General features: G+C 29.6%; 3 protein-coding genes across 4 annotated transcripts; 2 read left to right on the top strand and 1 right to left on the bottom strand.

The window, feature by feature from the left end:
* The first annotated feature begins 294 nt into the window (after positions 1-294).
* PCNA (Proliferating cell nuclear antigen) lies at positions 295-5,003 on the top strand. The gene is made up of 5 exons (XM_075377257.1): positions 295-680; positions 1,278-1,443; positions 2,139-2,283; positions 3,464-3,603; positions 4,383-5,003. Exons 1-5 carry the CDS (start codon positions 460-462, stop codon positions 4,491-4,493), a joined length of 783 nt encoding a protein of 260 aa, XP_075233372.1. The 5' UTR covers positions 295-459; the 3' UTR covers positions 4,494-5,003.
* Positions 5,004-10,371: 5,368 nt separating this feature from the next.
* On the bottom strand, positions 10,372-35,506 carry LOC142331598 (uncharacterized). Of its 2 annotated transcripts, XM_075377609.1 has the most exons (5): positions 35,367-35,506; positions 29,842-30,735; positions 27,438-27,599; positions 17,818-18,202; positions 10,372-10,937 (listed from the first exon to the last, which is right to left on the bottom strand). In XM_075377609.1, exons 2-5 carry the CDS (start codon positions 30,724-30,726, stop codon positions 10,930-10,932), a joined length of 1,440 nt encoding a protein of 479 aa, XP_075233724.1. In that variant the 5' UTR covers positions 30,727-30,735; positions 35,367-35,506; the 3' UTR covers positions 10,372-10,929. The 2 variants fall into 2 exon arrangements, with proteins under 2 accessions (XP_075233724.1, XP_075233723.1); XM_075377608.1 differs by lacking the exon at positions 10,372-10,937 and having other exon boundaries at positions 17,355-18,202.
* A 447-nt stretch (positions 35,507-35,953) lies between these two features.
* On the top strand, positions 35,954-100,389 carry vimar (visceral mesodermal armadillo-repeats). The gene is made up of 13 exons (XM_075376860.1): positions 35,954-36,039; positions 38,138-38,260; positions 45,564-45,812; positions 60,758-60,924; positions 66,191-66,311; positions 66,898-67,020; positions 67,807-67,953; positions 69,982-70,113; positions 75,460-75,580; positions 81,207-81,349; positions 82,123-82,255; positions 90,034-90,293; positions 92,243-100,389. The coding sequence occupies exons 2-13, from the start codon at positions 38,140-38,142 to the stop codon at positions 92,371-92,373; spliced, it is 1,848 nt and encodes a 615-aa protein (XP_075232975.1). The 5' UTR covers positions 35,954-36,039; positions 38,138-38,139; the 3' UTR covers positions 92,374-100,389.
* Positions 100,390-129,290: the final 28,901 nt, after the last annotated feature.

A 129,290-nucleotide genomic window follows, 5' to 3' on the forward strand; every position in this document is an offset into this window, starting at 1 on the left:
TAAATTACTGACGAATTATTATAATGATTTTACATTTGACAGTTTAAAAAGTGTAATGCAAACTAATCATTAATCAATGGTGGATTTTTGTAAAACGTAAACTCCGAATTCACTTTCCGCTCCGTTTTACACAAATTCATTTTTAACTCATTTAAAATTACTTGAGCTTATAATTTTTATGTGAAGTTAATAAGTAAAGTATTACAAATATGGTAATAGGTTTGATTTACTATTAATTACAGTTGTCAGTAAATAGTGTTTGTCATATGATTAGTAAAAATTAATCCGGAAGCTACACAATAACTTCAACTATGGTTCCCGCGGTTTACTACTAGTCTCCCGCGAATTTGTAGAGGCCATTTCATTCTCTTGTGAGGCCCTCGCTACTTTGGATCATCTTGTCACTCTTCTGCTGTATATATTTTCGTTAACTATTTCAGTTAGACATCTACATTAAAAATGTTTGAAGCAAGACTTGTTCAGAGTTCAATTTTAAAGAAAGTATTAGAGGCTATCAAAGATTTGCTTAATGAAGCAACATTTGATTGTTCAGATTCAGGGATACAGTTGCAGGCAATGGACAATTCTCATGTTAGTTTAGTATCATTGAATCTAAGAAGCGATGGTTTTGATAAATACAGATGCGACAGGAATTTGTCGATGGGTATAAATCTTGCTAGGTAAGTGTTTTATTAGGTTAGATTTTATTTTTCTAGATGGTTTATGTAGGTTATCCCAACAGTAGGCGCTTTTGTTGCTTTCGAGTAATTTCTTTGATCACCCTTTTCCTGTAGAAGAACCTGCATATAAGTTTTCGTGCAAGGATTTTTGTTCATTGTTTGTAGTAGCAGTTCTGTCAACTGGATTGGTAGTAACTGCTGGAATACTTACCTTCAGCCCTGTGAAGATTACTCAATATATTCAAATGAATACCAGGTACTAATCACGGAATTGGTGGAAATATGTGTTTTGCCCCAGTTTTTGCATGTAATTTGTAACTTAAGATTCCTCTATGGCCTTGTTTGTCCTATTTTGAACCTTAATTTCAGTTTCATGGTACTTGTAATTTGTATTTAATGAAATAATATACTTATTTGAATTGTAAGATATGGAAATGTCTGGTTGTAAAAGAAAAAAATTTTGTTTGATACATCAAATATGAACCTAAACAATTTTTTTGATTGCTTTTTTGTGTTGTTGGTGAACATTTCTGAGTTTGTCCCTTAAGTATTAAGCATGTCATTGTACCAACATTAACACTTACGTTTATTTTTCAGTATGACAAAAATTATGAAGTGTGCTGGTAATGATGATGTTTTAACAATGAAAGCCCAAGACAATGCTGATTTGGTTACATTTGTGTTTGAATCGCAGAATCAAGAAAAAGTTTCAGATTATGAAATGAAACTTATCAACCTGGATCAGGAACACTTAGGAATTCCAGTAAGTGAGTTAGGCTGTGGTACTTGCAGTAATTTGTCAGTTTTATTTTTAAACTTAATAATGTAAGCTTAGATATTTCACGGCTTTTGATATATGCTTACTATACAGAATATTAAGTTACCCACCCAAAGAAATCCTGCACCCAGTACTAGTAAACATCAGTGATGAATAAGAATCTGTTAATTAAAGATGAGATTAGCTATTGATATTAATTTTTTTCCCTTCCAAGATTTGCTATTGACATTAATTTTTCCCCTACCAAGATTTGTCTGTGGTATAAGATGAATCATAAAGTTGTAAGGATAGGTTGACAAGAAAATGTTATATTTGTTTTGTGTAAGGTAACTACGCTACTATGTTTAATACAATTTATAGATAGGCTATAACTTTTAAATGTAATAATGACAATTTTTTATTGGTGTATTTAGGTTTATCGTATGGAGGAAACTAACTCTGCCAATCTTTGTGATAAAGTGGTAGCATCTCGGCTTTTCATGCAGAGGCCCCAGGCTCAAATCGTAGTCAGGCATGGCAATTTTATTAATTATGAAATTCCATACTGAAAACTGCTATGCCTGATATGGTTTTGAATTAAACTATTTGGAAAAAACATGACATGCTTTTAAAGCTATTTTTATGATTTGCATTATCTGTGTATATTCATTTTTATTATATACTTGTTTTTTTTTTTGTAGGAGACTGATTATTCTTGTGTAATAAAAATGCCATCTGCAGAGTTTGCACGGATTTGTAGAGACTTAAGTCAGTTTGGAGAATCCGTAGTTATTTCCTGTTCCAAAGAAGGAATAAAATTTTCTTCAGGCGGTGACATTGGAAATGGTAATTTTTTTCTTTGTGTGTTTCAAATGGAAAAAAGTGTTTTACACTGTTTTCTGTTTAAATTGAAGTTTACTAAGTTATATCCTTGCCATCTTACTTAATTAGACAGTGATTAATGTGTTAAAAGGGATAGTTCTGATGATGTAGAAGTCGTAAGTTACACAAAATTAAGGTAAATATATCTAATTTTTTTGATAACTAGTTTGAACATAAAAATTCAGTAACATTTATTAGTCAGGTTCTTTCCCTAAAGTTAAATTCTTGAATTATAATTAAATCATTGACAGTTTATCTGGTTTAGCATTGACATGTGTTAGTAATTTTTTTATTTTTCAAGTTATAATATAAAATACACATACGGTTGTAATATGAAATACAGTAGAATGATTTTTGACAGGCTTCAGAAAAGGAGATTCTTAATACAATCTAATATTTATATTTTTGTACAATTTTGCAATTGCTCAACAAATTTAAACAGGTTGTATTTTTTTGTTTGAAAGGGAATTTTTTTTGGTGGTACCATGTAAATTTCAGGAATGTTATTAGAAATTAGTAAAAACCAAAAAAAAAAATATTTATAAAGTTCTGGTGTGGAGTTAAGCAACATATGCTTAACCTTTTTGCCAAGATCGAGCTTTACTGAATGTAGTCCCGTATAATTTATGTGCCAAGCTTAGAATAAATGGAACCATTTGCTCATCGCCTCCATAAACTGTAGTCACTTGAAAAGTTGCATTAACAGGCACAGGCAAAACACAGCCATCTGCATTTTTCACACAGTTGTGAATGGTGTCGAGATAATAACAAACTCGCCATACTATTTGACATTTCTGGATTACTTTGACATCTTGTTTAGTTGATTAGAGCATGAAGCATATTAAATCTGAGAAGTTTTTCAAAAAATAAAAAAAAACTTATTTCCTAATGAATTGTATTTAATTATATACAAAGTGTGTGTGTGTGTGTAAATTAAAATGGTTTCATATCTGCATATTCTCCTTAAGGCACTGCATGATGATAAAATTATTGGTAAAACAATATTGCAATTATAGAGGTAACATGTTATCTGTAAAAAAAAAAATTATCTAATTTTTCAATAACTATTTTTGTTTCACATACATGATGATGTATAAAATTTCTTATGAATAAATTTATATTTTATTTATGTTTTTCCATTCAGCTAACATCAAGTTGGCTCAGACTGCTAATGTTGATAAAGAGGAAGATGCTGTTTCAATTGAAATGCAAGAACCAGTTTCTCTTACGTTTGCTTGCCGTTACCTTAATAGTTTTACTAAAGCAACACCTTTATCAGCTCAGGTATAAATATAATTTTTATTGTTACATATTTGTTTTTTTTTCTATGCTTTTTGTATCAAGTCAGTTTATTCCTAAGTAACAACTGTAAAGTACTTTCTTAATTGTGTTATAGTAAGATAAAGATAAACTCAATTTTTTTTTTTATACTTCAGATGCTCAACATGTATCGCTTAAAAAGTGGACATACCACAAAGCAGGTACTATCTTTTTATGTGTGATTATTGTTACGCTGTAGAAATATGTTCATAAGAAGAAATAACATGGTTTTAAATGCGACCATTGGGGCAGGCTTCACATTACCACTTTGTTATGATTTCCATGTTGTATCCAAAATTTTAACATTTCATTGTACTATTACTTTTAGAAACTTTCATTGTAATAGTTATGATTATTGTTCTTTTAATAAATCAAGCAGTAATGATTAATTGGTTATAGAGTAATATTGTGTGCAAAAGATTATTTTTTTTTAATTACTGGGCTTTTATATTCTGTAGTGGAATTATGTATGTATTATCCAAAGATTATTTTAATGCAAACGTCAATCGTCTAATACTTTGTCATCAATGCAACAGATCTTAGATTACTACAATATTTTTCAGAAATTTTAGTTACTTCCATACTTTTATATGTAGATTAACCTGCATAGTGATCTTCAGATATTCTGTCCATATCCTGTGAGATCTCAGCATAATCTGATGTTTTTGGTTCATGATCAGTAACTTTATTATTATTATTTTTTTTAACTAGATTAATGTTAAAAATAATTTACTTATTTCCAGGTCCAATTATCAATGTCTGCTGATGTCCCCCTTGTTGTTGAGTATAAGATTGGGGAGATTGGACACATAAGATATTACCTCGCACCAAAGATTGAAGATGATGATAACTAAAATACAATTTTTAATAGAATTATGGGTACTTGTCAGTTTAGTGTCGCACCTAATTTTTTACAAATACAAACACGTGATTATGCACTTCAAATTTTAATAAAAAGAAGTGGTGAAAAAAAAGTTCAATTTGTACAATTAATTGGTAATTAAATTGTAAATTTTTTTTTTAATTGATAGTTTTTATAAATTGTGATAATAAGTGTGTATATTATTGTAAAAAAAACTAGCTGGGACACTAATCGACAAGTACCAAATTATGATTGGTTATGTTTACTTGTTTTAAGTGACATTTTTTATCATAAGCAATTTTTTAATCATTTTCAGTAGCGGATCAACTGCAAAATTTTAAGGAAGCATTTTGTAATTTTAATTTTTTTTGTGAAAGTTAAATCAAAAATATTACAGTATTGTTGACAATTTTTTTTAGAAATAATTTTACTCCAGCTTTAAAATATTATAATTACGTTATTTGTTTTTGTAATAAAGTTTTTTTATTTAACAGCTACAGAACTTGTCAAAGTTATTTCACTTTCTTTATGTTTGTTTATTTTGATTTTATCTGTTTAATGATTTTATTATTTGTTATTAATGTTTTTTGCCGTTGCAGTGCAATTTTTTTTGTACTGTCATTGTATTACTCTGTAATGAGTTATGATTTCGTTGTATCTTTCATGATGCTGCTTTGTCATGTGCTGTGATTCACTGCTGACAAAGTTGCACTTACAGCAATTCTTATAATTTTATCAAAAAGATGCTTAATTTATACTAATTTCTTAGTCACAATCTGCTGTATTGTGTTTGTTTATATTTTAACAAACAAGAGTAAAGTTATTTTAATTTCAACCATAAAATTTATATAGAAAATGTTGCTTTCAACACCATTCAAGAAAAGAAAATTGATGATGAGATTATTATTGCTATAAAAAAATCAAAATTCCTCTTTGGGAATTACGAATCTGACAAAAATAAGCGTGTGAAAAAATACAAGAAAATGACAAAACATTCACAGTGATCGATACCTTCTTATGAAAGGTTATGGTTTTTCCGGTGATGCTGCTTTGTTGTGCAGTTTTCTTTAAATAAAAATTATTCACTATTAAAAATTGTCGCAGAATGGCTTCAACGGCATGTGGCACTTACTAACCTCATGGTGGCCCTGAAAAGGGCTGTTTTTTGTGTTAGCCCTGAGAAGAGCTGTTGGGTTCGGAAGCTGGTCTCTAGTGAGGTCGAGGAGTTGTGACTCGTCCATTGAAGTCCGACCGGGCTTTCCGTCAGCGGCAGTTGGTTCCCTACTACAGTGTGGCAGTGGTGGCTCCCAGAGCTCTGCAGTGTTGAGTTTGCATTGGTTGTCTTTCGTGGCTGAGGTGGTTCTCCCCAAGCGATCCCATGCTGGGCTGGCTCCTGTGACTGAGTCCACCGGCCAGAGTGTTTGAAGCCTGGCAAGCTGGAGCTGGAGTGGGAAGGTAGCATCTGCATCCAGCGACTCCCTTGGCGGGTCAGCCAGGCCTGCTGCTCCAGCGGGGATGTTGGCATCTGCTGGGAGGTCTCACGTTGAGGTGGCCAGGAAACTTCTGTCTTCTACCTTCTTCTTGGTCTTCCCCAAGTGGTGGTCGACAATGAATTGTGTTCACTCTCGTGGTGAATGCTCTTATTGGTGTTTGAGAGTGGTGGGGCTGCAGCGCCGCTATGGTGGGAGTGATGCTCATATCAACGTGTTCGTATACTGTGCGCCCCACTCACATCGTTGCTACCATTATCGCCTGCCGATATTAAATTAAGCATATATGTGGTAACAATATTCTATGACACATTTTTTATGTTTTTAATATTTCACATCACACTAAATGAATCTGCCATTTTTATTTTTCTCCGACAGCAAACAAATTTTTATTGGCTTTATAAAAATTAAATTGTGTTTTGTTTACATTTAGTTGCATGATTTACTCTTTTCTCATTAAGAAAAAATTTAAACGTATTATCTGTGTATATTCTATAAGATGGTGTTTTTCTATGAGTTCAGAAAATAATAATATATGTCAAAAGGTTATAAAAAAACTTAATAAATTTCACTTATAGTAGAATGTGAATTAAAAATTATTAAATAAGATAAATTTTTAAAAAGAATATATATAAAATCAAATATAATTAAATAAAAATGAGTAATTATTGATAAAAATAATAAAGGTCATTTTATTTTTTTTGTGATGCAGGATAAACATTAAATAAATGCAGCTGAATTGTGATTAGCTGGTTTATGATATGTAATTACCAAGTTTGGCAGAAAAGTAATGAGGCTGTCTCAAAAATTTTATTTTATTTTTATACACCGATGAACAGTACATCGGTGGAGGTGTTGTTTCCATTCTTTATAAGAATGCTGGAAGGCTTCACCTGAATTTGCTGTCAGCTTGTTAGAATGATTTGACAGTACCAGAATTATGTCCTTTCAAGTTGGTTTTGATTTGATTCTGGAGAGAAAAAAAAAGGAACCAATCTTTTTTTTTAAACTGGTTGATTGAAATGGCTCAGTGATAGAGGGAGTTTTCATGGTGTAGCATCTAAGTGTTCAAAATTCCGGTCTGACAAAGCACCCTTTTTCTGAGCCTTTCGAGTACATTTTATAAAAGCTTTGTCGACGGTTTGTTCTTGGGGCACAAATTCTTTGTTAACAATACTTTTACTGTCAAAAAACAAATCATCATGGATCATTGATTTGCTCATTCGAGCTTTCTTTGGTCAAGAAGTGTCAGTGTGACTAATTTTTTGTTAAAATCCATGATTTATCACCAGTGAACATACGACTGAAGACAGCTCGGGTCATTTTCAATTCTGTTGAAGATCAAGGCACACGTACTTCCTATTGTCTTTCAGTTCAGTGGAAAGGTCTTTTGGCACACACCTTTCTCATGCTCAAATCATGATTAAAAATCTGATGGGGTAAAACGATTCAAATTTAACACACTATTCATCAGTCTCAATGTTCCTCACTCTTCTCACATTTTCCTTAGTTTTTCCATATTGAGGCCTCCCTGAGCAAGATTCATCTTCCACTGCTTCCCAGCCTCCAAAAATGCTTTGTGCCACTGAAAAACTTGTGCTCTTGATGAGGAATGTTCCCAAAGGCTTGTTACAACTTTTCATTAGTCAAACTTCCGGATTTACCAAGTTCAATATAAAATTTGATGGCACACTATTGCTCTAAATTTTGCTGTTCCATTTTCAGGGGGTGGTATAGCGATCAAGACACGCTACAAGGCAGGATCTTCTCCCCCTCGGGGGGGAATCGAGATGTTCCATTTTTGGAAGCTGAGTTTCACTAAGGGAACTAAGTTTAAATTTTGTTGTTGTGATCAACATGTTTGGGTGGTATGTTGTGTTTTGCCTTGAATTATGAGACATTCACAAAATTGGCTCATAATAAGTAGAGCTAGGCGCGGGGTTCACGTTTCCACGAGCTCGGTTAGCTAGTTCAGAGGGTGATGATGTAGGACATTCAAGATGTCCAGATGAGGCCTACAGTGAAGGCAATAAGCTAAGTTATTAAATCACCGATGCAAATGTCTGCTGAGGCATTTGCATTGGTGGCATCCCAATAAGGCCAGCCTTATTACTATGAGATATAAAAAGTCAGAGGGCAATAGACTCCCGTTAAAGCCCAGCAGGGAAAGGAACAGGAGGGGGGTATGGCAACTGGAACATCACTAGGCGGGTGTCTTCCCCTACAGAGTTGGGATGTTCCATTTTCAGAACGCATCTTCCCCTGTACCAGTTAAATGGAAATAATACATATATATGAAATAAGTGTTTTTGTCGGGAAATTTCACAACTACAATTTAACTATAAAACTGTACATTTTTTTAAGTGCTACTGATGACCATTTTTCACATGTTAACCTTTTTGTTTAAAATGTTTCCCATGAAGCTGTGATTGTACAACATTCGCTAAATGCTTGTATCTATTTAAATGCTATAATTATTTTTCTATATTCAACACTTCATTTCTCACTCTGTCTTTTTCTTCATAACTACTCCAATATTAACATATCAACCAACATAAAAACTATGATATTTTAAAGGATACTGGGTTGTTTTAAAATCGACAAACACTGCATTACCAGAGTATATAAATTAAATTGAAGATAGACCACATTCATCTGCATACTAGATAACATAACTTTATAACAAACCAATTTTTACTAGATATTTCATAAAAACAGAACAAAGATGCAAATGTTATACATGAAAACCAAGATCTCCAAAAACTTGGATTACATACCAAAGGGGTTTCTTAACTGTGACTTACTTCCAGTAACAATGCAAGATAGTTGCTAATTGGCTAGAAAAGGTTTTTTGGAAGAATGATTTCTATTAATTTGATGTAAATTGTTTATAATTCTCAACTTTAAATATAAATCATATTGAACTAAATTAGGAAACAATTAAATTATATAATTATTAGGTGTAACTGGATAATCAAAAGTGATGTAAATAAAACTAAGATGTTTATTTGGAAGTTATTTGAAGTAATATTAGCAAAATTTTGATCAACTACATAAAATAAAATGAAAATATTGATATTCTCAAATATTTTGGGCTATTTTGTATATAAATATTTATGTTGAAATAGTTTTGATTAGATATAATCAGGATATTTACTAGAATATAATTCTAGTAATTAATTGTGTTTATGTAATTAAACATTATTATGTTTGAGAACATAAAAATGATACTATATTTTTGGTTCTCAATTGGATTTATTTTAAACTAGTTACCGAGGAAAAAATTTACATTACTAAATAATACTCTTTTTCTAATCTGAGTATACTTAGTTTTTCTATTCATAAATGTCTTACTTAATTTTCTAACACTTATTCTTTAATTAGCAAATACTAAATTTATTAAGAATCATTTGTACAAATATGAAGAAAATAAAATGGAAATTAAACTTTGAAAAATGAGTTGTTTTTTTACATTTTGAGGTGCCAGACAACAGCTTTTCCTCATAAAAAGATAATGATCAAAATTTGTAAGTCATGATTATTCTACTAGTTTATTAAACAAAAGAACGTGGGGAACATGTGAATCATTTATATTGTAACAAAAATTAATTATGTTAAATTCTGCAAACTAAAACTACTGAACCATTATTTTAAAAAATGTCTTGTGTGGAAGGTTATAATTCGCTGTTAAGAATAGAGCTTGTGAATTGTAAAATTATTTTATACTAATACTGTTGACATATGCTGTATTACATTTCAAAAAACTGTCTTAATACAACTATTAATCAGAAAATTCAGTATTATCTAGATTGAATTTAAAATTTTTTGAAACTCAATTGCAGCAAAATTTACTTGGCATCAATTGTTGTGGGTTTTTTGTGCTACCAAATATTAACAGCATACTCGTATAGTGAAACTGCAACCAGCAGCTTTCAAGGATTTCTAGAAATGTTTATTAAATTTAGCTTTGAAATTGATCTTAAAACTTTCCATGGTGTTACTTCCTAGATATTCCTAATGTGGAACACTCTTATAGTAATTATTGCTGAATGTCTGATGCAGCACTCAAGATGACGAAGCAAAGCAAACAATAAGCTTGTATCATGTTTTCTTATTGAAATATGAACATTATATTTTTACTTGTATTAAAAAAGTAAGGTGAACACCTTTCTTTACTACCAGGTGTCTTTGTGACTGACCAAAGACTAAGCTGTTTTCTTGTACATTACAAATACATACTGCATAGAATCCATACCTTTTTTAAATTCATTTTCAAATAGTATAAACAGGAATATTAAAACGAAACTTTTTCATTATTTTTATTTAATCTTTTAAAACAATTACAAAAATTCTTAAAAATACAATTTTTTCGGTAGAAATCTTAATGTAATAATTATAAATACAATATTAGACACTGTTTTAATAGTGCCGTTTTGATATTCAATACACACTTTACAGATAGATGAAAAAGGTAAAATTATAAATATGCAAATATATATGTTATTAATTTTTATTAAAATATGTTATTATAAGAACAGCTTCAGTTTATTTATTTTTATCATCATGGGGTTTTATTTATTAAACATAGTTATCCATTTTTTTTTATTAAATTTTATACCTGCAAGTACAACTGCAAATAGTGAATAAAACTCTGAAGATATTTTGACGTCAAGGAAATTTTAATTAACTTTTTCAAATAGATGACTGCCCTCGTTCTGCTGTATGCTTATGGTTGTAATACATGCTTTACTAATGAAATTATTTTATTTAATAGTATGCCAGGTTTGCTTATTTATTGCTTAAATAAAAGTAGTTTTTTTATATTGATTAATTTGAGTTTGTAATATTCTTCTTATCATGAATTAATGTTAAAAATATTTAAAAAATAATTTTTGTAAGCTTGAAATGTCTTGCTATAAATAACTTTTTCTTTCATGATTAATAACCTAAACAAAAAGAGATAAAAATGAAATATTTTTCATGAGTCTTCATATTAAAACAATTTTGTAATTAATAATAAAATTAGAGTTTGAATACTTAACCAATTTAGTTCAATGAATTGTTTCCTTATGATGTAAACACTTATCCCATGATATTTTCTCTGTTGGAAGCGTTTTTCAGTCATTTTTAGTGAACAACATAAATTCTCTTGTTACATTTCTTTTGATCTCTTATCTGTCTTAAAATTTCTTGCCTTTAAGCTTAGGAAAGAGACAAAATTCGCAGTGAGACAAGTCTGGTAAGTAAGGAGCCTTGTTGTAGTTGTTTGAACCCATGTTTTTCCAAATTTCTGGATAAGTTGTGATGCAAGGGCTGAAGCATTGTCATGATCAATTTTCACAACAGCATGAAGGGTCATACTGAAAGTCTTTTTTATTAACAAAGCACAGTACATTACGAGTATGCTTTTCAAGGACACTGTCATTAAAAACTGTTAGGACACTGTACTAATATAACTGTTCTTCATCAGCTAGGAGATTGGGTTCGATGCAAGAACTACAGCTTTGGGAAATTGCAATTGAAAATTCTCCAGTACTTTCATTACAACTTATCCAGAGATTCTTGGTAAAACAAAATTGAGCAGCTTTACACGCTTCTTGCTAACCAGATATAGCACCTTGTGAATTTTTGCTCTTTCCTAATATTAAAACTGTTTTAAGAAAAGATATTTGAAGACAGAGAAGAGATCAAAAAGAAATACAAGAGGACTTATGGTGCTCACTAAAAATGACTTTGAAAGATGCTTCTAACAATGGAAACATCGCTGAGGTAAGTGTGTTATCAGAAGGTACGTACTTTGAAGGGGACAAACTCACAACTAAACAGTAAACTATTTTTGTTTTTATGAGCCAAGATTGGATTTTTTTTTATCATACCTATATTAAATATGTATACATTCTAATTAAATGTACATTCAGACTAAGCAAAAATTCAACCATCAATTAAAAAAAATTGTTTTGGTGAAACTTCATCACCAGAAAAATGAATTTTCTGCTGCTACAATTTCTGTAAGTACTGTTATCTTTCTTTTTTCTGTTTAGCCTCTGGTAATTACATTCAGATGATACTTCAGAGGATGATTTGTATGAGTGTAAATAAAGTGTAGTCTTGTACAGTCCCAGTTCGACCATTACTGAGATGTGTGGTTAATTGAAACCCAACCACCAAAGAACACCGGTATCCATGATCTAGTATTCAAATCCATGGAAAAATAACTGACTTTACTGGAATTCTAGACTTCCAAATCAGCAGATTTCGGAAGATGTGTTCACCACTAGACCAACCCGCTGGGTGAAGTACTGTTATCAGATCTTTATAAACATTACTTTTTTTTTGTTGATTTCTTATATTAAAACTAGGAGAATTCCACATTTACCTAAAGGCAAATAACTGCTGCTAATGTTCCATGTATACAAGATGGCACTTTCTGTTAACATAAGCCAGAGTGTTAGGTTTAAGTTAAAATCTTATTATTTAATGGTGCATAAGAAGTTTTATATTTATTTATAGGGTAAATGAGGATTTTAATTCAAAAGGAGAACTATATGTGTTAGCTTTCATTAGTATCATTCTTATGCGTATCTAAATTTTTTTTTAACAACTATTTACTATTAATAGTTTTCTGTATTAACACAAAATGAATACTGAAAACTATTATTTCTACTTATAAAATGAAAGCTGAAGCTGTTCTTACTATCAAAATAAATAAAGAAGATCTTAGAAACTAGCTGGTAACCAATATAATCTAAATAATGATAAATTTATTATACCAATGATGTAGTTAATAATGTTTAAATGTCAACTAACATTTTTATCATAAAACATGAAGATTATTGTAAAAATGTAGTAGAAAAATTTCATTATATAATTTACAATAATACAATCAGTAAATATACCCATTTTATACAATAGATTAAAAATTTTTTTATTAAAATATTTGGATTGAAAAGAATTTAAAATGAAAAAATAAATTATTATTAAAAGCTGGCTTGTATTTATCCACTTCATTTTAAAATAACTTACACTTAAAAGTTCTGACTTCCAAAAAAAGTTTCAATATTGTGACAATGTGTTATGCTACAACTTTAATTATAAAAATTATTATCGAATTTATTCTTATTACTTACAATTTACCATGAGCATAATATTTTATGGAGCTTACTACAGCAATGTAATGATGACTTAATTTTTTAAATATTCATTGCAATAATATTATATTTTAATTTTTAACATAACATTACATTAATTTAAAATAAATAGGGAAAACATCAGTTGTTTTTTAAATTAGCAATTTATACATCTAACTCATATAAAACCAAAGAATTTGCCAAGGTTTATTATTATAGTAATCCTATATAGCTTAAGTTTATTGGGACGATCTTGAATTTTTAGCTTTTCCTCAGCTTTATTACAGTAATTTTTATTATGAGATTTTGATTTTTCTTTTTAAAGTAATAAAACTTCATTATTTTTTTATAACATGTATGGTCTGTCACTTTGAATTTACCAATGATTATATCAACCTGACATTTGTGTCAGGTTCCTGCCTAACATACATTTATCTCTATGGTCATTAGTCACTAATAGATTTTAACAATATGAGGTGAAACTGCACTCCACTCTGTTTAACTTATAGAAAACAGCTTATTATATGTGGTCCCAATTGCTAGCTAGCATTTTATCTTCACTCCTTCAACTTTCAGGATATTCTAAATGAGATGTTTAAGAAACTAATTTTTAAGCGTTGAATTTTAGTGTCATTTTATCCAGGACTCAAATTTTTTAATCAGTCATAAGTTAGAGTTGAAAGTTGATGTTTATATTCAAAATAATATTTTCAATGTATAATATTCAATTATAAATTATTTTATAAACAGTTTTCATTTTTAATGATAAATATTAAATTTAAATACACGTGCAATAAGTCTATTTTTAAGAACAGTGTTTTTTTTTATATGTATATTTTGTTTTTCAACTATTTCAGTTTTTTCACTTCTAAAATATGGGACTCCTATTTAACAGCATATTATTATGAAGTTTTAGTTAGACCAATTTAAAAATCCAATTATCTTGTAAAACACTAGTATTGCTAGAAGTAATAGTATTACTATTAGTAAAAATATTTATAAAACAAACTTAAGAATTTGTTAATGGTGATTAATAAAATTACTTTTTTTCTGATCACTGGACTTACAAAATATATTAGTTAAAAAAAAATCCTCACCTTATCATCATTGAACACTATACTGAAGCAGTTATACAGATGCTGGTTTTTCAGCAATTCTAGTTTCTAATAAACAGAGCATAACTGCTGGATGAAATATTTATCAAGTTGACAGGACCACTTTATTAAATATCTGCTAAATTTACATCAGTTTGGTAGATCACATATAAAAATCAGAATGAGAATAAAGATATCAAAATGTAACTGTTACAATTGGTCATTTTATTATCTTTTTTAATCACAAATAATCTACGTAATTTGTTTTATTAATACAACTTAATTTTTTTAACAAATTAAAGGTTCATTAACTGAGAATCAGTTAGATTAACTTAAGACAGAAAGCGTGTATTGAAAATTTAATTCAAAGTATATTACTTTTTACTGATTAATAATTTTTGCTTTTTTTACTTTCCAATCTAGATAGTTGTGTTTGTGATAGTTGGTGTTGTTTAGCTCTAGAAAGGAAAGTACTGTAATCACTCAAATTTGGGAATATGTGGTTTTTGCCAGATCTTGACATTTTAAAACCCAAAAACTGGATGTTAATGTTTGTATGTATGTACGTGTGTGTTTTGTTGTTGGCCTCTAAATCATCTTTCATCTCCAAAACTACTGAATTGATTTTAACCAAACTTGGTCAGATTACTTCTATATATGGAATATTGTACCATTAAATTTTCAACTTAAAAGGTCAATGGAGCAAGGCTGTAGATCAAGGTCACCCTCAGTATTTCGAGATTTTGCTTAATTAAGGTTTTATTTTTCTTAGATACATTTGTTAGCAACTAAAAAATAACATTATCTGCAAAAAATATTTTTTGCATATGCACCCCATCCCAAAAAATGCTGTTATAGGTATCTGCTATGTTGTAACACCCCAGGTGAGTAGTAGAATTAAATAAATGAATAATATTTAAACTGTAAAAAAGTAACTCGTTCTGGCTGGGTCTTGAACGCAATCACCCGGTTGACTCAGTACCTGATGCGTTCAGCCTCGCAGTTATAGCATTCTGCCGAATGTACAAGTGAAATTTGTTCTATTTAAGTTGTGAAATTACATTAGTTTAGTTAGTGCTGACTATTGCCATTAGTACCACCACACCCATGTGAATTAAATAAAATATGCGTGTGCGCTTTGGTTAGAATAATTGAATTAAATAAACAAAAAATATATTTAAATAAAATGATAAATATTTTAAATTAAGTTGTGTATGTAAGCCAAGCATCAGAAACAACTGCATTGTCAGCTATTGCAAGCTTTATCAGAAAAATAAAAAATATATTTATTACACCAAGAGTCTACAGAAGTCAAGTCAAGGTAACAGCACCAATTAGAATAACTTAAAATGTAAGGATTGAGATCTAACTTTCACAGAAATCTACAATAAGTCTAAGTTTTGTACGTATCATATATATTATTTGTTGATAGACAGTAGCTCATTTTGCTATGGATATGTGTTGGAGTTGTTTAAACAGTGTACTGGGAGTATATAGGAAGGGAGGGGCATGCACTGTTACGTGGTATAAGACAATGTCTCAGTTTCAGTCACTTTGGACAGTGTCGTGTGTACTGTATTTGAGTAAACTTATTAATTTTCAATTTTACAACAAACAGTATTTTTTAATACTGTTTGTTGTACCAACAGGATTCTGTTGCCTATAGAAAGACATAAGCATGCATATACTTAGGTGAGTGCATATGTGTTTCAGGCCTATCTGCCACTGTAAAAATATAGGTCTCTTGCTTGCATATAAAATACACCTTCCAACCCTCGCAAAACTATGCTTACAGACTTAGTATACTAAATTTTTATTAAAGATAGTTGCAGACCTTAAATTTGATTAGAAAAATAAAAAATAAAATTGTTTTGATGAATAATGTTGGATAACAAAGTAACATGCGATTCATTTATAATTAATTATTGCAAAAGTTAGATTTTGATTATCAGATACATATAAATATATATATATATTGTAATTCTAATTATTTTAAGTGGTCCTTTCAATTTGACATCATATAAATTCAATAATTTACAATTGATTATTTAATTAACAGTTAATTTTGAACCATGTTTATAAATTTTCAAAGTGATCTGATCTGGTCAACTTATATGTCATGATGAATATACTTTACAGTAAGATTTAACAAGAGAAACTTCTATTTTGAACACACAATTTAAAAATGTAATAAACAACTTTATATACTAAAGGCAGCAGCAGTACAAACTGTGACTACTTAATTCAATACATATGCTTTGCATATGTATTAATAATGCAACAAAAAAATAACCACACACATAGGAAAAACAATTAAAAAAATTGCAAATATAAAGAACTGCAAGGGTGAAGATCAGATTTATAAGATTATTAAGACCTGTTGAATGACATCTCATTCAATTCAATTAATTAATTTCTAATGTTTCTGGTTAAAAATTTGAATAATTAGGTAAATAAAAATGCATATAAGATATATTTGATTAACAAGTCTTAATATATATATATATATATATTTACTCTTTCTATAGTTCTTTGGAGTGTATAGAATTTATTTATTTCAGTAAAAAGCAACCTTTTTTTTAACAATACAATATTTCCATTAATTTATGAGAGCAGATACTGGATCCAAAATAAAATAACAAAGTCAATAATGTTATTAATTTTATAATATTACAGTTTGGACACTTAATCTTCCAAATAACTAAAATATCTTCTTTTTTTTTAATTTTTCAAGTTTTCAACTCTTTTATAAAGTATCTACTTTCCATTCCATGACTAATGGAATAACAAGTGGTTTCTCTTACCATAAGAATTGTTAAAAATGTATTATAAAAATTAAATAAATTTATTTATATTTGTCCTTGAGTAGTAGGGTACTACTCAAGGACAAATATAAATAACATTAAAAATTCTTAGTGTTATATAAACCCCTACATTGTAGTGATTTATGTTTAAATTTTGGTTATCTTATTGAATAAAAACCAGTAGATTAAAAATATTTAGTAAAATTACCAACTGCCATTATATTGAGCTATAGAATTAGATATATATCAACAGTTTTGATTTATTTATAATAATCGTGAGACTACAGAGAACAAAAAACCTTTTAAGTTATTAAAGACAAAAATATCAATTTGTTTTCATTTCTGCTTATATATGCTTGTTATTTGTAAATAATTAAAGACAGCAATTTAGAAAATGATTTAAGTAACAACTAACTCAAAATATGCCAACTTATAGAAGAAATGTTCGGATTACAGTGGAAGAGATATTGTAATAAGTTACGGAGTACATGCTACTTTGTTTTACAAAATTAAATTTTTTAATTATAAAACTTCTTGGGGAGAAGTATCACATACATTCCCAGTATTCACATAATGATATAAATATGAGTTAAATAAAAAAATATCTCTCGTAGCTTTAAAATAATTAGAATAACATGAAAAATATTGAAGATAGACTTTATATTTTAAATAATTATTTAAGTTTTATTGTAGTAAAAATATTAAAGGCAGCAACTGCTCATGGATTTTGGAAGCTATTGTTGATACAATTAATGATTTAAAAAATTAAATAAAATTAAAGGAGTTCTTATCACACATTACCTGTGTAGCTTTGAATCATCCCTGGGTTAATAATTTCATCATGAAGTGTCCGCATGTGTCTAAGTAAGTTACTTTTTACATTGAAACCTTTTGCACAGATTGTACACTCATAGGGTCGTTCTCCTGTGTGTGTTCTGCTATGAATAAGCATCGATGCATGTGATGGAAACGTCTTTTCACAAAGAGGACAATGTTTACGACCATTCATGATGCGATGACGACGAGTTACTGGACGAGGTGTATACTTGGAGTTATTACTCATAGCCAGTTGTTCTTCTGTATGAGCACTCTGGATATGACGTACCCAATCACCTGGGTTGGAGTAGACCTCTTGACACAGCTCGCATCTCAAAGGTGGAAACTCACCATTATCATCGTCCGCTCCCTAAATTATAAAATTCTTTCAATTCAAATTTTTGTTCTACTATGACTTTTACTTCACGATAAAAAAAAATTATAACTAAAATGGCAAAATAAATAAATAAAATTATTTTAATTACAGAATTAAAATGTAATATTTATCTAATTTTCATTTAATATGCATTTGTTGAAAAATTACGTAAATATAAAAATCTATGGGAAGAAGAAAATACATTTAAATATTATTCAACTAGAATAAAATAAAACAAAATTTACATTAAAATTTTTTAATGGCTCAAACCTACAATCTTAAAACCTTATAAGATTTATATACATATGGCAATGACATAATTTAACTGAAAACAAGGTTTAAAAGTTGTTATATATGCTGAGATTTTATAAAGGAAGACATCAAAATTAATTTCTGCAACATTGTATTAGTGAAATCTCAAATGTGGAATCAAATCATTGCCATACCAACCCCTACAAGCAATCCTATACAATTTTTTTTAATGAAAAATTACAGTGAGAAAAAATTCAAAATAATAAATAAATATTTTATATATAAACAAGTGATAATTAAGGTTAAACTTTAACCCTTCAGTCAAGCATTGGAAAATTGTCAGATTGAATACACTAAAGATGGAGTTTTATTTCTAACTCTTGAATCCAAAGCAAGCATGTTTAGTAGTTAAAAAAATAAAATTTACTGGAAGTAATAGAATCTACATTTATTTTTAAACAGAGAATAGTTGTAATAGTATTCCCTCTGCTAGAATGCTTATAATTTTTTTTTTCTATTTCAAATGAACAGCAGAAGAATATAGGACTATATTTGACACTCCATGAATAAGTTCACATAATGTTAAATGAGTGTTAGTGTTAAGGAAGCTCACACAATGTAAGTGAGGTTATCTCTCAAGATCCAGATAGGAGGAAAATGTGCAAGTAGTACATGATATATTTAGCAGAAGTCAATCATGAACCAATTTGGCTGGCTGCTTTTGAATAAGTTCTATCACATAATCCAACAATTTTGATGAACAACTGAACTTTCATTCTTGGTCCATTACTGCCAGAGACTGTCCACAGGAGACTAATCACTAAACAGAAAATATGTTTATTTTCAAGCTTAGTTAATACACCTGATTGGTTTCAGATGTTAAACATCACTTGCAGCAATGTTTCAGGTTGACATGTCAAATTATTGAAGTTGTACCTGCTGAAGAGGTGATTCACCATACGCATGGGGATCGGTGTCCTTCACCTGAGTGATAACTGTCAGAGTCTCTCAGACCACCTTTCACCCCTACTGAATACAGTATATACAAATGATATGCCATGCTCAGAAGGGATCAACTCACCCCTCTATACCGATGAAACGCCATTCTATTACCAGTCCCAAAATGTGGAATATGCAGTAGAGAGACTTCAGCGGTGGCTGGACACAGTGAAGCCGTGGCTTGATATTTGGAGAATCAGGGTCAACAGAGAGAAATCGGTGCCATGTTGTTAACATACAAGCGATGTGCTCCTGCCAAACTGGAAATATCAGGGGAGAAAATTCCCTTTGCTACAAAAGTTAAGCACCTGGGAGCGATCCTGGATAAACAACTTATCTTACGTAGGCCTATAAATTACATGACCTAGAGGGTAAAGGGCCTATCTTTATCTAGTGCTTAACCATGCCATTAGTGACAAAAATACTCATCTACCGAAAGTACATGCCTCCCTGGCATGGGGGATGTTGTTGTGCTCCACACTAGAAAATGCTGGAAGTCATCCACAAGGCGCATTGTGAATGATATTTAGAGCAGCATGGTTCGTCAGACTTCAAGGTCTAAGTTTACAGTCTGTAATTATTTACAACCAAAAATATAGAAAGGCAGGCAAAAGAAGACTAAACTACATTCCATGACATTGATCCTGGCCCAGCCCTGACCCCAGTGAAGAAGAGTCTACAAAACCTAAATTCACCAACCATACTTCTTTCATTCAGCTTACAATTTTGGCCTATTGTTAACACATGTGGCTTCCTTCGGCAAATGGAGTACACTGCATCCTATAATAACTATGGTTCCATCAGGCATATTCCTGTTAAACCAAAAGGACTTAAGTGACTGAACTGAAGAGGAAGTGTGCTGGGAGAAAGATGCAAATACATTACTAGTCTCCCAAGGATAACCCAAGTAATGATATTTCAATTGATCTGTAAGAATTGGAACACAATCCACAATTCGAAACAAATATATAACAGCCAGTAAGTAAGCTAACATCTGCCCAATAATAAGAAAGAACTGGCAGCAAGGGACTGATGTTCAGATTCTGCAATGAATAGGGGGATAATCTCCCATAATCTTTGCGAACAGTTCCAATGTTTCATGCAGCAGGAGGAGGGTAGTAAAAGAGTAATTTTCATTCCTAGGATCAAGAGCATAATTAGCCTATTGAAGAACATAAGAAAGGGAGTCCGACAAGGATGTTCCCTATCTCCGTTACTTTTTAATCTTTACATGGAACTAGCAGTTAATGATGTTAAAGAACAATTTAGATTCAGAGTAACAGTACAAGGTGAAAAGATAAAGATGCTGCGATTTGCTGATGATATAGTAATTCTAGCCGAGAGTAAAAAGGATTTAGAAGAAACAATGAACGGCATAGATGAAGTCCTACGCAAGAACTATCGCATGAAAATAAACAAGAGCAAAACAAAAGTAATGAAATGTAGTAGAAATAACAAAGATGGACCACTGAATGTGAAAATAGGAGGAGAAAAGATTATGGAGGTAGAAGAATTTTGTTATTTGGGAAGTAGAATTACTAAAGATGGTCAAAGCAGGAGCGATATAAAATGCCGAATAGCACAAGCTAAACGAGCCTTCGAGTAAGAAATATAATTTGTTTACATCAAAAATGAATTTAAATGTCAGGAAAAGATTTTTGAAAGTGTATGTTTGGAATGTCGCTTTATATGGAAGTGAAACTTGGACAATCGGAGTATCTGAGAAGAAAAGATTAGAAGCTTTTGAAATGTGGTGCTATAGGAGAATGTTAAAAATCAGATGGGTGGATAAAGTGACAAATGAAGAGGTATTGCGGCAAATAGATGAAGAAAGAAGCATTTGGAAAAATATAGTTAAAAGAAGAGACAGACTTATAGGCCACATACTAAGGCATCCTGGAATAGTCGCTTTAATATTGGAAGGACAAGTAGAAGGGAAAAATTGTGTAGGCAGACCACGTTTGGAATATGTAAAACAAATTGTTAGGGATGTAGGATGTAGAGGGTATACTGAAATGAAACGACTAGCACTAGATAGGGAATCTTGGAGAGCTCCATCAAACCAGTCAAATGACTGAAGACAAAAAAAAAAGAAAAGGATCAAGAGGATCCTGTATCATTGCTAGCTAGATACAAAATTGCCCTGTGATCATTACATTCACACATGTTGTGGGCAGAGTTTTTATTCAGGAATCATTGTAAAATGATTTTGATCTTTTTATAAACTTGGGACAATCTCAATGACCACATCTTGAAGACTGTGTGCAGCAGACACTGTACATTTATGTTCAGCTTGAAAACCAATTTCCTTGATGAAAATTAGGTTGATGTGGTCCAAAATTGTCTGATCTTTTCCCTTTTGATATTTTTATGTAGGTAGTAGGCAAAGGAAAAGGTTTTTACATCAAACTTCAAATCTTTATCAACTTGAGAAGTGCATTCAGCAGGTATACCAGGTAGACCAGTATACATCTACAGTTAATGTTGAAATCAGTCACAAATATTTATAAAAATTTGTAGAAAATATAGTGGTCAGGTTGACTTTTATTTCAGCAGGAAATTTCCAAAAATGTATGTTTTAATGTATTTTACTAAGATTTATCAATAATTTAAAAAAATCATACTTAACCAATTTAATTTTTTCATATAAACATGAAAATTATTTTGTAAATAGTAAATTTTTGTTTTTAGTGCTTTTTAAACTAGGAAATGTTTAGATTTTATTTAATAATTTTATTGATTTTAACTAAATTAAGCCAATATGAACATGAAAACCCTGAATACGACAGTCCTCAGTAATTATTAATATAAATAGTTACATTTTGTCTTTCATATTACTGGTTGAATGCTTTTCAATTTCATAAATTAAATGAACTAAAAAATATACTGAAATTACATTGATTACACAAAACTGAAATCTAATTTATATTAAACAAAATACAAACAAATTTAAAAACTAAAAATACTTCAGTTATGATGAATAGAACCACTTGTTACATGAGTGAATAACAATGTAAATGAAAATATCAAAACGAAAAATAGTTTATTTAGCGTACTTCATACAGTAATAAGATTGTTTTTATATTTTTATATACTTGATTCTATAAATATAACTAATTTTATTTTTATTCAGCATGTTAATACATTTGAAAATTATCCTTTTTTACTTAAATGTTGTATTAAAAAGTAGTAAATTTCATTTTGAAAAAATCACATCAAACTAATTTATGATAATTGCAATAAAATTTATTTTAACGTTTAAAAAATTTGAATAATTTTTGAAAAACCTGAATGTAATTCCCGAGTAGATTCACAAGACTGATAATTTAAATTTGTACAATTACTCTTTGTTGTTTTTAAATATAAAACTAAATTTTTAATTCTTCTTGAGACGAATTATAATAAACAATAAAAACAGAAAATTATTTAACAATCTTGTGTTTCACAGGAAGTTTTGCAGTTTTATTGGACTGTGCAAGTTGTTCCTCCGTGTGAGCGTTCTGCACGTGTCGCACCCAATCTGCCGGGTGTCTGTAAACTTCATGGCACAGGTCACAACGCAGTAGTTTGTATTCACCTTCATGGCTGCCATCCTATATTTATAACATCGTTTCAGTGTGCCATTCTTCTTGTCATCGTTTACTTAATTTTAAATCATTATTATGCCATTTATATGAAAGTTACATTTAATTATTTCATTTAAAGTTTCTTGATAATTTTAATGTCAATTTTTAATAGTTATATTAATTTTTAAAAAAACTAAATATACAGGCAAACTTTAAAAATTCAAAAATTTAGATAATGTAAACACAAAAAATAATTTCTATAGAGTAATACATAGCAGAAAAGAGTATACAGAAGTGCACAGTTCATGAAATACAATAATGTATATGAATGACACTGAAGTGGTTGATTCTGACAAATTAATTCATTTAAACAATGTAATCAGATACTAGAATACACACGTAACACGAAAGCAAAAATATTTTGTTATTTTCAGTCTGTTACCATAAGACTAGCCTCATTTTTTGAATGGTTCACAACTTAAAGTTAGCAATATTTTAGGATGGTTTAACAAAGATCACTGTCAATCACAGGTATCATACGGTAAAGTAATAAATCATATCTGAAATTTCAGATGTTCAAAAACTTTTTCTTTCATAATATAACAGTATAACAGCCAATACGAAAATTTCTACACGATTTATACTGATAGGACAATACAGTTCATACATACTTCAAGCAACAAAGTGGTTTTAAGGAATGGTTTCAGGCCAAAAAGACTTAATTTTTTTAAAATAACATATAGAATTTGTTACTACCAAATGCAATTTTAAAAAGATGGTTTTGAATTCATTCAATATTGGGTGTTTATCTAACAGGAGATCTCTGCTCTCTCTTTTTAATCCAAACAAAATGTTGACTGATAACAAACACTACACTAGAGAAAATAAAATAGAAAAATATATTGTTTAATATTTAGTTTTAGGTCAAAAAAACTTCTGAAATATTACTTTCTGTAATTATTCAACAATGAATATTAATTCAAAGAAGAATTATCTTTAGATGAAATAATTTCAGAAAGGTTTATAAGTTTCATAGACCTATCTTGCTTATGATCCAATGAATTGAGATACTTTTGAATTAAATAAATTATTATTTTTAATTTTCCAATTAAGTTTTCAGACTTTATGTGGCTTATGATACATTCGAGAAACAAAAGTCACTATACTTGAAAAACACGCAAAGAAACAGTAAAGTGTATACTAAACTGAGTTCATGGTTCATTTTTTTGTGTATTAAGAATGGACTAGAAACTATTTCATATACTATACAGTAATATTTATTGCAATTATGTTTAAAGCAGAGGTAAGAGATTTCCTATCCTGTATGAACATGACTGCACTAGTGAATGGATTAATAAATCATAAATCCTGATATATTCTGTAGAGTAAATCAGAAATTATGAAATAAACTACACTTTCCAATAAAAATTAATGTATAAAGAAAGACCTTGAAGAAATCAATGTAATATAATGTGATGCAAGCAGATCTCTGCTTGACATGTTTCATTAATCATAACTATTGTATCACTTATTTGTCATTCCTTCAGTTAAAATACTGTTCAAAAATATTTTCTACTAAAAAAAAACCAAAACCTTAAAATTTCATTCTGAATGTAGTAATACAGGCCCTGGTGTGATAGTAATCCTTGTAAAATCATCCTTCATAATAAACTGCTGTTCACGAGATCTTTTACACTAAACATTAAAAATCTAAGATTAATCACTGAGAATAAAACTTTACAATCACTAAAATGTAACATCAATGTAGAACATACACAGAATTTTTAATAAGGAAACATAAATTTAATTTCATAGAAAACTTACAAAAAAAATATTAAGTTCGTTAAAAATACATGTATGTGTATAATTTCTTGTAAGTGTGAAATCTGTCTTTGAGTATAGATGGTTTAGGTAATAATAGCTTGTGCAAATGCATTAATAAATAAGAAAAAATAATCTTAGTTTTAAATAGAAATAAAATGTACCTACTAGCAGTTTAAGAGACTACATCAAAGAATCATATGCAGCAGAAGATTTAAAAAATGAGAAAATTAACAATGATGATAAGTTGAAATAATTCAGAAAATGAAAATGCTAAAGAGTTCTAAAAGTCAAAAGAAAGTTATATCCCTGGAATGAACAATTTACAGTAAAGATAAACTTTTATTAATTTATGAAAAATGTTGAATAAATAATAATAATAAGTAATAATATATTAAAACTAATTTTAAGTATCTATTTTTTACAATTAGAATTATTTATTATTTTATTATAGAAAATAAACTTTTCCCCAATTCTGGGAAGCAAGAAAGCTAAAAATAGCATTACTGCTGATAACAACAATGAATTATTTATTTTATGGCATTTATAAACATACAATAATAACTGGTAAATGAAATAATAGTTAGTAAAAAACTTAAAAATTTAAAGCACAGTATTATCACACTGAACTAAAGTAAAAGATTTGCCAGTACCAAAACTAATCTAGTTTACATACTTGTTTAATTTCAATAAATGTACTGTACATTTTTGTAACATTATTTTTTTTTGTATTGACAACCAGGAAAGTAATTACTGCTTGAGCATTAAAAAAAATAAACAAAAAAAAATACATAAAATATTTTGTAACAATAAATAGAGGATGAAACAAAGCAGTTGTAAATAGATCTATTAAATGAAAATAACAAACAAACAGGCGCGAAAAAGATCCATCGTTTGAAAAATTTGACAGAATAAAAGTAGCACTTACGTACGTAGTAGATAACTACAAAATAAGAACAAAAACTAAAAATGAATGTTAAAAGTGTATCCATATCTGGAATATATATATAAATATATAAATGAGAAAGGCCTTCAGTTTCTCTCATTGCTATTCTCTAATTTTCCAAGTAGATAGAAATTTGATAGTTACTCTCCTAGGGGTTATGATTTATAGTAATTATGCTATAAAAACAGTTTAAAATGCCTGAAGGCATTATTTTAATTTTTAGGGATAAAAATGGATGTTAAGTATAGAACTAGAAAATTGAATCCTAGTAGATATATTCGCCTATAGATATTACATACGGATATAAGAATATTATTTTCGATAGTGCTATCACAGTTTTAAATAACTATAAGTTTTGCTAGTGATTTTTTTTTTAATTTACAACTGATAATACTGATAACTGTCACTCCCAGCTGTATTAGTTATGATTTTCTGTTTATAATACAGAACATGTACAAAGAGTGTTATGTAAAATGCTTTTGGAAGGTACCTGCCCTTCATTAAATTAGTTAACAAAGTTGAAATTATATTTGCTTATATTAAAAATAATTATTATTGGAAACTGTGTTCATCAACATTAGTACAAGTTTATTTGTATTTATTTCTATCCTCAAAAAGGTTCAGTAATTGGTAAAATTGGTAACAGCATTTTGGTGTTTCTAAATGCAGTTTATTTTCTTGCAAATCCCCAAAAGCAAAAATCTATTGATAAAGGTACTCAAATGTCAACAAAAATGATACAGTCACCAAAAACTTATATTAGGAGTTTCATCTGGCTATATATCTATGTGCCATCTTCCTACAGCCATGCACTTTAGTTTCATCTACAATAAGTTTAGCTTTATTGGCATAAGTTAGAGTATAACATTAACTATTGTTTCTCTGAAGGATAATACCCTCTATAATTATTCTTCTACAAATTGAAGCCTAATCTTTACATCATTTAGGAAAATTTCATACATGCTGATTTTATAATCCACAAATATACGTTTCTGCATTCATGTCACTTTATGAGTGAGATTATGTCATGTCTGTGGAGAATTCATACTTCAAAATATCATCACTATTATCTTCCTGAAAAATTTAGAATCCAGTAAAAATGTAGCATTTTTATTATTGATAGGTAAATTTAATAGTTGGAGCTGCTGTTATTCGTAATGAAAACTGATTTTTCTGGACTGCTTTGAGTGCAGTTTTAAATACAATATTTTTCTGCTGTAATTCTGAGTCCAAGATAAAAAATGTTACATAGAGATTAATCAGCTCTCAAGAAGGATGTAATATAACAATAAGATGGGACCTGAAATAACTGCATGATTTTTTAGGTATACAGTTAATTTCGCATTTATTGTAAAATAAACATATTAATATGGTTGTAATTAAACCATACTTAAAGATTTCATAACAACAGTATACATTTTCAAATATTAAACTTATGGTACAGGTATATTCTATTAATTTTATTGTTTGCTAAATATATAGCTTTATCAACAAACTGTTAGAAAATTACACTCTGTAATTCCTGATTATGGTAATATTTGTAAATAATCATGCTTGTCACAATAATTATAACAAATATACACATTTAATTATTACAGTATCAATATCAAGATATTAACTTAAAACCAATATTAAAAATACTTACAGAGTTTCTTTTCCCTTTGCGTCTTGGAACATCTGTAGGTGGATGTGTTTCGATATGACGTACCCATAAAGATGGAGTTGTAAATGTTTCATGGCACATATCACAGGTCAAAGGTGCATAAAATTCATTTAAATCTTCTTCTTCTTCTCCAGAATATGTTTCCTACAGGTAAAACCACTACAATTTCAATTTAATATTACAAAAATTTATGAGTTGAGTTTTGTCAAGAAAAGGAAAATGTATAATTTTTTATTAAAAGCAATCCACAGGCACTTACAGTAAATTTCAAATAACACAACAGCATTCCCACTTTGTTTACTGGCATAATAGAATAATTCCAAGAATATATACAGTCTTCAGTAAAAATCACAAAAATTCCATATCAACACCGATTTTATTGATTTGTTGCAGTCACATTTTTGGATAGTCCCAAAATGAAATAAGAATGTTGTTTTGATATTACTCTACAAATTTATATTTCTGAAAGTGTTAAGGTAGATCTCCTACATTTTAGGTATTAACATTGATTGCTTAGTACATATTTTATTTATTAAATGGTATAATGAATTCCAGTAAGCACCTCATACTAGAGAAAATGGGAGGTGTTTGAAAACATTATTGAAGTGTAAGAAAAGTGACAGTGAAGAGAATTTTTATACAAAAGCTGAACACGGCTTTAAATTCAAGATCAATATTATTTTGACTACTACATTTGCAAACTTCAGGTGTATTTTTCTCAAAACCACGTTTTCTAATCTAATGGAAGTCCTCAGCATCCACCAAGTTATCTAACATGATTGGACCTTAAAATGTTCAGAAACATTTTCTGCATATTACAGACTAGAACAGTGAAGAAATATTAGAAACTTTTTTATACAATAAAGAAAGAGCAAAAGGTTTGAAAAAACAGTATTTTTGTTTAAGTAATTGTAACCTCAGCCAAAAATTATATTTTAATTTCATTCGAGTTTACTTAATGCATTGATGTTTACTGATTATAAAACGCCTTGATTTTTTAATTTCAAATAATTCCTTCAATAATTATCACTTCCACTATCAACCACCACGTTCAACGATACACCAGTTCTCCTTACATTGATTAAAAACCTTTGTCAATTTTTTTTCCTAATAAATAAAAATTTTTAATCAATATAATTATATACACATAATCTCATAATTTTATTTATCTATCTTTGTTCATTTTTTTATAATTTTAAGAAACTGTCTGTTTTAGTAGGCCCACAAAGGTTAACACAACCCTTATTTCATACTATAACTGACAGAACTAATAGCTTGTAACAGCTGTTAACCAAATGTCTGCTAATTTTATAGATTTCTGAAATAAAAACCAAATAAAACATTTCAGTTACAATTATAAATCAGTTTGTCCTACTGAAGACAGTCTCATTTAAATTTTAATAAATTTTCAACATCTCAAATCAAATAATGCTGCAACTAAGAAATCAATTTCAATTTTTACCCACAAGTAAATACTGATCAACAAACATCACCAATAAATAATGAACAAATGTTATCTCCATGTTTATAAAACATGACTCAATTTTTTTGCTTTTTTAATGTGAAAAAATTAGAACATAAAAACTATTTATCAGACTGACCAATTACATAATGTATGTTCATAATTTTCTCCAATGTTTTAATGCGTACAAAATGTACTTAATAATATGATAAATTCAAGATATTTTCCCATTTTAATTACCAACTTATTAGCAATGTTTATTGTAAGTTTTTTAAAATTATATAATCTAGAAATTTGATATTTTCCCCATTATCTCAATCTAAAATTATTTTATTATCTTTTCTTTGTCATTGAGATAAATAGATTATAATTTGTAACAGAATAATATTTCTCTTCTTAATGAACCATTTTTGGCTTTTATTCAATAGACTTTGTTTTAGTTAATTGCTGAAGTATGTAGCAGCTATCCAAAGAACAGTATCATTTTAACCAAAAATGTAGCACTACATAAAGGTTGAAGGAAATTCATACAAGCACTGTTTATCAACAAAATTTAACATGATTTAATTACAAGTGGTCTGATATTTTAACCAAACATCCTTTAGTCTTTTAGGATATATTGCTTTACAAGATATTACAGTATAGTGAAATACTATAGAGTTTGCTCTCTTTGTACTCTTAATTCTTATTATTTATAGTTTTCCCATACTTTTTGTTACTTTTTCAAAAATATATATTAGATTTGGCTGAACTTTACTTTTGTAGTAATCTGAATCATTGGGAAATATCAATTCCCAGCAAATATTTCTCCACGCTTAGAAAAATTACTAAACTTAACATTGAAAAAAAATTGGATGAGGTTGAGATAATGAGGAAGTATTAATTTTTTTAATCTGTAAATTAAAAATAGAGCTTTTTACTTACAGGTTTTATAGTCATTTCAGAATGTAACATTTGCTCATCCTCGTTTCCTTGTGTTTCTTCAATATCTTCCCATTCAATTGGCTCTTCTTTTACCAAAAGTTCTATTTGCATATTTTGCTCAATGTCTGTTGTATCATCAATAATACGTTTCTTTTCTGAATTCTGTCCATTCGATTTATCATTTGAATTTTCTTTTTGATTTTCACCTTGATCGGAATCATCATTATTTTTTGACTGATCACTATCATTAATTTTTGAGGTATCAGATTTATTTAAACTTTTTAAAATACTGTATGATTTCTTTTGTGGACCATTACATTCATTATTACTACTGTCCATTAATATTTTATCTACGTTTTGTATTTTTTCATTTTGTAAATTACCATCAACATTTTGTCTTTTTCGCAAACTTTCTTCATTTTGATTCTGTTGTGTTAAAACACCACCTGTTATTCGATTACTGTTATGAGAAGGTGGTCTTTCTTTTTCTCTTTCTTTAGTACCATGATTATGACATAAACCTTTAATTCGTAATATTTCACCAGCTTTTAAAACACCATTTAATTGTTCATTACTCACTGTTGCTTCACCACTATACATATACTGTAAAAGAATACTCAATGTCCGATAACTTATATCTGATGGCAAAACAACAACAAGATTTGAGCTACTTCCACGTGATCCCATAACACGAAATAATTGATGTAAGTATGAACTGCATGCCGATAAAATAAATCTATGAGCTGATACATATCTACCATCAGCTGTTGCTAAAGTTACATCAGAAAATGATTCAGAACGATGCAGTGTAGCAATGGAAGTATGTAAATGAGTACCGTGGCTATGCCATTTCAGCTGGTAATTTTCTGCCAGAACAGTACTCATTGTTTTACACTAAAAAAAAAAAATTAATTAAATACATGAAATTTGACATATATTAGTTATATAAAATAGTATAATAACAGATTTTATTTTAAATAAATATTTACTAATATAATTAGCTTTTTCTACAAAATATATGCTTCTATATATCTACTGTTACTTGTAAAAATACATTGTAACTGAATTATTGTCAATAAATAATGGCCAACAAAAACAATGTTACAAAAAGAAAAGGGTACATAAATGTAAATTATATAATAAACGACAACCTTCTGGTGACAATTTTTAGTATTGATTGTATACATTTTTAGTAAAATAAACAATAACCATTTATATCACTATATTTTTGCTTGCCACTTTTCATATGCAATAAAATTTATCTTTCATTATAAAACAAAAGTGGGCCACTACATTATAAAGTCAGCCTTAAGTAACCTCATTTATTAAATATACTACAATTTTATTTTAACTTGATAAACACATCACATGTTACAAACACATATTTGGATGAAAGTATGAGAATTTACATCTATAAATAAATGTTAAGCTTATGTGGCGATATCATCATGCAAAAAAAAAAAAATTATTTATAAAATATCAAAATGTAGTAATATTTTACTCATTTATAATATTGTAACAATAAACTTAAGGAAAATTATAGTTATTTTTACTTTTCATAGATGTAAAAAAAGTTCTGTATTGTTAGAAAAATGTCAAGCCTCAGCAACAACTGAACACAGAATCTTCTACATGAAAAATGGAGAATACCCTTTACAGAGGTCAGAAAGGTTTAAAACATATAAATAATATAAAAAAAAGTATAAAAATAAGTTAAAATTAAATTGAATAAAATGTATAATTAATGAACTGCCTAGTAGACAAAAAAACATAACTCACCTCCCAAATGAAAGACAATCTGTCTTTAAACCATCTTCAATCTTAATCCTCAATTATAACTCACATTAAAAAATGGTTAAGATGTGATAATAAGTAGAAGTAATCAGATGAAAATCTTTTCATTAAATGTAACTGCAATAATAATTTAATGTAATTAATTTATTTAGTTTAATGTAAGTTATAATTAAAATCAAGACTGAAATGCTTTTAAAATGAAAATGTAAAAAAAACTTTTACATTTTCTGATGATAAAGCTAACAAAAAAGATTCTGCAACTTAAAAAACTGATAAAACCCAATTTTTAGAGAGTGAGAGATAAAAAATTGAAAAACGTTTCTTCCAGATGTTGCAAAAGGTAAAAAAGAGAAGAAATAAAGATATGTATATCTTTTTTATATGTAAGTATTGATGTTATTTATGATGCCGTTTTTGGCTTTGTTACACATAAGAAACTTATTTAATGGGATCCTTCAAACAACACACTTTGTAATGGAAAGTTTCTTAGGTGATGATGATCTTAAAGTCAGGTTCACCCTCTTTCTTCTTACAGGCCAATTAACCTCCTGCTGATTTTATTTAAGGTATTTGAGACGCTTTTTCTTCAAAGGCTATGGCCTAATTTGGAGTCTGAAGATGTAATACCCAACCATCAATTTGGTTTCAGAAGTGGCTACTCAACTATACAGCAAACCCACAGAATATGTAATGTTATCAGGTGTCTTGAGAGGAAGAGGACAAAAATGGAGAACAAAAATTTGTATCTGCAGCACTTTTAGATGTACACAGGCTTTCAACAAGGTTTGATTACCAAGCCACTTTTCAAATTGAAATCTTGCCTTCCTCGACCTTATTATTTGATTCTGCAAAGTTATTTAGATGGTCGCTTCTTGCAGGTTAGGAACAATCAAGATCTAACTTCTTTGAAAATGCCTCTGGACTGCCGCAGGGCTCGGAATTGGGACCGTTTTTATTCCTAGTGTATACTGCTAACCTTTCTTGTACAGTATCTTTGCAATTGCATCGTACGTGGATGATACAGCAATCATACCAGTTGATGATTGACTGGATTGTAGCTTCAAAAAGCTTCAGTCAGTATTGTAGGCAATTACTACATGGCTGCACGAGAGAAAGATTAAAGTCAATTTGGCAATATCTACCCATGTTACCTTTATGACTAAGAGATGAGACTGCCCTTCAGTTTACTTGGATCATATTGAAATTCCTCTTACAACCAGTGTCCTTCAGAGGATGAGATGAAATGGTAATTCTGTAGCATGTGAAAAATTCCATGCCTGACCGGGGTTTGAACCTGGGACCTTCAGATGAAAGGCTGAATGCTAGAGATACTACCACTTGTGCCTCAGAGATTGGCACCTTGGCTTACACCTATATCAACATATGATGTGGAGAAGTCATGTACTGGAGAAAAAGAAACAAACTGACCAGAAATTCACATGTGCTTGAATTGGCAAACGGATAGGAGTTCTCAGTTGTCTCTCTCTAACAAGGTCCTTAAATATATAATACTTTCTTGAAATCAATATGGAGATATGGAATTCAGTTCTGGGGGACAACTAGTACAGCAATATTTAAGTGATTCAAAGGTCACAGAACAAGATAAAAAAAAATGTCACAACTGCCTTGATTTGTCAGAAATTTTGAAATACATGAATACCTGGGGATCCTGTATGTTTGAGATGGGATTGTCCATTTCAATTCTAAATATGTGGTTAGACTAAATAGACATGTAAATCTCCTTTCTTTGAATTTGCTAGACAATAGGATGACATTAGATGAGTGAAAAGGATTGATGAGCTGAACCTTAGCGATGGTCATTGGAAGATACTCTATTTTCATGATTTTTTTTCTGTTTTGCAGGTATTTTAACAATTTTTGTTTACTATTGTTTTATGGTTATTTTTATTGTTTTAACGCTGTTACTGTTTAACACTCTTTTCATTCATTCATTTATCTACCTGTGTTTATCTTGTATTTGATAAAAGTCATTGCGTGTGAACTGAATATGTTGGGCACATGTGGTCCATAGAGTGGATAAGTTATAGAACCCAGTGATGATAATGCTTTTGACATAATGAGTGTTTATTGGATCTTACTTCTAACTAAAAATATGTTTGTTAACATGGATGTATATGTTACTATTATCATTTACTGTTTGTAAACAGGAATCGCACAATGAATTTGGGAATGACAATTCCTACAAATTTTGTTATTTATTCCCACATTTTGTTATTTTTAACATATTATTTACTTATGGTTTTGATAGGAGAGACCGATTGTAAATTATTGTTCTACAGCAAAAAATAAATAAATAAAATGATGAAGTCCATTTATTAAACAGCCAAGACAACAAATATTTTTAACATTTTGCTTTTAGTGCTATATACTTCTTAGTTTTAATTAAAAAAAAAAAAAAAAAAAAAAAAAACAGACATAAAAACAAAAATTAAAATATTAACTTTAGTAATGTAATTTAAATATCAAGCAAATGATTGAATCTTACTTTTTAAAAAAAACAAACAAAAAAAATGATAAAATGCAATGTTAACACATTTATATACACCAACAATAAAAACAAGAACAAAAATGATTAAATAGTTTTACTAAAATATGTTTTAATGTATAAATACAAAACGTAACATTGAGACCAGAAATAAATGCTGAATAATTTGCACTATAGTCATTTTTTGTAATCAAGATAATCTTATTTATATAACAGAAGAGATATTTTATAACTGATATAATTAAATGATTTTATATTTATGTATTATCACTCAAAATAATTCTTAAAAATAACAATTTATTTTTACTCTTATTATGGATAAAATTCTTACTGTTTAACTACAATGAAAAAAAATTCAGGAAGCCATGAAATAGTTATTCATAGAAAGACAAAATATATTATTTGTTCAGTAATGCTAGAAAACATAAATCTTACCTAAATGCTTTGCCTGTATTGCTACAGGTGAAACATTTAAAAAAACATATAAAGTTATACAAATATTGAACATAAGAAATATTCATTAAAACATATTTTCAGCAAAATCTCTTAGTTTTAAATGTTGGAAAAACTATAAATAATGCAGAATTATTTAAAATGAAATTATCTCAATTTTTAAGAGTTCACTAATAACATGAGTTATTTAAATTGATCATCACTGTGAAAATTAGTTACAAGTATTTGCTATAACTACCTTAACACTACTAAATCAATTAAAAAACCAAATATAATTTGTATAGATCGAACAAATTACTATGAGCTCATCTGTTTAATCCAGTTGTTAACTTTACTACATGTAATAAACTGACAAAACCTAAAATTATTATTTCATTTATGAAAGAAGTATTACTCATTTAAATTCCATATAATTACTCCTTCTATTAAAACCAACAAGCATTAAATTATAACTGTCTGGTGTTGTCCAAATTCTGCACTTTACAAATGTACATATTTAGCAAGTATGATGAAACTGTAAGACTACAAAAATTATATGTATAAATAGACATTATACAAAATTTTTAGGGAAAGGGTTGTCAGTTCTTATCAGGTTATGAGGTAAAAGAGAATGTATCTTAATTCAAAAATGTAAAGCTCAGAATAAAACTCGTGTTAAGTACTTAATATAAATTTGAATGAAACCGTGCGTAAAGCCGCCTGTTTTGAATTGTGGTTATTGAGTGCATAACCTTAAAATGAATAATGACTTCATACAGTATTTAAAAATTACCTGTTAATGAACTCAATTTCCCAGTTTAAAGCAATTAAATTTGCTTTCTTGAAAAGGCGTTCCTTGAGTTGCAGCTGCCGCTTTTAACTGGTCTAAAAATCGATAATGATGCGCATTGGCATCGATTTCCGACAGGTAGAGAGCGGATCGGGTCCTTTCGTTTGTTATCGATTACCATCGACATTCAAAAAAGGAAGAACTTTTTTCTTCATTATGCAAAAAAATTGAATGAGTTATTAGTCTTAATTGATCAATCATAAAACTCATTTATTGGGATGTTCAAAGTTTTATAATGACATTTTAAAATTTAATGTTTTATTTTTTCTTTTAAGTAAAAAATAGGAAAAAAACATTTAATGTATTTTGTAATAGATAAATCAAATCTTTTTAAATATTTCTTTAGAAGATATTCTATTTGTGAATGAAATTGTTTTTTGTTATGGTTCTCAAATAGAAGTTTTTTATTTTTATTTTTAATGATCTATAAGTACTACAATGGTTTTTTATATTCTGAGGGAATATTACTTTTTTAACGTGGTATTTATGGGATAATTTTTGGATCCTACCACTGGAGTCGCTAGTAGAAAAAAATTCGTACGGTACAATTTTGTCGTCTGTAATGGGTGTTATTGTAAACTTCATGTTTTACTTATAAGTGAATAAATAAAGACAGGTATGTTTTTATATCAATTGGAGATGTCTGTTTTTATTTCTGATAATTAAGTATGTGAAAGTTAATTTTCAAATTAATCCATTTAAATCGGGAATATTTCCCGGTTGTTTTTTGTTGTATTGACGTTATTTTTGGTTTGTAATGATAACATTAATCGCAGTATAAAGATTAGAAAATGTAATAAATTGATTAATCTAACCGATATATTTAAAAATGTAGTAGAGGTGATTAAGACATTTTTTCTGATTTACTTATCTATGTATTGAAATGTTTCTCGTAATTATTTTTGTGTATTCTAGTTTTTTGGTATTAATATGTTATAGTAGGTATCGGTTATTAAAGATTGCCAGTGATAGTTCTGTAATTTTGAACGTTGGTTGTATTTAAAGAATATCTTTGAATAATTAATGTTACCCAAGGCATTGTTTATATCCTGGATGGATTTTTATAATATCTAGAAATAATAAAAAATTCATTTTTCTCTTTACGATTTCCGTAACAAAACGCTGAAATGTATAAAATTTTATATGGGTTTTTCTTGTTTAGTGTGGTGCTTCACTTTAATATCTTCAGTTTTAAAGAAATTAATAATTTTTTAAATGTTTGTAGATTTCTTATGGTGTTTACTAAAATTGAAAATATAACTTATTACATTTACAGTTTTTTTTTGCTGAGGATTACTAGACTATGGTTTTAGTTCTGTTCAGTTAATATAAAATTATATGTTTTAATTCGTTATGCTATGGAAGTATTATTGCTGCATAAATAATTTTGATGAATTATAACTTTTAAATCCTATGAAGGAAACTCTAATTGAAAATTTAAGAGAAAAAGAATTGTGGGTTTATGTCATGGGGATGTTATAAATAGCTTGTAGCACAATTAATAATTGTGAAATAGATTGTTACCTAACCTAACCTTACTTTTTTAGTTAACCATTTACTCCTTTTTTAGTAATTTAGATGAAGCATATGGTATTTTTGTCATTATTAAATATTTATTGTATTTTAATTTAATTCCCATTTGAAATGTAACATATATTTTGTTCCCTAGTTTTCAGGATACAAAAATGGGGTGTTTGAAGCCTGTGAATATAAAAAAATGTTATTGATGTTTAGTAAATAAAACATTAGAATATTTTCATGAATTTTGGTTTACATATGTATATAATATTTGCAAAATTAGTATTATTCATTTACTCCAAAAAAAATAACCAATTTTTCTTAAACGAGACAGTAAAGCCTGTGTATGGAACAAATTATGCATCCATTGCCTTCAATTAATAAAATGTTTAAAACATTTTCTAATTAATATTTTTGAAGGTTAAATTGAATGTTTTTTAAACATAATATTTCTTTGTTGTTTTTGTATTTCTCTGTTGACTGTAAGTATTAATAATTAAATAGGCTAATTTGCATTTTCTGCTTCCCTATTAAGCATGTACAAAAATAATATGTTCAAAAAAACTGTATTTTCATTTATGTGCTACTATGATAATTTTATTCAATACAATTTATTTACTATATTAACATATGGATCAATATTTCATCTGATATGTATTTTTAGTTCTTTTTTTTCTAGTTATTTATTTTATATATTATAATATTCATTGATTTAAGTTTTCTACGGTTTTTCTTGATTTCTCCAAGAAAAGGTAGAACATCTCCTTTTGTTATCTGTGGAGTAACACATCTACTCATTCCTCATGTTATAAAATACCTATCATGTCATGTTATTACCTATCTGAATAAAAACTTTATCTACAGTTATATTATTTTCATAGTTAGACTGTGTTCCTGATTTTCCTTTTCTAATGAGTTAATTTACATTATGTGCACTTTTTAAAATATAATTTGATTCTTATTGTGTTGGAAAGGACAGCTCGAAAATATAAATTCAGTAGCAAGAGGATAATTGTACTTAATTATGCTGATGATCAGATGGTGATTGCTGTAATATAAGAAAGAAGTAATTAATGATCAGAGTTAAAAAAAGTGCTTCAAAAAAAAATTTAATAGTAATTAATAAAATAATATTCATGGTGATAATGTCAATTTCTGCTTTTGAAAATTAATAAACTGATTTTATGTTTTTTCAGATATGGAGAATATATCACAAAGAATTGAAAATTTAAAAATTGCTGTTGATGAAAAATCAGATAATACTAATATTCTTGATTTATTAACATCAATACATAGTGAAATTGATGGGCCAGACAAAGGTAGAATATTTATTATATTACTCAACATTAAACTATCATTTTAAAATAACTGGTGGAATTCTGGTCTGAATGACAAGTTATATTTCAAAAATTACAAGTTTGGAAACTTGTTTGAAATATATTATTGTAGTAAAATTAGTAAAAAAAGCTTTTCTGATTTGGTAGGTATGGTGCAAGAACCTGTTTTAAATTTAGACCAATCATGTTTAACTTTCTTTTTTTTTAATTACGTATTTCTTTGCTGCAATGTTGCTTTACTATATTCTACCATAAAATAATTTAATAACATTAATAATGCAGTGTAGATCACCTACATTATTTAAATTTTACATGGTAGTATAGAAAATTGGCAAAAAGTTTTAAAATCCCATTTTATGGTCAATGGCTTTCCTCTGGACACAATGCTGTTTGCAGTTGACCACGTGATTCTAGCAAATTTGCAGTTGATAGTTTTTAGGTTGCATTTCATACTTCTTGAGTGCGTCCAGAGTACTGTAAGTCTTGAATCTACTTTTGGTGATTTTTGAGCTGTTAGTTGAGTGTGTACCTTACAACAGTTTTGAGCTTTCTTGGTTTTAGACTGTGACTACACTTAGCACTAAGTGTGTTTAGACTTTTCCTATCTGAATTTTACGGCAGTAATAAGGTGCTTTTTGTTAGATGCATACCCGCCTCATCATGGCTGAAAGGTGGCAATGATTCCTGGTCGTCAGCCCCGTAACAAGCAAGGGAATACTCCCTAGTCCAGCTTGCATTCTTCTTCAAATTAGGGCTGTAATCCGTGGTTATTTTATAACTGGTCCAGAAGCAGCCAAGATGTACAAAGAAAGACAGGGGAATACAGAAAGTCCCAAGCTGTCTGTAGCTTGCTGCAGACCCAAATTTATTGGTAGGAGGAAGACAGCGAGCGATGTCGTGTGTTCAGGGTAGTGAGGCCTAGAGTAAATCTGGCTATGATAGAGGACGACATGATGGTTCAGGCAGAACTTTTCCTATCCTCCTCAGGTTCAGATGGCGAGTTCTCCAAGATGGATGAAGGTACATCCACCCGGGTGAAAAGAGGCGACCCACTGATCAAAGAGTTTCATGCGGCTAAGGGTAGACCTGGCAGTTCTACCCAGACTTCTCGCAGCCCAGCAGAGCATCAAGAATTTATTGAACTTTGTAGAAGTCCCTGTAGTGTCAGTGCAGGGGCAAGGAGCAGGATTTTGCCTAGGGAGTTTTTTTTGCTTTGACAGAAGGTTTTGAAAAGTTGGCCTCCTGGCCCAAGGAGGTCAGAGTTGTGTAGGCATCACCAGTTCCAGCTCCTGTACAACCAAGGCGTTACACCAAAGTCATGTGGGGCAAACATGAGGCTAGCCAAGCCTTGTTGTGCAGCCTTTGTGAATAAGGTTGAGGGGTCTACTAAGTCTAGTAGACAACTCAAAGAAGACTTCCAGGTTGCCCTTCATGTCAAGAGGAAGAATCTTAAAATTAGGAAAACCAAACAGACTAGCAAGGGTCTGGTAGTGATTATTAGGAGATTGTCCGAGTCATTGCAGAGTCTTCTGAGGTGAAGAAGCTTGAGGTCAAAGTGGACCCAAAACGCAAGCATAGGCCCTCGGTAATTGTCTACAACATTGACTGGCAGCTATCTGATGAGGATGTTCTATTCCTTGTTAGGGAGCAAAACGTTGCGTTGGATGAAGCTGCATTTAACCAAGAGTGTAGGAGTGTAGACTACTCTTCAAGACTGGGAAGCATGATGCCCAACTGTATCACAGTGTTTTTGAACTTGATGGTGGTCTGTTTAAGAAGTTGTGTCTCGATCTCACATCAAGTCAAATCAGGGAGTACATTGATATGCAGAGGTGCTTTAAGTGCTGTTGTTTTGGCTGCAGAGCCAAATTCTGTAAGTATGCATCAGTCTGTGTGCATTGTGGCAAGGATGGTCACAAGTGTTATGACTGTCCGCAGAAAGCCAAGCTCCATCCCACGTCAACTGCAAAAGGATGCACAAAGATTGCAAGACATTCAGTCAACAGTAAGGACTGTGGCTGTTATTTACGTGCAGTAGAATTGTACTTCAGTTCCCCGGAAAGTTAGGACTTCTCATTGGTGCTTGATGTCTGTGTGTAGTATTAGGTGAACTGTTGTGAGTCTCAGGGTTGCTTTTTTGAAGCGCCCTTTACTAGCAGGTGACCTACCAGATCGTGCAGTTTTTATAATCTTTTCACATGGAATTTGCCCATTCCTTGATGAAAAAGGCTGTTGGTTTAGGTCTATTGCGATTGCCAAATCGCTTCTTTGGCACAGGTTAGGTGGGCATTTTCTGCGGGCTTTTGTTCCTGCTTGCAGGGACACTTTTTCATCAGGGATGGGTTGATCTAATCTTAGTTTGAGTTATTTCGGTCTTGACTGAAGTGCTGTTTGACTAGTTATAGTGGATCTGGTAGAGAATTATTTCTTGGCAGTTTCTACTGCTGTATTTTTGATAATATTACTTGGCTAGCTTACTTCTCCTCACATCCTGCACTAGTGATTACGGATTCATTTAGTGTTAGTTACCTGGGTGCCACCCAGACAGTTAATTGGCCGGAGGTAGGCGTCTTTGGCATCAAGCCCCGGTTAGAGGAGTTAAAGTATAAATGGACGTTGTGCTCGGGCGTGTGATTTTCACTCTCCTGGGTACTATTTCACTAATGTTAGCATGGCGATTTGTTGAATTGGAGTGCACTATTAAGGGGCAAATAAGTAAATGTTATTTGCGATCAACTTAGCATTAAATCCAAGCAGTCCTCTAAATTGGAGCTGAAGTGGTTGACTAGAGGTTACTCAGTTCCTGAATGGACAAGACCTGAGGTCTTCTGGAACATTTCATTTACATTGGTTAGCACTCACTAAATTTAATTATGCTGTCTAGTGGCATGAAATTACTGAATTAATCGTATTGTAAAGTGGGTATATATAGTTTTAGGTGGTGATAGAATGGTAATAGAGTTAGGCATGTGGAGTCTTTGATCTTCTGTGGGTAGGCAATTAGTTTTAGCAGTTCCTGAGGGTTATATGGTAGAGTTAGGTGTCTGATATCTTCTAAGAAGGGAAATCTCGACTAGGATGGAAGTTACCGATGTGAATGTCTTTTGAGGCATTTGCATCAGTGGCATCTCATCGAGGCTAACTGATGACTTTGGAATGTGATCAGTTTGAGGGCAAGAAGATGTCCTCCGATTAAGCCACTAATGGCTAGGAATAGAGGGGATGGTGTGGTAACCAGATATGTCACAAGGGAGGTGTTCTTCTCCCTGGGGGGGAATTGAGATGTGTATCATACTAAGTCAACACAACTTGGAAATATCTAGTAATAAAACAAAAGTTTGGGGCTTCATAGGTGAGGAACCCTTGCAAACAAAGATAGTCACATTAATAATGAGATATTAGAACAGGTAATTACATTTAATTATCTGGGCTGTTATTTTCTTTCTTTAAATTAGATGATGTAGATAATAAGCTGCATAAATTTCAGAGGCTGCTGGGTACCATCCAAAGGATGTTGAATAGTGTTGAATAGATAAAGTAAGAAAGGAAACAATAATTAAATTCTATAAAACCCAGGCTGTACTGACATTGCTGTATGGATCTGAGACATGGACTCTTACATCACATTAGAATTGTAGTTGAAGCTACGGAAATGAGATTTGTACATAGAGTACTAGGAGTTTCATTGAAAGATTATATCAGAAGTAATACAGTATGTCAACTGTTGAAAGTTGACAGTATTGAAAATATGATTGCAAATTATAGGCAGGGATGGATCACAGGGGTAGATGTGGATTTGGGCATATATACATGGGAGCATCATTGTCCTCTAAAGGGTATAAAAGTTTCATCCACACAAGCATGAGTGCCGATGGAGTAAACACCTTGATAATTTGAAATAAATTTGTCAAAAATTTGTGAGATTGCTGCCACGGATCTTCCTTTTCTTGTTTTGTACGAGTGTACGATTCATCAAATCTCAGAGCCTGCAGTAAAATGTCACATCTTTTGACAGATAATACAGCCTGAAATATAGGGCGGCCAGTGCTGTCTGTCGAAAAAAGTGAATACAATGATTTTCTTCTCGATTTGAATATAGCAGTGTAAATAAGAAGACCTATAAGTGCTTCTATTTCTATAATGTAAGTTTCTTTATAATTTGTATTTTAGGAATTTAGTAATTTTTTCACAGTTATCTTCTAACTTTTTATTACTGTTAATGACTACTTGTAAAATAATATCTGTAAAAAATAAGTGCCGTACCTCTTCAGGTGTAGGTAGGATTATTTCCGAAATGAATTGCTTGACCTTCTGTCCTGGAAATCTTTATATTTATTTTATCATTTTCAGCAGTTTTTCCTTTTTGTTTAGTTCCAACAGAATTTTACTTAGCATTTCTTTTTTACAAAATATTTTTTATTTTCTAAATTTTTTATTTTTGGATTTGAAAAATTTTCTTTAGCTCCTTCATTGTCAACAACATTTATCGGAGCATAATCGTTCATCTTATTATCACCTTCCGTTTTGTCACGTGAGTAATGTTCATTTTCAGATGAACGCTCAGATTCAGATAATCTACAATCCTCTTCTGGAATGAAAGATTTGTCTGAAGTTATTTCTTTAATCTGACTCGTTATCAATGATATAACTCTTAATACGTTTTGTTCTTTCAGACACAGGATATTTATTATAGCAAGCCATAGTTACACAAAAAAAATTACAATATATAAGATAAAATAAAAAACACCAACATATAAATTTTAAGTTACCACATGCTTACTGAAATACCCATCAGTGAATCAGATAATACATCCTCACACAATACAAAACATTTTCAGACTGAGAGTCTGGCAAAAAAAACACTCCTCAACAGAAACAACTGGCTGGTACATGGCTAAGATTATGACTAATAGTTTACATCTTAATACAGCTAAAACAAAAAATTAAAACATAACATTGAATATGAGTAAGCATTAATCATATTTCAATGAAGGAATACTGAAATGCAGGATGGAATAAGATAAACAATATTTGTAATAAATAAATATCAGTGTTTATTAAATAAATATAACACATAACCGACTGACAGGTGGGTGTTTCTGGTTGAAGGTTAAAATACCTATTAAATTAAATATCAAATTTGTTTTTTAATTTTAAAAGTTCAGCTGATGAAGTGTACATGCTAGTTTTATTTAAGTGAGCACAGATTATTTTAATAAAAGTAGAAAACGAAGACAAAAAAAACTGATAGTAAAGGCACTTCAAAAATATGTATTCTTCATTGATTATCATAAATTAAGATTTATCTTGCTGTTTCTGCTTTGGAGGTATTGTATTCTCATCTTGAATATACTAATGCAGTGGTGGTTATATAGAAAAAATAAAAAATATGGAAGATTTAATTGAACTCTTTAGCTAATAATAATTAACAGCTATCATCTGTGTTGATTATTAAAAATAATTAGGAAGATGTAATTGGGCATCTATATCAGATGTAATTGGGCAATTTATGTAAAAAGATTTTCAAATCCATAGATTCATCATCAGTTATAAAATGGTATATAATTGTAATAATTTCATGTAAAAACTGATAGTTTCATGACAACTATATGCATATATACACTGTTGCCAAAAGCAGGAAAAGTCAGGAAAAATTACAAAACATTTCAGAGATTTGCATTTTTGTTACCGAATTAAGATTTTGTTAGTTATTAAGTATTTTTTAAGTAATGCTAAAATATATTTGATATACTTTCCTGGTGTCGAGAAGTGGTGTCCCCATTGCCCAGCACATTGCAACTATGTGCTTCAAGCAGCCATTAACATGTCATGTTCTTATTTACATTCTCCAATTATTCAAAATTGCAGTTAATTTTTTCACAAGTGAAATTTTAACAAAAAGTGATACCTTTGAAAAATTTAAAGGTTGTTAACTTTTCTTGAAATTTCTCTCAAACTACCATGAATCTTTTTTATATTTTAGGTAATTAATTGCTTTTAAATGACATCTAAAAATATATTTTTTAATTACCAAGGGTTGGATATAAACTTAACCCAGAAATTAGTTGGTTGAGAAGAGGTAGAAATGTGTATAATGTGTTTTGTGATGTGTGTTAAAACATTTTTGATGGGCAATATGGGCCTAAAGGCAGTAAATTAGCACAATAAAGGAAAGCAGCATAATGAAATAATTAAGATAAGGAATTCCATCAGTCATCACTGAAAACATTTTTATCTCCCAGTGGTACTGTAACTCAGCAGACTAAACCTGTGATTGATGGTTGTGAGAGTGGTTTGATAAATTGTTATTGTTGTTGTGTGTTCTTTGCCTGGATCTTCTGATCAGAGTAGTAGCATTTCAGCAGTAAATGATACATTTGAATCCTCGACTTCATTTACGCAAATTGACTACACAATTACTTCTTTTTGTTATAAAGACGATGTTTCTAAGATGGAGATTATGTAGGTTCTCAATGTTGTAAAAAATAAGTTATCCTTAAGTTCATGTGAAGGTATTGGTACAACTTTAAAAATTGTAGCTTGGCGCTACTAAATGCTCTTATGTCATTAATCATGGCCTTATACCATACTTTGATGGCATTCTGCAAATATGCAAAAATAATAATGACAAAATATTTTTCAAGTAAATGTTAATAATGTTTGTTTTCTGTTCAAAATAAGTTGTAGTTTTCTTATCTGTATTACGTTTTAGTTACAGTGATTTTTAGTTTTCCTTGTAAGTTTTGATTATACATATATTCTTTGTTAAATTGAAATCTGTGTTTCTCAGCATTTTTATGCAAGCCAAGTTATTAAATATTGTATTTTATTTACTTTGCCAAATAATGTAGGGTAGTTTTGTGAAAAGTTTTTTTGCAATTTTAGATGCGATCCAATTATTTTTAAAAATTGTTTTGGCAGTTTATTTTTATTGCTTAACTTTGTTATTTTTGGTTACTATGATGTTAATTTTTATGCAAATATTAAATTTATGCATTTTTATTAAATATTGTTATTTTTTTTTGTACTTTGCAATGTAATTTACTGAAACAATTTATCACAAAAAATATCGTAATATTTAAACAAATTGTTAAAAAATAAACTTTAAAACTGAATGTAATAAATAAATAATGTGTGAGTTGGACAGCTATGGGGATGATGGAGGCTGCAAAAAAAACTATATATTTTGCAGAGTAAATGGCAACAGCGTAACATTATATGAGTCAGGAAAAACGAATTTTAAAATTGATCCTGATATGTGTCATTGGCTTATTTTTTTTTACAGATGTGGGCAACAGTGGATCTGAAATGGTTATACAGTTAGTTACATTATTAACACAGTGGGATAATGAAGAAGTTTTGGCTAAAGCTGCAATGACAGTTTCAGCACTAGCAAAGTCAGAAAATGGTCGCAATGCATGCTCTAATACTACATTGGTTAATCCTTTACTTCAATTGTTGTCAAATCGCAGCAGTGATTTACAAGTTCTTATTCAAGGATGTCGTGCACTTGGAAATATTTGTTATGAAAATAGTCAGTATTTAATTTTTTTTAATAAATTTTGTGTTATGCAACCAATATATAATAATATTTTTCAGTTGAATCTACATATATATATATATAAATGTTCGTTTGTGTACGGCTTCAAAAACTCAAAATGTTCTGCACAGATTGAGCTCAAATTTTAGCACGATATATAACCCGCATCAAAGATTGTTTTCATCTATTTTTAATAAATCTATCTATCTATTTTTAATTTGGAAATGCAAACAAAGGAAAACCAATCAGATCAATGCAAGATGGCCGCTGTCAAATACAACGACCAAATTTCTTTGAATTATATTAAACAGCTAAAACATCTGTATTTTATTAAAAAAAAAAAACACCAAAGCAAAAAGCAAGAAGGATGACTTACAGTAAATAAATTAAAACACCCAACTTTCTTATAGCCCAGATAGACTTAAGACTATGCAAACAAAAAAAAGTTGAAATAACCAAATACCCAGAAAATAATATCCCTACATAATGACCAAAAAATCCTTTGTTAGGTTATTTTTTTACATATATATGACCAAACAATCGGTTTTTGGTCATTTAGCGTTCTTTGCTATGTAAAAGCAAAGAAAAAAATTCACAAATAGTAACACTGAAACCACACAACTAAATATTTGTTTTTTTTTTGTTTTTTCTAACCTCTGAAACCACCGTTATGCATTGATCAGATGATGATATGAATGATTTATAGCGTATGAAAATGCCATGCCTGACCGGGATTCCAACTCGGAACCACCAGATTAAAGTCCGAGACGTTACTACTCGCACCACGGAGGCCGACAAACATATTCGTTAAGAGCCGAATAAAAACACGCCTTACCAATATGGCATTGTGTGTCAAACCAATTTTATACGGGCTATAATTACTTTTAATACGTGAAACCCTTTGCAATGATTGAACATTAACTTAAACCTCTTCAAAAATTATTCCTTTTGAACTAAGCCACATCTTGATATCATTGTTTTTCTATAACACGGCTGGAATTCTTTTCGTTTAATGATAAGAAGCATTGTCGAAGAATAACCGAATTCTCTTCCAAAGGACATAATACACCGCTAAACTATTTCTAAATAATTCAAATTCATGTAGTTTTTTTACGAATCGCGTTTTTATCAAAATCTCACCTTTTTCTCAATTGACCTGCGGGGTTTTGTTTTCTTTGGAGACCATAATTCATTAGTAGATTCATACTCGAGAATTATGTTGTACACTGAAGCAGCACAATTTTTACTTACGTTAGCAGTTTATTAACATCTGAAATCAACGCCATTTGATTATTCTGTAATTTGTAAACATTACACTGCTTTTGTAAGCATTTAAAATGATGTGTTTTTTCGCAAGACTTAAGGGCTTTTTTTGCAGCCCACAAATCTTTATATATAAAAATGTTAAGTTCGTTTGTGTACGCTTCAAAAACTCAAAATGTTCTGCACCGATTGAGCTCAAATTTTAGCATGATATATAACCCACATCAAAGATTGTTTTTATCTATTTTTCGCATCAGTCACATACCCGTGACCGCAAGAAAACAGTTTTTTTAACAGTCAGTTGTGTACCAGTGACCGCGCCATCTGCTGGAAGCGCGGGGAACACTCAGCATACTAGCTAACGACAACCACAGCACATGTGAAACAATACCTGTTCCCAATTACATTGTTTATTAACAAAAAAAAAATACGTATCCACTTGCATCTGATTCAGATTATTATTATACAATCTGAATTAAATATTCACTTTAATCGAGGTACTTTTGTGTGATCGTGTCGTGATTGAGCTGCGAATTTCACCAAGCTCTGAATTTATTAGAAAACGACCAACAGTGAGATATATGTATTAATGGCGCGTGCAACACTGCACATCCAAACCAAATTCGCGCATTATTCGCAACTATATTGACCGCTTTCTTCCCTTCATCTCCCACAGAGTTATGGGAAAGATATCGATCGCGTATGGCTGAGGATATTTTGCATAGAGTACGCCTAGAAAATACCAATATGACCATGGAATTTACAGAAGGCATTTACAACAAAGCATTGATAAATATTGAAGACAAGTGCTTAGCTATTGCAAATAAAGTTCTTAGTCAATTGGAAATGCCAGCACCCACCCGAGCTGCGATTGGTTAATTTGATGTGGATTTACGCCGTGAACAGAGTTACAACATTGGTGATCTTCAGTCATATGTCCAATCAAACATTCCCAAATTAACGTGTGAACAGAAAGGCATTTATGATCGCATAATGCAAATGATAAATGACGGAGTTGGTGGGACCTTCTTCTTGAATGCGCCAGGAGGAACTGGGAAAACATTCCTCATTAGATTGATTCTAGCAACGGTTCGATCAAAAAATGACAATTACCCTGTTGCGGAATATTAATCAGCCAAAACTCTGCAACGGCACGCGACTTGCAGTTAAGAAATTGATGTATAACGTAGTGGAAGCAACGATTTTAACGGGGCCTTTCAAAGGTGAAGATGTCCTCATTCCTCGAATACCCATAATCCCGACCGATACAACATTTTAATTTAAAAGATTGCAATTCCCAATTCGATTGACATTTATAATCACAATCAATAAAGCTCAAGGTCAATCTTTAGAATTGTGTGGTTTAGATTTAGATGCGGATTGCTTCTCACATGGGCAACTGTATGTTGCGTGTTCCCGAGTCGGCAAACCAGATAGCCTTTATATCTACGCATACAGTGGAAAAACAAAAAATATTGTATATCCTCAAGTATTGCAAAATTAAACTTCTATGAAACGTATGCTTTGTTTTGTTTCTCATTTCTCATCCATGCAACCACAATGTGCCATAGCGAAGGGTAGCGGGCAGAGCTAGTATTATATAATGAAAACTTTCTAAATAGTTCAAATAGCACTGTTCTTTTGTTAAAAATCTTGGCTAATACCCATTTTAGTTAACCTATAAAAAGTATTAAGTATTATATATATTTATGTAGGGGTTAATTGAAATAAAATCACCAATCCAGAATTCATTTTTTATTTGACTATTACAAAAAAATATTGGTTTTTGTCAGTATCATCCTCCATTTCTATAGTAAATAAAGATAGTATTTATTTTATTGTTATCTTCATTTCAAACAGCAGTTGCTTTTCAAATGCACTGAAATTAATTTTTGAGACTAAAACTTATAACACTGTTATTTATCTTCAATATAAAACAAGAAACAAATTTTTTTACATTAATTTTTTCTAAATTCTTTTTATTATCTTTTTTCTCCATTCAAAAGAATTGACAAGAAAAATATATCTGATAACTTTAAATAATATTTTCTTATTTATGATATCATCCAATATGATGAGACTTTGAAGAAGAAAAATTATGATTGTGAAGCAGTTTCTTTTTCACTGAACACCAGAAGTAACAGATTTGGTACATAAATATGTAAAATAGGAACTTAGTCTTACTGAATAGATTGTGATTATGTGTTAACAGTTTGTTGAATTTATATTAATGAATTATTTCCTACAGAAATAAATCTGTTGATTTGTGTTGCTTTACATTATCTGTCAGATATTTCTTATGGCTGTGGTGCATGTAAAGTACAAGGGTAGACTGATATGCTTCCAGACTGTCAAAGAAAACAACAGTTTTTAAAAAATTTTTTTGCTTTTATTTTTCAACATAATCTCCACAAAGACTAATATAATTTTCATACTGGTGCTGTAATGCAGTTATACCAACTTTATAGTGCAATTTGTCAAGCTCCTCAAAATACCCATTAACAGTATCAATAACTTCGTCGTTGCTCTCAAATCATTGTCCACCAAGCCATTTTTTGATGTTAGGAAATACATGATAGCCACTGGGTGCTAAATCTGGCAAATAAGGCAGTTGAGAAAGCAGTTGAAACTTTAGTTCGTTGATTTTAGCCATTGTGACTATTGACAAATGTGCTGGGTGTATTGTCATTGTGAAACAAAATGTTTTTCACTAAATGTGGTAGTTTTTATATTTTAATAGTCTCAGCTGCCTCACACACTCTTAATCTGTGGTCTGCCAGCACGTTTATATAGATTTTCTCTATAATTTTGGAAGTTGTATTCTTAACACAGCGTCTGGAGCATGGTTCATCATCAGTGCTTTTACAACCTTTTTTGAATTCAGAAACCCATTGTTTTATTATTGAATATAGTGAAAATATTTAATATAAGTATAGTGAAAAAAAAAAGAAGATATATATATAGTGAGAGTCTGTTGAGAAGTGAGCGTGAAAAGTTGTGTTAAATAGTACTCCTTCGTTTAAGTGTGTTACTAGTGCTTGTGTGTTGGTGTTCTGCTTCGTTTCTGGCAACCTGTGTTCATGACCATGTGGCGTCGGCCTACCCAGGCCCTCAGCCACATTCCAAAGCTATTGTCAACGACCGGATATGTTTTAAACCTTTGTTTAAAAACTTTCTATATTTTATTTATTTCTATAAGTTAATATATTAATGAATACTATTGAACTTTTACAAGTAATTTTATTCCTTATTCTTAAATTAATTTAATTTATAAATATTAATATTATATTTATAAAATATAAACCCTGTTAAAAGGTTAAAGTCGATAGATGGGTGGAATATATTGAAGAGTTATATGGAGGAAATGAATTAGAAAATAGTGTTATAGAGGAAGAAGAGGAAGTTGAGGAGGATGAAATGGGAGAAACAATACTGAGATCTGAATTTAAGAGAGCATTAAAAGATTTAAATGGCAGAAAGGCTCCTGGAATAGACGGAATACCTGTAGAATTACTGCGCAGTGCAGGGGAGGAAGCGATTGATAGATTATACAAACTGGTGTGTAATATTTATGAAAATGGGGAATTTCCATCAGACTTCAAAAAAAGTGTTATAGTTATGATACCAAAGAAAGCAGGGGCAGATAAATGTGAAGAATACAGAACAATTAGTTTAACTAGTCATGCATCAAAAATCTTAACTAGAATTTTATACAGAAGAATTGAGAGGAGAGTGGAAGAAGTGTTAGGAGAAGACCAATTTGGTTTCAGGAAAAGTATAGGGACAAGGGAAGCAATCTTAGGCCTCAGATTAATAGTAGAAGGAAGATTAAAGAAAAACAAACCAACATACGTTTATAGACCTAGAAAAGGCATTCGATAACGTAGACTGGAATAAAATGTTCAGCATTTTAAAAAAATTAGGGTTCAAATACAGAGATAGAAGAACAATTGCTAACATGTACAGGAACCAAACAGCAACAATAACAATTGAAGAACATAAGAAAGGGAGTCCGACAAGGATGTTCCCTATCTCCGTTACTTTTTAATCTTTACATGGAACTAGCAGTTAATGATGTTAAAGAACAATTTAGATTCGGAGTAACAGTACAAGGTGAAAAGATAAAGATGCTACGATTTGCTGATGATATAGTAATTCTAGCCGAGAGTAAAAACGATTTAGAAGAAACAATGAACGGCATAGATGAAGTCCTACGCAAAAACTATCGCATGAAAATAAACAAGAACAAAACAAAAGTAATGAAATGTAGTAGAAATAACAAAGATGGACCACTGAATGTGAAAATAGGAGGAGAAAAGATTATGGAGGTAGAAGAATTTTGTTATTTGGGAAGTAAAATTACTAAAGATGGACGAAGCAGGAGCGATATAAAATGCCGAATAGCACAAGCTAAACGAGCCTTCAGTAAGAAATATAACTTGTTTACATCAAAAATGAATTTAAATGTCAGGAAAAGATTTTTGAAAGTGAATGTTTGGAGTGTCGCTTTATATGGAAGTGAAACTTGGACAATCGGAGTATCTGAGAAGAAAAGATTAGAAGCTTTTGAAATGTGGTGCTATAGGAGAATGTTAAAAATCAGATGGGTGGATAAAGTGACAAATGAAGAGGTATTGCGGCAAATAGATGAAGAAAGTAGCATTTGGAAAAATATAGTTAAAAGAAGAGACAGACTTATAGGTCACATACTAAGGCATCCTGGAATAGTCGCTTTAATATTGGAAGGACAGGTAAAAGGGAAAAATTGTGTAGACAGGCCACGCTTGGAGTATGTAAAACAAATTGTTGGGGATGTAGGATGTAGAGGGTATACTGAAATGAAACGACTAGCATTAGATAGGGAATCTTGGAGAGCTGCATCAAACCAGTCAAATGACTGAAGACAAAAAAAAAAACCCTGTTATTATATTTATAAAGTATAAACCCTGTTATTATATTTTGTTAAATTGATATTACTTAATTTAATTTAACTTCATATAAGTTAATTTTAATTTAATTTAATTAATTAAACCATTAAATTGGACTTTATGTAAATTAAATATAATATAATGAATAATTTTATTATATTATATTAAATTACTTCTAGTTTTAACCTTTTTACTTTTTATTTTAAATTTTCTACGACAGACTTTTCATCGAAGTAAAAAATAGTAAATAACTTAATATTAACCTAAACTTTAACAGTACTCTTCAGACGATTCTTTCTTTATGGAAAGCTATCTAATCCAAACCCATCCTCCTCCCCATCGATCTCCCTCCCTGGAGTTTTCTGATGGAGGAGGTTGCAAGGATAATTCCTTGCAACCTCCGGTCACTAGGCGGGAGAAAATCCCACCGATCATGTTGGACTGCTCCAAGGAGTGGCCAACGCTGGCGAGAGCAATCTCCGCCATTAAAAGAGGGCGCCAAAAGCACCGGGCTCTCTGTAAGGCTGCAGCTAAGCAGCGAAGGCGACTTCAGGGAAGTACAGAGTTTTCTGCATTCCAAGGGAGCCTTTCACTCCTTTCAGCTCCCAAAAGATAGCGAGCTCAAAATGGTTATCCGGGGCATCCCTTATGGGGCCACCCCGGAAGAGGTAAAAGAGGACCTGACCTTGCTCGGTTACGAGGCAGTTTCAGTTAAAAAGCTGACGACGAGGGACGGAAGGGAGACACCCACGTGCCTCGTCGCCTTAAAACAAACGTCAGCTGCCAGGGGAATTTATGACCTGGAAAACTTATTCTATTGTAGAATTAAGGTGACCGCATTTGTGTCTCGGGGGGTCCGCGCCAATGTCACAGATGCCAAAAGTTCGGCCACTCGTCAAACTATTGCCGCAGAACACAGCTCTGCGTGAAATGTGGTGGAGACTACGACACGGCGACGTATCTGAAGCCGCGCGAAGAGCCTGCCCCGTTTGCAAACTGTAAGGGGCCACACCCGGCCAATTTCAGGGGCTGTCCTAATTATAAGGAGTAGCTGAACAAGCAAAAGGGCACCCAGAAAACGTCCGCTGTTACTGACGGACGTAGCTGTGCACAAGTTGCCGGAGGGGGAAAACCGAGCCCCCAGCCGCAGGTAGTTTTACCGGCGATAATGATGACGATGGAAAATGGGGAATCACCTACCCCCACACCAACAAAGCCTAAACCGGCAATAGTTATAAGAAAGGTGGAGGCAAAAAAGCAGAACAAGCCTGGAACGAAGCCTGCTCCGCAGGAAAAAAAGGCAGCCGAACAATCGGCAAAATCAAAGAGGGCGGGTGCCAAACCCTCGAAGTCTGGCAAACACTTCAAGGTTCCAGAAGCCCCACGCCACATCAAAAAGGCGTTAACGACTCCCGGCCCCTCCTGCGGCAAAATAAATATAACCGCACTCCCGAAGGAGAGTTCCGGCACGGATTTCTTGTCACAAGTGACAATTAAGGATGTCCTACTGGAAATGCTAGCAATATTGCCCCGCCTCTTCCTAGCAAAATCTTTGAAGGAGTGTATTCAGTCCATCATAGAGTGCCTCATGAACTTGCTATTTAGGTATGGGTTAGGCAAACTCAGATTGCTACATTGGAAGGCCAATTCAGCAGTAGGCAAGACGGCAGAACTTTGCCGTCTGGCCGAGGATTTACTAATAGACGTGATACTGTTGTCTGAGACTTGTCTGAACGCGAATAAACAACTGACCATTCGGAATTACTTTACATATAGGACGGATAGGCCAGTACGACCCGGACGCCCTGCCAGCGGCGGAACCACAATTTTAGTCCGCAGACGCCATATACACACGCGGGTCGACCTCCACAATAACGTAATGGAACAGACTTGTGTACATGTGGAGCATCTAGGCACGGTGTGTTGGCTGATTTCGGCTTATAATAAACCAAACTCAGCAGTACCCGGCGCAGATCTAGATGCCGTGCTAGAAAATTAGCATGGGCCCATGATACTCACGGGTGACCTCAATGCTAAGCACGAGTCTTGGAATAGCAGTCTGACGAATGCAATGGCAGGTTGCTATACGAAAGGGCACGAGCAGGCCGGTTAGTCGGCATAGGCCCCGAGGTGCCTACCTTAGTTCATCGAACGGACAGATCGAGACCTGATGTACTCGACATCGCAATCATGAAGGCAGTAACAACTCCGGTCATGATTGAAACGATAGAAAACCTCAGCTCGGACCACTCTCCTGTCTTATTGGAATTGGGCCAAGCAGGGGGCGGCCGAGACCCTCCGACTATACCCCGAAGGTCAGTGAATTGAAAAAGGTTCTATGAAACTCTCCAACGGGATTACAGACCAGCGCATCTTGAACTCCTTACCACACCGGAGGAAATCGACGACACGGTCGAACGCGTCACATCGTCAATAACCGAGGCTCTGTCAAACAGCTCTACGGAAAAGACCACGAGGTTTATCCGTAATAATTTCCTACCTCACGTCTCTGATGCTATAGCAGAAAAGCGCCGACTGAGGAGGAGATACCGAATCACCCTGTCCCCTAATGATAAAAGTGCTTTTTATATTCAAACGGACAGAGTGAAACAGCTGCTGGCACAACATCGAGAGGAATCGTGGAATGAATACCTCGCCTCGGTCTCAGACGATCACTCCTCGGTGTTCAGGCTAAACAAAAAACTACGAGAAGGAAATAAGCCCCGCCACCCGGTTGTGAGGCAACGAGACCTTCTGGCATATTCGGAGGCGGACAGGGTGGAGGTTTTCGCCGACACTCTGGAGAACCAATTTACTCCAAACTCCCTTCCCGCCCCGAACGACGACCACATAACCGAGGTGGAGTCCTTCCTGGTAGATTATTTAGCACAGGTGGAGGACGCCCCACTAGAAATAGACCAAGTCACTGAGGCGGAGGTTTCCGCTGCAATCAAAGCCACAAGTCCCGACAAGGCTCCGGGTGTTGACGGGATCGATGCCCGCGCATTCCGGAATGTTCCACCCGCTGTTATAGCGACCATAACCACAATATTCACGTCAATTTTGTACGTTGGCTATTTTCCGAATTGCTGGAAAACCGCAAAGGTGGTATGCCTACCCAAACCTGGGAAAAGTCTGCTCTTTCCCCAGAATTACAGGCCAATTTCCTTATTATCAGTGTTGTGAAAGCTATTTGAAAGGATTTTCCTGGAGAGACTTAGGCGACATTTGGGAAAAGGAGTACGGCCTGAGCAATTTGGGTTCAGCAAGGGTCACTCGACGACCGTCCAACTGGTTAAAATAATCGACAGTCTTGTCGGAGGCCTAAATAGAAAAGCGGTAACTGCAACCGTTTTTCTAGATGCGGCTAAAGCCTTTGACAAAGTTTGGCATAGCGGCTTGCTGTATAAACTTGCACATACGACGATTCCCTGTCGCTGTCAGATTGATACGGTCTTATTTACTAGACCGACAATTTGTTGTACGCGTAGGGGGAACAATCTCCTCCACCAGGACGTAGCTGCTGGAGTCCCCCGAGGAGCAGTGCTTTCGCCGTTCTTGTACACGGCCTACGTTAACGATATGCCGCTGTCGGAAGAAGTCAAAACAGCTCTATACGCAGACGACACGGCATATTATTATGAATCCGGAAGTGCAGATTACGCGATCGAGAGACTCCAGCGGCAATTGGATCTAGTAGAGCCGTGGCTCGATATGTGGAGAATCAAGGTCAACGGTGAAAAATCGTTGGCAGTGATATTCACATTAAAGACACATGCTCCAAAGGAGAGAAAATCCCCTTTGGGAAAACAGCAAGTACCTAGGAGTAGTCCTGGACAAACGGCTTACCTTAGGAGAACATGTTAAATATGTGACCCAAAGGGCAAAGGTCGTCAGGGCCTCACTATACCTAGTACTGAACAGTGTCAGCTCATATCCACTGGCGACCAAATTGCTCATTTTTCTGCCATACGTCCTGCCGATTCTAACATATGATTACCCGGCATGGGGAGATTTGTTGAACTCCACGCTTCAAAAGAAATTAGAAGCTGTCCAAAACATAGCGTTGCGGGCGGTATTTGGACCACCGTGGTTCGTCAGAAACGTCGCTCTTCGCTACGATGCGGGACTACACACCGTATCCGATGGGGAGGGGTGGCGCAGGCACGCAGACTGTTCGGGAGAGCGGCCGTGTCCGAACACGGCCATCTCCGGGACATCTGCCGAGAGGACCGTACTCCACAGGGTATAAGAAAACGGCCTTATGCCGTATTAAACGAACCACCTTGAAGAGGCGGTACGAGAGTAAAAAAATGACAAACCAGTCTTACGAGCCTCTATATTGAGTACCTATAAATGGAAACCGCGCGAAAGTGACCGTTTTCGCAATTAAATTTTGTTAAAACTATAAAAAACTAAACACCCCCACACCGTCCCACAAAGAGACCACAATTTCATTTAGCCAGCATATGCGACTCCTTCCAGAGAACGGGGCGCATTTCTCCATTAAAGTAACTAGGGCTCCAGTAGGCGCACTCCTGCTAGCCCATAGGTGCTGGTATCAAAAGGACTTCAGCGGATGGACTAAAGGGGAATCATGCCGGGATTACTAGAATCAAAAGTTAGTCTCTCACGGTCAGAACCAGTAAATAAATTTCACGATGGTCCATACGGATAGGAATGCAAATTACCAAATCCGTCCATAAATAAAACTTAAAATTTATAACCGCCATTAAATAACCGATGAAGTCTGCCCGATAATAGAGTGATACAGCAGCAAGGGACATTGTCCAGGCTCTGCGATCTGTAGAGAGAAATATTGAAACTACCACTATTCTTGTGTTCCATATATAGTGAATATAGTATAATATTGATTGTTTTAGTGTTGAATCCATTTCTTGTTTGATTTCAAACAGTGTTACATCTTTCTAATAGAAGTATGTTAGAACTGCATGTTTTTTAATTTTCGTGAAAATAACAAAGACGTCTTTTTCAATAGGCTGTCAAATCTAGACTAGCAGAGTTGCTAATCTAAAATTCGGTTGGTATACAAGCAAGTGAAGGATAGATTGCCAGTAAGAAATTAGACCTGCTGGTGCAATCTATATGTCAGGCCTGAAACTTCTCAGCCCACTTCATATATGAGGTACAAATGGCAGTAGTCAGATTTGTTTCCCTGAGAGTAGTGATGTTCATTATGCATTGCATTATGTCTTTGTTGTGAATGGAATAAAAATTACATTTGTAGGGCTGATCTGTATCTTGGTGGGCTTGATAGGTTAATATTTAGCATTATATTCAGTTCAATAAAGAAGGTAACAGACCATTTTGCTTTTCACTTTTCTTTGTAAGCCTAGCATGGTTGCTTGTTATTCTTGGGAATGGTTATGCCATTTTCAGGAGTTACAAATGTTTCATGTAACTTAATTCTTTATTTAATCATTATTTACATGATCATGATAAACTCAAAAATCCTCAATTTGATTTCTTCCTTTTGTCTTTATAAAAGTTGTCTTATGTTTTACTTAAACGAGTTGTTTGCTTGTAAATATTTTTGTGAACAATTACCAGCATAATCGGTGGGGCAGAAATATCTCTTATTATCATTCAACATTGATTCTTTATGCCTTATCGCTTCATTCTCTGAGTTGTTGGTTAGGGTCTTAAATTCATATAAAAAAAAGATAAAAGTTACTTTTGTTTAATTCACCATTCTTATGAATTATTGAAATACTGAAATATATGTCTTATTTATTACATTATTTATCATTTGAGCCATACGTATGATAGCAATAATCTCTAATTTTATATCTGGCAGTCATCTTGTGCTCACTACCATTAGTTACTTACTTATATACTAATAAAACAAAATGCTCTATTTCTGGTAGATTTTGTTTCTAAACTCTGCACTTGTTTTTAATCCAGAGAAAACAAATTTCGTGGTTGTTTTCTTATATTTATAACCCTTTTTAAATTTCTTTATCTCTGTCACTCTGAGAAGGTTTATTACCATATGTTTTTTCAATCTAGTACTTCTCCAACATCCTAGACTGCTATAGGGACTATCTGAACATTTATGAGTTAACAATCTTTTCATGATCCCAGCTTTGGTAGGGACACCATGCTATAAAGTGAAGGAAGGTGATATGAGGTTATTTTACTATTTCAAAATTTAAATAATCACCTTTAGTTACTCAGGGTTCCCACAGACTTGGAAAGTCAGGTAAAATTTTAAAACATGTGAAAATTTTATTAAGGAAAATTTTCAAAGCCTTTCTCCTCTCTTACCTTATCTTCACACTACCATTTTGGATTTAATGAAAAGTTTAATTGCATGCTGTGTGAAATCAGATTTATTGAAATCTGCTAGTTTTGGATGGCTGTCTTCCTAGAAGATACTGAAAACTTACTTAAGAATGTTGTTATTGGTTTCCAAATCGTAAAACACTTAAAAAATGTGATACATGTTTAGTGTTAGTCTTATTAAACTTTAGAAACCACTGCAAGATTTTTCTAGTGAAAACAATCCAAAAACTTCAACAGAGAAGCTCGCTGAAGTTTAAAGCTGTTGCTGAACTGTATTTTCTAAACCCTGAACTGATTATCTCACAACCTGATCTTGGAAATGAACAGTCTTCTTGAAGTTCTCTATGGAAAAAATGAAATCTCAGAAGATACAGCTGAAAAAACTATAACTCAGTATGACTACCTCTGTAATGAAGCAAAGAATGGTCTCAAAGGAGATTTTGATACTTTTTTAGATGCTCATCCTGATGCAAACAAAGAAGAAATAAGATCAGATGATTTTTATGTTTCCATGTTATGTACGAACAAGAAATATTATGATTTGTGGTAAGTTGTGAAACTAGCACTAATTTTTTCACATGGCAACACAAGTGTGGAGTCAAGATTTTCTGTGAACAAATCTCTAATTTCTAAAACCCAAAAAGAACAAAGTATTGTAAACCAAAGGTTTGTTTATGATACTCTGAAATTTTATGGATGTTCCAAAAGAGTTAAAATAGGTCAGAAAATGTCGACTGCTGTCCAAGGGGCAAGAAAACAGTATGAACTTTATTTGGAAAAAGGTAAAAAAACGAAGACCAAAGAAAGAGGTGATGTTTGTATTAAATCAAAAATGAGGATTCAGTTAAAAAAGCTACAAGAAGAAAGAAAAGTGTCTAGAATTAAACAGCAGAATAAAGAAGAGGAAATCAATTTAAAAATTTAAACGTTAGAGGATTCTTTGAAGTGGACTCTGGGTGTATTGCAGTGTCAAAAGAAATATTTATGGTGTTTGCCTTAATCTAAGTTCAAATAATTTGTGTTTTCTTCCTAATTGCTGTTATCAAAAAGAGTTTATTTTTTAGTCAATATTAGGCTGTTTGTTTATATTATTGTTTAGTTTCTATTCAAAGTCAACTAAGATAATTTGGTTTGTTCTTAAGTTCCTACTTAAAGTTTATTTGATTACCTTTTTCCATATACTATTTATTTTAAAGTATCTACTGAGTGAGTTGTACATTGACCTAGTTAGTGTATTAGGTTCTTTTCTCTAGTTCATGTGCAAAGTTATAGCTTTTATGTGTATTTTGTATTTTGAATATTTAGTTTGTATTTTAGTTTCTATGAGAAGTTTAACTGAATTTAATTAATTTTTTTGTTTGTGAGTACCTTTAATTTAAGTTATTTTATCTTTTAGTTCCTCAGTGTAATTATTTCATTCGAAGGTGTAATTTAGTTCCTCACATATTAAGTGCAAGCAATCAGAAGTTATGTCCTTCATTTTGTAGTGTGTATATATTACTTTTATACATTTTTTATTTTTATTTAACTGTCTGATTTCTTAGTTTTTTACCTAATTAATTTTGTATTAATAAAAAGGTGGCATATGGATGGCTACGGGGATGGTGGAGGCTGTATTAAATAATGAAAATTTGTTCATTTTCCTTTTTATGATGCAATAAAATGTACTGCAAGGAAGAGTTATAATTTGTTTGATATGTCGAGGGTAAAGTCAATTAAAAGTGAAATTCTGTGGGACCCGGTTAGTATAGATTATAGATCTTATCACTTATATATACCTGAAAACTACTCATTATTTAATTTTGCCATATTTTTAACTAAACTAGTTTTCCAACAGTCTGAAAAGTGCATTTGTTGGATGTGTTTTGCTTTGATGACTGTATTCTTTTCAGTAGGTGTATTCTAGCACTAGGCGTACCTAGTGCTTAAACCCTACAATGTGATACAATCAAGCAGGAACTAGATGCTTAAATTCAGTCATGATTAACTATGCTGTTTTAATTCAGATTTTTATTACATTTTCCTAATTGACTATATTTTAATGTCACAGCAAAATAGTCACTTTTAATATCAGTACCGGTACCATTGAATTTGGCACCTGGCCCAAATTGTACAAGACAAAGTTAGCATACTTCCTTTACTGAGAAGATAATTTTTCATTTGAACGTAAGAAGCAAATTCAATAATGGTTGGAAACTGTCTTGACACATTAACAAATAGGTCAAGCAGAAGCATACTAGACTCTGTTTTTATGGAAGTTGAAAGTAAGTGTGTTTATTTGTAAAGATAAATTTAAAAAAATTATGCTGATTGTTTGAGTTACAGATTTTAAATATAATCTTGATAACATTTTTATTTCTGCAAGTATAGTTTTTATATGTAAATTTGATTATTATTATACATTGTAGAATTTCTCTAAAAAAATTGTTTTTTCCTTTTTAGATGAAGGTCGAAAATGTGTGTTAGAAGGTGAAGGCTTACAGTTACTTCTTAATGTCATAGAATTCAGTTTGTCTTCTGGTGATGGAAGTGCAGCTAGACAGTTACGTTCATGTTCAGCTGGATTTTTACTGAATTTAATTATGGGTCAAGAAGAATTGTATCCTAAGGTATTTTTTTTTCTTTTAAAGCACTGTGTTCTGGAGTTATATTTACCTTTTATCAATTTGGTTGAATAATTGATCATTGTTAAATTTTTTTGACTAGATTTGTTAAACAAAATAGAAATTTAAAAAAAAACATGTATCAAACTAAATTGTTTTTACATACTGTTCAAGTGTGCTGTTAGAACATGTTGAATTTAAAAATCAACAACATTTATAAATCATTTTAAATGATTTATGTTGAATTGGGAAACCATCTGTTGATTAAAAAACTGATTAATTCATTTTCTACTCCTATATTGTTCCTTAGTGAGTATTTGTTTATAAAATTGAATTAAAGATATTTATCTATAAAATATACTCAACTTTTTTCTCTTTTTTTTCTTGATGATTTCACCACATAAGCTTGAAGCTTGTCTATGGGATATACAAATGGAATATTGTTGTTTGAAGGACTACCATGCCTGACTGGGATTCAAACTCTGATGAAAGGTTGACCACTTCATCATGGAGATCAACAACTATATTTTCTTTAAGTGGGAAAAAATTTTTAACATTTTTGTTCACATTAAAACCTTTATTATTGTTTTGTTTATAAAATTGTTGCCCAATATTTCTAAGAATGAGATTTATATGAATTTTTTTCTTTATTAATAAGAATTCATTTAGCAAAAAGTACACCGTAGTGAAACTGGGATCTTAGAATGTCTTTAAAAAAAAGGATTTGTTCATTATAGAGATAAATGAAGACATTATTTATTTGTTAAAAAATATTTCATTCAAAGTATCTTGTGTGATCAGGCAAATGGAATTAGAAACACCATATATATAAAAATTCAATTTTTCTTAACTAATTTTCTTTAAAATAATGTGTGTTTGTGTGTATATATATATACAGTTGCATTTTCATGGCGCAATCAGGATATTGAGAGATTGACAAATAAAAATATTTAATAATATCAGTGTATTGGTTTAAAAACATTAGCAAAACAAGAAAAATCATTAATAATAATAATAATAATAATGACAATGGTAATAATAATAGTAAATGACAATAATAAAACAAACCACAACCACAATATAATAATCACAACCACAGTAATGTAATAATCAGAATAATAATAACAGGCAATAAAAAAAATCTCATAATAATAATTAGAATAATGGCAACAGTAAACAATAATAATATTAAATGTCAATAAAAAAAACAATTATAAATGTCAGTAATAGTAATAAACAGAGATTATATAAAAAACAGAATTTAAAGTAATCATCAAGATTTATTCATAGGTAGATAAGTAGATTGGAAAAGCAGAATTCAGTCTCATTGACAAAAGATATTAGCATGACTGCTAGTCTTAACACTTTTAACACTAGTCTTGTATTAACAACCATAGTAAGATAAGTATAAAGTTATTTCACTGCAAATAACTTTGCTGTTCCCAAATAAAATACACTAACAGTTTATGAATAAAATTTTAGTACATTACTTTTTTTACATGTAGTCTTACAGTAACTCACCGAACCATTTCTTGTTTTTGTGTACCGGAATTTCTTGTGACATCACCTTAATTACGTAGAGAACATAATTCATTATAAATTCGCTTCTTCACTGTCCTCGCAGTCTCGCATCTCACAGACTGACATTGTAAGTGTTGCCTTGATTGATTTTGCAGAACTCATTTTGCAGACTCACTTTGCCGACTGACATCGTAATGTCTTGCTTAGACTAATTTGCAGAACTCCATATCCCCCTCTCCTCACAGAATTGATTTCAATTGGTCTTCCTCGGAGTATTTATACTCCTATTTTCTTTACCTGCCGGATTAGACCCAACTCAAAGAGTGAGAATGATCGATCCAGTCTTTTCATTCCCATAAAATTCCTACCCTGGTCCAGTAACTCTTCTCACAGAACATTTGTTTAGGTGTGTCAAGCGCAGTATTACAAAAGACGATCGTTAAACAGACCTGCCACCTTTACTAAAAGGGTTCCTTTTAGCTCTTTCTGGATTCCTCCCATTATTATATTTTCCACTACTTTCTATTTAATTGGTAGGAATCCGTTACTTAGGTCTGCTATACCAGTCTTGTTACACTGTATTTATATATAATTTTTTTTCCTTTTTTTTTAATTTTATTAACATAAACCACTTAGTACAGAATATTGAGCTAAAACATATCTTATCTTAATTTTATCATACTTTTTCTGGCCCACAAAAATACTATCATGATGAAATTAAGGTAAGGGTAAATGTCTTATCTCAATATTCTGTTCTAGGTGGTTTATGTTAATAGAATTAAAAATATAATTTAACAGTACAGAAGAAAAATATGAATTTTAGAAAGATTAATTTAAATAATATATATATTATACACAAGTATTATCACTAAATTATCTAATACTTCTTGTATTGAAACTTCATTGTGATCTTATAAGCAGAACATAATTATTACTGAAACGTGCTAACCGATGTATGAAATATGAATTAGAAAAGATTAATTCAATTGTCTGAGTATATATCAAAGATTCTTGAGAAACAGGGCAAATTTATTATGCGGGGCTATGAAGGCATCGTTCAGAACAGGTAGGTGTATTGAGCACTTGTGTTTTGGGATTAAATACTTAGTGTTAAAAACGTTAACTAATTTAGAAAGAATTACATTTTAATTCCAGCTCCAATATATAATCCTACTCCTATTGTGAATTTTTTTTCTGAACTCTTGATTTATTAACTAGAATTTACTTTAAAAATTGATGTATTTAACTACTTAGATTTCTAAGTTATATTATTTCACAGTTTTCTAGTTATTTGCCTAACATAGATTTGATATAAGTCAATTTTTTTTATGTTGTCTGCTTCATGAAGTGAGAGTTGGAAAATCATACCATTTACCATTGTACATTTTTGCTTGTAATTAATTCTTTGAAAACGTAAGAACTTTATTAAAAATATTTTTATTTTTTTTTTTATCTTCAGTCATTTGACTGGTTTAATGCAGCTCTCCAAGATTCCCTATCTAGTGCTAGTCGTTTCACTTCGGTATACCCTTACATCGTATAACCCTAACAATTTGTTTTACATATTCCAAACGTTGCCTGCCTGCACATTTTTTTCCTTCTACCTGACCCTCTAATATTAAAGCGACTATTCCAGGATGCGGTAATATGTGGCCTATAAGTCTGTCTCTTCTTTTAACTATATTTTTCCAAATGCTTCTTTCTTCATCGATTTGCCACAACACCTCATCATTTGTCACTTTATCCACCCATCTGTTTTTAACATTCTCCTATAGCACCACATTTCAAAAGCTTCTAATCTTTTCTTCTCAGGTACTCTGATCGTACAAGTTTCATTTCCATATAAAGCGACACTCCAAACTTTCAAAACTCTTTTCCTGACATTTAAATTAATTTTTGATGTAAACAAATTATATTTCTGGCTGAAAGCTCGTTTCGCTTGTGGTATTTGGCATTTTATATCATTCCTGCTTCATCCATCTTTAGTAATTCTACTTCCCAAATAACAAAATTCTTCTACCTCTATAATCTTTTCTCCTCCTATTTTCATATTCAGTGGTCCATCTTTGTTATTTCTACTACATTTCATTACTTTTGTTTTGTTCTTGTTTATTTTAATGCGGTAGTTCTTGCATAGGACTTCATCCATATCATTCATTGTTTCTTTTAAATCCTTTTTACTCTCAGCTAGAATTACTATATCATCAGCAAATCGTAGCATCTTTATCTTATCACCTTGTACTGTTACTCTGGATCTAAATTTTTCTTTAACATCATTAACTGCTAGTACTATGTAAATATTAAAAAGTAACGGGGATAGGGAACATCCTTGTCAGACTCCCTTTCTTATTACAGCTTCTTTCTTATGTTCTTCAATTATTACTGTTGCTGTTTGGTTCCTGTAAATGTTAGCAAAAATATTTTTTAATCAGGAAATTTTATTTTATAATGTTGTAAAGGGTAGAGAAGCGTTCAGAATCTAGAAGGAACAACAAAGGATTTCTTTTTAGAAAAGGACGTATAGAAAAGCGTAGAATATGTGAACAATGAAAATTATTATGCTTGTAAGATCAAAATTGCAAATTACAATCGTTCGTTGGTTCTGCAAGCTGGAAGGTATAAATACTGCTGAGGACCAGTGGAGTGAGAGTTCAAGTTCAAGTTTGGTTCAGTTTAAGATAAAAGTGATTATGGTGTGCAGGAGCACTCGAAGTAGTGTTTGGTAACAAATGAGTGAAGAATGCATTGGGACTGTTTAAAAGCAAGAACCTGTTTGGTGAGATAGGAGTGAATATGACATTATTTTATTCATTCGTAGATTGTAAGGTAGTTATTTTTTAAACAGTAAAAATATATAATACTTGCATAAAGTGGCTTGTATGAATTCTAAATTTTTCAAATGTTATCTTATTATTAATTCAATATTGATTTCTATTAGTTATTATTAAGTTTTTAGTAAATCAGAATTGTATTTTGGTATTTATTGTCTAATTGTTATTAAATTAATTTTGTATTTTAATTTGAATTACTATTGTGTACAAATAATTTAATAGTTATAAAATAGTAAGACATTTTTATATGTGCAATCTCTCAATATCCTTGTCAAACCATGAACACATGACATATTAGCATAGTTTCACAAAATATATTTATTTTTTTCTAAAATATCCATTTATTGATGAAATTTTGTTGGCATTACTTGATACAGTAAGTTTGTTGCCTTAGATTATTTATGAGTAGTAATGCCATATTTTGTGTATTTGTATTTGTAACTAACTTGTTCTTTTTTTTGTCATCAATTACTTGGAAATAAGTGAGGGTACTATATTTAACAGTAAGATTTTTATGTTCTATACAGAAAAGATTCTTTACTCCTTTAAGAGGCTTCATAGATTTTTTTTTGAAATTTGGCTTTAGGCTTTTGAAATGTCTGTTCATTATTTCTTTATTTATTATTTTTTTTTTTTAGCAGTATAGAATTATATTTTATAATTTCAGTTAGAATTATAATGTTATTTGTATAGTGCTTCTTTAAGATTCGTCCTATATTAATCTAGACAATACTGTTGTACTGAACCTGTCCATTTTCACAGTTATTTACCAGATGGCAGTTTTCAGTACAGTGTGGGAGGATCAGATGACTGGTAGGGGAGTTGGGAGGCAATCTTAAGAAGAAAAAAAATTGATTATTATTAAGATATTCTTTCTTATTTCTGAGTAATTATACTGATTTAATTATTTATTGTTCCAGGTAGTAGAAATGGGTGTTATGGATTTGTTATGTAGTATATTGGAGCTTGGTATTTCAACCAAAGAGGGCGAAGAAGCTGGTATTCATGTACTTATTATTTTAGGATTGCTTACAGATTCAGGTAATTTATAGTCTTTTATCTCTAATAATTTTTATTTTCTAAAATAAAGATATAGCATTATCTTATTCTTTTTATAGAAGTTGTACATCTGAAGTTCCTTAAACAATTTTATAAACAAGGTGAGTGCTTGTAAGGAGGATGGTTGTAGAAGAGAAGACTGTAACATCCTTGGCTGTTTTTTTGAAAATTTAGACTATATTAAAAGCATTTATAAAAAAAAACTTGTTTTTCTTGGATGTTTCAAAACCATTCTTGCTGTTCATATTTTCCGGACGAGACCTACAGCGAAGGCAATAAGCTGTTATTTAATCACCGATGCAAATGTCTACTGAGGCATTTGCATCGGTAGCATCCCAACGAGACCAGGCTTATTACTACGAGATGTAAAAAGTCAGGGCTATAGACGACTCCCGTTAAAGCCCAACGTGGCAAGGAACGGGGAGGGGGTAGTCTGGCAACCAGAACGTCACTAGGCGGGTGTCTTCCCCTACCGAGTTGGGATGTTAGTTCATATTAACATCTTTGAATTAATATTATTAAGAATAAAAAGTATCAAATTATTTTTATTTATTTATTATACTTGTAGCTCCAGGTTCTTTGCTCCTGAGTGAACGTCTTTGTGCTGTTACTGTAAAAACATTAGAGACTTCAACATCTGGAGAACTTAGTGAATTATGTGTGGAACTGCTTCATACCCAAGCAGAAAATGGTATGTATAATTTCTATTTTTATTTATGATTAATGTTGTTTATTACATACTCTATGAAAAATGAATTTACAGTTTGTTATCAAGGCATCACTTTTGTTATCAAGGCATCACTTTTGAACTGTTGGGTGATTCAGTAATTTATTTTTAGATTTATATAGGTAAATTTTCTAAATGTGCTAATTTTTTTATTATTGTTACAAACTTCTAGTTTATTTTTAACAGACTTCAAAAAAGGAGGTTATGTATATTTTTTTTTATGTTTGCGCATAACTCTTTTTATTAATCCGATTAAAGTACTTGTTGCAATCACGCAGCTGGTTTTCACGGTGGTACCATGATATTGAACAAAATTTTAGACACAAAAATTAGTCTGAAAATTGACAAAAAACATTTTGCCCGGCAAAATCTGTCTGTTTTATCAGTTGTGATGGAGTGCATATAAGTCAGGAATAAAACAAAAAAAGAATTAGTGGTATTACAATGAATTGTCTGAGAAGTTAGACGAAAAGTGTCAGATTATCGAGAGCTGACTATAATATTAAAAAGGTTGTATAATGATTTTTATTTTTGTTGTGTTAAACAGATATTCTTTATGTAATTTTTTCTCACATAATTTTCATAAGGTTCTAATTATTATATACTTCCTGTTCTGAATGTAAATTTTTTTATGTTTATTCGAAGAATGCTAGTAATGTTCTCTTGGGACATTTTAATTATATTGATCATGTTTATTGTGCAAGTAGATTGATACTTTATAAAAAATAATATTTCATATTTGTTTTTCAGAAATTGTACGGCTACATCTAGCAAAAGCAGGACTTTGTGAATTGTTGATTCAGTTGTTGGAAAAACATCGTACGTTGGTTGAAGATGATGAGACAAGAAATCTTATGAAAATGGCATGTGATTTAATTATCATTATTCTTAATGGAGGTAAGGGAATGAATTTTTTACTACTTTTACTGAAAGTAGGTTTAAGAAGTAATGTTTCCTAGACATTAAATTTTGAGTGAAAATGTAAGTAAATAAGTAATTATAATACTTATAACTTATAAGTTATAAGTATATATAAATTTATTCCTAATGAGACATTTTTTCCTTAAAAAGGTTGTTTACTGAAGATTTTTTTTATGTAATGTCATGTTGATATAATTTCTATGCTGGCAGATCAGTTTTGACAAGAAGAGTTGTTTTACCTAAAATACAAAAATAATGTAGAAGATAATTTAAAATTATCTGAGATTGTTGACAGTTATGATAAGAAAAATAATATTGAATTATAAGAACTCAAAAATACAGCTATTCATAAACAGCTGATGGTTTTGCAAATAATATCTCCAGAAAATTAGAATTTAGTACTACAGAAATACACAGAATTTAATGGAGTTTAAGTTGACACAATTTAATTTTTAAAAACAATATCTGTTAAATGTTTACCATCCTTTTCTGTATACTGTTCTAATCTACTTTGAAGAGAATGTGTGATTCTAATATATCCTGTGAGTTGTGTATGGCCTCATAAATGCGTTCTTTCAGATTCATAGATGTTGACTGGCCATGTCTTGACTTTAATCTTTAAATATCCCCAGAAGAAAAATTTCACTGTTAAAAGGTTTGGTGATTGGGTGGACCAGTTGGTATCACCATACCAAGAAATAAGGTGTCTAGGGATTATTCTTCTTAAGGTGAACCTGCTTTCAAGGGCTGGCTGTGTGAGTGGTAGTTTCATCTTATTGAAACCAAAGTATTTGCCTTTGTTGAAGTGTTAAATTTTATCAAGAGATTGGAATAATAAAAAAACTTTCCAGCATTGCACAGAAGCATTTACTACTGATGGCTACAGGAACTCACATCATCTGCTTTAAAAAAGAAAGTCCAATAATTTGTGAAGTCACAGTTCATCACACAGTCGCTTTGGTGTTATGTAATAGCTTTTGATGTAATTTCTAAGGAGGTTTTCTCAATAGAAATAATTCTTGTGTATGAAACTGTTGAGATGAAAATGGACTTCATCAGACATTACAAGGTAATCAACCACATTTGGATTTCTAATCATCAGTGCTAAAACCTCTTCTCAAAAGATGACTCTTGTTGCTTTATTTTTCTCTCTTAATCTGAACAATTCGAATTTTGTATGACGTTTTAACTCACTATGCAGAATACTACTAAGACATCAAGAAGATATGCCAAATGCTGTAGCATGGCATTGAGCTGACCTTGATGGGCGTAAGGTGATAGTACCTTGTGTATAATTTATATTTTCAGGTTTACAGACTTGTACAGGATAACCAGATGGTTTTGATTCTTTCACTGCCCCCCCCTCCCTTCATGCAATGGTCTAACCTCTAATAACAGAGAGTTCTAGAAGTCACAACTCATATTAAGATGTCTCTGAAATTGACACTGAGTAATGGAGTTCGTTCTAAAATTTAAATTTACAGCAAACACACGTTCTATATAGATCAATATTCTGTAATGAATAATTCCAAATAATGAAGTGTTTTCCACCCAGAAAAAAATTCAAAACCATATTTTGTAGCATTTCTATTTTACCCTTATTATTTTCCAGTGCTATCCATATCTGACCCACAAGTAAAATTCCATACATAACATTTAATCAGTCTTCTTCTGCCATTCAAAATTTATTTCATAGTATAAAATCTGTTTCTTGAGTAATGTATTAAGCTCTTTATTGTACTATAATTATATTACATAAACTTAATGTTTATAAGATCTTTATTATAATCACTTTACATTGTTACTTTATCAAAATGTTGTCAGTGCATCTTTTCTTCTTGAAGTTTGGTGTCAGAACAAATTAATAGTCAGTTCTTTACTTAGTCCCAATTATTATAAATAATGGGAATGACACTTCTCTTTAAACTGATATGATGTTTATAAAATTTCATTATAATTCCAGTTTTTAATGTTATATGAATGAAGTTTGAAATTGTATTACAGATGAAAGCATGAATTTATTATATGCTGATGGTAAAGGTAAAGTTTTCCAAGGTATGATAAGTTGGCTAACTTCAGCTGATGATGATCTTCAAATTACTGGTGTTTTAGCCGTGGGAAATTTTGCTCGTACTGGTAAGTATTGCCTTTTAATTTGTTTTTTGCTTTAATATGTGAATTCTTTTTATATTGATAATTATTTGTTATGTTTTCTCGTGAGAATACATGTATACCTTGAATGCAGCCAATAAAAGTAACAATTGAATTAAGCAAAATACTAAGATATAATATGAGGGAATACCAATATTTATTGGAAGCAAAATGAAAGTGGTTATTAACTATGAAAATTGTCTTATTTTCTTTTTTTTTATGTATTGAATTCTATTTCTTGAATTGAATGTATTTGAATGTATTGAATTTCTATTTCTTTTTGAGTTTAAATAGGAATTATTTTTATTAAGCAACACGTTGAATTCTGATTAATAAGACCATCAGTTATTAATTAAGGCAGTTTTGTAAAAACAGAAACATATTGGTATATAATTCATGTAAATTATGCTGGTTTAATGGCCCAAAATTCTACTTACAATGCCTATTACTTCATATGATTATTTTACTCAGAAAATTTCACAATTTTATTAGTGATGTAAGTAATTTAACAATTTTTTAAACACTGTAGGGAGGGAGCTATTGGTACCAGTCTCAAAGTTGTCTGTTATCTGAATATAAGATGTTTGTTAATATTATTCATATTAGTTATGAATATTATTCTTATTAAATCTATGAATTTGATACTCCAAGTATTCACACAAAAAAATTCAAGAAAATTTTTAAATAATAGTTATATATTCCTCAGAGCCTTATATGAAATTTTGAGGTTTTAAATCCAGTACCAAATTGAAAATTAGTATTGTAATTATTTTTAATTTTGGCACCCTCAAAAAATCAAAATCAAAAAAATTTAAAAACATTTTGCACTTTTTAGGACAGATTTTTGACATCAGTTATTTTAATTTTTTCTAACTTATTTATTTATCTCTTCATATGGGTTAATTTCAGGAAAGTTTATATGTGTTTAATTGATATTGAGAAATCCAAATTTGAACTTTTTATAGTCTTTTTTTAATACGTACCTAATATTAGTCTTTATGTGATTATTTTTCTGTTTCTATCATTATTAAAAATAAATTAATTTTTTCATTAATTGTTCATAAATGACATTCAGAACATTTACAGGTGATAAATTTTAATGAGATATGGCTGAAGTTCTTGAATGAATCTATCCTTGTACCTGAATGTTCCTTTTATCCCTTTTGCTATGTAAGTAGTCTTTTTTTAAAAATTTAAATTTTTTAGTTTGTTCTGTTACTGAACTTTAACAATAAAAAGAGGCATTGCAAGATTAATTTCTATGTATGTGCATCGCTTAATCATGTATGTATTTATTAGTTTATATACAGTTTGTTTTAAATCAACTAATACAGTTGAAATCCAAGGCTGTCATGTATATTTCCAGATATTTATGAGGATGTTATTATATTAAATTAAAAGACATTTAAAGAAATGTAAAAATTGTGTTGAAAATGATTACTAATTTAGCACATTCTAATTATTGTACTGCTAATCTTCAAAGAGAAGTAATCAAGCGTTGCATAAAAATCAAATGAAAATCATGATCATTTGCTCGGGGCTTATCCAGCTCAAAATGGAAGGTGAACATTCTGAATTTAACTTCTTTCATGGTAGAAGGGTGGTTAACCACAATAAAATATGCTATCTGGCAATACACAATAACAAAAGGAAAAGTAAAATATTTAACTACAGCTTTAATCACTCCTTGTTAGCAAAAATGTATTGTTGGTGAACACTTAACATAGCTGACACATTTAACCTGTTTTCACCAATGGTGCTTCTTAGCCAAGAAAGCTTGATGAAGAAAGCTAAATGAAAGCTCAATAGTACTTGTTTTGCAGGGCTGTGAAAGCAATATCAGTAGAGCCTTTCTAATAGTTGGGGAAAAATGATTTATTCTTTTTTTAAAACCTCAGTTATGCCTGGCACTTCTGGTATCTAAATTCACATTTTTAACCACAGTTTTCTTTCTCTTCTAAATTGTAGAAAGTTGCACAAGATGAAGTACTTTCACTCCATACTTCCAATGAAACACTTCTAATGTAACTTGAGTGCAAATTTAGCATTGAAAATGCAGGCGATTTGTCTGCAGGAAAGCTGACTACCAAAGATGATTTGATGGAATCCAAGTAAGGAATTACATTTAAGTTGTTCACAACAAGGTTAAGCTTGTGAGAAGAGCAAAGGAAGTAGAAGACATTTTTGTACTTTGTCTCGAGATCGCCTGCACACATCCTCCTTTCCAAGAAAAAATGGAATAATCATCGAAGCCTAATCCCACACACTTATTAGGGTCTAGTTTAATTTGTCCAAAATCTTCAATGGCTTTGGCACACACTTATTAGGGTCTAGTTTAATTTGTCCAAAATCTTCAATGGCTTTGGCAATGGTATTAAGTTCTTCAAGCTCTACAGAGCCTAAAAATTCTTCGATTTTATTGGCCTTTTCATTGAAGAAACATAATTCAATAGACAACTGTACTTTACCAGAAATTCCACGATTTTGTCAGCCAAAATGCTATGAACATAAGCTTTTTTCACTTTGTAGTGATGTATTCCCTGATTGTAGACCACATAGATCAATTATTTAATTTTGGGTGATAGGGGTGATTAGTGCTTTTTTAGTTCCGGCTCAAAATGGTTTTTTAGTTGTTAATCACCTGCTTCGATGCGTAAATTGCATAAGTCAATAACTAAGCCTTCATCCAGATTTTTGCCTCCAAGAGGTAAATCATGTGTGTCAGAAAAAATGATGCAGAAAACAATTGAGGACAGTACTTTTTTGCTTTTTTCTATTAATTTTCGAGAAGACTGGTGAAGTTGGATGTCCAATGGAATGCCCTCCATGAACGATTTTGTAGATTCTATTGTCAGATGTCCCTGGGATTGCATATGTGCTTTATAATAATCGTACATGTTCTTCTGCGTAGTGAAAGGTCTGATGAAAAAAGAACCCAATTGGGTTTTTTTCTTTTACCTCTCATCGTTCTAGCTGACGGTGGAAACAACTCATAATATTTAAAAACGTACCTTTGAGTAACCTTAGTAAGCTAGTCATGGTGAATACGCGTCCAGCCACTGGTGATTGAATTTCCTCTTGAGGTATTTGGCATCTGCAACAAAATTGTAGTTCTTTGAAGGTACCCAAACATTTTCCAAAGGATGTTTTTTCTTATGAACCAGCATAGTGCTCACCAGGCTAATGAATTTTCTAATATCATCTTCCCTCCCTGTGTTTCAACGAGATGGTGGTTGTACTTTCTTATCCTCATTGCTGCTGCTGGTATTTTTTTTTTTTTTCATTTTAAATTCACTGCAAAAAAGTTAATTTAATTTGACCAAATGTTGATGTGGATGCAGAAGTGACATCGCACAGCATTGGTTTGTGTTGGTGTGGAAGGTTCTAACTAACATTTTTGTCAAAATTGAGTATCATATGGTATACGACTATACTAGTTGAGCTTAATTAAAAAATATGACTGTTATCATTATAACATTAAAAACTTATAAAAGAATAAGAAATAGAAAGACATGCAGGCATTTATTAAAAACCACTCTTTTGGACTCAAGGACTTCAAAATGAATATTTCCATATATCAATATCATATTCATAAATTTTTCACAAGGTAGTTAAATATTTTCCTTTCTTTACTCACAAATTCAAGATAAACTAGAAACAGGCTGATTTCACTGATATAAAAACCAAGCAAATGCCAAAAGCAGTATTGGTAATTAGGCCACATTTTGAATTATTTTTAATTGTTCATCAAAATAAACTTAAATGTGAAACTATTTTATATTGAAAAATCCAAAAGAATCCCTAGTGGCATAATACTTGCAAGCATAGAAAGATTACCAAAAAATGAAGAATTACAAATTTTAAGTTACATGCTTTTAAAGCAAGAGCTGTGCACTGCGCTTAATGTAAATTTATGGTACAAGCATTGCAAGTTAATTAAAACCATTTATTAAATGTCACAGTAGGCTACTTACCAAAAAATGTTCTAACATCTATTTGTTGTAATAAAGTGGGTGACAGGTGGCCGGCACAAAAAACAAACTTTACAGTCAAAAAATTGCATACACTACTTACACACACTTGTGTGAAAGTAACAGCTGTACTGACTAACACAAAAATGTGTGCACTCATACTTGGTAAATAGCTGTTGGAATATTTTCTTCGTGTTGTGAAGTGAGATGAGAGTGACAAGATTATTCTAGAAAAGTCTTGCTGCTACAAGTAAGATGGAGCCAGTATGTAACAGCAGTTAAATCTTCTCTCACACGGTGTGAGTGTCTATTTTAAAATGAATTTCTTTCAAAGTGTTAATTAAAATTTTTCAAACATTTGTTATTTATATATTTTTGTTTTATCTTTTTTTAAATTTTTCCCATCTTAGAGGAGGACAAGTGTCCCCCTCTGGATACGCTCATGTAAGTGTTTAGGATTTTAGAGAAACCCAAACGCTGGATTTGAGGGTTAATTAGAGAAGGTAGAACTAGTGAGTAAATTCAAATAATATGAGTAATGACAATTATCTGAACAGAATTAAATGTTCTTTACTAGCATGTGTAATAGTTCTTTATAGCATGTGTAATTCAAGTGAAGTAAAAATGGAAATTATCAGATTTTAAGTCAGTATGTTTTGACTGTATAGGACATAAATAAATGGTTGAGCAGTCACTAATTTTAAAATTATCAGAATAGGAAAATGAGTAAAAGGTGTTTACAGAAAGTAGTTTGAAGGCAAATTATATCAGGCAGACTGTCAGCAAGAAAAATCTACATTAAAAAATAAGATGACTGTGTAAAACGTTGTATTTTGGCTTTGTTTGAAACCTTTACTATGTTTGATATTAGGGAAGCTCTTCAACCCTGAAAATCATTATGCAAGTAAAAAAATTACATTGATAGTTATGTTCTTTACTATTAATTAATTTACCTTTAATTGAAAAGAAATTAGAATTATATAAAAATTAGTGCATTAAAATCATGTTTTGTAGGAACTTTTAGTCTGAATAGTTAGTTTTTGTACACTTGGATTCTAATTACAAATAAAAATGTAAGACATAAAATGAAAACATTAAATATATTAAACATAGTTTGCTACCAGGAGGCCTTTTAATAATATAAAATACTTAGATATCTTTTAATGTTAACACTTTAAGAACTTACGTAATAGATATTTGATAGAACATGTATTCTGAAACATGTCATTTTAATATGCACATACCAATCAAGTTTCATAATGGATAAAGAAACTGCATTTTTAAAAGCTTAAATCATCAAGGAAGGTTTCAGATATTAGGAAATTTTAAAGTATTATTTAAGTTAAGTTTATTTTTACAGATAAACATTGTATACAAATGGTTCAACAGGGTGTTAGCAAAAAATTACTTCAACTTGTATCTAAAAATAATACTTCAGCCGCTGATATACGATTACAACATGCATTGTTAAGTGCCCTTCGGTATGTATTGTTTTTCTGTCAATCTTTATATTGTATTCTTTGTATATAATGCAGGGTGTCCCTATAAAGTCTTGCTATTATTATAAAAAGTATTACAGTTACAGATGTGCGGTTTGCAGCAAAAGAAAGAAAAAAAATTACCAATTTTTTTTTTAATATTGTTTTATTGCAGGTAGAGGCAGAGTAGAAGTCAGTGCGATCAATTTTTTATAAAATGGCATCAATCCAGGAGAAAGCGCAATGTGCGTTGTGATATCATAAGTCAAAATCACAGATTACTGTGCGACTAAATTTTAGAAGGAAATATGGACAACTAGCCCCTGAAAGCAGTAGTATTTATATATGGTGTGCAAAATTTAAGGAGAGTGGAAGTGTAGCTGACCTTCCAAGAGAAGGTTGAGGCTGTGCAGCAAGCATTTCTACACACCCCTTCCAAATCTATCTGTCGTGCATCTCATGAACTAGGGATTCCCCAGTAAACAGTGTACAAATTTTACACAAGAAACTAAGGTTGCACGCATATAAAGTTCAGATTTAATAACAACAATGAGTACCTGCAGCGTGTGTATTTTTCAGATGAGGCTATTTTTCACACCTCAGGAAAAATAAATAGGCATAGTGTGAGAATATGGGACTCAGAAAATCCGTACTTTACCAGGAAAAAGATTAGAGATTCCCCTAAAGTGAATGTGTGGTGCGGTTTGATGCACAACAGAATCATTGGTCCCTTATTTTTCATTGAGCAATCAATAACAGCTAACATTTACTTGTATATGCAGCAATACTTTACTATACCTCAACTAAATGACATGCTACCTAGGGTGATTTTCCAGCAGGATGGTGCACCACCACATTAGGGATTAATAGTTTGAGATTTTCTGAATGAATCATTTCATGGCAGATGAATTGGGCACAATGGTCCCACTCCCTGGCCGCCATGATCGCCAGACATAACTCCCACTGGGTTTATGTTAAGGACAAAATCTATGCAACACCTGTACCTGATCTGGACACATTGAGACTGAGAATAACTGAAGTTGTTGCTAGTGTTAATGAAGAAATGTGGACCAACGTATGGCATGAAATTGATTACTGGTTGGACATTCTATGAGTGACAAAAGGCATACATGTTAAAGTTTATTGACATGGTAAAAAAGAACTTGATAATTTTTTTCTTTCTTTTGCCACAAAGCATACAGCTGTAACTAATAGTTTTTTGTAAACATGGAAAGACTTTATGGACGCTATATAGTCGTGTATAAAAGTAAAAATTTTCATTTAGTTAAGTTCTAAATTTCTTAGTTTTGGTATACTCAGATCTAAGACTGCTAGAGTCATGAAAATTATTTTAATTTTGTTCATGAAATAAAATTACAGAACCAAAATTTTCTTATTAAATTAGTCAACAAAAAAAAATCTATTTTTTGAAGAATTGGTGATAAAAGTTGCAGAAAAGTACTAATTTTATAATAACCAGTTAAATATAAATAAATGTGTAATGTATACTTCCATTAATTAACAATGTTCTTTTTTGTAACAAATTTAATTCTATTTTGATTTTTTTAATGTTGTTTTTGTTGGTAAGGCATTTTTAGGACTTTAATAATTATTGGCCAGGATACCTGTCTGTTGGTAGCATAGATGTTTTACGCCTTATAATATCTGTAGTGTATTACTATACCAACTTATAGTAATATCAGACAAGTCAAAACAGCCTGGCTAATAACTGTACTTTTTTTTAATTACTACTTTGATGGTTGTAATTAAAATTTATCTATCACTTATCTGGAAATCTATTATTAATGAAGAGGAAATTTCAGAGTAAAATATAATTAATGAAATGAAAGTATTTCAGGTCATTGAAATATAAAATGGAATTTGTTTACGTAGCTTTATTGGTGTTAGATAAAATTACAAATAAATTACCTTATTTTTTGACATATCAACAGAAATACATTTTTTCCACCGGATAGTTAGCCTCCTGATCCCTCATAAAAAAAAAAAAAAAATGGCTGCCCCAACAACCAATTGCTCACATAATGCTTGACAGTGGCATCTTTTCCGAATCTTCCCTCTCCTAAAGTTCCTGTCAGCAAACTAAAAATGTGGAAATCACACAGTGACAAGTCTACACTGTATGGTACGTGTTCAAGAGAAAGTTTATCGCATTTAACTTTTCCAGCTGATAAGCATTTCTTGGCCTTGATCGGTGCCCCCCTTCCCACTTTTCTGTCACACTATTCTTGTTCTCTTGTTTTCTGGGGTGTAGTGAGGACCTGCGTTCATTGCAGATCACAGTATGATCCAAAAAATAGTCAACAAAGCAATCCTTTTTTCTCAAAGCAATTCAGAAGCGGCTGACAGATGTCTTTCTAGAAATTTTTCTAAGAAGAGGTGGAATCCACCTTCTCAACACTTTGTTTTATCCAATAGTGTCTGACAATATTGTATGCACACTCCCAACACTTTTGCCCACCTCTGATGTAATCACAGTGTCAATTATGTGGCGCTGACCTTTCACAAAGTCACGATTGGCCTGTTTGTTGTCATCAATGACATTGATCTGCGGATGAAATTAGTGACTTTCATTCTCCACTGTGTCATGACACTTCCAAATCTTTTGGCTCAATGAAACTCCTGAGTTTCTGACAAGGTAGCATTTTGAAACTGTGTCTGGTGTCAAATTTTCAAAGGATTTGACACCTTCGTTTGTTAGAAATTATAATTCGATGCGCAATGGAAAATGGTACCTCCTGCTCAGATATTGTGCTACAGACTAGAGTTAGCTACTGATTTCATGATTTGTTGCCTGCATTCAAATTCATTGTTTGAACTCTGTGAATCAAATCTCATGTTCTACAGCTTCAAATCAGTAGTTCTTGTAGGAGCTGCAACTTAAAATCATGTAGTGACAGTTATGTTTCGAACGAAGGAACAAACAAACTGAACACAACTGCTCTTACTCACTCAACTGCTAACATCTGCTGTTTTAAATCTGACTTAGTTAATATTACATGGGAATCACAGCAGATTATAGGAGTGAAACCATGTTAGTAGTAGCAGCTGATTTGATGATTTCATAATCAATTTACTAATCATTGAATCATCTTAGTCTTAAAACAAATGAATCTTATAGATAGAATTTCAGTTATTTTATCATACTTACAATATTAACAGCTCCCATGTCTTTCATTAATTAACTGTAATATTGTTTTTTAGCTTTTACAAAATTCATTTCATAAACAAAAAATCACTTTCATATTGAAAATGCTTTAAATAATATTAAAAAAAACACTGAATTTAAAAATAATAGTGAAAAGTTATGCTTTTAATACTTATAAAATGACTTTTAGTTATATTAAAATACTATTTCAAATTGACATTTAAAAATATTATTTCTGTAACTTTATTACTCGACAACCTGATTTGATTTTTGGTAATCAATTGACTACTTTTAGAAAAAGATACATACACAAGCGCCATTTGTTGTCAGGATGCAGAAATGTCTTTTCATAATTGGCATACAATGCCAGGAAAACAACTTTATTTTCTCCACCAAATGAGGGAGTCCTCGATTCCTGGTAACAATGGCTTTTTCAAATATTTAACTACTTCTGCTATACTTACCGACCGTGGATCCTGGAAGACTTGTTCCAAGTTAACAGCTTCATCAAATTCTTGCATTCATTGCTTTTTTTTTTTTTTTATTCACCTGGTGCACTGGATTTGAACTAGAAGATTGATGTGGAGCATTATTCTTTCCCTTACCTTTATAGAGCAACACTTATTTATTACATTATCTTTTATTTTTTTAAAATGCATTTCCCCTTCAGAAGATTTAAAACCAAATTCCTTAAACTGAGGATTCAAAAAAGTCACTTCTTTTAAAATATCTGAATCATATTTTTTGTCTAATCTAGCATAGATTTCTTCACATAATTTTATAATACTTTTTGTTTAATTTTACATGATCTTAATTTTTTTCTTTAAAGGAATTACAATGGTTAGCAACCATGAACATAGAAGATAAATTTTCAAAAGTTATGTATTTTTCATTGCACATTTCTTGCATTATTTCATCAAATTGTAAAATAATTTCAACACAATTTTCCATGATAAACCAATCCTCATCATTTATTTCCTTCAAAAGATTAATCATACCCAATGTACTGTGCAGAGATTCTTTAACCAGAAGTAATCTCTTGAACATGTCATAGGTGGAATTCCAACTTTTCAGACAGTCACCTTAAAGTTAATACGGCTTCTTGTTTTGTTTTTGAATTCTCTCCCATATTTCTGAAGCAAGGGGAATTCTTTTAAAGAATTCCACAATTTTTTTTAAACTTAGATCTTGTTTCATTAATATCGTGTAAACTGGACTGTATAACCAAATCAAGGTAATGGGTGAAACATGGAATATGCCACCACTGACAAAGCTTTTATCATATTGCTAGTATTATCAACTGATAATGCTAGATGATAATGATGTTGTTGTGCTGATGATGTTAATGTGTAACTACACATGCAACAATTTTTGGATCAATATTCTTGTGTAATGTTTTTCATTTCAATTTTTTATATTTTCACTGGTATGCTCCCCATGAAATTTAAATGTAGACAGTAAATTTGATTGAAGAGCACCATCTTCGTTCACATAATGTGCTGTTATGACAAAATAAGACTCGATTCGAATTGACAACCACCCCTCGGCTGTAAGACAAATATATGATGCGTTTTTAATTTCACATTTTACCTTTCTAATGTGTCTTGATACAGTGAGTTCAATAGACTGTTTGAAATTGTTTTCCTGCTAGGGATAGGATATGTCGAGTTGAACATATTCTAAAAATCTTTGAATTCCTATTGTTCTATTATAAAAGGATTCACTAAAATTTTTATATCCGATTATCAATTACCCTGCATTTATTTGGCGGTTTAAGCTTTACTCCATATATTGTGAAAAGAGAAAGGAAACTTAAGATAAATAGGTTTAATTAAAATAAAAGAGAATTGATAGGTAGTGTGGAAGGAAATGAAGTACTTAAACCACATTTCTTATTTTTTTATTGGGAATAGCAGAGACCTATATCATTTGTGCACCTTAACAAAAGGTGAAAACACCAAATTCAAGAGATTATTGAGAAAAGATGTGAATGGGAACAGATAACAAACAAAAGCTATTCAATAAATATTGATCTGTTGATTGTCATGACATAGTATTTTACTTTTAATTCCTTTTGTCATGGTTTTCATTGTTAAGGATTCATTAATCAAAATTTTGCAGTTTTATATTATAATTACTAATGTATTTGTAAAACAAACAAATACATTTTTTATAAAATAAGTTGCCACTTTTTTTATAACAGATTATGCTAGTCTTAATCCTCAAATTGATTTTAAGACTGAATTATTTTCTTGAGTTTTTTATGGGTGGCCCTTCAGTATCTTTCAAACACTTACATAATTGTTACTTTAGAAATAAAGCCAAATGTATATAAGAGATTTTGAACATGTCATTTTATAGATGTCAGTGTATTAAACTTAACTAATTAAAGAGTGCTTGATTAAAGTACTATAATTTATTCTATGTTGATTATTCTTTTTATAAATTTGTTTTTCTTTTTAGGAATTTGGTTATCCCAGGACCAAATAAAGCAACTGTGTTATCAGATGGTCTTTTAGAAGCTGTCTTCCCTATGCTTTCTGTACCAACATTCCCAGTAGTATTTAAATTGCTTGGTACTTTACGTATGGTTATTGATGGTCAAGGTAATTAATTACTATTCTAAAACTAATTACTTTGAATAATAATTGACAATTGCTGAGCAAAATAAGTTTCTTATATTAACTGTATTTGGACCTTTCAGTAACTTCTTATTTATATATTCTGTATATTTCTTTACTTATTATATTATTATTTACTTTAACAGCTTCCTAAGCTAAATAGTTTAGAATAGCTAGATTTTGTTATTCAATTAATGGGTCAATTGAGTGAATTTATTAACTGTTTTAAGAATGGTCAAGCTAAGATGGGACAAGGCCAGTTACTGAGAAAATGTTGCTTGGGTTTGAATGCTATTATGAGGCTGTATAGTCCTGAAATAATAAAGCAATTTTTTTCTATTTTTAAAATAATATTCTCACTATTTTAAGGATTTTTTTTTATTTTAATCTTTGAACTTTATCTTTGAGTAGAACAAAGGAGAATATGTTTAAAAAAGTACTGCATTTTGAAAAAACGTGTGTTGTAAATCATTGCAACATATTGATCTTAGTAGGAGTACCTATCACACTTTTATTCTTAATGCGTGACTGTTCTTTTTCATATATTTATTTGAATTAGGTCTTTTGTTTTAGTGTTATTTGCAACAAATTAAATTAGCTTATCTATTTATCAGTGTATGCATATATTTTATATTAAATGGAAATTTTATTTTAAAATTTGTTGTCTAGATACAATGAAAGTTAATTTCTTTTCTAATTTAACTATATTATTCTATTTCAGTGAAAAGTACGTATGTTTTATTATCTTTATTTTATAGAGGAGGCTGCCAGAACTCTTGGTTGTAACAAAGAGTTAATTTCAAAATTGGTCGAATGGTGTGGTACAGAAGATCATCCTGGCGTTCAGGGAGAAGCTTATCGACTATTAGCTTGGCTCATTAAAAATAGCAGGTTTGTTTTATAATATTTATTTAATAGTTTGAAACCCTTTATAAAATTCTGCAAAGAAATATAAGTATAGTCTATCATTTTGTTTAAAATTCTAATTTCTAAATACTTTACATATTAAAATTGCCTTGCATTGAGCATATGAGTTGTTGAGGCAAATATCATGTTTCTTCCTGGCTGATTTCCTTATACCCATTACAATACACTAACGTGTAGAAGCTTCCAGAAAGAAGGAATAGAGAGAAAATAAAGAAAGAAGAATCTAGAAGAAATGACAAAGGAGTTATTTTTAGTAAAGGATTTATAGAAAAACATACAAGATCTGGACAATGAAAATTATTGTGTTTGACCAAACGAAAGAGAGGGGGCAGTTATTGGTATTGCAGGTCAGGCAATGGAATTCTCTGATTGTGAAGGATGGCATCCTCTACAGAATGGCAGATGAGAAATTGTACTTACTACAACTCATTCTCCCAAGAAGTAAAGTGAAGGAGCTTCTGGAAGAAATTCATGGTGGAACATGGAGAGGTCACTTAGACATCAATAAATCATTGGATAAGGTATGACAATACTATTACTTTCCATTTAGGAGATGCCATTGAGAATTTTGCAAGCTGTGTGACATCGATGTGGCTGTTTGGAGACCTGGAATATAGTCGAGACCAAATGCATCAATACAATGTGGGAGCACCATTGAGCACAGTCACCATTGATATTGCTGGACCTTTTTCTGTCACTGACAAAGGAAATATTTGCTAGTAACCTTGTATTACTTCACTAAATGGCCGGAAGTCTGCTTTACCAAACCAAGATATATCATCGGAAGTTGACATTTTGATGAATGAATTCTCTGCCATATTTCATTGGGTAAGAAAAATACACAATGACCAAGGACAGAACTTTGATATCTTTTACAAGAAATTTGTTTTGGTGTATGAAAAATGAGTACTATGTCGCTTTTTCCACAATCAGATGACATAGTAGAACGCTATATAAAAACTGTAGAGGAGCATCTATGAAAGGTCATCTTGGTTAATGAATGTGACTGATACAAGAAACTACCTCTTTTACTAATAGCTTACAGAGCAGCTGTGCAAGAAACCCTCAGTATTACACCTACCAACATGATCTTCAGAAGAGGGCTGAGACTACCATGTGATTCTTCGGTTCACTGCTTGGGAAACAGCAACCTTCAATATAGTACACAGCAGAATTAGTTATCTAACAGAAATCCTTTATTTTGCCTGACAGCATATGAATATGGCCAGTGACTGCATGAAAGCAAGATAGACCTACATGATAGGACCTACATGTAAATTGTCTGGGTTTCAAGAAGATCGAGTTTGGCTCTAGGCCAAAGATATGGGGAGGATCTTACACCATTTTTTCTTTGTCTTCAGTTATATTTGACTGGTTTGATGCAGCTCTCCAAGATTCCCTATCTAGTGCCAGTAGTTTCATTTCGGTATACCCTCAACATCCTACATCCTAACAATTTGTTTTACATATTCCAAACGTTGCCTGCCTGCACAATTTTTTCAATCTACCTGTCCCTCCAATATCAAAGCGACTATTCCAGGATGTCTTAAGATGTGGCCTATAAATCTGTCTCTTCTTTTAGCTATATTTTTCCAAATGCTTCTTTCTTCATTGATTTGCCACAATACCTCTTCATTTGACTTTACACCTACCTGATTTTTAATATTCTCTTACTGCACCTCATTTCAAAAGCTTCTAATCTTTTCTTCTCAGGTACTCTGATCGTCCAAGTTTCACTTCTATATAAAACTATGCTCCAAACATATACTTCAAAAAATACTTTCCTGATGTTTAAATTAATTTTTGATGTAAACAAATTATATTTCTGACTGAAAGCTCATTTCTCCTGTGCTAGTCGGCATTTTATATCGCTTCTGTTTCATCCATCTTTAGTAATTCGTTTTCCTAAAAAACAAAATTCTTCTACCTCTGTAGTCTTTTCTTGTCTTACTTTTATATTCAGTGATCCATCTACTTTATTTCTACTACATTTCATTACTTTTGTTCTTTATTTTCATGTGGTTGTTCTTGCAAAGGACTTCATCCATGCCATTCATTGTTTCTTCAAAATCTTTTTTGTTCTTGGCTAGAATTACTATATCATCAGCAAAGTGTAGTATCTTTATCTTTTCACCTTGCACTGTTACTCTGGATCTGTATTGTTCTTTAACATCATTAACAGTTAGTTCTATGTAAAGATTAAAAAATAACGGAGATGGGGAACATCCTTACTGAACTCCCTTTTTTATTACTGCTTCTTTTGTATGATCTTGATTATTACTGTTGCAGTTTGGTTCCTGTAAATGTAGCAATTTTTCTTCTATCTCTATATTTGAACCCTACATTTTTTAAAATGCTGAACATTTTATTCCAGTCTACATTATCAGATGCCTTTTCTAAGTCTATAAGTGCCACGTATGTCAGTTTGTTTTCTTCCTTCTACTATTAATCTGAGTGCTAAAGTCGCTTTCCTTGTTCCTATACGTTTTGTAAACCAAATTGGTCTTCTCCTAACACTTCTTCCACTCTCTTCTCAATTCTTCTGTATAGAATTCTAGTTATGATTTTTGATGCATGAGTAGTTAAGTTAATTGTTCTGTATTCTACTCATTTTTCTGCTTCTGTTTTCTTTCATGTATCATGACAATAACAATCTTTTTGAAGTCTGACAGAACTTCTCCTTTTTTGTAAATATTACACACCAGTTTGTATAATCTATCTATTGCTTCCGCACCTACACTGCGCAGTAATTCTGCAGGTATCCTGTCTCTCCCAAGTGCCTTTCTGCCATTCAAATCCTTTAATGCTCTATTAAATTCAGATTTCAATATTATATTTCCCTTTTCATCCTCTTCGTCATCCTCTTCTTCCTCTATAACTCCAGTTTCTAATTCATTTCCTCCGTATAACTATTCAATTCCACCCACTTATCAATCTTTTATTTAGTATTATAAATCGGTTTTCCATATTTATTTAACACATTAGCTTTTAACTTATGTATCACAAAATTTTCCTGTGCACCATCTATTTCACCAATGAACATTTCTCTTTCCACTTCTGAACACTTTTCTTTAATCCACTTTTCTTTTGCTAATTTGCACTTCCTATTTATAGTATTTCTTAATTGTTGATAGTTACTTTTACCACCTTCATCACTAGCATACTTTCTACGTTCATCCATCAGCTGCAATATGTCCTCTAACATCCAAGGTTTTCTACCAGTTCTCTTTGTTCCACTTAAGTTTGCTTCTGCTGATTTAAGAATTTCATCTTAACATTCTCCAATTCTTCTTCTATATTTTCTACCTTATCTTTTTTACTCAGACCTCTTGCGATGTCCTCCTCAAAAATCTTCTTTACCTCCTCTTCCTCAAGCTTCTTTAAATTCCACAGAAGATCAAGTTCAAATCAAGTTGATTTCTAAATTTTTGCTTATCCATGCTATAATCTAAATGATTCCTTGCAGTATCGCCCGGCTTTTCCAAGTTTCACCATATTGAACAGAATCAACAATGTAGTCTACAGAATTCAGTACAATCCAAGAACAAATAAGATCATAGTTCATCTGCACTGCCTGGTGCCTTATCAGGGGTTCGGAACTAACAGTTTTAAGGAGGGGGCTGTGTAACAAGTAGAAAAACTTGCAGAGAAAGAAATTGAAAAAGAAGAATGTAAAAAAGCAACAAAGGAATTCCAGAAAATGATTTATAGAAAAACGTAGGTGCAAACAATGAAAATATTATGTTTGACCATATAAAAGGGCAGGTGTGTACTGGTACTGCAGGTCAGACACTAGGCCTGGATATATAAATACTGCCAAGGATCAGCACTGACAAGTTCAATTCAGCACACAATAAATACAAGTTCAGTTTAGTGTGCAATAAATACTAATTCAGTTCAGGAGTGATATGAATGCGAGAGCATTTGGTGAATACATTTGGTAGCACTGATAAATACCAGTACGAGAGCATTCAGAGTGAGAAGCTAGAGACAGTAGAATGAACAAGCTTCATCTGCTAGAAGAGGCGTGAAATTCAGCCTTTTTAATTTCTGTTCAGAATGTAATTTCTAGTTTCTTATTTTGATTCTACTTTGTTTACTTATTTTTTAATTTCATTAAATTTTTATTTAATCTATTTTACTTCAGAGAACATGGAGTTCTTAGGTTCCATGGAGCACAGGTTGGGAACCACCACTTATAGAAAAAACGTTATTGAATAACTTAATAAAATAATAGATTTATTTATTACTCAGTCTTGTTATTAAAAAGAAAAGTGTAATCAGAAACAGCAATAGTAACAAATAAATTATTTGATATTATGTTGATAATTAACTAAATCTCTGATAATACTTTATTCATAATTACTTGACAACAGCAAACACTACTATGGACACTGTTTGCAGTCTTTAAAGATTATTTGTTTTAATTAAAATGAAAACTAATAAAGTAACATGATTACTTAACATCTATGAGAGGTTATTTCTAAAGTAAAGACCGTTTCATTGTAAAAAACTTTGTTCTGAAAACTTTATGAATATTTTTTATTTTCCTTAAACTACATATCTTATACTACTTCTACATATAATCGCCACATGAATTAAGTCATTTATCGTAGTGATACACCAGTTTCAATATAGCCTTGTCATATTCTTCTGCCACCAGTCAATTTAGCCACTGATTAACAGCATTTTTAAGTTCATTGTCACTTTCAAATAGCTTACCATTCAAAAATTCTTTTAATTTCCCAAACAAACGGTAATCGGAAGAAACTAAGTCCAGACTATATGGTGGGTGATTGTAAATTTCCCATCCAAATGTTCTCAGTAAATCACATGTGGACGTGCATTATCATGCAGCAGGATGACGCCGTCTGTCAGTTGCCCACATCGCTGATTTTAAATGGTGTGCTGTAACTTTTGTAGAGTTTCGGAGTAGGCTTCTGCATTTATAGTCGTTCCACGTGGCATGAAATCAATCAGCAGTATGCCAAGCCAATTCCAAAAGACTGTGGCCATCAGTTTGCGTCCAAATGGCTGTGGCTTGACTTTTGTTATCTGTTGGTGATTGAGGATGATGCCATTCACTCGACTGCTGTTTTCTCTCTGATGTGTAACAAAATCCATGTTTCATCGCCGGTAACAATTGAATTAAGAAACTCATCTTTTTCTGTGTAGCGCATCAAAAATTCCAAAGCAGATCCCGTTCGGATTTTTTTGTAACTAGCTGTTAAGATGTGCACCACCAAATGTTCACCAACCCTTCTGAAGCCTAAATGGTCATGAACAATGGGATCAACATATGTGAACAATCAGCTCTTGAAACATATGGAAAAAGAAGGGTTAGGTAGGAAATTGTTAAGTGACGATCTTTTCTGATATCATCGACACATTTCAACAAGTCCTCAGTGATTATCAAGGGCCTCTCCTCAATAATCATGATGAACTTTCTTCATCATGTACAATAATTCTGTCATTTCTAAACCTTTCAGACATTTCTTTCATTTATTGCATTATCATCATATGCAGCAACCAACTGACTATGAATTTCAGCTGGCGTAACGTTTTGATGGTTTAAAAAACATATGACTTCATGTATTTCACAGTCGGCGCAACATAGATTTTCCTATTCATTTTAAAATGTAATAACTCGCACGTAATCAGATATTACAAAGCGACAACTTGCAGACAACAATGCAGTGTCTACATTACTAGCATGGCCATGAACAATACAGGTTAGCCAACCTTAAGTAGAGAAATCCCAGCTATCTTTACTGTAGAGATATCCCTCATAATTGTGATTATCATTCAAATTATAATACTATTAAACATTATCAGCTAGATTACCAAGATTTTGTACTGTTGCTGTATCGGTTTGATTCGATATTTCATTATAATTATTAAATCTATGCTTAGTAGTAAAAGATATCGCATCTAATTTATTTGCATTCGTTCCAGTTTAGCACTTCAGTCAGTGTAGAATACAGATCTGGATTCAAATCATTAGTTGTTGCGAGCTTACTTCCAAATTTAAAAAAAAAAAAAAATTTAGTTTGAAAAGCTCATTGTAGAATCAATATAAAATAAAAGCTCAATCACAAAACAATTCAAATTAAGGGGGGAACAACGAAAAAATGTACTAGGGCTATGTAGTCTGATCACATGTTATTATATTATTATTATTATTATTATTATTATGCTTTTACGGCCAACATGGGACCACTTAAGTCAATTTTAGTTGGATCTTTTCTGAGAAAAGCGTGTTATTTTACTCTTTCGAGCTGCCCAGTATTTCTTCATCCGTTCAGATCTTGCTTTCTTTTCTTCATCCGTAAACACCCTCTTCGTTGTATTTTGTCGTTTGTCTGTCTTTTGTTTAAATCTAAGTCTGATCACATGTATATTATTAAAATTAAAAAAATTATTAACATTAAAAATACGAAAAATAATTTTTTAACATAAATTGAACATATTAAGCATATCAAAATTATTTTGAATCATATATATGGAATCATAGAAAACACATTTCCACACTACTTGTCTGTCATATTTAAAAAAATATAAAATAAAGTAATTAACATTAACAATGCAAGAAAATAATTTTTTTTAACATTAAACATATTATTTATATAAGAGTTAATGGAATCATATTATTAATTTTTCTCTTCATATACATAAGGATACTTTCCTGCACATATAAAAATAATGATGACCTCGCATCGAATACGCCTATTTACCCAGTCTCACTGTCCTGTCTCATCCAACAAAGAACACATCATCACTTCCGTGCGATCCAACTCAAAACACGTCTCCACTCCATGACTGCTAAATTCACACTAGCCCCCGAAACAAAGAATGTCAGTCTGGCTTCCCCCGCCAGACGCCCGTTCGTATTTTAGCACGTACACACTTTTTTCTGAGAATGTATATGCTCACACCAGTCCACGATGACATCACCGTCTGGCTATCCAGAACATGTCATAGATCAAAAAACAAAGTTATGTAATACAATTTCTTACCAAACTAATTACGTTTATTTAACTATTAAAATAATATAATACTATTGCCTATTTTCTGTTTTTAATATCAGCTAAGCCAAATGAATATTAACTACTTTTGAAAATATTGAAACTTTTTTCTTTATGACATAATATATATATATATATATATATATATAAATGTTTAATATTGTATGAAGTATAAACCACCAAAACAGAGTAATTAGATAAATTAAACTTAACATATTAATTTCCAGTAACTCATTTTCGTGATATCCCACATCTTCAGTTGGTATTAAATTCTTCTATATCTATTACATTAAAACATGTTCTTTTAATAATTTGTCATTTTACTCAAAATTATATTTTTTGTTGTGAAATTTTGAACGATAAATGAGCATACATGCAATTTTTCTGACCAGTACTGGAATATTAGATATTTATAAATTATATAAAACACCTAGTACAGAATATTGAGATAAGAAATATTGAACCTTAATTTTATCATGAAAATACTTTACAGGATCCCGCATCCTCAGTCAGGATTGAACTAAACTTATTATTTAATTAGATTTATTCAGTGAAATCTTAATCACATCTGTAATGGAACCCAAATTTTTATTTTATGACATAAATAATCCATCAAATCTTCTAAGACATTGGAAATAATTAAGATCGACAAATTAAACAAGAAAAATGTGCTGGTCAGGTATTTTTTACAATTTTAAATGTTTTTGTGAATTTCAGAGATAGAGAAGTTATGGGATGTATGGTTTCAACTGGTGCTGTGACCCAGCTAGTTGCTATGATAACCGCAGAACATGCTGTTATGCAAAGTGAAGCATTATTGGCATTAAGTATACTTGCATCTATGCGATTGTCTGATGCTGAACCATATTTATTAGAAGCAAAAGTCGGTGATAGAATAGTTGCTCTTATTAATCCTAGTATTGAAAGAGAAGTCTTCCTAAACCTTTTGGCTGTTATCGGTCAGCTTGCTACTTCAGGTATGTTAGTATTACTTTAATTCATGATTAAACTTTGTTGATTTTGTATGTTTTGAAATTACAATGTTTTTTATTTTTTTATTCTATAATTGTTATTATTACTGGTAACTTCTTTACCTTTCTTCTTTACCTTTATCTGGTAGGTTCTGGGTTCAAATCCCGATCAGGCTTGGCATTTTTATTGGACTAAAAAATTCATGTTCTCATTAAGAAAAAAAAAACAATTAATTGGCAATTAATTTGTTGTTGTCAGTTCAAGTAAATAAATAAATTTTATCTGCAATATATGATATAGAAACATAAGTTTTTTGTAACACTAGGGAATCTGTGCATTTAATTGATAATGAATTTTGAGCGTGTGCATTTATGTAATAAGGAATATATATATATATATATATATATTATATATATATCAAAAGTAAAATAACTGTATATATAATATTCAAATGTAATCATGTATTAAACATTATGACAAACTAAATGTATACATATATATATGTATACATTTAGTATACAGTATTAATATATATATATATATATATATATATATATATATATATATATATATATATATTAATTTATATAATAGATCAACTGTAATTACAGAATAATTTAAATAAAATGACTTGCTTCATATGAAATTAATTTGTATTGGTGCAGAGGAATATGGTTATTAAAAGAATTTCTTTTAAAAAAATAATATATTTATATATTGTCAAACCTTTGAACTAATTATTAGTTTTTAATAACTTTCATTTATTTATGCCCACAATTACAATTTGATATCTGCTTAACACATTGGCTGCGATATTTTTTTAATGCATGTCATTTTTGTGTGTTACAATATTCCCATTGTATTTGCATTTACACTAGTGTATTACTGTATACTTTTATCTTGTAAGATTTTGCCTTTTATAACACTATTCATCAGTTATTGATAGAACTATTTGTGTTACTTTAGAAGTGTTGTGAGGTGTGTGCAAATGTCTTATCTTATTTAGGCCACAACTGTACCAATCCTATACAGCTGGTATCACACCAAAGTAATGGTAAATTATAACTTTTTTTACCAACTATCTAGGAGCTGTACTGCACAGAAGGGAAATCAAGGAGATAATAGGACACTTCACTGTAAATTCTTTTACAGGACATAAGTAACTGGTATTGCAGCCAATATATAGAAATTGTCATAATTTTTATTTTTGGATGAAATATGAATTTTTTATCTTATGAAAAATGCCAAGCTAACAGATATTCAAATCCAGATTAACATCTAGCTTTAAGTACTAACATAATCAGCCACTAAATTAACTAAACCTGGATGTCTTAATACATGGGCTACCAATGTATTTCATCTCTTAACAATATTTTGCTACAAACTTATTTCTACTCCTATTTTTCTTAAGACCTCAAGACCTCTTTATCTCAAATTTTATTGACCCGGATAATTGCCTCCTGTAAAACCACACTTAAAAGGCCTTTATTCTTTTTGTTTTCCTATTGTTGATGTTTAACCATCATATCAGTGTATATAAATATTTTTAAGGATTTCTTTCTTAGATCTGTATTTTTTACTAAGTAGACTTTTTGCATGAAAGCTCTTCTTGCTCGTACCAGTTTGTTTTTTACGTTTGCATTACTTGTTTTTATTTTTACATCCATCTTGGATTAATTATTTCTTCCATTCATGAGAAAGAACAATAAAATTCTGTTTATATTTGCTGTATACCAAAATCTCATTTGTATCCTTTTATGTTTTTGATTTACAATATTTCTGAAAAATAATTACATGGTTATTGTTGGTTTGGTCATGACATTGCTGGTCATGGTTTTCAGATGAGAATAATTTATCCATTTTTATCCAATTAAAAAATTAATACATAAAAGAATATTCTCTTCATTAAAAATGACACAAAAATATTTACCATTTTTTTCTTTGTTTTTTTTAGGCGATATGAAACTACATCTTAGAGAAAAAGGCGTACCAAAAGCATTATCTACAATAGTTCAGTTAAAAGACAGTATAACGGACATGCGTGATCAAGTCTCTCGACTTACATCAATGCTTGATTCTGGTTGAAATATTGACATTACAATTATTTCACGCCTTGTTTTAATTTACCTGTTGTTTTGCCAGTATTTTGTTGTTGTCCATGCTTTGCATAATACTTACAAGAACAACAGAGTGGAGCATTTATTAAGTGTAGTTATTAAATATTATCATCATTAATATATTATTACATATATTTACTTACTGTTATTACTCTTACCACTTTTTACAAAATGTAATATTTAAGTATTTTTATAACTATATCTTTCTTTTAGTAATAATTTTTAATAGCTTTAAAAGATAAAATACTATCTTGAAAATAATAAATTACTGTATTAATTTATTTTTTTAATTATAATTTTATAAAAAGTCTAGCTAACATCTCTACATTTGTCATTTTATAGATTCATAGTTGCAAACCCATGATTAAACAAATCTTAAAGACATTAACATAAGCACCAAAATATTTACTTCCTTCAATATTGAGATTTTATTAGAAATTAACATTTACTTAATTAGTACAAAAAAAAGGTGACAACAAAATTGTATTAATACTCTTCTGGCATTGGCTATTTATTCTTATATAGTGGAAAAACAATGATACATGGAAATAAACCAACAAAAGTTTTAAAGCATTCAAAAAATCAATATTTTTGAACTTATTTGGCTCTTCCACTGCCAGTATTTTTTTTGGGGGGGTCACTTGTATTACTTCGGAAGATGTTAAAAAAGATTCATTTCGTAAATATGCAATAAATAAAAATAATTTTTTTCAGTTTTAGGGGAAGGGGAATTTTGGAGAAAAATTTTTTTTTTGAAGAAAGCAAAATTTTTTTTACAAAAGGAAAATTAACCAAGTGTGCATAGTCTGAGCTTAATATAAAGTAGGGTTATGTTTGCAAGATTTTGAGAAAATTGACCCCAAAAAATATCTATCCCACCCTCTGGAGATATTGACCACAAAGTTTCATCAACTAATTGCATCACCTACATGAATCTGTACAAAATTGGTTTGTCCAATCAAAAGTTATTAAGCTTCAAACATGCCTACATACATACATACACATGAATATTACCCCCCCACCCATACTTTTATTTTTGGTGGGGGGTCCCTGGGTCATGAAACATCGAGAAATGAAAAAACCCATACCCCATTTTTCGATTGATTACTATCACAACTACCACAAAAACATTTTCAGTGTAATAGTGAATGTCTTATCTCCCCCCTCAAAAAACATTTTTAGTTAAACAGAAGCCCAAAACGCAGTTGTCTGTTCTGAATATCAAAAAATACAGAATGTTATAAATAAAAATGGTGAATAATACAAACTCCCCCAAAAAACACTTAACAGTATTAAGATATCCTCAAAAAAACAATTGTTAGTCTGGAATCTGAAAAAATTTGATATTAAGAGAAACTGAATCCTATTTGCTACTCTCAAACTTCTCTAAAACAAGATTATTTGCTTCAAATACAAATAACAAGTATTTAATAAATTAAAGGGTGCAAAAATTTGAAAAAAATTACAAAAATTCACCACCTTGGGGCAATTTTTTCTATGTTTATATTTGTCAAAGATTGTTTTTTTTTTTATCTTAATGTTAGCAAACATTGTTAAGTGAAAATGCAGAGAGCCACATTTTCTTGGAAAAAAAAAAACAGCTGTAGTTTTCCATTGCTTTCAGCTGCGCAGTACTCAGAGGACTGAGTGATATTGATATGGCCGTTTAAGCCATTGTGACTCACGCCCCTAACAACTACTGAAAGAGCTGCTGCCCTCTTTCAGGAATCATTCCTTAGTCTGGCTCTCAACAGATACCTCTCCGATATGGTTGCACCTTCGGTCCAGCTACTCTGTATCCCTGAGCACTCAAGCCCCCTCACCAACGGCAAGGTCTCATGATTCATAGAGGAGGATTGCACTAGATAGGGAATCTTGGAGAGCTACATCAAACCAGTCAAATGACTGAAGACAAAAAAAAAAGCAAACATTATTTTTCTTTTTTGGGTGAAAGAACCCAAATACTGGCAATTTTGTTCTTGCATAATTTTTAGGCCCATAAAATATCATGGTTGACAATACTTTTTTAAATAGTCGCTTCACTGGATTTTTTCTTTTGTGAAAAAAAGACCACAAGTGAAGGAGGTAAATAACAGTGAAGAAGAGGTCAAGGAAATTTATAATAGTAATTGAAACGCGTCTGATTTTTTCGCATTTACTGTCACATAAAGAAAGAAGACTCATTCACGGGCATAATTAATAATGTCTGAAGCTAAGAAAAAATTACATTAGGCATGTCAGTTTGACTCGAGAGTTTTGTTGGTATTCAGGACAAACAATTTTTTGACTAAAAATGTTTTTTTTTTGGGATGATAGGGAGATTCACTTAACACTTTTACACTGAAATTGTTTTTTTGATGGTTTTGATATTGTTTATTTTTGTTATATCTTGAAAAATGTATACATATCTCTTGAATTTCTTGGCTGTTTATCTTTATGAATGTTTAAATTGTCTATCTGAAAACCCAATATGTTTTCTCCGCACACAAGTGTAACATTTGATCTGGATACGCTGCCATTATGAAATATTGTTACAATTACTTGATACAAATTGTTAGCACTGTTGCAGTATCCTTGTAATATATTTTTTTATATCAAAATAATTGTTTTGCGGGGGGCGGTTTTTTGTGAGGTGATAAGAAGATTCACTAACTTTTTACTAAAATTGTTTTTTTTTTGGGGGGTTGTGATACATAAAAATTACCTTTTTTTATAATCAAGAACAATTTTTTATGACAACCTCTGGTTGGATGGACCTCTGGATGAAAGGCCTAAACGCTACCACTCTGCCACTGAGATCACCACCTTTAGATTTTAGTTGTCATTTTCCTTATACTCCCAGTACTGATTGTCGTTGTCTATCATTATCAACAACAAAACCACTGTCTTCAAAAATTACAACACCCAGTTAAAGCACGTAATTCATTTTCCACTACATTACACTCACTGCAATTACTTTTAATTCTTAAATACAAAATTAGCATGATTTGAAATTCAATATGTTGAAACACGTGTAATCATAGCTTACTTTGTTGTAAATTTTTATGTAAAAAAACATAAAATAGAAGAATACAAAAAATATATAAATCTTTTAATTTTAAATGCACCTCTGTTTTGCTTAATCTGCCTAGTTTTAATATAGTTAATCGAAACAAAAATAATTTCATTGTAACTTAAATTTATAATTTCCATTTAATTGGAATTTATCATAGACATGCTGATTGTAATTTTACTATGTTTACCCTTCATCATAATAATACAAAAAAAGTATAATTACCTTATTATTTTTGTTAATAATTAATCATTATCATTATTATGTTATATGTATAATTTTTTAAACAGTATTTTCATAATAACCTTTTGATACATATCCTAGTATTTTCTGAACCCTGATAGCTTGCACCATCTGACAAAATATAGATGAAATGTATACCTGCTTACTATCAGAGAAGAATAAAAATGGCAGTTTTATTTTGCATAATGAGAACAGAGTAAAAACATTCAGACATGTAATTAGTGAATATTTAATAATGGGAATAACTTTTATGTAAAGAAAAGCGCATAACAACGTGGTATTACTGGTTTTTTTTTTTTTAATGAATGAAAAGTTGTGACCTTTCATAAGAAGCTTAACTATTTCTGTAAAAGATTCCCTGTTTTCATTTTTTTGTGATTTTTTTCTCATTTGAATTTTTGGCAGAAATTCACTTGACTCCCAAATGGAGAGTCTTGATACTTTACTTCTTGCAGATTAGCTCTAGAACTGTGATGTCAGGAAAGTAAAAATTGTTTTCTAATTTCATCTGATTTTTTGTTTTTATACAAAAAAATAAATATTTAACCCAAATAATGTTTTATAAAGAGTATAAATATCAAAAGAAATTTAGTTTAATTATTAAAAATGAAGATTATTAAAAATCAATTTTATAAAAAAAAACCTGAACAATATGTGATAATATTTTCTTATTTATTTTTTAATGTTACTCTGTCATTTTATTTGAGTCATACTTTTCTCCATTGTTTTTTTTTTTCATATTTCTCATCTGTTAGTTTCTGCTATAAAAATAGACAATTGTTTTTATTTTAGTGATTTTTTACATTGTGAATTCTGATGCCCTTGTTTGATAACTATTTGGGATTAATATTTTATCTGACTACCGCAATGAAAAAATTTTCCTTTTGATTCAGTAGGAATAAATCCTTTGATTTGCTTCATTTGATTTTTTCTTCAATTGATTTCAACCGTATTTTACTTCTCAGGTATTCAGTTATTCTATCTTCTTCGGATTATACATCCTGACTCCAAAAGGAAAGACACTCACATCATGAAGGATCCAATCGCCACACCACCCTCTCCTTGCCTAGCCCTTAGGGGCTTTACCAGAGGTCATGTGAAAGGCCTCAAGACATATTTAATCTTGCCTCAGTCAGGATGCCACGTAGTTCTACTACTAAACGGATCCTACACACATTATACAAGTCTTAAATAAGACCATGCGATTGAGCTGAAAGCTACTTACCTGACAGCAGAATGAGTCCAACACAAAGCGCCAAGCCCAAACAGAGAAACACTAAACCTAATACCAAAACTGATAATCAAATGTAAGTTGAAAAGAACAGAACATAGTATGAAATAAAACAAATTTAAAAACCAAAAATATGAACAACAGAACATTAAAGAAAACTCTGTAAAAGAAAGAACACTAAAGAGAACAACATAACCAACAAGTAAAACATACAAGACTAAAGTAAAATAAAAATTAAAACAAAAAGACAACTCACGTAAAATTCCAAACAATTTATTTATAAATTTGAGTAATTAATAAGTCCTGTGCCCGCTTGTACACAGGACAATCACTCAACTTACTATCCTGTCCAGCCGGCTTTCAAAACTTGAAACAATTTGCACAAGTTGGTGAGTGACCCTCCTTTTTAACTGAACAACTATAAACATGATGCCCTTCCTTAGAGCAGTATGAATAAATCTCCTCCTTACAAAATTTTGCTACATGCCCAACTCCAAGACATTTAAAACATTGACTAACCCTAATGTGGTCTTTCACCTTACATGATTGATAATTACATCAATTAAACCTCCAATATAATTATAATATGATAGAAGTAGTTTCAGCATGTATATTAGTTTCTTTTGTTCTGGGATTTGCACCGATCGTTAAGAGCTCATTTATTGCTTTCTCAAATTCATAAAAAAATTATGCAACTTTTGACAAATTTTTTATTTTGATACTTTCAAGATTATTTCTACATATTATTTGTATTGCATAGATTCTTTCAATTCATTTCATCAAGCATTTTCGTAATCTTATACGATGAATCAGATTTACTGATATATTCCAGTTGTTTATTCAAAATGGCGCTATAGATGTAATTTGTAGCTTTAATATCAGCTGTTTTTCACACATCAATGTTGTAGTTTTTAAATTCCAAAAAAATTGAGAATTCCTTTTTTCAATTTGAATATTCAGTCTGATCAATTTTTATATATGCTATTTTGCTTAGCTTTTTCATCAGAAAAGAGCTTTTCTTATTTTTACTTTCAATAGCCACGTAATGTTTCTTACATACTATTCATTTATATAACCATGCTCTGCTACCAAGTTAGAATAACCAAACTAGTTTGTTAATTGTATAAACTTAATTTATTAGTAATTAGTAACTTTAAAATACAATACGAAGCTCTATCTGATACCATTCTTAAACAAATGTGATGCTTGCCTGACTGTGCCCAAGTAGAGGAAATATATTGAATTGTTAGATGGCAGCATACACAAATAAATACAAATTCATCACATACTCAAATAATGCAACTATACAAATATGCAGAAATGCACATTATACATTCAAATAAGCTTAGCTTTCAAACTACAGCACAACAGAGTTCAAAGCTGCAATGACTTAGACTAATCCAATGCTTGCGTGTAAACAATGTTTTTTGTCTTTCCTGGTGGAGCTTGGATAAAAAGGTGTTTTGGTGAGCATTCCGAAGTGCGAGTGTTTCTGGAACATTCCAGAATTTTTTCCAGAAATTTAACATTTGTTCCAGAATTTTAACATTTTATAATGTTTTAAGGTTCTCATTTTATTAAATAATAATTGTCCCAACTTTGGTTGAAATCAGTCTGGTTTAGAAGGAGATTTGAAACATATATATTCACAAACTATATACAATGACTTATTTATTTTAAGATAATAGGCTATAAAAAGTGGTTTTTGTATAAATATTATTTCAGTAAAAAGTATTTTTTGTAATTTTCAAAGATTAAAGTGTTTAAAAACGTTTATTTAATGCTTTTTTTTTAAGTATTTTCATTAAATTACATGTAATATCAATAGTTGAAGAAAGTTTTCAATACAATCTAATAGGATTAAAGAAAAAGTTTAAAATGTATAAATAAATTATCTGACTTTTGCCTAGAAAATTCAGTTCCATTCTTGTCGTTTGAGTTCTGTTCCATTTTTAATTAATACATGTAAGGAGTTATAAAGAATTGGTTTAAGTGCTTGTATTATTGATCATTGAAGTTTAATTGATGATACTATCTCATAAATGGGCTACTGTGATATATTCTGATCAGCTTTCAACTGCAGGCAGTTTTCCAGCAAGCGGGCTTTATCCTATTACAGAGCAATATAATCTGAAAATAAGTGAAAAAATTGTTTCATTCTGTTGGCAGCTGAATAATTATCTATTTTTTGTATATTTAATTCTTTGATGTATATAGAAACAATTTTTTTATTTCCCTTTTAATATTTTACAGTAAATAAATAATATCTATTCAACATTGAAATATCATACAAAAACAAATTATTTTTTATTTCTTCTGAAATTCATTGTACAAAGGAAATTAAAGTTATAAAAATTAAGAAGACTTATATTCAAGTTAGCATCTTAAATATTTTTTTAACACTTCAATAAATAGATTTTCAAGCAGCCATTTTTTAAATTTTATAATTTTATCAAAACTTTAATAAAAAGTGAAAATAACAGAAATGAAAAGGCATTATGTTAGTTATGTAATGAACTTTTCTTATACAAAAGCTGTTTTGAAACAATTCAATTTTTTTCTGCCTTATAGTTAAGTAACTCAGGAATTCAGCCAGGGTTTGAAACTCATCTCTTCTCTTAATGAAATTGTTCTTCAGATTGTGGACCTTCACTCTTTTTCAGTTAGTTTTTCTTTTATCTAACCATCATTTCCTTCTTCCTCTTGATCTTCTTACAGTTATATTTACTTCTAAAAATTTCTGTAAACAGTAATTGGCCAAAATGTTAGGTATCATGTTTATTTTTACATTTATCTATTTTACCAAAGTAATATAATGAGTATAATTAGAGGGAATAGTTGGGTGGCCAGTAACAAACACACACGGTTGTCATCTAATAACAGGTCAATTTTATGCACTTCTATATTTCTTTCTATTCTGTTATTTTTCTAATTTATTTTTATCAGAAATTACTTCTAAATAATATAGCATAATATATATTTAATACTATTTAAATAAAAACAAAAGTATAGATTTTATTATTTACTTTTCGCTGTAGTTACTATATGCTGTTTTACAACCAACATGATTTTATATTCTGTAATCTGTCTAGTTATGAACTAAAAATAAATTTATTAAAAACTGTTTTAAATTTATTTTTTAATACTTAGTTTTCTTTTAATATTTATATAACTATGCTCCACTTTGTTTTCTGTTTATAAAATATGTATTTCTGTACAGATTATTGCTAAAACTATTGCATTTTAATTTTATGGTGAATTTTTTTTTTAGAATTGCACAAGCACAATATTGTGGATATTTTATTTTTCTGTAAAATTAGTCACAGCTACAATTATTAAACATTCTCTCTTTTTTTTTAATTTATGCAGTTAATGAAAGTGAAAATTTTTGTTGTTATTTTCTTGTATATTTTAATTTTTGTTTAAATTACTGTTTGTGAAATGGGAGGTAATAAATAAAAGCACTAATTTTGTCACAATCACTTGTTTTAGTTTATTTCTCTAATTAATTACTATATTTACGCAGTGCCATAATTTTAATTATATATTTTTTAACATATATTTACATATTAATTGCACTTAAATTGTTAATGAAATGATACAATTCTATTTTTCTAATTTAAATCTTTTAAGCTAACTAATATGCAGTGAAATCTCCTATTAATAGCCAGAAACTCTGTACTTTCTGGCTTGTTCAGTAATTTATTAACTTGATGTTATTTGTTTAAAAGCTAATAATTTTTAGATTTTAATCATTTAGTCATGTAATCACAATCCTTGAGAGATTAGTTACTTTTATGTAGAGTGGAAACTGCACATTTACTGATCAATGATTTTGCATTTATCAACACAAGTATGTGCTACAAAAATTGTTCATTCTCTGAGTATTAAACAGTCATGGAAAGAATAAATTTAGGGGACATGTGAAGGTTTACCTTATAGAAAATTCTCACCCATTCCTTATATAATTAAAATGTAAATCATTCAGTAAAACCATTTAAAGGGAGGTTAAACATGAATCTGTGATTTATATTTCAGTTTTTCATTAATATCGTTAAATTAAATTCTGCAAATTCTTTTTTAAATTCTATAAAAATTGTTTTATACGGGGTGCAAATATATAATAATAATTTTGATTAGAATGTCCTCTTTTGTTTAAAGCTGAACTAGGAATCTGATGAATCTTGTTTTATATGTAGTATCAGCTATTGCTATTAATGACCAGTAGTTATATTTAATAAAATTAAACAGTTCTTGGTGTAGCATCTCATTATGATGATATGAGATAATTTAGTACAAATTTCAAGAGAATTAGTACAGAAAAGTTAATGTAGGATCTGATATAGAAATTAACGAGTGATGGGATTTCTCAGATTTTAACTTTAACCATATCATTTGTAAAAAATTTTTTTGAGATTTTACAATTTTGAGAACTTAGACAACATTCAGTATTAATTATTATATATATATATATATATAATTCCGCTAAATAGTGTTATACCAGTTCCACATTGGGAGAAAGGTTTTATTCAGTAGCTGAAGGAAGTGATTTTCTTTGTTACTGTTATGGCAATAAGGTATTGATAATGCAATTTTGGACAAATATGAAAAGAATGGAGTGATAAGGAATTTGATATTGATGTAGATATCAGTGATAATAATTCTTTTAAATACAAAATGTCAAACTGGTTTTCAAATCACAATATTAGTAATTTACTTCCCAAGTGTATTTTTCATTTCTCTATTACAGAAAATATATATATATATATATATTTATTTATGAAATACCTTATATACTGTTTATTATAAAACTTAAAAAAAATTTGAAAATTTAGTTTTATGTTAGTATCATGCTTGCAACTATTTTTTTTTTATAAAGATCTGAAGTGTATTAAAAACAACCAGTACTAGGGGAAAGTCCAAGGTCCTTTAATTGAATGGATGGAATTCAAAATGTTAAATAAATTAACTAATAAAATAAATGTTAAGCCAACACAAGAAATTTACAAAAAAAAAAGAATGGAAATGAAAGGAAAGAATACATTTATAGAACTTATTTTTAGTACCTTTTACAGTTATTCTTTACTTAAGTCATTATTAATGTTTCAGCTATTGCAGATCTTTTTTAAAAAAATTACCATTTGAAATTTCAGTGTCAAGCCTGCTCTTAATCAAAAACAAAGTGCTAAAGAGTTTTCCATCTAAACTTTTGGCAGTGACACGATTAAATATTTTAAAGCTAATTAATTCCCTAAGCAAGGATACGTTGTTATGACCACTGCTTCTCTGTCATCTGCAATGTTTACTGGGCTTAAAACAGCTTTCTTCACATGACATGATGTAAGAAACATTCAGATTTTATGTGGCGGCTCAAATACTTGTATTCAAAATTTCAAATAGTATTTAGAGTTCAAAGTGTTAAGTGTTCATGGATACTATTCACATACAGCTACTGACAACCTCTTGTTCTTGTTTTAACCCAAATCTATCCCACATTTTTGTCTTCAACCTTTTGCCTGAAATTGTTGTAGTCATAGGTTAGAAAGTACTAAATTACAAAGCATGTTGTTAATCGTCACTCCAATATAGAGAATTGTATCAAATAGCTGTGAAAACTTAATTTTTTAATAAGTTGTGCACTTATAATTAAGTATCCTTTTTTATAGTCGTAAATAGCAGTTCATTCTGAATAACATTAACATTCTGAATAACTGTCTTCGAATACTGTCAAAAGTAGAAAACCAAATCAATATAAAAATTAAGTTGTTCATTAGTAAGAATATATAATGGAAGATTTCATTGTAATGTTTATAAAAATTTTTTAAATGTATATAATTCATTGTATACGTATAAATTATTTTATGATTGTAAATAAGTTTTGTATTTTTAATCATTTTTATAAAATACATATTTTTGCAATCACCATTGTTCATTGTAAAAAGAATGATTACAAGTAGTAGAGTATAAACAATGAATAAATTAAAACACCACATTCACTTACAGTTTATATTTCAGTTTAATTGCACAACTTTTTTATCGTTTAGTTTATTTCACTTAATTTTATATAAACCAATTTGAAGGAGATTGATGTATTTTTTTTTTGTATGCAGTAGACCATTTGCAAAAAATTTTAACTTTATCATAATTTAATTCATATAAAACATTAAAATATTATAAATTTGACTTTATTAACAATATAAAATTATTTTTTATTTTAAAAAGGTTTATACAAATTCAAAGACTTACCTTAATAAAGGAAAATCGCATATGTATTTTTTTTTTATGAAACGAATAATTTTTTATTCAATAAGTTTTGCTTCAGTATCCTGGAAATAACTAGTTTTGTTTTAAATAGATTATTTATAACCATTTGAAGGATTGTTTCTATAAACTAATTTATTAGTATAAAAATTTTATTACTAAAAAAAGGAAATAAAAAATTAAAAAAAATTGTAAAATTTATGTATTAAAAAAAACATATAAAATAGCAAGACATATTTCAAATTTGAATAATAAAAAGTGAAATTCAAATATCTATTCAATTTCACCAAAGTAAACAGTTAGTGCTCAAGCATGACCTGATTAAAAGTATCGATAAAAAATAATTATCTCAGATTTTTTTAACATTATCTGTTGAGAAGTATGAAGCCAATTTAATTAGAACTATTTCAACTAATCTGTTTCAACACAATTATCCAAAAACATATTATTTTAAATCTGATCATCAGTTGAACTTTCTTCACATAAATTGAAATTTTAGAGGTTTGTTTTACATTATATGTATAGGGTAATTCACAAGAATATAACAAACTTACAGGACATTTCTGCTATTGAAATAAAAGAAGACCCCTTCTTTTAATGTACTAGATATTCACTAAAACATTAAAAAAATCTTTGTTTAAATCCTTTTGCAAATCTGTACTTTGCTAAAAATACTAACAGTATGTTAATGGTCTCTATTTTTCCTGTATGTATTCAGCAGAATTTTTGCATCTTTTAAATGAGATGTCTCAACAGTTGCAGGTAATCTTGTACTTGTAGATCTGACTGGGAATAAAATTTTGATACATATTTTCTTTATCTTCTAAAGAGATTTTATTTCAGAACTTATCAGTAAGTGTAAGATGTCACATGCCAAACCCACATTTTTAATCCAAAAAGCAGGTTATTTCTAAAGTGTTATGATTAAGAATCGCATAAAATTATGACAGCACAGTAGCATAATGAAGCAAAACTGAAGTAAAAATTAAAAATTAATTTTGAAGAAATGTAATTGGATTATTGATTTACATTCAGTCACAAATTTTAGAACTAGTTTGAAGTCAAATTTTTATGAAACTAATATCTTAAAAAACTTATTCTTGCTTTGATGTCAGTTGTATACATTAACCTTCAATGCCAGTTGTTAGAAATAAAAACGTTAATTGTGTGCCCGTGAAAAGTAATAATTTTACTTAGTTTATATCTGTTCTATTTCTTTTTGATAGATACATTTTATAATATGAATTTTTTCCAATTTTTATTTAATTCTATTTTATGTTTACCATTCCAATTTTAATAGTTTTAATTTAATATCGTTTATTGTAGTTTATCATTTTCATTCTTAAATTCATTTCCTTTTTTCAGATTAAGATAATTTCATTACAAAAGGTATATTTTAATGTAACATCAATTTTATTTTATTAATTTACTTTCTTTGTTCTGTTATTTTATTAATGTAGTTAACGTAAAAATATTTATTATTTACAAATAAATATAAAGTGTATTTTCATTCATTGTTGTAATAAAACAAAATAATAATAAAAAAAAACATTGCTTATATAATACAGTTCCAAGATGCTAAAACATTAACACATTGTATTATTATTTTTTTCCAAAATTTCATCACTTATAATAATTTCACACTATTGCTTTTTCTGTTTCACTGTATTGTACATTTTATTCCATAATTCATTATCATATCTGCAAACTTTATACACCTTTTGTAATATATATTTGTGATTTTACTTCAAAATATTTCTAATAATATTGCCTTAAATAGTTCTTTTATTAATTATGCTTCTTTTCTACTCACTTAAATAAATGTGTTGTTAGTTTTTTTGTAGATTCACACTTATGTACTCATAATTTAAATATATTTTTTATGTATGCTTAAATAATTATTATTTTTTTAATGGATGTGTATGAACATTTATTTTTAAATATTTTACTGTTTTGGATGTGAAAAATATATTGCATTAAAATTTTTAATTTTTTTTTTTAAATTGAGAAAATATTTCTGACAAATTGTTTAATATTCAAAGGAAATATGGAAAGCTCTATTTTTGTTTTATAGAAGTATGTTTTTTAAAGTCAAATAAACGTTTAATTATTTGAGGTATTGTCAAAGTCTACAGGTATGTTTTTGCATGCTAGTGTATGTGTGTTTGTGCATACAAGCAGATGAAAACATTTTGCTGATTGTACTATTTTGTTGATTGGCTGATTGTACTGGGCAATCAGTCTGGATAAATTATAAGTGTTTGGTTATAATAAATTAATATTTTTTGAGCTAAGTACAAAAACAGTTTATCGAGCAATAATCTTAATAAATAGTCAAAACTTGTTCATTGTTAAAACAAAATTAATATCAACAATGAGTTCATTATTGACTTTATTCCAATGAATTTAATCAATGAGGAACTCCTGTGAATTATGTTTTATTACATTTTTGTAGAATTTATTTGATTTATTTATTTATTTAGTTCATTATTTTAATAAGCTATTACTGTTCTTAGTTCAAGAAACGTTTTGTAGTCAAACTTCTAATTTAACAAGCTGAGATTCATTATGTATACATGTATATTATTTGCATGCTTGTAGATTAATTTTTTGTATACATTCTCTCACATGTGCGCGCGTGCATACACACACACAAGCATGTAAAAAATCCTATATATATATATAAATAAGGAGTTGAATAAAACTGCTTTAGAGAGAAAATTAATTTATTTTTATTTTTATTGAAGAAAATATTTTTTCATTAATCTGAAATTATCATGGAGCAGCATATCTACCCATTCCTGCCTTGATAATGTATTGTTATGTACCAATCAGAATGAAAGCTTTATTTATTAACCCCCAGAAAAACAAAAATAACGTTCTCCTTTTCATCCTTCTAAAAACTGTGATTTTAGTCTGATACAATTTATCAAAAAATTATATTTTATAATGATTTATTTCCTGATTTCCATTTATAAACTTAATGGTCATTTTCTAACTTATCATCAAAAAGTTATTTAAACAATTTAAGATATTTTTTGATTTACCTAAGTTTTAGGTGTAGATTACTGTTACTCTAAGAACCACATACCCTGACCTCCCTTATCCTTGCATTTCAAATACTAGGATTTTTTTTATAGATTCCGCTGCCAGTCCCACTTTTTATTATTCTATTGTGTGGACTGTCCTGACAATTTTGAGCAAAACATGCAGAGAGTACACCTGTCTTCATCGGAAACTATTTATGTTTCAGTATTAAATGCTGGATCAAAAGATTAAATATATTTTATTCCTAAACATTTTGATTTTCATATTCACTGTTTAAATTCTTTTTACACCACTCTTTACCCAAAAAAAATACATGATTTTTGTGCAAAGAGGTTAAGGTTATGTTTCTTAATTGATAATAAAATTAAGTAAATTTAATGAAAATATATATATATATATATATATATATTTTTTTTTTTTATTTAAATAAAAGATTAAAAAAGCAAATATATTAATGTTCTGTGTTTCACGTAAAATACTTTAGTGAAGGAAATTCTGAATGTTAAGTAATGATCTTGATGCATTAGAGAAATCTGTATTTTTTTTAAAGGAAACATTTGTAATAAAATAACATGGGAATTGTTTTTCTAACAAACAAACAAAAAAATAGCAATTTGTAGGCATGTATTATTCTCAGAAAAAACATAACGGGTCCTATTGAGCGTTGGACGTTTTTGTTTTGAGTTGCAGCGTGTTATTTAAGATTAACGTGATCTTGTTTCTTAAAAAATTGATCCTCCCAAAAATTAAACCATTTTCCTCTAGGTAGGGTTTGGAAATTCAGTTTGGTTTTCATTCTCCACAACTAGAGCTCTTAGTAGAATCTGTTTTGTTTTAGTGAGTCTTAATATTTCTGACTTTATTTAAAGATGGCTTTCTCTTTTCCTATTTCAAATTGAGATTTTATTTTTTTTGGATCCTATCGTTTTATGTTAAATGACATTTTCTTTTGGCCCAATAGGGTTACTCTACACTGATCATTGTATGTAGTTATTATTAAACAAATTTTATTTAAAACTTCTCATATTGCTTGACCTTAACACAATTTTTACTCCATGTTTAGAGAGTTTCCTCTTCTGTCGTGTACCCTTCAGTGAGAGCAAATAAAGTACTATTACTTAAAATGTTTGTATTTTTTTAAATCATTTAAACGTTAATTGTATTTATTTTAACTGTTATCTCTCCTAATTGTTAAATTTATTCCAACTTTTTTTAATTCAATTTTTTTTAAATATTAATTCTTTACTCTTATGTATATCTTTTAGTGCTTCATTTTTTCATTCATTTATTATTTTTTCACTTTTTATTATAATATTTGTTGTTAACAGTTATTTCTTAATTTCTTTATAGATATGTGTGTTTGTATGTATTATTCACTGTTTAAATTTTGTGTTTTATTCTCTAATGCACAGTGAAAATAAATGTCATTATCATTAATACAATGTTTTTAATTATAATTTTGGTTACAATTATTAAGTTTTTGTATTAATTTTTAGGTTATTTGATAATTACATTATAATGCCCATATCATCACCATTAAGTTAATAGAATTTTGGGTTTTTTCAATGTTTTGTGTTTTCCTTTTTATAGATTCTCTTATATTTTATCCAACTAATTCACTCTAACATTTCACCACATTAGAAAAAAATTGCAAACTTGGGCATCCACCTTTTTTTGTATAAGAAAAAATTTTTATTCCGTTTTTTAAAATCTTTCTACTCTTGAAAAGTTTGACTTTTAAGACCTGTTATGTTTTACTTTAAAACAACTCATATGTTTTATGAAATAATCTTCTGTAATTTTATAATTTTAAAACGAATTATAATAAAAAGTGAATATGAAGTATATAACCCCCATTATCCAAATTAGTGGTGGCGAATTGATTTCAGACAGTACGCCTGAAGAAGCAGTGATTTTTTTAATGTAAATTATGCCTTCAATCCATTATCTGAAGTAAACATGGTTTTGATTAAATTGTGTTTACTTTATCTATATTCACTCTTTTATTTATACTATGTTGCTATAAATTAATTTATAGATTTAATGTTTTATCGTTAAATAATTGTAAATTTATTATTGCATTTTCAGATAGAGGTATCAGGCAGTGATAAATATATATAGATAGCTACCTACATTTTTAGAAAACTTCAGTCAACTTCATTTCGTATTCATTGCATATATTTCAAAACAAACAAAAATAGAATAGACATGTTTAAAAAAAATCCGCATAAACGTTTGCAAAATTTTCCATTCTTTATATAGTTTTATGTACAAAATAATAAAATTTTGCATCGTCTAAACTTTATTTTTATTATGCTATATTTAAATTTCTGTTTAAGTATAAAACTTACTAAAACTACTAAATGTAATTTATTTTTATAAATATTTTAAAGAATTTATTTTACATTAATATTTGTATCATTTTTATGAATCTGTATAACAATATGTTCTTTACTAAAAGTTGGTATGATTTATTTTTATTATTGTAAGTACTGGGTGGCAGAAACTGATTTTTAAAGTTTAATGTAAATTCTCATTGCATTCACCCATGATAACCTGAGCAATTTATTGTACATGGGTGTGTATGTATGTACAAAACTTCAGTTTTATGTTAAATATATGTTCTATAGTACACAAATTAATTAGGACATTAGTAAAAAAAAAAACTTTTTCAAAAAACTATGCTTCATTCTCTGCCTTTATGTATACTGATAAATACATGAGTTAGTATGAAATATGTCCTTTAGCAGAAATCATCTCTTGGAAGATGATTTGGCAGTGACTCCACTAGATTAGTGCACGTATTCGTGACTTATCATCATGGAACCACACTTTTATAGCATTAGTTACAATGCGTTATATTGTTATACAGTCCATCTTACCTAAGCATCTCTTCAAATTATTCCTCAAGTTCTCAATGAGATTTAAGTCTGGTGAACTTCCAGGCCAATCAAGCGCATTAATTTGATTTTCCAGCATGAAAGTCTTGATTAATTCTTAATTACGACAAGGGGCCAAGCCATGTTGAAATGTAACGTCAAACATTTGTATGAATGGAACAATGCTACATTGTATATATTTATTTCTGTATACTTTGTTTAATTCATCATACCTTGAACAGAAACTAAGTTTCCAGTGAATGATATTTTTGATTTATATTTTTGGGCCCATGCTAAATGTTTTTTCTTCATTTTAGGAGTTAAAAATTGTTTTTTCACGGTTCTTGCCTTCCAGTCAGCTTCCAGAAACTTGTGGTGTACAGTTGAATACTAACATCAAAACCAATTGTCAATAAATCTCTTTTAAGGTCTGAGCTTGTTTTCCTTAGATTAATTTTACTATTATTTTCCATATTATAATTTTATCAGTTCTGGGAAAAGTTTTCCATTTGCATCCACATTTTTCTCTCATTTTTAGAGACAATAATCCAGATTCTGATACACTTGATTTGCCTACACCAACTGCAGAAGTGATAGCTCTCACTGTCATAGAAGTGTGATCTTAAGATCAATAATTTATGCACACTTTCTTGGAGTAATAACCATTTTTAAACACACAAAAGCAACACATGTTACACAGAGTGCAAAAGTTAACATTCACCTGCTGCACTCAGAGGCTCACAACTGAATCTGTGACTACTTCCACTTTAAATCCAGTCAAACTGCTTTCTTATTGGCAAGGTTTAACTGTCACCATCACCTCAAAGCAGATAAAACCAGTTAGTTTAAGGTGATTTCAGACATAACTGGCAGTCGCATAAGAATTTAGAAAAAAAATAGCTTGTCCCAATTAATTTGCGTAGTATAGTAAAAGAAACTGACATTAGTGTGTTTATTTTGTATCCATTTTTAAAGGTTAAAGAAATTAAAGAAAATTTACATTTCATTGGTTTGCCTCTTTTCCTTTTCAAATACTGAGTAATCCTTGATCCATTTTGCCCATACTTTTCTACATAGCCAGCACATTTACCTTAAAAATTGCCATTATACAGTTTCTAAATCTTCTTCTTACTTGGTTCAATAAAAGAAAATATTGTTCTGATCTTATTTCTATTCATGTTAGTGAAAAGTTTCCAGGGGATGTTTTCCCTTTATTTAGGAAAACAAGTCAGTAATTTATACTCTTAAAAAAAATCCAGTTATCTTTAGTTTATGATATTAAAATTTATGTATTGCTATTGCTGAAATGCTCAATAATGAAATATTAAGATTACAAGAAGCAGATTCCTGTACTCTAATTTTAATGGATAAAGGCTTCACCATAAAAATTAATTTTCAATTACCATGGTATGAAGCCTTTGCTAGAAAAAAATTTATTTAGTATATTATTTTATATAACATAAACTTTGTAAAAAAAATGTATATTTTAAAACTTAATTTATACTCATTTTGCAAGTCCAATCCTTACGAATCATTGGTTTTCAAGGACATTAATAACATATTGATATAATAAATGTTTTGTGATATTCTGAGATATCAGTTCTACTGTTCTAGATGGTTTTTTAATTAAACTGAAGTATAAATTTTAATCTGGCAAGTGGTTTTTTAGCATACATCCAGAAAAATAATACATTCTTATAAGAGATGAAAAGCATCAAACTTTTCTTTACCACTTGGATGTCAGTATTATAGACGTCTTGTTAGTATGTTGATCTATTTCTATAAAATAGGAGCATACTATGCAATTATATTATATCATTCTAGCCACTTTTCCATTTTATGCAGGAATATTTTTTCTGGTGTATACTCAATATTTTGATATCTACGTTGCCCAATTTTGTGTAGATCATAATTCTTTGTCAGGTGATTCTTAAAGAAGAGCTTTACTTATAATTGCAGATTTACTGTATATTTTTATATTTTATTGGGTTTTGGTTTATTCTTTGTTAAATTCTTGTTAGCTTGATTGTAGTTCATTATGATTCTCATAAATACTACTTGATTCATAGTTACATAGAGTGAGTGATTAACCTCATAGCTAATTGAAGCAGTTATTATTACAGCTGTTCTGTAAAATTGAAATTGGGCTTATACTCTGTTGTGAGGTAGTGTTCAAAGGAATAGTTTTTTCAGATCTGCAAACCAATGAACATACAAAAACATTTCAACGATTCCTCACAGCCTTTATTCTTTTGGAAAATGATTTCATGTATGAAATGATTGTAATTTGTTTAATCCTCTTTCATCATGTTAACAAGATTGCTTGAGTTTATTTATTATTAGTACCTCATTATTAGATCGTTCAAGCAATGGAGATTCAATTTTTGCTGCAGTGCTTTTTGGCTTTTTACTTCTTGTTTTTCACTCTTTTGCCAGCAACTTTTTTTTTAATTTGTAAGAATTATATCAATTTACTGATGCTGTTTGCCATCATTCACTAAGTTAGCCAACATTTGTTGAAAGTTATCTGAATCAAGAGAAAGAATTTATGGATGATTAAAAAATTATTTAGTATAGATAAAAATCACTATATTTTTCAGTTATTATTTCATCTTATACAGTTGATAAAAGGATAAGAAAGAAGGAGAAGAAGATGTAATTAAAAGCATACAGTAACTAATTAATACAATTGCTTAAAATTTGATAAACCTAGTGGTTTGTCAGAAGAGTTGTCACCATTTGTTAATGTAACATATTAGCACACAAAAAATATTTTGAACTGTGTAAAAAGTGATTTGTCATTTTGCAAACATGCATTTTTATGGTACAGTGATCTGTTGTAATAATAGCTAAAGTATAAGATTTAAATAATTCATTTGATAAAAATTTGAGTTCTTACACTAATTTTATAACTGTGCATCCAATGAAATGTCTAGTCCATATAAAAGTTTTTGAGGCCACCTGGTGTATGTATCTATTTTAAAATGTATCTGCATATATACTATTTAAATACCTACTATACTAATATTTTTAATTTTCTTGTTTTTTTTTAAATTATTTTATTTAATCTTTATTAATTATAATTTACACTGTAAAGTCAATGGAATACTCTTAAATAATATTATCTGACTAAATTATTTCTTATCTAATTATTTTCTTAGTGTAAAATCTTAATCACAATTTTTTATTAGAACTGTCTTTTTTCAAATTCTTTGTAAATTTTTATTATCTCACTCTTTCTTGTGGCATAAGAAAAAGAAAGAGTTACAGAAAACACCTGCCAGTTATTTTCTGTGAGAGTAATGATATTAATTATGTAGACAGTTCTGTGGTAAACAGAGTGAAAATTTTATTTGTATAAACCTATATTTCAGTGGGTGTGAGATGTAGATATGCAACATAATATTCAATTCACTAATAAAGGCAATGGAAAACCATTTACTCTTCATTTTCATTAGCAAAGTCATTTTATAGGATGACTTGTGACTGGTAAGATCACTTACAGTTGCATATTCTTACATTATCAATGTGACTAATTTTTTTGTTATAGTAAAAAAAAAATTATTAAAAAATATTATACAAGTACCAAACCTTGTTTGGTAAAATGTTAACATCCATTTTATAACTATTTCTGTGAACTGCCTCATAAAGCAGGCAGTTGTTCCTTTACAATTAAGAGAGAATATTTTTAGGTATTCCCTCAATTTTGCCTCATCATACCATTACTGACAAATGTAGATTTTTTAGATGATTTTTTTCTTGCAAAATGTAGATAAATTATACTGTATTTCAGAAAATTTATGTTTAAAAAGATATTATTTTCTATATATAATTTTTAAAATCAAGCTGATGACTACTCTATTCTTAGCTCAATTGTTTTTATATCTATTTATCTTTTAAAAAATGTTTTGCCTTCATTAATTAAGACTAAAAAAAATAAGTTATTTTTGGATGTTCATTATCACCAATTTTATTTGTAGTCAGGTGATTAGATTCTCATTTCTTTTCTTTCTATAATTATAATTGCTTAAAATTAATGAACAAACTAATAAAAATTTCCTCTTTTTGTTACATTTTTTTTACTGATTTATATATATATATATATATATATACCCTCTAATTTGTAACAATTGGGCTTGCCAAAAGTAGATTAATGTTAAATTCTTACAAGTGTCGTCACTGTTTTGTTGTTACAGTAAATTAGGTGCAAAGGTATAATTTTAAAATTGTGGCTGCGTAATATTAATAAGCAAATACTGCTGGCTAGTACTTTAATTTTTTTTAAATTTTTATTATTTGTGGTAGTATTAATTTTGTTTTAAGTAATGCTTTCTTAACTATCGTTATTATTAGGTAGATAATATTACTTGTGTATTTTATGTGCCTCTAATTTAAAAATAAGTATTTTATAAATATAGTATAAATTAATTTATCAATTCATTTTATTAATTAGATAATTATTTATAAACTGTAATAATTAATAAATGTTTTAAATTAAAAACGTTTTTCATTCTTAATTGCTTAAAATGTAAAATAAATGCGTTAGTTTCAGGTTAATAATTTATAGTTTGCTTTTATATATTAAATCTATTGATGTGCTATGGTGAAAGTGATTGCTTAGTCGCTAGTAAATAGCATGAAAGAATTATTAGAAATAAACACTAATATAATAATATATAATTTCACTGATGTAAAATTTTATAAATTTAGATTATTTTAGTTAGAATTTCTGCTGAAAATAAATGTATGTTTTCTTAAATTTTTGTCAGTATCAGCTGGAATTTTTTTTTAATTGAAGTTAAAATATATAAATGCAAACTCATTTTTTTTTCCTGTAAAAAATGAAAAATACCATTTATCAATCTTATTACTGAAACTCCTAATTGGCATCAAGAAAACATTAATATACAATTAAGAAATAAGGGTAGAAATAACTTTTTGTATTATTTTATAGCAATCACTTAATCAGTTTATTTTATATAAAACTTGTCAGGATTATTGTATCTGGTTTAAATGTCAAACCACTTAGTTTTTCCATGTTTGTTTTTATATTTTAGAAGGAAGTACAAGATCCAGCTTTATCCTATTGGTACTTACTATACTATTAGGTTTATTGAACAGCCGCTATACAGGAAAAAGAGCCCCAAAGGATACACAAGTTCTACATATTCCTGCTTTTTCAGCATGTAAAATTTACAGGGCGAGACTTACACCCACAGAGCTAATAATGGGGACGAAGGGATTAAGCAAAGGATCCTTATCCTTAAGGGATAAAACTGATAAGGGGCGGAATTAAAGATTACTTTTTCAGTATCATATACATTTCTTTTAATTTCACTGGTTTTAAACAACCTAATTGTTTCTGGGTATCTATTATAAAATTTAATTCTTCTATTCTGGGGGTTTTCTCATAAGTTGTTTAAGAATCTGTAACATATTTATTTTCTGTTTTAAATCATGTTTAAAGCTGATATGTATTTACACATATAGCTAATATGTATTTATATTAATATTTATAGAATATAAAGTTGGGCACTTTAACCATTGTTAGGGATAGAAATAATGATACAGTTCTATAGCTTTATTACAAATGATACAGATTTTTTTTTTTTTTTAAACAAATATTTACTTTTAGTCAAACTTCCTCAAAAAGTAATTTTTTTTAGAAAGCATAAGTAGCTACATTGTAAGTGTAGTAATTAATTATTTTAGCGAGCAAGTCAGTACTTGATGATTTAGTGTACTATATATGCATCCCTACTACTTGGTTATAGAAAATTTTATTTCCGTGAACTCATTTTACTAGTCCAGTTTTAATCTTTTCATTTATGAAATAGTAGATGATAGTAATGACAGAATTTGATAAAATTTAGTTGAAGAATTAGTTTTAGCACTAATTTTTTAATCTTAATTAGTTTTAATAATTATTACAACCTGTTTCCCTTTATATAGCATATTTTAAAAGTTTTTCAATTCTTTAAATATTTATTTAGATTACAACTTCATGTAAACTTATAACTGGACCAATAAGTAATGTATTTATTAAATAAATTACAGCAAACTGTATAAACATTTAAAATTATAATAAAATTAATTAAATTATACTTAATAGTAATTTTTTTTCTAAATACTTTAATAGTAAATTAGCAATATATAATATTTCTAATCACTAATCAGTGTTAGATAAAAGAAAATATAAAAATGATAAACATTTTTAGTAGAATTTTTAATTCACATTAAAAAAAAAATAAATATTTTTGCACTTAAAGACTAATTAGTAAATTAAATTTTAGAAAATATATTTAATAATATAACGTTCCTTATGTAATGAATTATAGTAAATATTTTTAAAATGTATAAATTCTGCAATGATATCAGTAGAAATAAAAATGTTTTCCATTTTTGACTAAATTATTATAAATAGATTCAGTTATAGTTTTATGTAAAAAAAGAAATAGCAGCATATTCTTCTGTAAAGAATATTTCTTTTAGTTTAGAAATAACATTTTTAATTTTGCTGATATTTATTTCTATGTTAAAATATATTATAAAATATATTTTCTTTTTCTTCTTTCAGTATATGTTGACTAATAGTTCCAGCTAATATATCAAATACACCTATATATTTATTGTATTATTTATTTTTTCCTTTTTATGTAATTTAAAATAACGACTCTAAAACTCAAAATAATTGTAAACATTCTAATATGTTTTCTGTCAAATAGTTGCTGTTGTATTTTTCATTCTGTGATATAAATTCTATATAATTTTTTTTGTGTTTTCCGTCTATCATATAGCTTAGAGTTTATTCACATTTAAAGAAGCACATTCTACATGCATACTTGATAAAATTATGCATATAAGTAACAATATTTTCTCATTGGATTCTAACCAAATTTTTAACGCTTTTTTTATAAGGTACTGCTGTTAATATATAAATTTAAAGTGCATTTGTGAATTATATAACCAACTTGTCAGTATTTCTTATTTCATCATGTAACATAACACTACATTCGTTCTCTTATGGTGCATATATTAATATTCAAGCAATAATTGATTGTTAGCTTTATGAACGTAACTGCTTCAAGTTCTTTTGTCATGAATATCTTTTATAAAAATTCTATTATTAGACTATAACTTATGGACTTAATATGGACCATGCCTGTATTGGAAAGTAAAAAAAATATTACAGTCAACATCTCAGTTGATGTGTCAGGAAATTTAACTGTAAATACAATAAATAAATTAATAAAAAATTAAATAAAATGATTTACAGGTCAACTTTTTTATTTGTGGTATAACTGGCATCATCATTAGGCACTAAAAAATTGTCAATAGCATATAGTGAACTTTTTTACAGGTACAACAATTGTTTATTGCATGAGACTTTGGCTTTTGGAATTATCTGGTTGTAAGATGCAATTTACCACTTATCCAGAACTTTCACTGTTGTTATTAGTATGCATGTGTGTATATATATATATATATATATATACACACAATATATATATATATATATATATATATATACATACATACGTATAAATAAATTTTTAGCAATCAATACTACTTATAGTATTAAAGAAATTAAAATTAATAAAAAGGTACTTTACTAAATTATTTAATTTATATTGTATAATAATAATATTTACTAGTATTATAATTCACCTACTCACTAAAAATGAGTAAACGACATGTAATGTGCTGTTATTAAGAAAGTACCAATTTTTTTTTTTTAAATTACGGTTTGTGATCTCTGTAAAATAAGTTTTAATTAATTTTTTACGAATTTTTATAACACTTAGTCATTACTTTTCTTTTATGTTTTCTTATAATATTTAACTACAATAAAAAATACTCTTTTTTTGGTTCCTTAATATGGCCTTATGGAAATAGTTTATTAATTGATTTAGGCTGATGACTCTAATCCTTATATCTGTATAAATTTAAATTTCAGTTTGTTTCTTTATGGAATAATGAAGATCACACTGTAGTGAAACAGTTGGCTGTTACTATTCTCTCACATACATATACATTTGTATTACATGTACATATACAGCTAGATTTATTAACACATATTATTTAACCCAATAATTTTACAAATAACTACCCCCAGTGTAATTTTATTGCTAATTTATAAACACAATTTCTGATTGTAACATATATTTACTGATAATTTTGTATTTCAATTCATTTATACTCTGTATTTATGTATTCTCTAGAAAATAATAATTTTTTTATGTAAACTTATTTTTATTTTATTATTGTAAAAAAAAAAACTAAAGAATTATGGTGTTATAAAAATATTTTATCCTAAAATAAGTTCAAATTCACAATTTGTATCTTTAAACAATGAAAAAAGTAAAATTTAATTACCTTTATCATGATGTATGTCAATATATGTAAGTAACATGTGCACCCATATACATATGTTTATATCTCCATACTGATTAGAGGCAGTGGATATCCTATATTTTTTCTCAACAGAAAATTTTAATTTGTTTCTTTAAACTATCACTCCTTGCATCAGTTTTGCCTATGAAACACTTAACAAACTAGACTTTAAAATTAAAGTTGCTTTCTCGTATAGTAAAAACTTTCATTTTCATTACATTGACAATTCCTATTTTGAGCAGAATAAGTTGTTACTTGTATTATGTTAATGTCTAACAATATATTCATCTTAATAAAAAAAGTATTTGGGAATCTATATCACTTCTCATTTTTAGAAGCAACTTGTGTATCATGCCATATCACTTACCACCATTCAGTTTTGGCTCCTGACATATATGTACTGATAAGGAAAATTCATTTATAATGTTAATGTTTTATATATGACAACTATTGTTAATGAATCAAATTTGTCTTTAAAATATTAATTTTATTCCTTTTATTTTTTAAATTGATTTGGATTTTTCTTTAGTAAACCTGGTTATTGGTGTGTAGTAAGTTTATATATATATATATATATTTATATATTTAATTATGTGGCATCCAACTAAATACAAATTGATTTTAATCACTTTTAAAAACTTACTACACACCAATAACCAGGTATATATATATATAAAAAAGGAATGAAAATTAATTTTCTTTAAAAAGTAGGATTATCTTGAATTTTTTAAAATAAAATAAATAGTTTTTTATTGATATATACTAATTAAGTTTTAAGGGATTGATTTAAACAAAATTACCTCAATATTAAAATTAAAGGTGTATTTATTAGTATATTGCAATAATCTGAAATTGTGCCTTTATTTGTGTTTATTAGATATAAAGAGAAAATAATGCTGTATATGTTTAATTTGAAAGAAAAGTGGTTTATCAAGTATGTTATATTATTATTTTTCCCATACTTTGTATATTTTTATTAAAATACATCTAAAATCTGTGTTTCATTCGTACTTTTGATCAGTTGTTGTCTATGTGCAGTTAAATTTCTCTTATTTAATCTCAGGTTTTACAGTTTACATTTGATTATTAGCAAAACTTAATTCTTAATCAGTCATTTGTCATCATCAATTCATTGATTTATAAAACAAGACTGGAATTATTTAAAAAAATTTAAGAAATTAGTTTTAAAATATTCTTTTTGAACTAATTATATGGATCCTTAATCAATGAAGTTATTGTACATTCACCCATGGATATAAAGAACATGTATAAATAGTACTACAAACATACACACATAACAGAATCAAAATTAATAAATCACTTTATAGAAACAGGATATAAATACAAATATTAATCAAAATACATAAATTTTACACTTAAAAGTTACACTTTTGAATAACATTTTCAGTTGTAAAGCTTGAATATGAAGTTCGTACATATTTAAAACCAACATATTAAATGAATGAACATACACAGATCAGTTATAAAAGGTCTTCATAAAAGAATGGTGGGGTTTCTGTAATTTATATCAAGGCAGTAGGAAAATTTTAAGAAGTTATGTTGGTAGTCCTGATAGCATCCAACACAAAAGTTTATGTAACAGCAGTTCAAACCACCACATCAGTTTTGTATTGTTGCTGAGGTGTGTTTAGTTTGTTCACTGTTCAAGAAAAAGCAAAGTGTGTTTTGTGGCAGGCTGAATTAGAGTTCATAATTTCAGTTCAACATGCAATTCAGTGTGAGTATGAAAAATAGCCACTACATGAAAATTATATACAACGCTGGTTCAAACAGTTTGAAGAAACTGTATCTGTTCTTAAGGAAAAATCAACTGACAGACCATGGGTGTCAGATGAAACTGTTGAATGAATTAGATAATCTGCAATCAGAAGTCCTAATAAATCCATCTCTCATCGATTCCTCTAGTTAGATATTCCAAAAACAACTCAGTGTAGATATACACAAAAGATTGAAAAATACATGACCTACATCAGTTAAAGGAAAACATTAATGAAGCAATTGTAACCATAACAGAAGATATGTTAATTCGGGTATGGACAGAAACTGAGTATCGATTGGACATTTGCCGAGCGCCTAATGGTGTACACATTGAAATTTATTAGCTACATGAAAAAATAATTTTGAGATGACAATTTCGATAAATAAACATCAGCTGTAAGTATTATTGTTTTCATTTAATCCATGTTCAAAACCCCACTATTCTTTTATGAAGACCTTTCATTAATCAAGTCATGTTAAAAGGTATCTTAACTTCTTCAAGATAGGTGCTATTTAAAGCAATGTCACAGATAATAGTACTGATAGAGCTTTGTAACTTGATTTAAAAAAGATCTCGAAGCAATGACATTAAATATTTTTTAAATTCAAGATTTTATTACTGTTAAAGATTATCACAATTTCTTATATGTAATTTTAAAATAATGAATCCCAGTAAATGATTCATTTTTAGTAAATTTTTACTAAATAAGTAAAAGTCTAACTGTAAAAATCTTTTAAGAAGTCCACATGAAAAGTAATGTTATAAAATGTTTCATGACCTTTTCCAACACCTTTATGCACATGTTATGATCTGTGCATTATATTAAACTAGGGATAGGTGTATGTATGTTATATTGCTTTAGTAATGTATATATCATTTCTAGTTAATTTAATTCTGTTATTATTATCATGTATCCTTGAACCATAGTTAGGTAGATAATAGTTACAGACAGTGAATGTATGTAGATAAATCAACATACATCATCACCATCGTCCATGGTGTTGCATGAAAAATAAAAACTCACTCAATTAAAAATTCTTTCAGATTTTACTTCTTTTTCATTTTTCTGTACGTACAATATCTGTTACTGAGTGCTGGCAACCATATAAATAATTGCAACTTTGTTTACTGGTGACTAAGATAAAATGTTGGTTGATCCAGTAAACCATTGTCTTAAATTCTCCATTGAGCTGATCTGACTTTCCCTTGAAGTATGAAGACGTGGAAGCTGATACTTCTATGACTTTCTACATAAGCAATATATGCTAGATTTTCCTAGTATTGCCAGTTCAATGATCCAACTTTAGTTAATTCTTTTGCAGTAATAGTTTCGTAATTGAATCCCTGAGCAAGTCACATAATATTTTTTAATAAATAAACATTTTAAAGAATATTTTTTTTTTAATCTATATTTAAATGAATATACTTTATGTTTTCGAGGATCATGAATCTGAAGTTTATTTTGATCTAAAAATTGGGGAGTACATTGTATAAAGAGCATTTTTTGTGAAAAATGCGAAATAGAAATTTTAATGGTTTTTTTTGCGTTCAATTCACGATATTTTGGTCATATATCTACATTTCTCTTTTAGTTTTTATTATATTATCTTCATGCGATTCTTCGAAAATTAAGAGCTGACCGAAATTTCCAAAGCATTTTCCGGCTGAGTTATAATTTCTGTTACGTTTTCATGAATTTGCACATTCAGTTGCAAAAGTTCAATGACAAAGTTTCGAATTAAAATTTTTTATCCGTAAAATATTAATATTTAAGATAAGAAAGAGAAAGTTTCAGCTCTTAATACGGCATAGAGAAGTTACAGAAATTCAAAGAACACCGAACATAGTACGAGCGGCAGCCGCTGGGGCGCGCGCGAGCTGTTTTTCGCGCTAGCTATTTGTACAAGCGCGACGGCTCATTAAAAAAAATATAATTCTGATTACATTGTTTTTATATATATTTTTAATGTTTAACCAAGTACTTTTTACCAGTAAGTAGGTTATTATATAAAAATGTAACAGATACACTAAAAGATTACTACAAATTGAAGGAGCTATGTTTAGTTTTTTGGGGGGTTAGTCATGTTTCGATATCAATAAATTACTTGAAAATTTGTTTTGACTTTGTTTTATTTATTCAAATCAAGAATCTATTTGTTTAAACTTAAAGAATTTGCCGTGTGGTGCATTTAATTCATAATATATTTCCGCGCAAACCGTGTAGTGCATGCCTCGTCAGGTTTGCTCGCAGGCTATCGACTCGTCTACTCGCATTGCAGAACTGAAAAAGTTAAAAGTTTTTTTTACTGTCTATGAAGTGAAACAATATAATAGATGTATATAATTTACCGAATAGGTATTATACTTTCGTACATGTAAGTATACATTTGTTTTTGTATCGTTAAGCTGTCTGTATACTTTTATGGCTTATTGAAAACGTATTTTTGACACCTGATTGTTATGACAAGGACTCACTTGGCAATGGAATATTTAGAAAATAATTTTTGTTCTTGTACTACAAAAATGTGTGTACAACTAATGTATGTCCACGCATACAATCAGACCTCAAATGTTATAATATTTGCACAATATTATGTCAAATTCGTGCACTAATAAAGTAGAAATAAATGAAGAGATTAATGAAATGAATGAATAATTTTTTTAAATGCGAAATTTTGTTAAAAAACTAAATAACATTTAACATTACTACTTTATTAGTACTTTATTAATACTAATCTAACATTTATAAATACTATAATGTATTTATAAATGTTAGATTAGTATTCAGTACCCTGTTAAATGTTAAAAATAAATAAAATCAAAGTAATCAGTTATATATTTTTTTTAATGATACGGCGTGCTTGTATCAATAGCTGACGCAAAAAACAGCTCGCGCTACATTTGGTGTTCTTTAAATTTTTGTTGGTCATTAAGAGCTTAAACTTTAGTACTTAACGGATAAAAAAATTTAAATTCAAAACTTTGCCACTGAACTTTTGCAATTAAATGTGCAAACTCATAAAAACGCATCAAAAATTATAACTCCCGGAAAATGCTTAGGAAATTTCGGTCGGGTCTTAATTTTTAAAGAATCACTTGAAGATTATACCATAAATATTTCAAAGAGAAATATATATTTGGCCGAGATATGGTGAGTTAAACACAAAAAAACTTTAAAATTTATATTTAGAATGGCACTTTAGACAATGCTCCCCCAAGTTTAGATCAAAATAAACTTTGATTCAGCATCCTCGAAAACATAAAGTATGATCAAAACTAGAGATTAGATTTTGATCACTACCATGTCATTTTGGGAGGTAGTTTCCACTAGCCTATTAGTCAAGATTGTTTTCTTTTCCAATTTTTAATATTTATTTTTTCAACATCATTTTGTGTTAACTTTTGTTATTTTCCAATATCATTTAAATCAATTGATCAGGACACAATTAGATTTTAAATTATTAATTCACATATAGTTAGTTTCATTTTAATTAAAAGATTAGGCAGTAATCATATAATTGTTTTCAGATCTTATTAAGAATAATTAAGAAGTCAACTGTAATTTTAATCATATTCTGCTGTACATACCAGATTTCGTTTATTTTTAGAAATTTGTTTGAAAAATTCATAGTAATATAAAAATCTTTTTATAAAAAAAAAAAAAAATGGATTTGAAATATATTTATAGAAAGGCAAGAGAAACATAAGGAATTTCTTTTTTAGATATTTAAGAATTAGGCTTTACATTAAATAGCTGTTAAAAAGACAAATTTTTAATAAAATAGTAGATGTTAAAACTTCAAAATACAAAAACAATTGACATTACTATTGATATTTAGTAAATTAATTAAGTTGATTTTTCAAAGTATAAATTATTTTTTTATGAATGTAGTATAAGAATAAATCATGCAATTTCTAATGCTGGATTAGGGATTAACCAGGTAAAGACTGTAGGTTCTTCAAAAACATTAAATAATATATTTTCAAAGATTAATTTTTTTTTAAATTACATCACTAAGTAAACACAAACAAAGAATTTTAGACTTTACTCATGAAAATTTAATAACTTTTATTTACTGAAAAATCTACATTTAAAGCACATTTATTAATTTAATTTATAAATGATTTTTCTCCCTCAATTTTCAAGACCAATTTTGAACTATTTCTCTAAAGAATTTCTGTTCACCCAGTTAGTTCATGTATTCATATTAACTTTCATATATAAATACCATTTCCACCTTTCTAACAGAGTTATAATATGTTTGTTTTGCTTTAAATCTGGATTGTACTGGATTCAAAGCCCAGCCTCTTAATGATTTTCATAAATTACAAAATTCACTCTTATATTGACTGTAATTGTGTGAGACAGTTGATATTTTTAATATTTTTTTTTTTTTAATCCAATGTAACTTAATAGTTCTGACAAATCCTTTAATACCCATTTTATGAGAATTGATATAACTGTCCTATTGTTAACAGTAGTACAAATGATTACACTTAACAATTCAAATTCATTAACTCTGCTACTGATGTAACCAAAACGAAAAAAGATCTCTCAGACATTTTTCTTAAAATAAGTTTATATAAAGTTGGTAGACTTTTCAAAATTATTTATTAAAAGTGAATTCAAGTTATAGAGTTTTAACATGAGGAGAGTCTCTCAAGCACTGTCCTATGCTGCTTTAAATTAAGTTTTTTAACAAATATCACAGTTAAAATGTAGCTGAACTTAAAATTTTCCCAAATTTGTTTTTTTTAATTGGTTAAAAAAATAATTTAAATTTTAAGTGTAATTTATTCCACAAATATTATGTATCTTTTTGTTTACCTAACACTGCCTTTCAACTGGTTGTATGCCCTATTTTAACTCGTAAATGAAATTTAACACTGCCTTTTTATTTTTTTAAATAAAATAAATCTCAGATAATGATTTAAGTAAAGTTTAATATTTATAATCTTCAAATAATATACATCTAAATAAATTTTTCTTTAATATATTAATTTACTGTATATTTATCTACTTTTTTAAATAAATGTACATTTTATTGTGATAATTAAAAAATAATGATTTTAAAATTAATATAAATTTTTCATTACAATATAATTACCATTCTTTTACTGAATATATTAATAAAATTACTACGTAGACGTTTTTTCTTTTTATTAAAAAATTATTATTTTATTTATTATTACAGCAAATTGATCTAGCAATAAATATATATGATTCATATTTTTTTGTATCATACTCATAATATTTGATGTTATTGGCTGTTCATAGTATTTTTTTATATATATATATATATATGTATATTATAATAATATTTTTGCAATTTGTAATTGTGTAAAAAAGTGTTTAATAATTGATGATATAAAATAACTTCTTGAAACATGTAAGTATAGCCTACATAAATTTCTATGTATCTTAATAAATAATATTTTATTATAAATAAATTACAAATCGTTTTTCTGCATTAATTAATTTTTGTATTTATATATATTTTTTTAATTAGTTATTTTCTTTATATTTATTGTTTATTAAAAAGTTATGTAAAATAATGAAATTAATGTGACATGCTTTTAGTAAGCCAGGGATCAATTACCACATAAGAATTTGTTATAAAATGCATTAATGGTAATTATAAATTATATTTTATTAATCATTATTATTTAATTAATTTATTTTATTATTAATACATTTTTAATATGTTTATAAAACTCCATGTTTGTTAAATTTATATTTTAAAAGATTTAATTCATTTTGTCATACAACAAAAGAATATGTTTTTGTAACTTACTCAAATAAGAATAGTGTGTAATTACTGGCATGAAACGTAAAACTGATTTTTTCTGCTTGAGCTTCAATTAGCTGTTGTTTTCTGTTATTTGTTAAGACTCATTAATTTGGGAAATTCCAGCAATTAATTTTATAATTTCTTGATTTGTTTTATCTGATTGTAATTAGTTAAAAGATTCATCATTATTTTATGATAAGCTGTTTAACTGTATATTACTCTATCCAGTTATTGGATCTGACTTCAGATCATGAATCTCTTGTTTCTTATATTACTCTTTGACAATATCCTCCAATTCTTTAACTTTCTCAGGTCTTCATTTACATTATCTAATCATTATTTTCTTGGGCTTCTTTTAGTTCCTACTGTTATATTTAAATTAAATCATGTATTTTTCTAATCTTCCACCTGACATCCTCCATAAGAACTCAAACCATTTTAATCTGCACTGTTCAGTTTTCTCCTTAGCGCCCTTATCTTATTGCATAATTTCTTACTTATTCTCTTTTTACCTTTTCCATTATTTTTTTAAAAAAAACTTCATTATAAGTGCCCTTATTTACTGTCTTCTCTTCTTGTATTCACCCAAGATTAAAGCATAAGTTAGAACCATTCATCCATATCTATATATCTCTAACAAATTATAATATATAATTGATACTATAATATAATCATTTACCAAATATTTAGAAAACTAATATCAGTCAAAATATATCTAAGAAAAAAAAATTATTTTGTTTAGCAATGTAAAAACAAATTAAAATAAGATTTAAAAGAGCTGCCATGTCTGTAAAGTTAAAATTTTGCAGATATTTTCTTTTCTAATTGTCAGCTACTTTACAAAAAAGTTATATTTTATTTGCCACTAAAGCATTGAAGACTCTATTCATTTGTATAAATATGAAACCAATAATTGGAAAGCTCATCTGTAATCCCATTTCCTATATATTTAGGAAACTTGGCATTCCTGACAGTGTTTTATAAGAAAAGTAAGATTATATCTCAAACAAGTTAAAATAGAAGAGCAGTTGAAAAGAGATCCTAAGACTAAAAACTTGAAAATTTATAGCTATATTTTATTAAATGAGTTAATACTAAAAAAGGATTGCTTGGCTTCACTCATTTCAAATCGGATGAATAAACCAGAGAAAGCCAATTTTCAAAATAGATTGTTTTTTTTTCAAGATAATATGCAATACTGTACATTTTTCAGTACAGTAACAGTAGAATTATTTTACTACAATTTCATGAATTTCCTTTAAAAACCACCCAAGAAGGGGATTAATTGCAAAAGTTGTAATTTTTTTTCCAAATCTTCATATATTCTTTTAGCCTGATTTGATGGAAGCTTTAGATTCTATGACAAAACATTTCAAGATTTCCTTCTAAATCAACCCTAAAAGGGTGAAATTAGGTTAGGACTGGATTTCATAGCTACTATATATCTTGTGATCAAAATTGTGGTAAGAGGCCAAAATTCAGTTCTGTAACGTCAACAATTTCTGAAAAAGAAATCTGGTCTTCCTTATAAGGATGAAACTGGATAAACATGTATTCTTTAATTATTCCTTTAGTTAGTTTTTAACATAACAAATTTAACTCGGATACTAACTACAAAATTCTATGAAAACTTGTTTCAGAATTTCCCTTTAAGATGTTCAAATTGGATATATAGTTTTTCATTTCCAGATAATGCTAAGTGCTGGAAAGATTTAATTTTGTAGTTATGAACTACTTAGGTAGAAATTTATACACTGTATTTACATTGTAAATAGAAAAATCCCCACAGGGATCACAAATTTCCACATTTTCTGAACCACTAGAAAGCTAAGTTCAATATAATTATTATAAAGAAGTCTTTAAGGTAAGAAAAAAATTAATTTTATTAATAAACCTTAAAAGATTAAAAAGAGTATTCTGAAACAAAGATTCACCTTTTACCTGTGGAAAAAATGGTTACTTAAACTAGTATACCTGAAGACCTTTTTATACACTGGTTCACATATACACTTCACATCTTTTAGCTCATCCAATGTTAATGGTGATTGTTCTATTTTACTTTCACTTGAACCAATATATTTAAGTCCATAGAAGTAGTTAAATCCAACAGAAAAAAAATAAATAGGTTTAATGTGTAAGGCATCAGATATGTATTATTACTGACACTAGCTTTGCCATTTTCATTGGTTAAGTTACCTACAATCATTTGATTAAGGTACTTTATAAATAGACTGTAGTACAACACTATTTCAACATTCTGTCATACATATTTGTTAAAATAACAATACATTCAGCAATGTCTATCTATGAGTTGGAAAGGAACTGGTTGTCTACTCCATAACTCTAAACATTTTATGAATTATTAATGATTATCTTACTAATAAGAAAACAGTTATAAAATTAGTGTGTTCAAACCAGAATTATAATTATAGTATAATAACTAATTACCAGTATATTAACTAGTAACATATGCTTATACTATACATCTTAAGAAAATCTAAAATTTGCTTTTAGAAAAACCTGTAAGCTTGGGTTAGTCCCTGCTGATTATCAGTGAAAATTGAGAAGAAGTAATTATGTATGATGTCATTTATAATTAATAACTCAGAAAGTCACCTGATGTTAATGTAAATTTCCGGAATTGCCTTAAATGGGTAAGCAACTGCACATAGTCCCAATATTATCTTCAGCAAAAAAGACCAACCTTGGTAAAACTTTACCAAGGTAAAGTTAGAAAATATTAGTCATTAATTAATGCACGTCCTTCTATTACCAAGTTAAACCTTGATGTTTTAATACAGGGACAATCTACATAGTCCATTTACAAGATTCTGCAATTTCTCTCTATTATTTGTCTTAAGAGCTCTTCATTTTAAATTCTATAGATCCATTTAATTTTCGTATCCTTCTGTAACACATTTCATGACTTTATTCTTTTCATTTTTTTTTCTATTGTCTATATTTCACTACTCTAAAGCATTACACTCCATATAAATACTTTCAAAAAAATATTTTTTATAAAATAAAGTGGTAGCATGTTGGCCTTTCATCTGGGGATCCTGGGTTGAATACCAGTCAGACATGACATTTTCATACACTACAACATTCCATTTCCATATTCTAACATACAAGCTTCTCTGTAAGCTTCTGTGGTGAATTAATTCATCAAGCAAAAAAAATATATTTTCTAATTTTTAAATTACATTTTATACTGACATATTTTTTTCTGTATGAAAGCTCTCTTTCCTTGTGCCAGTCTGCTTTAGAAATTACCTTATTTTGTGTATCCTTAGTAATTCTACTACCTAAATAATACAATTCTCTATATTGTTTTACATTATGATCGACTATCATAATTCCTCATTATTTTCCTTCCCCTCATAATGTTATTACTTTACTATTTTATATTATTTTACTATTTCATTACTTCTATTTAATTTAGTCTTGTACTGAATTTATCTTGTAAAAAATCATTATTATTTAGAGTTTTTGTAACTCATATTTGGTTTCTGGAAAAAAAGGCATCGTCATCAATGAATCCTAATAGTTTTATTTTTATTTCTTGGATAGTTTACTCCACTCTAAAATTTACCCTTCAATTCCTGTATTGCTCCTATTCACATTGAAAAATATAAGACTAGTTCTATATCTCACTGCTTTCTGAATTCGAGCTTGCTTGCTTTAATTTCTACTCTTACAACTGCTGCTTTATTCTTGTACAGATAATACAACTTTTCTTCCTAGATATTTTATTCCATTTTATGATATAAAATGGCTTCTATAGAGGCCATGTAGGTAGTTTTAGTCTTCTTAAGCTGCATTCTGAGATTAGTCTGAGAGCAAAAATGGCCCTCAGATTTTTAATTAATGTAATATTAATAATACAGCATAATTGCATATCTAAATTGTGATTTTTTTTTTTAGTTGTTTAAGCTTCAGTTTTTCATTATTGTTTCCTTATAAATAAAAAGGCTAGAGTACCTTATTGTTATCTTGCTTCTTAGTTTATATATAAAACAATTAAGTAGGTGTTTCTCCTTGAGTATTATGATAAAGTGAGTACTTGATCTTGGCAGCATACAAAATCATTATTTATGTTATTTAGTTGTACATACTTTCAGAAATTTTGTTGTAATAAGTTATAGATATTTTTTTTATCTCTTGAATTTTGTTTTTTATTTTTATTAATATTGTTATTTAAAATT

The sequence above is a fragment of the Lycorma delicatula genome, chromosome 10 (genome assembly GCF_047948215.1).
Source record: "Lycorma delicatula isolate Av1 chromosome 10, ASM4794821v1, whole genome shotgun sequence".
Lineage (NCBI taxonomy): Eukaryota > Metazoa > Arthropoda > Insecta > Hemiptera > Fulgoridae > Lycorma > Lycorma delicatula.

What these genes read in the sequence shown, in the direction of transcription:
- PCNA (XM_075377257.1), top strand. Translation starts at nt 460, where the DNA reads ATGTTTGAAGCAAGACTTGTTCAGAGTTCAATTTTAAAGAAAGTATTA. An exon ending in AGGAACACTTAGGAATTCCA is followed by an intron (nt 1,444 to 2,138) that starts GTAAGTGAGTTA and finishes TTTTTTTTGTAG; the next exon opens with GAGACTGATTATTCTTGTGT. An exon ending in AGGCGGTGACATTGGAAATG is followed by an intron (nt 2,284 to 3,463) that starts GTAATTTTTTTC and finishes TTTTCCATTCAG; the next exon opens with CTAACATCAAGTTGGCTCAG.
- LOC142331598 (XM_075377608.1), bottom strand. Translation starts at nt 30,726, where the DNA reads ATGAGTACTGTTCTGGCAGAAAATTACCAGCTGAAATGGCATAGCCAC. An exon ending in CTGAAATGACTATAAAACCT is followed by an intron (nt 27,600 to 29,841) that starts GTAAGTAAAAAG and finishes TTTTACCTGTAG; the next exon opens with GAAACATATTCTGGAGAAGA. An exon ending in GCAAAGGGAAAAGAAACTCT is followed by an intron (nt 18,203 to 27,437) that starts GTAAGTATTTTT and finishes TTTATAATTTAG; the next exon opens with GGAGCGGACGATGATAATGG.
- vimar (XM_075376860.1), top strand. Translation starts at nt 38,140, where the DNA reads ATGGAGAATATATCACAAAGAATTGAAAATTTAAAAATTGCTGTTGAT. An exon ending in AAATATTTGTTATGAAAATA is followed by an intron (nt 45,813 to 60,757) that starts GTCAGTATTTAA and finishes TTTCCTTTTTAG; the next exon opens with ATGAAGGTCGAAAATGTGTG. An exon ending in TATCATTATTCTTAATGGAG is followed by an intron (nt 67,954 to 69,981) that starts GTAAGGGAATGA and finishes ATTGTATTACAG; the next exon opens with ATGAAAGCATGAATTTATTA.